Raw genomic sequence first — 144,179 nt, forward strand, 5'->3', positions numbered from 1 at the left:
CGAAATGGTGCGACAAGTGCAAGAAGAAGCATCATGGGAAGTGTGGCGGGGAAACCACATGCTTCAAATGTGGAAAGCCAGAGCATTATGCCAACGACTGCACTTTCACCAAGAATGTTTGTTATGGTTGTGGTGAGGAGTGGCACATCTCAAGGGATTGTTCGAAAAAGAAGGAAGCAGCAAGACCCAACATTCCGCCAAAGCCAAAGGCGAGAGCATTCCAGATGACACTGGAACCTGCTAAAGATGAAGCTGATGTCGCTTCAGGTACCTTTCTCATTAACAAATTGCCTGCCCAAATTTTATTTGATTCTGGAGCCAACTACTCCTTTATATCGCATGAATTTGGTAGAAAACTAGCTTTGCCTGTTGATAGACTAGATAATGCTTTATTAGTCGAAGTTGCTAGTGGCAAGTTTGTACCTGTTAGCCATCGTATGAAAAACATCTTAATTGACTTGAATGGGAATAAGTTCCATGAGGAATTATTGCCTATCGAACTTAACGGTTTCGACATCGTTTTGGGAATGGATTGTTCGAAAAAGAAAGAAGCAGCAAGACCCAACATTCTGCCAAAGCCAAAGGCGAGAGCATTCCAAATGACACTGGAAGCTGCTAAAGATGAAGCTGATGTCGCTTCAGGTACCTTTCTCATTAACAAATTGCCTGCCCAAATTTTATTTGATTCTGGAGCCAACTACTCCTTTATATTGCATGAATTTGGTAGAAAACTAGCTTTTCCTGTTGATAGACTAGATAATGCTTTATTAGTCGAAGTTGCTAGTGGCAAGTTTGTACCTGTTAGCCATCGTATGAAAAACATCTTAATTGACTTGAATGGGAATAAGTTCCATGAGGAATTATTGCCTATCGAACTTAACGGTTTCGACATCGTTTTGGGAATGGATTGGCTTAGCGCCAATGATGCCGAAATTTTATGCAAGAAGAAAATAGTGAAAGTGAATCCGCCTGGGAAGGAATCGTTTATGGTGTATGGAGATAAACGCAGAGTAAATTCTGGAATCATTTCTCTAATGAAAGCCATAAAATGTTTGACCAAGGGTTGTACATCATACTTAGCATTCGTGATCGATTCTAAGAAGGAAAATAAGGTGATGCAAAATATTCCTGTTGTGTGTGATTATCTGGAAGTATTTCCCGAAGATCTTTAGGTATTACCGCCCGATCGACAAGTAGAATTTCGTATTGACTTGTTGCCCGGAACAACGCCAATTGCAAAAGCACCTTATCGATTAGCACCGACGAGATGAAAGAGCTAATGATGCAACTTTAGGAGTTATTGGACAAAGGTTTCATAAGACCTAGTTCATCACCCTGGGGAGCTCCGGTGTTATTCGTAAAGAAGAAAGATGGAAGCATGCGGATGTGCATTGATTACCGAGAGCTGAATAAGGCAAAAATAAAGAATAGATATCCGTTGCCAAGGATTGATGACCTATTCGATCAACTACAAGGTTCAAGTTATTTTTCAAAGATCGACCTGAGGTCAGGATATCATCAGATGAAAGTAAGGGAGCAGGATATATAGAAGACCGCATTCAGAACGCGATATGGACACTATGTGTTCTTGGTTATGTCGTGTGGACTAACCAATGCTCCAACAACATTCATGGATTTAATGAACAGAGTTTGTAATCCGTTCCTAGATAAATTTGTGATAGTGTTCATAGATGACATTCTGATTTATTCGAAAAGCCAAGAAGATCATGGCAGACACTTGCAAGAAGTGTTGGAAGTCTTGAAGAAGGAGAAGCTGTATGCGAAGTTCTCCAAATGTGATTTTTGGATTCGTGAAGTCCAATTCTTGGGTCACGTGGTCAACCAAGAAGGGATAATGGTTGATCCAGCGAAGATCGAAGCTGTGATGAAGTGGGAACAACCGAAAAGTCCCACGGAGATCCGAAGCTTTTTAGGACTAGCCGGATATTACCGAAGATTTATCCAAGGCTTTTCTTCGATCGCTAGTCCATTAACAGCTTTGACCCACAAAGGAGCTATTTATGCTTGTAGTGATAAGCATAAAGAAGCATTCGAGAAGCTAAAGAAGAAACTATGTGAGGCACCGATACTTTCTCTACCCGATGGAGTCGAAGATTTCGCTGTTTATAGCGATGCGTCTGGGGTTGGATTGGGTTGCGTTTTGACCCAAAGGGATAAGGTGATCGCATATGCATCTCGACAGCTGAAAGAGCATGAAAAGAACTACCCGACTCATTATTTGGAGATAGCAGTGGTGGTTTTCGCTCTGAAAATATGGAGGCATTACCTCTATGGCACGAAGTGCAAACTTTACACTGATCATAAGAGTCTCCAATATCTCTTTAGTCAGAAAGAATTGAATATGAGACAACGACGCTGGTTGAAATTACTTAAGGACTACGACTGTGAGATACTTTACCACCCCGGTAAAGCCAATGTTGTTGCTGATGCTCTCAGTCGGAAAGTCAATCTTGAAAGGAGAAGGCCAAGAGCGTTGAGAATTGAAGTTGTCTCGACTATTTTGGAAAGTATAAAGAATGCTCAAAGCGAAGCTTCTGAGAAGAATGACCGGAAGGAGGAACGTTTGGGCAAAACGTTGGTGTTCGGTGTAAACAGTCAAGGACCGAAGGTGTTCCAAGATCGGATTTGGATACCAAAGACAGGAGGAGTCAGAGATCTTCTGATGGAAGAAGCTCACAAGACCATGTACTTGATTCATCCCGGTAGCACTAAAATGTATAGGGACCTAAAACCCTACTACTGGTAGCCGACGATGAAGCTTGATGTTGCGAAATATGTGGCCGAGTGTGTGACTTGTGTAAGAGTCAAGGCACAACATCAGAAACCTTACGGGAGTTTAGAACCTTTACCTGTGACTATGGGTAAGTGGGAAGACATTGCTATGGATTTTGTCACTAAACTACCCAGAACAAAAAGTGGTCACGACATGATTTGGGTGGTCATTGATCGATTCACTAAGAGTGCGCATTTCAAAGCAGCCAACGAGAAATGGTCTATGGAAAAGCTTGCAAATTCTTACGTGAAGGAAATTGTGAGGCTTCACGGTGTTCCGTTAACGATTGTGTCGGATCGTGATAGCCGTTTCACCTCGCAATTTTGGAAAAGTCTACAAGAGGAATTAGGTACCAAGTTGTGTTTAAGTACAGCTTACCATCCGCAGACTGATGGTCAGAGCGAATGGATGATACAAACACTTGAAGATATGCTGAGAGTGTGTACCTTGGAATTCCTAGGTAATTGGGATGAACATTTACCTTTGGTAGAATTTTCTTATAATATTAGTTTTCACTCGAGCATAAAGATGGCACCTTATCAAGCATTGTATGGACAGAAGTGTCGTACGCCGTCTTGTTGGCTTGAGGCTGGGGAAAAGCAGTTTATGGGGCCGTAGATAGTCCATCAAACTGCTAAAAAGTTGAAAATAATTAGGGAAAGAATGTTAGCAGCTCAGGACCGTCAAAGGAGCTACGCGGACAAAAAGCGAAGACCGATGACTTTTGAAGTTGGAGATTCGGTTTTGCTTAAAGTCTCGCCGTGGAAGGGACTTATAAGATTTGGTAAAAGGGGAAAGTTACGTCCAAGGTTTATTGGACCGTTTAAAGTTCTTCAGAGGATTAGGAACCAAGCTTACAAGCTCGAACTACCAGAAGAGCTGAATGGAATTCATAACACTTTCCATGTGTGTTATTTGAGGAAGTTCACGGGAGAAGTTCCCGACATAATTCCACTTTCGGAGTTGAGGATCGATGAGAACAAAAGGTTGATTGAGGAACCGGAGGCAATCGTTGACCGAAAGACTAAGAAATTGCAACATAATATGGTTGAGTTAGTGCTTGTCCGATGGAAACACATGAATGGGCCAAATCTCACCTGGGAGACGGAGAGTGACATGATGAGTCGCTATCCATATTTGTTTGCTGATGTGTGATTCCGGGGACGAAATCAGTCTAAGCTGGGGAGAATTGTAACGCCCGTGTTTCTGGGCTTGCCATTTTTAGCAATGTAATAGTCTAGGTTAACCTTTGTAACCCAATTTGAAATAATAAAAATGTATTATTTGTGAATTTGTGAATTATGTGAGTTATGTGTTTATTTGCTTAATTATGTGATATAATTAAATTAAAGAATAAAATGAGCGTCAAAAGTTAAGTGTAAAATAAACTCGATATCTTTGGATAATGTTGTAGTAGTTGAAATGAGGTTTCCGAATATATATAGAACGCCCAATTCTGACTTCGTATGAGGAAATTATGATTTTCTGAAGTTTCGACTGGGCAGTATGCAGCCCGAATACTCGATTTGAGATCGAGCGGTTTTTAGCCGAAACAATCTAAATGAGAATCGAAGAACTCGTTGTTAGCAGCGAAACGATGAAAAGATAGGCGAGAACGGACATCGGACGAAGAAGTTATGAATTTATAATGAAGTTTTTCTGTCCTGGCCTTCTAAAAATAAATAATAAAAATAAAATTCAAAATTAGCCGACGGAGTCTAAATGAAAGTTGTAGAGTATGGTCTGACCTTCGCGTGGATATAAAGAACGTCGAAAACGGAGCTCGTATGCGAAAGTTACGCAATTTAGAAGTTCGACGAGTCAATTACGCCCAACGTAATTTGAGTACGCCCAGTGTACTCAGTCTGATGCAACTTGTCTGACCAATACTTGAGTGGCACCAGTCGACGCACGCAGTGACGTCAAAGTACGCCCTGCGTAACTCGAGTACGCCCCGCGTACTGAGTACGCCCTGCGTAATTTGAGATTACGCCCCACGTAATCCCAGACCCTCAACCTATAAATAGAAATCGAAATCAGCCATTTTCTTTTGTTCAAACTCTTCCCTCTCTCTAAGTTTTGCCTCGATTTGCGTGCCAATCATATCCCGAAGCCCCGATATCATTCCCGAGCCCCGAAGCAAGATCCGAATCCCCGAGGATCCCGAAGAGCGTTATTCCCAAGCCGAAGCTCTACCCGCGAGGAGTTCGATTTTCGTGAAGATCTTCCAGATCTATCGAAGTATACTACTTCTATAAGCCGTAGTGCTGTCGGATCATCTTCTGATCAAGTGAGTGTGTAGTTATCTTCTTTCCAACGCAATATTATGAAGTATTTAATATAAAATACGTTCTACGTGTATATATTTTGTGGTTATATGTGTGGATGTATATTCACTCTCTTCTATCTCATAGATCTGATATATTCTCTATGAAATACGTGTTATGTGTCTATGCCTCATTTGTTATGTGGAATATGTATTGATTAAAGCATGCTATACAGGTTTTTAAACAATGTATAAAAATGTATATTTTTATCTACTAATATGTTTGGTAGAACATGGTCACTATTCTAGACTGTCCTGTGGAACACTAACAGGCTCATTACCTGTAGGTGTTGTGAACGACGTGTTCACCGGTGTACTCTATCCCCCACATGGCTGCCTTTAGGACACTTATTGTTGAAGAAGCCCCTCTGCAGTAATGTGCGTCCCGATGAAAATCCTGAAATAAGTTCCTTATAATAGACGTTATTTTTAGGAACGTAAGGTGAGGATAATGGGAATGGGTAATCAGGTTTATTGTTGATTGTTGTAATTAAATATAATTATTGTGGTTTTGAAAACCCTATATGCTCACCAGGCTCCCAAGCCTGACCCACTCAGTTTATTTGCATTACAGGAAGTGGCGCAAGAGCTTAAGATGGGCAAATCATCAAGTTGTTTTGTTTACAAGTCTGTATATGTATATATTTGTTGAACGACTTGTAATGTTATCGTCTATGCTTTATGATCTGTATCGGAACATCACATCCCGACTTTTGATTATGAAATGAAATCATATTTCTTTATGAAATGTTTTGATAAATATCTATTTTATCATGTTTTGTTTTTGGGAACAAATTCCGCATCTCTTTTAAAACTAAAAGGATTTACTCTGAAAATGTTTAAAAAACATAAATGAAATCGGTCTTTTCTGGCCGAGATTTTGGGGGTGTCACAAATTTAGAGATGAAAAGTATTACTAATTAAATATGGGCTCTTATATTTATATAGTGTGGGCTAATGCTTATTTGGAATGGGCTAGGCTTGCATGGAAAGTCCATGGATACTCCATGGAGCTTTAACCCATGGATCTCATGGAAATGAAGAGAGATGGGTATTAGGGTTTACATGGATGTAACCCTAATCCACCACACTATATAAAGGAGGCTTTGGTTCTTGAAATAACACTAGTTGAGGTGAGTAAAGCAAGAGGGCCGATTTCAAGATAGTTGTGAATATTCTCTCAAAGTTCCAAGTTTGTGGTGATTTGTGATTTCCATTTGAGGCATCCACGCTATTGGTGCTAGGCTCTAAAACTCCAAGCAATCAACTACAACTACAAGGTAAGTAATTCTACTAGCTTTATTTGATTCAAGTTCCCCATGCCATGCTAGATAGGATATAAACCTTAGAAAAATAATTATTTGCATGTCTCTTAGACAAACATAGATCCAAAGTTTATTAGGGTTGCATGTACACTTAGGAAGTGTTAGAATGCTCAAAACCCATCAGTGGTATCAGAGCCTAGGCTTGTTTGTTTGATACTTGATGCAAAATATTGGAAAAAAGTCAAAATCTTGTTGTCTGCCTGATGAACTCGACAAGACCATGGGGGGACTCGTTGAGTTCATGTGTATCTTCATCCTACTCGCCGAGTAGGTTCGTGCACTCGACGAGTAAGAGCCTCAGAATGCAGATTTTCGACTTTTGCTGCTGGAAATGGACAACAAACATTACCCTAAACTGTTTTGGTGTCATAAAACTTGTTTTAGATGGTGTAATGTTTTTACTAATCCATTTACAATGGCTATAATAAAAAATTACAAGATTTATGAGTAATTTATGATTCGTGAAATGTTCATATTCATGTTCTTGAACTTATGAAGACTAGATGATCATAGGAATTGTTTGTAACCTACTTGGTAGTTTAATTCTTGATCATAATGTGTTTTAATGGAGTCCATAACTTGTCCTCAAGTTAGGGAAAACCAAGAGTCACACTTGAATTAAAACCATTAAAATATCACAAGATTTAGAAAAATGAAAAGTCTTCATTTTAATAGTCAATTAACTTCATAAGTTATAAGAAATGAAAAGTTTTGAAAGTTTACAAAACTTGCCCTCAAATTCAACCCTTATACTTATAATATTAAAAAACTTTAGTTCCAACCCTTAGAATTTTAAAAGTTAAAATTCAACCCTTATACTTATAATATTATAAGTTAATAATATATATATATATATATATATATATATATATATATATATATGTGTATAAGATCAAATTCGTCTTACTGCTAGTATGCCTCATTCACGAAGCTAGTCTATAAGGTGGGTATAAGGTTCTTGCCTATAAAATGGCAACTTAATGGGTGTCCACTCTCACCCACCGCTTGCTTGACTGATGGAGGGTCGTTAGCCGAACGGGTAGGACAAGGACTTATAAATTCACATTAAAAGTATAATGATAATACTAAGGTAACTAACCTTTATTGAATTCCCATTCTTAGTTATATTAGGAAAATGTGAATAAGGTGCTAATCCATGAAATTACACTTTACACTTTGTTTAAGTCGTTAGTGGAGCGTGTGTGGTTAACCGACACACTGACTTGAACTTAACAAGGTAGGTAAAGGGTGATTTAATGTTTATCATAGTATCGATGGAGCGTGTGTGGTTAACTGGCACATCGATTGTGGGGTAATACATTAAGGGTACCAAGTAATTTGCATGGTTACTTCAGACCTTGTTTTGTGATCCCCGGCATCCCAGTCAGAAAACTTTAAGGGCACACTCAAGATTGAAACATGCCATTGAAGAAAGTTCAATGAATCTCAAAGAATCAAGGAGTTTCTAAACCAATTAAAACCTAATTAAAATTTCGTTTTTCATGGTGGAAATTGGTGAATCATCATTCACCTACCTTAAAATATCTTATAGCTTAGATTACGTCATCCCTCTTCTAAGTTATTAAATATTGTGTTGGGTCCTATCCTTAATACTACATTTGGGTGTTTTATTAAGGACTATCTATAAATCTAATCTAATCTATTCCCTCTTCCTTGCAGATGTCTTCCAATAACAATGCTTCTGGCTCTAGCCCTACTAGCTATTTCTCTCTCATGAATCTTTGTGGGAGAGTCATCTTCGATGGATCCAACTTTACTGATTGGATCAGGAACATCAGGATGGTCACTCGGTATTAGAACAAAGAATATTTTCTCGAAAAGGAGCTAAAGGTACCCGAGCCAACTGCTACTCCAGAAGAGCTTGCTGAATATGAGGTACATGAAAGGGATGCTACAAAAGTAGCATGCATCATGATGTCCACCATCACAGCTGAGCTCCAAAAGTCCTATGAGGACTATTATCCTTTTGAGATGCACCAGGATTTGATAGACCGTTACCATGAAAGTGCTCGTCAAGAGCGATATGAAATAATCTCCTCCATGATAACAACCCGAATGAAGGATGGTGAACCCATCACGGGCCACATGCAGAAAATGCAAAGGTATGTGGACCGTTTACTGAAGCTGAATGTGAACTTCCCCTAGGAGTTAGCAATAGAGATCATTTTGGACTTCTTACCATCGTGTTATGATCAATTCCGTATGACATATCACATGAACAAGGAAGAAATCACCCTCAGTAAAATTCAGGGACTCTTGAAGACCGCGGAAACTGGTCTAAAGGGTAAGTCGGTTGTTACTACTCCTACTCCTACTCCAACTGCGGCCAATGTCTTGGCAATCGGTCATGGCAAAGGGAAGAAGAGAAAGAACCTTTCTAAGGGTACCAAGGGTAAGACCCTTGAAGGCTCCTCTTCAAGCAAAACCAAGAAAGGTTTTGTCACTCCTTCTGCTAACCCTAATGAGGCTGAATGCTTCTATTGTCATGAAAAGTTGCACTGGAAGAGAAACTGCCCAAAGTACCAGCAAGATGTGAAGGATGGGAAAGTAAAACCCAACCATGCAGGTATATACACTATATTGTCTAATAACTCACCTCATTCTAAGTCTTGGGTACTTGACACAGGTTGTGGTATTCACATATGTTGTGATTTGCAGGGTCTAAGAAGAAGTGAGAATGTGGAGCAGGGAAAGATAAACTTGATCATGGGAAACAGGAAAGCTTCACCTGTCACCAAGATAGGAGTTTATTCCTTAGTGATAAATAGTGGGTTTACATTAGATTTGAATAAGTGTTATTATTCGCCAGAAATGGCAAGAAATGTTATTTTCTTTCATGCATTGTATAAACTAGGTTTTACCTTTTATTTTAATAATAATAATGGTAGTATTGATGCTTTCTTTAATAATGTTCATTATTTTAAAGCATTACCTTGTGATGGCGTGTATGAAACTGTATCTATTGTAGATAATCTAGAAAATAATGTATCGTGTATTGACTCTTCCACTAGCTTAGATAAAGCATCTTTATGGCATTGTTGTCTTGGACATGTAAGCAAGAAACACATAGGCCAACTCCAAAAGGATGGAGTCTTGGAGTCATTTGACCTAAAGTCAAATGATAGTTGTGAATCTTGTTTCCTTGGTAAAATGACAAAGTTACCTTGTACTGGCACTTGTGCTAGGGGTGAAGGTTTGTTGGACCTCATACACACAGATGTGTGTGGACCCTTTAGAACCGCCACAAGAGATGCTAATCGGTTTTATGTGACTTTTACTGATGATTTTAGTAGATATGGATATGTCTACTTAATCAAGCATAAGTCAGAAACCTTTGAGAAATTCAAAGAGTTTAAGCAAGAAGTGGAGAATCAGTTGGGCAAGAACATTAAGATGCTTCGATCCGATCGTGGTGGTGAGTATCTTAGTACTGAGTTCCTTGACTATCTTAAGGAATGTGGGATTATCTCACAATTGACACCTCCTAGGACACCACAGTTGAATGGTGTAGCTATGAGGCGCAATCGGACCTTGTTGGACATGGTTCATTCCATGATGATTCGAGCTTCACTACCAATCTCATTTTAGGGGTATGCCTTAGAGACTGTCGCCCATATCCTTAATCTAGTCCCTACAAAGAAGGTTGCTAAAACACCTCACGAGATGTGGAATGGAAAAGATCCCAATCTAGACCACATCAAGATTTGGGGTTGTGAGGCTTTCGTGAGACGCGAGACTCACGATAAGCTCGAACCCCGAAGCAAAAGGTGTATTGTCACACCCCAAAACCAAGAACGGCGGAAACGTTCTGAGGCGGAGGACGTCATGTACAGTATCACAACAATGAAAAGTATTAAACAGGCAACAACATCATCCATTTCATTAATAATATATTTATTATACAAGTGTGTTCTGTCAAATTTTGATAAACACTAAAGCATAAATCAAAATGAAAGATGAGTCTTGAACGAGCTCCATCTTCTCTAAACCTTGCATCGGCACCTGTCTATGTTTGACATGAGACTACAAGTTATTTTGAAAGAGAGTATCAGCTTTGAAGCTGGTGAGATCGTACGTATTTTAGTGTCTTAATGTATAAGTAAGAAATTGTTTGTATATGAATTATAAGTATGGAAAATGTATATGAACTGTAAGTGTAAAAATGTTCATAAAACAACTGTAAACGTTTGAAAAACCCTATAAATCCCTATGATTCCTACTATTATATAAGGGTGTCTTCTACAAAGACCTAATTGTTCTCAATGTAGTCTTCTACCAAGACTTAACTGTTCTAAATGTTCATTCTTTGTAAAAGTGTGTAATTTTCCCAAGTGTAACTATCATTAACAAAATATAGTTTGTACATTTAATGTTTAAGTGAAATAATCACTAAATATATGTAAAGGGGAAATTAATGTAGTACTGTAGTGTTGTATTATAGGAACTACTGCTGTACTAACTACCTTAAACCGGATTTATATTAAGGTATCATGTGATTAATTGTACCATACTATCGACTGGTAACAACGACAAAGGAATGGTTGTAAAAGGAAATGACGTTTGGCACCCGCAGACCTACAGGTCCGGCTGTAGCTAGCAACAAGGTGTAGGATAGTAAATCATGTATAGATCTATACGCAAACTCACGCTCTCCCTCCAAGAGAATCTGGCTATAGCTTGGGCCATGACACTTACGGCATGCTCCGATACAGTGGATCAAAATTTTGTCAATGTATTTATGTATATGTAATGTATTCTTACTCGTTCTAGTATCGTTGTATATGTTCTCTTTCTAGTATAGTTGTATATGATCTTCCTCTAGTATAGTTGTATATGTTCTTCCTCTAGTATAGTTGCATATGTTCTTCCTCTAGTATAGTGTATATGTTCTTCCTTTAGTATAGTTGTATATGTTCTTCCTCTAGTATAGTTGTATATTTTCTTCTCCTAGTATAGTTGTATATGTACTCATACTAATGTAATGTATATGTTCTCATAGTAATGTATGTTCTCTCTATGTAGCAAGTATTGACTCGAAAGTGAACTGACTCATTGTATGATATCGCATTCTAGTAATAGTTCTAGTATCTTCCTAAACTACCCATATGGTACTTTACTAGTAATCTAACTGGTACGTATGGACATGGATGTATACCCTTGCTACCCAAGGGCATGGAATGAACTGGAAGGGCCCTTACGACTATATAAGTACACATGTTATATAACTAACATTTAAACGACCTTCGGACGAGTACCCGATATCCCACCAGACCACATCCAAATCGAGAAAAAGGAAACAGGGTGGATAGCCTTCCTAAGTCTTTTAAACATTTCTTATATAACTACACATATAGAGGCATGCAATTTATAATATAAAAACATAAAATAAGTTTTGTAAAACCTTTGAACATAATTATTATCTAAGAAAAGATCGACTTAATATCAATCTATAAAACGGTTTGAAGGCATGGGTTTTATAAAACAGTTTAGTATAAAGAAACATTTGTTTTAAAACACAATCGTAAATAAGTTTGAAATATAACATACAGAGTAAGATGAACAGTTTAATAAGGAGTTTTAAAGATATAAAATGTTTAAGAAAAACATTTGATGGAAACTGTTTGGTAAAACGGCTAATAGGTAGCCAATCATTTGAATGCTGCTTATTAGTCACATGCGATTGATATAATAACTAGCATGATTCTACGTGTATCCCCCCATAAAACATTTAAAAACAATTAAAACTTTGATTAAGGGGTATGAACTCACCTGTAGCAAGTGGATCGGAAGGAAGTGTCAGATAAGTGGTTAGTGTCAAGTGAAGACTTAGACACGCACAATGATCCTAATAACATATAAGGATATATGTATATACACAATTATTCTTTAAACAACTAATAAACAAAGTTAAGACACTCTAGGCTATGCTAAACACTTTATACAAGTGTTATAAGTGCTAAGGAGTTCATTTAAGTGTTGTAGGGAAAGGCTAGTATGATTGGGGTTCAAGGAACACTCTTAAAATGAGTTTACTCCCTAAGGACCAACACCCCTTGAGTTTACGGTCATAAACTATTGAGTTTACGGTCGTAAACTCCTAATCATTTGACCATTTGGTGAATTGAAGTCTTGTAAGCTATTCCAAGCATTCCTACTTCAGGATTTAGCCTTAGGAAGTGTTGTGTGGCATCAAAACACTCCTAAACGGAGTTTACGGTCTAACGACCATTTCTCCATGAGTTTACTACCTTAAACTCACAAGTTTGGTATTTGGCGGTTTACAAGTCCAAAGCTCAAACATGGCACTAGTCTAGGATAGATTCTAGCCATAAAGAACAACCATGGGCCATTTATGGGACATTGTGACAACCCGATATTTCCATTCTGAACAAACCATATCAAGCCAATAGAGGTTAGAATAGTTTCAATGAAATTCCAGACTTTGGGTATAAGTTTGGCAGTTTTTCAGGGTTTACACTTAAGGAAATATCAGGAGAGTGGATGCACTAGGGTTTTGTGCAACACTGTTATTCCAGCACTCTGTTATATTAGAAATCATTTCAGGAATAAAAATATTTTCTGCCAAAAATATCTCAGGACTATATATAGAAATCTGAACCAAATAACTCATTAGTTACATTTCCAATTAGAGAAAAGCCAAATTCTCTCTCACGGATCTTCGGGTTTTTATCCCAAATCGTGAGTACTTCAATCTATTTGTATTATATAACTTAGATTGTACTTAAAAACATCAAAATAACGACAAAACAGCAAGATCTGTGAGTTTACTCCCCAAGAACACCTTGGAGAGTAAACTCCTTTTCAAAAGCCAAATGATGCCTAGTCCTTCCTTAAGCCATGATACTAGTTTGGACTTGTACACTAACGAGTTTAGGGACAGAAAACAAACTCAAAGCAACAAGATTTGAGAGTTTACTCCCCAAGAAAATCTTGGAGAGTAAACTCCTCTTGGAGAGTAAACTCCATTTTAAGGGCCAAAAGTGTCCCAATGTCCCTCAAAGCCTTGTAAATGAACCTTGAGACTACCCATGACATGTTTAGACATCCAAAACAAATAGAATCAAGGGTTGAAAGTGAGTTTACGGCCAAGGAAGTTCTCGCGCCGTGAACTCCATTTTAGGGTGTCAAAATGCCCTAAATGCCACCCTTAAGCCAAGAATCTAGCGTACCCTTTTTACCTTGATGTGTCTAAGACCCAAAACACCCAAAATACCAACACCCACAAGTGTTTACGGCCGCAAACACATGACCAAATGGTCTATGGGCCGAAAACTCAAGTTAGGGGTGTTTTGGTGCCACAAACACTTCCTAAGGCTTAGGCATGAATTTAGAATACTTCCTTATGATCTTTAAGACGCTCATAAACATATTCGGACATGAGTTTACGGTTGTAAACTCATTTGGGCCGTGAACACCCCAAAAGTGCCAAAGGAAGTGGTCTTTCTCATCCTAAGCTAAAGCTAATATCCCTAAATCATTCCCTAGCTTTCATACTTGCACTAACCCATGAGTAACCATGAGTTTACGGCCGTAAACTCCCTTGGCCTGTGAACTCATGGTAGTGAACTCATATGTGTGACTTATACCTTCCTATGTTGAATCACATGTGATTCCAACACTTGGTCAAGGTGTTTCCTAGTCCCGGAAGGTGTTATCTTTCATATAGTTCTTTATAAACACTATATTCATGTCATTATGTGTCCTTAAATATCATTTAGGACTTATTGTGTCTCGGGACTTTATTCGTGGAGCTTCTCATCCCTACACGCGTACCCGCTAGAACCCTTCACAATAGGTGAGTTCATACCCCTTAATCAGTGTTTTCAATGATTTTAAATGCTTTAATGGGGCGGGGGGGGGGGGAATACAAGTAGAAAACAATATGTTATTAAATCAATTTTATGTATTTTATAACGGTGTTTTCACTCAGTAGATTTCACATATTTCAAAAGGTGACACATGAAATGGTTTTCTATGTTAAAATACCTTGATAACAAAAGTATTAGTTTTGAAATGTTTATTAAAATGACATCAAGTCTCTCCTAATTATTGTTCAAAACTCCTAGATATCTTGAAAAACCATTATTTTTACCTTCTTAAACAAAACTACACATATACGCATATGTTCTTATGTATGTATTGATGTTATAGTTTCCATCCTTCGTTCAGTTTCCCACACCCTGGTGTATCGAGGGTGCATAAATCTACTTGAACAACCAATTACTTTCCAGTTAACTATCATAGGGATAGTTAGAAGATATCAAACATTATTCCTATCACAAGGAATCACACAAGAGTCAGTTCATTCATGAGTCTATAACAATACCTTACATGATACATGAGTACACTTACTTAGGATTACATGATACATGAGTACGTTTACATAGATACGTTTATCTGAACACGCCTACATGAATACCATACATGAGTACTATTACATAGATATATTATCCTATAATCACTTACATGGATACTTGTATCTCAACTTGTGAGGATGATTTATTAGTATTTTCTGTATAAATTATCTTTCCTATCCCGGTTCAATGGGATATCTCGGCGGGACTAACCATTCCGAACCCCGCTGATTAGCACCAGTGGTCGATGACCATCTACGGAGGTCTATGGTTACTACTTATATTAGGTAGATCGATATCTAGGCGGGACTAACCATTCCGAATCCCATCTGATTAATATTAGTGGTCGATGACCATCTATGGAGGTCTATGGTTACTATTTATATTAGGTAGATTGATATCTAGGCGGGACTAACCATTCCGAATCCCATCTGATTAATACCAGTGGTCGATGACCATCTACGGAGGTCAATGGTTACTATTTATTTTAGGTAGATCGATACCGGGACTAACCCTTCCATCCACCTGCTGCTGCTACAGAGGACAATTGGACAATCTTCGGATGTTCATTAGGTTATCTATTTCGCTTATTGCGATGTTATGTTAGTCCTAGTACCCAGTGACAACACTTACACAAGTATATTTTTTCGGTTTATGTTATTTTGTGATATGTTCACATAAACGATGAGTTAGACAAAGTACTTTTAGTCCTAGTTAATAGAAAGGAAAAACTATCATTTCACTTACAAAACATGCGGGTCTTGGTAGAAGACTACATTATCATAACAAAACATTCGGGTCTTGGTAGAAGACTACATTATCATAACAAAACATTCAGGTCTTGGTAGAAGACTACATTATCATAACAAAACATTCGGGTCTTGGTAGAAGACTACATTGTCATAACAAAACATTCGGGTCTTGGTAGAAGACTACATCTCAAACTAATAGAAAATAAGGGATTTTCTAGGGCTTTTCATACTTACATCAACATTTTCATTTAAAGGTTTACATGACTTTTAAAACAACTTTTAGTAAGCAAGACAATGACACTTAAATACTTATGAATTCACCAGCTTTAAAGCTGATACTCTCTTTCAAAATAACTTGTATTCTCAGGTCATCAGTAGACAGGTACGGTGGCCAGGTTTTGAGAAGACGGAGCAGACAAGTCTCGTCTTTTATTTTGATTGTATATTTTTGGTGTCTTATTACAATGAAAGAACACACATGTATTAAAACTTTACTTATAATGCAATGGATGATGTTGTTGCTTGTTTACTATTTTACACTATTGTGATACTGTACATGACGTCCTCCACCCCGGAATATTTCCGCCGTTCTTGGTTTTGGGGTGTGACAGACATTTACACAACATTTGAGGTGTTTACGGTTTTAGGAGATCCCCAAACCGTAAACACATAAAAATATATGATCTTGGTGCTTTTTGCGTGACACACCCATCAAGGATGGATCTAGACAAGTCCCTAAGGTATTGTGAAGCATCTAGACACCCTAAAGCACCCTAAGGCACTATATTTGGTGTTTACGGTTTTGGGAGCCTCCCAAAACCGTGAACACCTTGTTCTTGGTGTTCTTGGGAATTTTCCTTGGTATGAACATGTATATCTAGCTTAAAATGACTCTAGGATAGAAGTACTTACATTGTGGAAGCTTGAAATGAACTTTAAGTCCAAGAACACTAGTGTGTGTTCTTGGTGTTTTGGAAAACCTAGTCAAAACACATAAATGAATGGATTAGAGGATGTACAATCACTATATTAAGTGATATACTAACTTGAAAGGGTTAGAACACTTAGTAGTTTGAATATCTAGAATAAAAACTTGGATGATACTTGAGAGGATATTTTGGAGTTTACTCTTTTGACATTTGGGGAGTAGACACAAATGACTAACTTTTTGTGGAGTAAACTCATACATAGGTATGTGTTCATGGTTTTGGGTGATTTCTCAACCCAAAACATAAAAGTTTGGTCGGGTGTTTCTAAGACGCAAGGTGTTTGCGGTTTTTAAAATTCAAAACCCGAGACTGCACTTTCTTTCACCCGTTCGTTTAAAAATGATATTAAAATAATCAAACCAACTTTATATTTCTTAAAAATTAGAAATAATGACATTGACTTACGTTAAAAAGTGGTTGACTTTTAGGGTTTGACCGAATGGAAATTTCGGGTTGTCACATGTATTTTCATCGGCTATCCACAGACATCCTTTCGCTACTTCTTCTACAGACCCAATAATAATGTGGTCTTTGTAGCAAGAAGAGGATTCTTTCGAGAGAGAGAATTCATGAGTCAAGGAGACAGTGGGAGGCAAATTGACATTGAGGAACTTCAAGATTCAATTGATGAAGGAAGCTCAAACCCTAGCCCTTAACCTGAGGAGGAAACGCCAGTTGAGACAACTGAAGAATCTATACCTATGAGGCGTTCCACCATAGTTAGGAATGCACCTGAGCATTATTATGGTTTCCATATTACTGCAGAAGGTGAGACACTTATCAGTGATAACACACGGGTAAATCTAGATGAGCCTAACAGCTACACGGAAGCCATGGTAGGCCCTGAGGCTGCTAAATGGAAAGAGGCTATGGATAGCGAGATACAGTCCATGTATGACAATCAAGTTTGGAACTTGGTTGACAATGTACCTGATCGTAAGATAGTCGGGTGCAAATGGATCTTCAAGAAGAAGACTGACATGGATGGTAATGTACACACTTATAAGGCACGACTAGTTTCAAAGGGTTATTTTCAAACTCCGGGAGTTGATTATGATGAGACTTTTTCACTAGTGGCCAAGATTAAATCTATTTGGGTTCTATTAGCCATTGCTGCATTTCATGACTATGAAATATGGCAAATGGATTTTAAAACCGCTTTCCTTAATGGAAAGTTGGCTGAAGATGTTTACATGGTTCAGCCAAAGGGTTTTGTCAGTACAGAGTACCCCAATAGAGTGTGTAAACTCGAGAAATCCATTTATGGATTGAAACAGGCACCTTGCAGATGGAATCTTTGCTTTGATGCGAAAGTCAAAGAATTTGGCTTTTCAAGGAGTGAAGATGAATCTTGTGTCTATATCAAGGCTAGTGGGAGCATAGTCAGTTTTTTGGTACTGTATGTGGATGACATATTACTCATAGGAAATGACATCCCAACCCTGCAAGAGGTAAAGTCCTGGCTTGGGAAGTGTTTCGCTATGAAGGACTTTGGTGAAGCTGCCTATATCCTAGGGATAAGGATTTTGAGAAACAGGAGTAAAAGACTAATTGGACTTAGTCAAAGCACCTATGTGGACAAAGTGTTGAAAAGATTCAACATGCATAACTCCAAGTAAGGTGAGTTATCCATTCAGAGTAACGCCGGATTGAGTAAGACACAAAGCCCTAGTACAGAGGCTGAGATAGCAGAAATGAGTCGACTAACTTATGCTTCAGCTGTAGGATCGATCATGTATGCTATGACATGTACTCGACCTGATGTAGCCTTTTCCTTGAGCATGGTTAGCAGGTGTCAGGGGAACCTTGGCAAGGCACACTGGACTGCGGTAAAGAATATCCTCAAGTACCTGCGAAGGAATAAGGACTGGGTCCTTACCCTTAGTGGGAGTGATGACTTGAAAGTTGTAGGGTACAGTGATGCTAGCTTTCAGACTGACAGGGAGAATTTCCGCTCTCAATCGGGCTGGGTCTTTACCCTAAACGGAGGGGCAATTACTTGGAAAAGTTCAAAGCAGGAGACGGTGGCTGATTCCAATTGTGAATCTGATTATATAGCAGCAAGCGAGGCTGCAAAGGAGGCTATATGGCTAAAGAACTTCATCGGAGATCTTGGATTTGTACCAGCTATAGAGGAGCCAATGGAGATTTCCTATGACAGCAATAGTGCGGTTGCCTTAGCCAAGGAACCAAGAGATCATGAGAGATCCAAACACATTGACAGAAAATATCACTTCATTAGACGTCAAATAGAAGAAGGAATCCTCATGGAAAAGAGGGTATCATAAGATGAGAACCCAGCAGATCCCTTCACGAAGGGACTGACTCGGGCTAAGCATCTCCAGCACACTCGGAGCATAGTGCTGAAGGATGATATTAGTTTTAGTAGTTAGATAATCTCGAAATTTGTAAAATGTAATTGACATTTGATGATAAATAAAAGCTGTTATTTATGAGTAAAGCGTTGCTATCACTTGTTAATCATTTACTATATTTCTTTTGCATGTTTTCACTTCAAGAATAATTATGTGTTGTATATCATATTATTCGAATCTCCACAGTAGGTCATACGTCGGAAGTAGGTATGAATCAAGACTGTCATGATTGGTTGCAGAGGTCTAAGGTGTTTGACATGGCTACAACAATCATGAGTGCTCATAAGTTCTGAGCATTGGACTCAACCCACTCTCACTGGAATCACTTCATGGAATTTATCTCGAGTGATCGTGAGATGGCAATATCATATAAGTCTTCAAACCTGGAGATATGATTTGTTACTTATGAGTTGGTTATGCATTGATTGTACGAAAATGCATTGGTAACACGATGTTATAAAATGTGCTTTTATGTATAATTCAATGAGTGGTAAAACAAACATAAGAGTCGATGTTTATCTGTTCCTTCTTGGATTAGAAGCTGATATCTGGGCCCCTTGATGAGTTTTTTTTTTTACCTATGTACCGGGCCCGGTCAGAACTAAATTGATGTGTTCAGTTAAGTTCTATGTCAATCAAATCGGAAATCGGGAAACAACTACTGGACAATAAGTAAGACCATGTTCCATGTATTTGTCCGGCTGATATCTACAACAGAGGATTATATGATCACTTATCTAAAATGGAGCGTTCTAGTTCAACAGAGTTTAAAGAGGTACGATTGCTGATCGGTTCCTGAAGTCATACTTGCAACTATAGTAATTAGACTTATCCAAGTGGGAGACTGTTGGATATAGTGTCTAAGTCCATAACTATATTTGGTATGTACTTGACTCGACCCGACATGGTCCATTTGGGTTGCACTTCACCCGAACAATTTATGGATAATCTTTTGAGAATAGTATAAGTTTTGATTTATTAATATATTATAAGTTCTAATATATTAATATAAGATCATGTTATTTAATTAGTATTGATCTCTAATTAATCTAGGATTAATTTAGAGATCAAAAGTATTACTAATTAATTATGGGCTCTTATATTTATATAGTGTGGGCTAATGCTTATTTGGAATGGGCTAGGCTTGCATGGAAAGTCCATGGATACTCCATGGAGCTTTAACCCATAGATCTCATGGAAATGAAGAAACATGGGTATTAGGGTTTACATGGATGTAACCATAATCCACCACACTATATAAAGGAGGCTTTGGTTCTTGAAATCACACTAGTTGAGGTGAGTAAAGCAAGAGGTCCGATTTCAAGATAGTTGTGACTATTCTCTCAAAGTTCCAAGTTTGTGGTGATTTCTGCTTTCCATTTGAGGCATCCACACTATTGGTGCTAGGCTCTAAAGCTCCAAGCAATCAACTACAACTACAGTGTAAGTAATTCTACTAGCTTTATTTGATTCAAGTTCCCCATGCCATGCTAGATAGGATATGAACCTTGGAAAAATAATTATTTGAATGTATCTTAGACAAACATAGATCCAAGGGTTATTAGGGTTACATGTACACTTAGGAAGTGTTAGAATGCTCAAAACCCATCACTTCATTGGAGACCTTGGAGTTATAGCAGTTATTAAAGAGCCAATGGAAATTTTCTATGATAGTGAAAGTGCAGTTGCCTTAGCCAAGGAACCAAGGGATCATGGGAGATCCAGAGACATCAAAATAAAATACCATTTCATCAGACATCGAATAGAAAAGGACTCCTCGTTGCAAAGAGGGTATCATCGGATGAAAATCTAGCAGATCCCCTCACGAAGGGATTGACTCGGGTTAAGCATCTCCAGCATGCTTGGAGCATAGGGCTGAAGGATGATATTAGATTTAGTAGTTAGATAACCTTGAAATTTGTAAAGTGTAATTGACATTAGATGATGAATAAAAGGTGTTTTATTTATGAGTAAAGTGTTGTTATCTCTTGTCGATCGTTTACTATATTTCTTTTGCTTGTTTTGACTTCTAGAATAATTATGTTTGGTATATCATATTATTTGAACCTCCACAGTTGGTCATATGTCGGAAGTAGGTATGAATCAAGACTGTCATGATTGGTTGCAGAGGTCTAAGTCGTTGGACATGGCTACAACACTCATGAGTGCTCAGAAGTTCTGAGCATTGGACTCAACCCATGCTCACTAGAATCATTTCCTGGAATTTATCTCGAGTGATCGTGAGACAGTAATATCATATAAGTCTTCATACCTAGAGATACGATTTGTTACTTATGAGTTGGTTATGCATTGATTGTACGAAAACACATTGGTAACTCGATGCTATAAAACGTGTTCTTGTGCATAATTCAATGAGCAGTAGAACAAACATATGAGTCAAAGTTTATCTATTCCTTCTTGAATTAGAAGCTGATATCTGGGCCCCTCGATGATTTTGTTTTGACATATGTACCGGGACCGGTCAGAACTAAGTTGATGTGTTCAATTAAGTTCTTTGACAAACAATTCAGAAATCAGGAAACAAAATGCTGGACAATAAGTAAGACATTGTCTCATGTATTTGCCCGGCTGATATCTAGAACAGAGTATTATATGTTCACTTATCTTAACTGCCATATCATCATCTTCTCAGTTCTGAGAGACCTTGAAAGAGGTACGATTGCTGATCGGTTCCTGAAGTCATATTTGTAGTTATAGTTATTAGACTTATCCAAGTAGGAGACTGTTGGATAAGGTGTCTAAGTCCATAACTATTTCTGGTATGGACTTGACCCGACCCGACATGGTCCATTTGGGTTGCATGTCACCATGTAATTGGATAGACTAAATGAGAGAAATAACACTTATGGTTTATTAATATATTATAAGTTCTAATATATTAATAGTATTATTTAATTTGTTTCATCAAGAATTAATTAAGTGATCAAAAGATAGCTAATTAAATATATGGGTTGATTATGTAAATCATCCATAACTTGTATAGTGGGCTAAGAGGCTCCATGGATTATCTAGTTGGGTTAAACCCATAGGATGCTCCATGGGAGTTACAAACCCACAGGTCATAGAAATGAAGAGCTATGACACATTAGGGTTTACATGGTGTAACCCTAGATGTGTCACACTATATAAAGACCATCTCCTCCACCAAAATCGGTTACACAAAGAAACAAGAGGGCTAGAGCCGATTTTTCATGTGTAAGATTCTCTCAAAGTTTACTCATTTGCATTTGGTGCTGTGTGAAGCATTAATTCAAGCATCACACTTGGGGTGCTAGGCTCACAATGTTTCAGGGATCATAAGCAACGACAAGGTATGTTATTCTATCTTTCATTCAAGTTATAAATGTTCCCCATGTATGCTAGATAGGAATATAACCTTGGAATTCAACTTTGCATGATAATTAGACAAACATAGATCCAAGGTTATTAGGGTTGCATGTACACTTAGGAAGTGTTAGAATACTCAAAACTCTTCAATTACCACTATGAATATTTTAGGTTGTAGTTAGTGAGTATTCACACTAAAAGGGTTTCGACCATTAATGACAAAGTTAGTAGTATAAGCCCTACCAGTTCTTTTATAATCGCTTGGTGTAAACTAGTCGTATATCGTTAAGGTTGCAAGGGCAGTCGAATGAGTGACTCCGCCTTAAGCCCACAACCAAACAAGGAACATGAAATAAGGCGGAATTATACATTCTAAGTCCTTAGAATCTTAATGATATATGATTGTAATGTTTACACTAGCCATCATAGATTCACTAGTAAAAACCCTGTGTTTTTATATAAGTGATAAGACTTACTCGGATTTGTCATTTTCTCTAGATCGATGGTTGATAATCCCTAAGTTGACACTAGTCTTAGCCAGGATTTAAAACCTACATGTGGTGGTTAGAAGCACGTACCGCTATTCACGGGTGGTTCCGGGGGAGTTTCTCCTGCGGTGATCATAAGCACCCTTCCACGATCACCAACATTCATTGTCTTTGGACAGTCTCTCTTAAAGTGTCCTGCTTCACCGCACTCGTAACAAGTTGGGATGGCTCCAATGCCGGGGACCTGTTTGATAGGTCGTGTCGGTGCTCTATAGAAATGAATAGTGTGCCCCTTCCTGTTGCAATTCTTGCAATGCATCTCTCGGAAAACCCCAGTATGATGGAAGTTACACTTGTTGCATTTTGGAAGGGTTCCAGCGTATTGATTTATGGGTGGTGGAGTGGCAGGAGTTGCGGTAGCATGAACAACAACATTCTGTTGCTTCTTGGTGGAGTCCTGGGCTGGTTGGTCTTTCTTGTTGTTCCAGAACTTCCTTTTGTTGCTTCTACCTCCGTCTTGTACAGGAGTGGTTGTTATAGTGTCATGGCTGGACCTATGGTCGATGAGTTGTTGTGCCAACTCCTTGGCACTGTCAAAGGTAGTTGGTCTTGAGGCCAATATGCTATTTTTAATTTGGGGAGACAATCCCCAGAAGTATCATTCCACCTTCTTTTCCTCAGGAGTGACCATCGCGGGACAAAAGAGTGCTCGATCACAGAATCGGTCGGCGTAAATTGCAAGGTCAGAGCCTGTCATTTTGAGATTCCATAGTTCTTCCTCTAGTTTTTGCACTTCGCCCCTTGGGCAGTACTCTTTCAGCATCATCGTCTTTAAGTCTTCCCAGCTTAACGAGTTAACCACTGCAAGCGTCAGTGACATAACATGGCTGTTCCACCAAGTAAGGGTTCGGATGGAGAAAGTGCAAGCTGCAAATTTAACCTTGCTTGCTTCGGGGTATGCACAAATTTCGAAGACCGATTCGGTCTTCTCGAACCATTGCATCAGTGTGCTGACTCCCCCGCTTCCATTGAAAGAATCGGGTTTGCCATTGGTGAAGTCCTTAAAGGAACACTCTCTCGAGCGCCCTTGGTTTTCTCCTTGAGTGGAGTTATTAATACCACTCCCTGTCCTTCTAGTACCATCAATGCTGATCTGGGACATAGTAGCTACCACCGCGGCTGTGACCGCAGCTTGGAACATGACAGGATCATAATGGGGAGGTGGCGGTGGTGGATTTGTTTGTGTTCCGCCAGTGCGTCTAGCCGACCTACGAGGCGGCATCTTTCTGTTATACCCATAGGATGCTCCATGAGAGTTACAAACCCATGGGTCATGGAAATAAAGAGCCATGACACATTAGGGTTTACATGGTGTAAGCCTAGATGTGTCACACTATATAAAGACCATCTCCTCCATCAAAATCGGTTACACTAAGAAACAAGAGGGCTAGAGCCAATTTTGCAAGTGTAAGATTCTCTCAAAGTTTAGACCTTTTCATTTGGTGTTGTGTGAAGCATTTGAGGCATCATACTTGGGGTGCTAGGCTCACAAGGTTTCAAGGATCATAAGCAACAACAAGGTATGTTACTCTATCTTTAATTCAAGTTATAAATGTTCCCCATGTATGCTAGATAGGAATATAACCTTGGAATTCAACTTTGCATGATAATTAGACAAACATAGATCCAAGGTTATTAGGGTTGCATGTACACTTAGAAAGTGTTAGAAAGCTCAAAACCCTTTAGTGGTATAAGAGGCTAGGCTTGTTTGTTGATTTTTTGTGAAAACTGCTTGAAAAAATTGTTTTTCTGTTTTCTGCTCGTATGAACTTGCCGAGTCCATTGGGGGACTCGACGAGTCCATGAACAAATGCAAGCTACTCGTCGAGTATGTTCTTGCAGTTGACGAGTAGAGGCTGCAGTTTTCAGAATTTCGACATTTGTTGCTGGAAATGGACTAGAAACATTACCCTAAACTGTTTTGGTGTTTTAAAACTTGTTTTAGATGGTGTAATGTTTATACTAATCCATTTACAATGGAAATTATCAAAATTACAAGATTTTAAGTGTAATTTTGATTCTTGAAAGTGTTCATATTCATGTTCTTGAACTTATGAAGATTAGATGATCTTAGGAATTGTTTGTAACCTTCATGGTAGTTTAATTCATGATCATAATGTGTTTTAATGGAGTCCATAACTTGTCCTCAAGTTATGGAAAACCAAAAGTCACACTTTTATTAAATCCGTTAAAAGAACACAAGAGTTATAAAAATGAAGAGTCTTCATTTTTATTACTCAATTAATTCATAAGTTATAAGAAATGAAAAGTTTTGAAAGTTTACAAAACTTGCCCTCATGTTTTGGAACAAGTAAAGTCTTGATTAAAACTTTAGTTCAAACTCTTAGAATTTTAAAAGTGAAAATTCAACCCTTATACTTTATAATATTATAAGTTAATAATATATATATATATATATATATATATATATATATATATATGTATGTATAAGATCAAGTTGCCTTACTGCTAGTATGCCTCATTCACGAAGCCGGTCTATAAGGGGGGTATAAGGTTGTTTCCTATAAAATGGCACCTTAATGGGTGTCCACTCTCACCTACCGCTTCCTTGATCGGTGGAGGGTCGTTAGCCGAACAGGTAAGACAAGGACTTATAAATTCTCATTAAAAGCATGATGAATATTATAAAGTAACTAAATGTTTTATTAAATTCCCAATGTTAGTTACTTTAGGAAAAATGTGACTATGGTGCTAATCCATGAAATTACACTTTACACTTTGTTTCAGTCATTGGTGGAGCGTGTGTGGTTAACCGGCACACTAACTTGGACTTAACAAGGTAGGTAAAGGGTGACTTAAGGTTTGTCATAGTATCGGTGGAGCGTGTGTGGTTTACCGGCACATCGATTGATTGATAAACTTTAAGGGTACCAAGTGATTTTCATGCTTACTTCACACCTCGTTTTGTGATCCTTGGTATCCCAGTCACAAAACTTGGAGGGCACACTCAAGATTGAAACATGCCTTTGAAAAGTTCATTGAATCTCAAAAGAATCTAGGAATTTCTAAGAACCAATTAAAAACCTAATATCTATATTTCGCTTTTTTCATGGTGGAAATTGGTAAATCTTCATTCACCTACCTTTCAAATATGTTATAGCTTGGATTACGGCATACCTCTTTTAAGTTATAATATATTGTGATTGGATCCTAGCCTTAATATTACATTTGGGTGTTTTATTAAGGACTCTCTTAATATCTAAACTAATCTTGTTCTCTTCTTTCAAATGTCTTCAAACAATGCTGCTTCTGGATCTAATCCTAATGGCTCCTTTACCATTATGAACTTATGTGGGAAAGTCACTTTTGATAAATCCAACTTCAATGAATGGATCAGAAACATCAGGATGATTAACCGCTACGAGGACAAAGAATATGTCCTTGACTAGGAGCTTAAGGAGATTGATGAGACAACTGCAACTCCCCAGGAGATCCCTGACTTCCAGGCACATGAACGGGATGCTACAAAAGTGGCATGCATCATGCTGGCCACCATAACATCGGAACTCCAAAAGTCCTATGAGGACTTCTACCCTTTTGAAATGCACCAAGATCTGATGGAAAGATACCATCAAAGTGCACGACAAGAGAGGTATGAAATCATTTGCTCCATGATAACAACCATGATGAAGGACGGGGAATCTGTTACGAGCCACATGCAAAAATTGCAAAGGTATGTGGATCGATTGTTGAAGCTTAATGTGAACTTCCCTGAGGAGCTTGCAATAGATATCATTTTGCACTCCTTACCATCGTGCTATGATCAATTGTGCATGACATATCACATGAATAAGGAAGAGGTCACACTCAACAGACTTCAGGGACTCCTTAAGACCGCATAAACAGGTCTGAAGGGTAAGTCGGTTGTTAACACTCCTACTCCAAACTTCGCCCCGGTTTTGGCAATCGATAAAGGTAGAGGGAAGAAGAGGAAGAGCTCTTCGAAGGGTACCAAGGCTAGGACCCTTGATGGCGCTTTTTCAAGTGGAACCAAGAAAGGTTTCGTCACTCCTTCTTCTGACCCAAAAGAGGTTGAATGCTTCTATTGCCATGAAAAGTCACATTGGAAGCGGAACTGCCCAAAATACCAACAAGATGTGAAGGATGGGAAAGTTAAACCAAACCATGTAGGTATTTACACTATCTTATATAATAGCTCACCCCATTCTACTCTTCGGTCCTTGATACCGGTTATGGTATTCATATATATTCTGATTTGCAGGGACTAAGAAGAAATGAGAATGTGGAGCATGGAAGAATAAACTTTATCATGGGGAATAAGAATGCTTTAACTGTCACCAAGATTGGAGTTTATACTTCATCGCTCAGTAGTGGGTTTAGTTTAGATTTGAATAAATGTTGTTATTTGCCCGAAATGGCAAGAAATACTATTTCTTTTCATGCATTGTATAAACTGTTGGAATAGTGTCTAAGGCTGCAACTATATTAGGCAAGTATTTGACCCGGTTGTGCATGGTCCTTTTGGGTGCCTTCACCATAGCAACTTGATAGGATGATTTATTATGAGAGAATAAATATTATTAATATATTATGAGAATAATATAAAGAATAATATATTGATTTGATTAATATAAGTCATAGAATTAATTGGAATTAATTTGGTGACTTAAAGAGATTAGTTAAATAAGAGGGTATAAACTGTCAGTTGTTTGATAGTTAAGCTTTAGACTGTAAATCCATATAGATATACAAGGGATGGATTCTAGAAGCTAGGATAGCTTAAAAATCATCCAAGGAGTTATCTATGGAATGGAGTTGGATAGCCTTAAGAGAAGATTATCGAATTAGGGTTTAGGTTGTAACCCTTAAGGAGTCTACAAGTATAAATAGACCCCATGGCTAAGGGAAATCGACACTTCACCTAAAGTAAGATAACCCTGGCCGATTTCCTCCCCTCTCCTCTCTCCTAAATCATCTTGCTTGCTTTTGGTGTTTGTAAGCCATTAGAGGAGTGACAATTGTGACTCTAGAAGCTCCAAGACAACAAGATCAACAAGGAATTCAAAGGTATGGTTCTAGATCTGTTTCAATGTTGTTATTTAACCTAATTAGTCATTAGAAGTCTTGGATTCAAAGCATGTTTAATTAGAAAGCCTAGATCCAAGCATTAGGGTTTTGCATGCGCACATAGGAAAGTTCTTATGGCTAAAACCCATCAGTGGTATTAGAGCCTAACTTGGTTTTCATTAAATTGTTGCTTAATTGTATGAAACATAACTGCAAAATTCGATTTTTGTATTTCTGAGTCATGGACTCGGCGAGTTCCAAAGTGGACTCGGCGAGTTGGCCTGACTCGGCGAGTCCCTTTGGGCACTCGGCGAGTCCAGGCGTCAGGAATGGCCAGATTCAGGATTTTTTCATAATTATCTTATGGAAACTTACCTTAATCATATTAGATCAACCCTAATCCGATTTTTTGATATATATGACTATTATCTTGATCTAATTAAAGATATTTATCAACTAATAAAATATTTAATTTCCTTATATGATAATTAATTAATTATTTTAATTATTTTGGTAATTATCTTAAAAAGAAATCTTGAATAAAATCAAATATAGATAATTAGGATATTAGTTGTTAATTGGAATTATTTGTTATTTGATCCTCCATGTTTTAAATGTTTAAAACTTGCCCTCAGGTTTTGAAATTTATATTTTGTGATTAAAAGTTTTAATTTAGACAACTTAAATTTCAAACCCTAGATTTTAAAAGATTTAAAATACAACCCTATACTAATATGATATTACTAGAATAATATATATATATATATATATATATATATATATATATATATATATATATACATATATATATATATGTATAACTAAATGCTAGTCTTACCGTTAGTAGGCCTTATTCACGAAGCCAATCTAGAAGGTGGGTATAAGGTTGCGGCCTATAAAATGGCGCTTAATGGGTGTACACTCACACCCACCGCTTGCTTGATTGGTGGAGGGTCGTTAGCCGAACGGGTAGGATAGGGCAACCTCATCCTCTCATTAAAAGTATAATAAGTAATCAAAAGTAACTACACATATTTTTTTAAAATTTCCCAATCTTATTTACTTTAGGAAAATTGAATTGATGCAATACACTTTGCACCCTTGCTAAGAAGTTAGTGGAGCGTGTGTGGTTTACCGGCACACTAATTGGTTCTAAGCAAAGGTAGCAAAGGGTGATTCATTGTTTATCATAGTTCGATGGAGCGTGTGTGGTTTACCGGCACATCGAATAGGTAATCATTACAATGAAGGCACCATGTGAATTGGCATCTTAATTCACACCCGCTTTGTGATCCTCGGTATCCGAGTCACAAACAAGAGGGGCATATTGAGATTTAAACATGCCATTGAATAGTTTCAATGAATCTCATCTGAACCTAGGAATTCTCAATACACTTAGGACTAATAGTTTATGTTTTGTGATGGAGAATTAGTGAATCGTCATTCACTTACCTTCAATTTATTTGCATGTTAGATTACGACATCCCTTTTCTAGTATGTAAATGTTATTGATGGATCCTAGCCCTAATTTTTCTTATTGGGTGATAATTGGGGATTCTTATTCTAATCTATCTTTGTCCTTTCTATTTGTAGATGTCGAACGCTAACAACATTGCTGCTAGTTCTTTCACGGTAATGAGCCTTTGCCAAAAGGTCACCTTCAATGGAACGAACTTTAGCGAATGGATAAGATACATTCGCACCATTGCTCGCTATGAGGATAAGGAGTATGTCCTCGATGAGAAGCTCGAGAAGATTAACCCTGAAATCACTACTCTGGCTGAAATCACCGCTTTTGAAACTCATGAGCAAGATGCAACGAAGGTACATTGCATCATGATTGCCACCATGAACTCCGAATTCCAAAAGTCCTATGAGGACATGTACTCGTACGAGATGCACCAAGACTTATTGGAGATATACCACCAAAACGCGAGACAAGAGCGTTATGAGATTTTCACCAACATGATTTCCGCTAAGATGGGTCATGGAGAATCTCTTACAGTGCACCTGCAAAAGATGCAAAGGTATGTCGACCGCCTTCGCAAGTTAAATGTTGAGTTTGGGGAAGACTTGGCGATCGACATGGTGCTTCACTCTTTTCCTCCGATGTACAACCAATTTAGGATGACCTACCACATGAACAAAGAAGAGGTCACCCTAAGCAAACTCCAAGGTCTCTTGAGGGTCGCTGAGAGCAACTTCCAAGACATGTCTGTTGCACCTACTCCCAATCCGCCTGCTGCTTCTGTCTTGGCTATTGGTCAAGGAAAGGGAAAGAAGAGGAAGGCTTCATCGAAGTACCATCGCAAGGTCAAAGCCCGAGATGTTGCCTCTTCTAGTGGGACCAAAGTTGATCCCGCTAAGCCCTGCCCTAACCCGAAGGAGGCAGAGTGCCACCACTGCCACAAGATAGGACATTGGAAGAGAAGCTACCCAGAGTACCTGCAAGCCATCAAGGAAGGAAAGATGAAGCTATCTTTCGCAGTTATACACAATTCAATCTAGCGATTCTAATCATGCTATTTCTTGGGTTCTTTATACCGGTTGTGGTTACCACATTTGTTCTAATGTGCAGGGACTAAGAAGAAGTAGGGATGTGGAGCAAGGAAGAATCAATCTAATCACGGGGAACAGAAGATCGTCGCCTGTGACCAAGATTGGAGTGTATTCTTTAGTGCTTAGGAATAATCTATGTTTAGATTTGAACAATTGTTACTACTCGCCAGAAATAGCTAGAAACATCATTTCATTTCATGGTTTATATAGACAAGGTTTTAGATTTTCTTTTAATAATGAGAATGGTTCTATTTTGGCTTATCTAAATGGTGTCTTTTACTATGAAGCTATACCATGTAATGGAATTTATGAAACTGTTATGATTGTTGATAACTTAGGAAATGATATTTTGAATATAGATTCTTCCACTAGTATGGATAAAGCATCCTTGTGGCATTGTCGTCTTGGACATGTCAACAAGAAACGCATATCCCAACTCCAAAAGGATGGAGTGTTGGATTCATTCGACCTTAAGGAAGATGACACGTGCGAATCTTGTCTACTTGGAAAGATGACTAAGTCACCCTTCACGAGTACGTGTGAAAGGGGTGAGGGTCTATTGGACCTAATACATACCGATGAACGTGGACCGCTTAGATCAACCACGAAGGATGGGAACTGCTTCTACGTGACCTTTACCGATGATTATCGTAGATATGGGTATATCTGTTTAATCAAGAAAAAGTCAGAAACCTTTGAAAAGTTCAAAGAGTTTAAGAATGAAGTGGAGAATCAATTGGGCAGGAAAATCAAGATGCTTCGATCCAATCGAGGAAGAGAGTACCTAAGTCTTGAATTCCACGATTATCTCAAGGAGTGTGGAATAGTTTCGCAATTGACGCCTCCTAAGACACCGCAGTTGAATGGTGTGGCAGAAAGGCGTAATCGAACCTTATTGGATATGGTTCGCTCTATGATGAGTCGTGCTTCACTACCTATCTCTTTTTAGGGGTATGCCTTAGAGACTGCCGCCCATATCCTTAACCGATTCCCTACTAAGAAGGTTGCCAAAACACCTCACGAGATGTGGACAGGGAAAGCTCCCTCGTTGGCACATATCAAGGTTTGGGGTTGCGAGGCTTTCGTAAGACGAGATACTCACGACAAGCTCGAACCTCGAAGTGAGCGATGTATTTTCATCGGCTACCCGCAAACATCCTTTGGATATCTCTTCTATAGACCGAAGGACAATGTTGTCTTTATTGCGAGGAGAGGAGTTTTCCGAGAGCGAGAACTCATAAGCCAAGGAGACAGTGGGAGGCAGATCGAACTTGAAGAAATTCAAGAGTTGATAGATGAACGAACCTCTACCGCTGGCACTCAACTCGAGGAGGAAACTCCGGTTGAACCGATTGACGAGTCCTTACCTCTTAGACGTTCCGATAGAGTTAGAGTTCATCCTCAGTTTTATGGTTTTCATATTACTACCGAAGGGGACACGTATATTAGTGATGGTACACTAATAAATCTCGATGAACCTAATAGCTATAAGGAAGCCATGGCAGGCCCGGAGTCTGTGAAATGGAAAGAGGCAATGGATAGCGAGATCCAATCCATGTATGACAATCAAGTTTGAAATTTGGTTGATTATGTGCCCGGACGTAAGAACGTTGGGTGCAAATGGATCTTCAAGAAGAAGACCGATGCGGATGGAAAAGTACACACATATAAAGCGCGATTGGTTGCGAAGGGCTTTACTCAAACTCCCAGAGTTGACTATAATGAGACCTTCTCACCAGTTGCGAAGATAAAATCTATTAGAGTGATGCTAGCAATTGCCGCATTTCATGATTATGAGATTTGGCAAATGGATGTCAAGACCGCTTTCCTTAACGGAAAGTTGGCTGAGGATGTTTACATAGCTCAGCCAGAGGGGTTTGTGGATCCGAAGCATCCAAATAGAGTGTGTAAGCTTGAGAAGTCCATTTATGGACTTAAGCAAGCGTCTCGCAGATGGAATCTTTGCATCGATGAGAAAGTCAAAGAGTTTGGATTTGTACGAAGCGAAGACGAATCATGTGTATATGTCAAAGCCAGTGGGAGTATTGTAAGCTTCCTCGTTCTATATGTCGATGACATATTACTCATAGGAAACGACATCCCGACTCTGCAGGAGGTTAAGACCTGGCTCGGGAAGTGCTTCGCTATGAAGGACCTCGGAGAGGCTTCTTACATTTTAGGAATAAGGATAGTAAGAGAAAGAACTAAGAGACTAATTGGACTTAGTCAGAATACTTACTTGGATAAGGTACTAAAACATTTTAGTATGGAAAACTCAAAGAAGGGAGAATTACCGATACAAAGTAATGCCAAGTTGAGTAAGACTCAAAGTCCGAGTACTGAAGCTGAGATAGCAGAAATGAGCCGAGTACCATACGCTTCCGCAGTTGGCTCAATCATGTACGCTATGACTTGTACTCGCCCTGATGTAGCTTTCGGTTTGAGCATGGTTAGCAGATATCAAGGGAATCCTGGCAGAGCACATTGGATTGCGTTGAAGAATATCCTTAAGTACCTTCGGTGGACGAAGGAATGGTTCTTGGTCCTTGGAGGGAGTGATGACTTGAAGGTGCGAGGGTATAGTGACGCCAGTTTTCAGACCGACAGGGACAACTACCGTTCGCAGTCGGGCTGGGTCTTTACCCTAAATGGAGGAGCAGTGACATGGAAGAGTTCCAAGCAGGAAACCATAGCTGATTCAACGTGCGAATCAGAGTACATTGCAGCGAGCGAAGCGTCGAAGGAGGCAATATGGCTAAAGAACTTCATCGGTGATCTTGGAGTTGTACTTGCCATAAAGGAGCCCATGGAGATTTTCTGTGATAACGAAGGAGCGGTTGCCTTGACCAAGGAACCGAGGGATCATGGTAGATCAAGACATATCGACAGAAAATATCACTTCATTAGACATCGTGTAGAAGAAGGACAACTCGTAGTGAAGAGGATATCATCAGAAGATAACCCAGCATATCCGCTTACGAAGGGACTGAGTAGGGTTAAGCACTTGCAGCATGCTAGGAGTATTGGGCTGAAGGATGATATTAGCATAGGTTGGATAGTATTAGAAACGTGTAATAGATAAATGTAATTAACATTTGATGATTAAATAAAGGAGTTTTATTTATGAGTAATGTTACTATCTTATGTTAATTGTTTAGCTATTGTTTCACTTTGCATGTGTTGACTTCCAGAATAATTGAAATTATTAGGAATAATAGAATTATTCGAATTGTCCACAATCGTTCATATGTTGGAAGTAGATATGAATGAAGATTGTCATGAATTGGTGTGTAGATTTTCTAAATGGTGTTAGACATAGCAAAGGGTTGCTGCAATGTTCATGAGTGCTTATGAACTAGTTTTGAGCATTGGAACAAACCCGCGCTTGCTGGAATCACCTTATGGAATATGATATAAAAAGGGTGATCGCAAGACGATAATATCATATAGTCTTAAAACCTAGATATATGGTTTGTTATTTGTTAATTGATTGTACATTGATAATGCGAAAACGCATCAGTAACTCGGTGTTATAAAACGCATTGTTGTGTATAGTTGGTTAATGAATAAGTAAATGCATATAAGTCGCAGTTTATTTGTAACTTTTATCTAAGAAAGTAAAAGCGATATCTCGGCCGCTCGATGATTTGATTTGACTTATGTGCTGGGCCCGGTCAGAACTGAATTGATGTGTTCGATTAAGTTCTATGTCAAATAAATCAGAGATCGAGAAACCTAAATGCTTGACTAACCATTCCATAGGATTGTCAGCATGATATCTAACAGAGGACTGTACGATCCCTTATCTAAAGGACAAGATTGATTAGATCAGAGTTTGACAGCGTCTTTGAGAGCTACGATTGCAAACCGAATTGTACTTGTGCATATAGTTACTAGACTTATCCAAGTGGGAGACTGTTGGAATAGTGTCTAAGGCTTCAACTATATTAGGCAAGTATTTGACCCGGTTGTGCATGGTCCTTTTGGGTTGCCTTCACCATAGCAACTTGATAGGATGATTTATTATGAGAGAATAAATATTATTAATATATTATGAGAATAATATAAAGAATAATATATTGATTTGATTAATATAAGTCATAGAATTAATTGGAATTAATTTGGTGACTTAAAGAGATTAATTAAATAAGAGGGTATAAACTGTCAGTTGTTTGATAGTTAAGCTTTAGACTGTAAATCCATATAGATATACAAGGGACGGATTCTAGAAGCTAGGATAGCTTCAAAATCGTCCAAGGAGTTATCTATGGAATGGAGTTGGATAGCCTTAAGAGAAGATTATCCAATTAGGGTTTAGGTTGTAACCCTTAAGGAGTCTACAAGTATAAAAAGACCCCATGGCTAAGGGAAATCGACACTTCACCTAAAGTAAGAGAACCCTGGCCGATTTCCTCCCCTCTCCTCTCTCCTAAATCATATTGCTTGCTTTTGGTGTTTGTAAGCCATTAGAGGAGTGACAATTGTGACTCTAGAAGCTCCAAGACAACAAGATCAACAAGGAATTCAAAGGTATGGTTCTAGATCTGTTTCAATGTTGTTATTTAACCTAATTAGTCATTAGAAGTCTTGGATTCAAAGCATGTTTAATTAGAAAGCCTAGATCCAAGCATTAGGGTTTTTCATGCGCACATAGGAAAGTTCTTATGGCTAAAACCCATCATAAACAAGGTTTCACCTTTTCATTTGATAATGAAGTTGGTTCGATTAATGCTTTCTTTAATAATGTTCTATATTTTAAAGCATTACCTTGTGATGGTGTGTTTGAAACTGTATCTGTGGTTGATAACTTAGGAAATAATGTATTGTGTATTGATTCTGTTAATGATAATAACTTGGATAAAGCATCATTATGGCATTGTCGTCTTGGACATATAAGCAAGAAATGCATAGGCCAACTGCAAAAGGATGGAGTCTTGGAGTCATTTGACCTAAAGTCAGATGATAGTTGCGAGTCATGCTTTCATGGAAAAAGGACAATGTCACCCTCCACAGGTTCTTGTTAGAGGGTGAAGGTTTGTTGGATCTTGTACACATGGATGTGTGTGGACCCTTCAAACATGGTACAAGGGATGCTAATCGTTATTATTTGACTTTTACTGATGATTACAGTAGATATGGATATGTCTACTTAATCAAACATAAGTTAGATACTTTGGAAAGGATTAAAGAAGTTAAACAGGAAGTCGAGAATCAATTAGGCAGGAACATTAAAATGCTTCAATTCGATCAAGGTGGTGAGTATCTTAGTTCAAAGTTCCTTGACTATCTTAGGGAATGTGGAATTGTCTCACAGTTGACACCTCCCAGGACACCTCAGTTAAATGGTGTAGCTGAGAGGCATAATCGAACCTTGTTGGATATGGTTCGTTTGATGATGCGTCGAGCTTCGCTACCAATCTCATTTTAGGGGTATGCCTTAGAGATTTCCGTCCATATCCTTAATCTAGTCCCTACAAAGAAAGTTGCCAAAACTCCTCATGAGATGTGGACTGGTAAAGTACCCAAACTAGACCACATTAAGATGTGGACTTAGTCATTATAGACCTACTAATAGGGGTCTTTAGTTTTCACATAAGTTAGTTATAGTACCACAAAATACTCCTATAGTATTTTAAATGTTTGACTGATATTCTCAATGTTTCTTGGTAAGTTTTTAGACTTGTTGCAACACTCACAGCCATTCTTGGGCATATGCTAACCACTTTTGGGTCAAACATAGTTGATCATGCTATGTCATTCTTAGACCTGACTATACATCCCCAAGCCTACTTGTGCCATTCAACAATCACTACTTTTGTTTTGTTCTAGTATGTTGCTGACCTCAGTATATATGCATGTATACTTTTAGCAAAAAACTATTTATTTCTAAAAGTATAGTTGTTTGGAAATGTTTAAACAGAGACTTTAGTCCCAATGTATTTATAGTTTGTATATCTTATGTGGTTCGATATAGTATCACAACAATGAGTATAATAGTGTTAAAAGTAAATACAACCATCATAAATATAATTGAAAGAGTTACATCATAGTAAGTTTACATCTTTCAAAATAAATAACATTATGATGACAAAAAGAACTGTTTGTGTCACACCCCAAAACCGGAACGGCGGAAACGTTCTGGGGTGGATGACGTCATGTCAAGTATCACAACACATGAATATAGTAATCAAAGTACAACAAAATATTGCATTAATAGTAATAATTTTACAAGGTTACATTACATAGTATCGAAGTAATACAAGCAAAATATATAAAGTGCAACAAGGTACTTAAGCCATCTTCATCAGCAGCTCCGGGGATGTACCTGTCTAATTGCTGACCTGAGATTACAAGTTATTTGAAAAGCGAGTATCAGCATTATTACAAATGCTGGTGAGTTCATAAGTATTTAGTGTCATTTAGTCAAATAACTTTAATAAGTAGTAGTTTAAGTGTTTTCAGTGCATCAGTGTTCTTTCCAAAAAATCCTATATTTTCTTTAAATAAAGCAGCCTTCTACCAAGACTGTTCAGTGTAATGTGGTAAAAGGTAGTTTTCCCTTAATTGCTATTATTATCAAAATACTGAATTTGATTATTAACGAAAGCAAGAGACATCAGGGAATAACATACGCCTCAGCAGTGAGGACTGCTGACTAAGTCAAAGAATCATAGACTCCAGGAGAGTATCGAACTAACGACACGCCTGGTTCATTCTAACAAAAGGGGAGACATAGACCCCATAAGGTACCAAATGAAAGGTACAGCTGGTAAAGTCTAAAACAGTGAATATAGACCGGAGATGATACCAAGTGAAAGGTACAGTTGGTAAAGTCTAAAACAGTGAATATAGACCGAAGACGATACCAAATGAAAGGTACATCTCGCACGGTCAAAACAAAGACTACAGACCCCAGACAGTATCAAATGAAAGATACGTCTAGCAAGGTCAAAACAGAGACTACAGACCTCAGACAGTATCAAATGAAAGATACGTCTAGCAAGGTCAAAACAGAGACTACAGACCTCAGACAGTCTCAAATGAAAGATATGTCTAGCAAGGTCAAAACAGTGTGACTCTGAAAAGTGACATCAGCATACAGTGTAAATTACTGACGAAATACTATTACCTTAAAGCCATGAAATATAAGGCAACCCAGGATACTCGTAACCATACTGACTAGAGTTCCAGACGCCCTACAAGCATCTATATAATGTGACATTTGTCACCCCAGGGCTTGGTAGGCCGGGACTGTAGCTAGCAATCAGGGTGCGGGGTTGTCAATCCCGTATACGCCTATACACACAATGTCCGCTCTCCCTACAAGAGACTCTGGTTACCAACTAGACGACGGAGAAGGCCGCGTCCCGAAGATGCATCCCAAATAGAGGATAGTGTGTTTCTAGAGGTGATTGAGTTTCTAATGTAAGTCATATACTAGAGGTAGAGACTTCCAACAGTGGGTAGTGTGTTTCTAAAGTAAGTGTAGAATAGAGGTAGAGACTCTTAACTGACCCGACTAGAGAATTTCTTGTATATCCATACTCATATACATAGTAAATAACCAATGAACCAAACGACCTTCGGACGGCCGCCCGATCCCACCAGACCACATCTCAACGAAGAAAAGGAAATAGGGTGGACGAGCCTTCCTAAGTCTTTCAATCGTTACTTATATGTATATATATAAGCACGGACATACATCTAACTACAGCTGAGTGTGAATCAATTAGAAGCATTCCTTGTGAAGTAGTAGCGCCTAACAAGTGAAGTAAAAGCGGTCGCAAGTGAAGTAGAAGTGTCGAATAAGTATAAGCGTATCACGAAACAGTGACGACAACAATTGAAACGAGGGTGTATCAAGTATAAGTGAAGTAGAGTCGATATCAAGTATAAGTGAAGTAGAGTCGATATCAAGTATAAGTGAAGTAGAATTTTATTTCTAAGTAATAGTATGAATAAGTATAAGCGTCCATCAAGTATAAGCGTCAATCAGTATAAGTGGAAGCATTACCGAGTAGGAGTATGAAATAAGTATAAGCGAAGCGTCAGTAATTAACAAGTAAAAATATACGTCGAAATAGGGATTCTTTGACGAAAAGCCTTTACGAACAGAAAATTTCACACATTGTATTCTTTTGTAAAATATGTTTGAAAATCTTGGAAAATCTTTCACAAACCAGTTTAGAATGAAGGTGTCGTTTGGGCGTTCGGTAAAAACAGTGTACAGTGGCAAAATCCTGTGCATGCGGGTTATCAATCACATGTGATTGATATGATAACTGACATGTTTAACTTGTAATCCCCCCCTATAAAAACATTTAAAAGCATTTAAAACGGTTCATTCAGGGGTATGAACTCACCTGGTGTAAGTAGGTCCAACGAAGGTGTTGTTTGGGCGTTCGGTGCCACGTAAGGACTCGAACACACTCAATGACCTATTTAACATATGATAACATATGTTCACATACAATTAGTATATTTAATACTAATTAAACAATTATACACGCTCAAAGAAGCGGAAAAGACTTTTGGTTGAGTGTTTGGGGTCCCGGGTAGCGTTTAAGGGTGCTAAGGGTCTCCTATCAGTTGTGGAACTTTGCTAAACTCAAATATCAAGTGTGTGAATGGTTTTAAAGCATTAACATGGACCAACTTGGAGTTTACGGCCTAACTCAAGGGAGTTTACGACCGTAAACTCCCAATGGTATATTCTTGGGTGTTTTATGCTTCAAACTTGTTCATTGAATTATTCTAAGCACTTTTCCCAAAAGGCATGAGTGGGTTTGAGGCCTCTAAGTGCATGTTCTATGAGTTTAAGGCCAAGGGACCACTCCTAAAGGAGTTTACGGCCGTAAACTCTAATCCTTAGAGTTTTGGGAAGTTTAAAGCCCATATTGCCTTTCTAGTGATTTCTAATGAAGTGTGATGCTATTTTGGAGGATTAAAACCAACATTTGAGGAGGTTTTGGGGAGTTTACGGCCTAGATAAATGCTTGGGCCATAAACTCCAAGTCTTTCCTCATTTCCTTGTGTTTAAGCCCTTAAATCCCCTCCTAGTATTTTATGGTAAAGGTATAAGGCCATTTGGGGAACAAAACAATTATTTTGGGCATGTTTAAGGGTGTTTACGTCCTTGACCCTTGTCTGGGCCATAAACTCCATTTAATAAATCATTTTGTAGTGTTTCAAGGGTCTAAACTCAAGAGGATAAGTCCCTAAATTATGTATGAAGCCCTAGGATAAGTTTGGAGTGCTTTTGGGACCATGACTTGTGGAGTTTACGACCTAAGCATGTGCTTGGGCCGTAAACTCTTCTTTGAGTCCTAAGTCCATGCATTTTAGTGTTTAAACACCCCTAGGCTATATCCCCTAATTATTTCTAAGCTTATGGTCAAGTTTAAAGGCATGATTGGCACCATTTTAGGGGTTTACGGCCCTAGAATGTTCCTGGGCCGTAAACTCCTGATACCATGCCTTCTTGGATGATTTTTGGGCTATAAACATAAATCCATACATTTAGAATAAGCTAGGATAAGCGGACTTACAATTTGGAAGCATTTGGTTGCGGATTCGGGGCGAAAACGGGTCTAGAGAGAGAGTTTAGAGAGAGAGTGTGAAAAGTCTCCAATGGACTCCACTCACCTTTATTTAGGTTTCCGAGTCGGGGATCAGTGGAATTTTACCCGATACTACCGTTAAACGGGGCTTTTGGTCGCACCCGATTTAGTGGTCGTAACTATAAAACTTGACATTTTCCAATTTAATGGAAATGTGTGTCATGTGTTTTTATTCCCTTATATCACGACTTAACGGCATATACATTATAAACAAATGGGATGTTTATTAAATTGACGCCCTCTAACTAACGGAACTTTTATACAGTGGAATATTCCGTTAACGGTAACGGGGAAAATGTAACGGGAACACTTGGTTGTCACATCATCCCCCCGTTAGAGGGAATTTCGTCCCGAAATTCAGGTCTAGGCAAGGAAGTAGGTATGAATGGCCGAGGAGAGGTTAGGAAATACTCCCTATACGGTTGTCTTCGCATTCCCAAGTGAACTCTAGTCTGTGTTTGTCATTCCAACAGACCTTCACGTACGGGATGCAGATTCCGTCTAGTGTAGCTAGCGGGTTCCGACTGGTGTATCTATGAAGTCAGGGTCCTCAATGGTTTCTATCAAGATGGGTGAGGTACAAAAAGTGTTGTCGGAAAATCACGTATCAAGTCTAAGAAGTGGATCGATCGGGTGTGAATCTTGTGGTATATCTGAAAGTAGTAGCGGTCTGAAAAGGGTTGGACCATGTCTCCATGAGGATTCTCGGATGGTCCTAAGCTCTCGGAACGGGGTAGGGCTTTTCAGTACTAAGAAAATAGTGTACTTCTATGGCAAGATCATCACTGGCGTGAATCGCCATTCCGAAGTTCCTAACATTCTCACTTGTACTGGATGTCTAGTCCTTCAGGTTAGTTCTTAGGAAGCTCGGGTGGTCTTCGGTTTCGTGTTTCCCGTCAACTGGCTGATAGCGACTTTCTAGATCATCGAGTGGGTTGCGTGACCATGGTTATCGGTTTGCTATAGAGTGTCTATCCCAAGCTTGTGCAAAATGGACCCTGCACTAACAATGCTTGAGATACGGAAACCCTGAGGGTCGGGGAGGTAGGGTTTCACTAGACGAGTGTTGAACTATCTCGGGAGGTGGTTCTACTATCTCTGTGTGAGATAGTATTCGTGGAACACCTAATAGTCCAAGGAATCTCTAAGACTGGGTTTTATTCTAGCGTGGAAAGTGCATGCTCCTGCATAACCCCTCGACTAACACCATGGCCGGTGTCGAGTCTATAACCTTTTCGGGGTCTGGGTCATGAGGCTTAACGCAACTACTTTCGATCTTTGATCAAGGATTCTTGGCCGCGAAAGTTATCCTGTGGTTCTCGGTATCCTAGTGTTCAATTCGGAGAATGTATTCTATCGTCTATAGGGCGACGACGGTTCCCTCCATGCGAGAGGGTGGAGGATGATAGGCACTTCCTGTGTATAACAGGATGGGCAAGGTGCCTGAGTAGTGCGAGCATATACAACAACTACTCTTCTGAAGGTTCTGGGTTTTCTCTGTCTAGGTCAAATCTAGTGGGTATAGAGTCTTCTCACTCGGAACTTTTAATAGCTCAACCCGTAGTGATTCTCTTGACTCGGGCTCCTATGTTATGGAATAGTGTGGAAGCGTTTGCTAAGAGGTTCGTGGTAGAATTCATGCTTGGCTTAACCGCCAATACTTGATGTACGCCAGCGTATACCTGGCTATAGTGGTCAGCCTCATGAGTTCTATTCTCTGGATTTACGAACCTATTGTGCGAGGTGCGAAAGGTCTCCCGGGGAATCCAAGAGGTATGCTTCGGATGGTTGTCGTCTAGTGAAGTTTCTATGGTGTCATTCACTTCAGTGTTTATCTGACTACGAGGGGTCGGTCAACAGCGCGTGGTACCCTCACTTGGGTACTTCGGAAGGTCTGAGATAAGAGGGACTATTGATGGATCATATTAAGTTTGCTTATTTGTGTTAGGTTTAGGTTCGGAAGAACCTTTCTTTGCCGACATGGCTATGGAGAAAGTTCTTTTTACACAACATTTAAGGATAAATACACGGTTGCACGAAGTCAAACCATGATCAATAGAGTCGTCGAAGTTGGCACACTCCGACATGATGTAAAGTGAAGATCGATAGAGTCATGTGCCGAACAGGCACACTAGTTCTAAGCGTCTCGGGTTTTGTCCTATGTATCGCTACCGCGGATACTTGGACCGATAGAGTCGACGCGGAACTATAGAGACTTCTAAGTGTTTCCGAATAGAGTATCTTTTCATGAAAGAATTCTCACAAGGCATTTCTATAATCACCTCACATATACTAGTCATGTATATTTAAGGTGGGAAGGACTGTTGACTGAGCGACCCCGCCCTAAATCCACAACCAAACGAGGAACAGGAAATGAGGTAGCATTCGCTCACTGTAGGTCTGTCCATCTTAAATATACATGGCCGTAGCGTATATGTTCAGTCATTATAGTTTTACCTAATGGATTTTAAATTTTATAACAGTGCTGCGACTTTCGCCTTACTGGAAAGAATTTGCATTTGAATTAGTCTTTTGTTGTTCTTAGCTTAGTTATCCGAGATCGAGAGACGTACCAAAAATCTACCGAGTTCCTTGACGTTTCCTCCTAAGCGGTAGAGTTAGGCTCCTCCTGTGCCTTTGTTGTTTCTTTCAGTTGGGCAATCCCTTTTAAAGTGTCCTTTTCCACCACATCGGTGACAAACTATGTTGGTTGCTACTCTAGTGGTTGGTGTAATAAACTCCACCGGGGCTCTGCAGGTACGGGAGGTGTGCCGCTTCCTGTTGCATCTAAGACAGTGGAGTTCCCGATAGACACCATGATGATGGTAGCTGCACTTGTCGCAATGCGGAAGGTCTCCTAGGTATGGTCTGCTTGAAGTCGGGAGGGAAGGGTTAGCAGGAGTTGCTTCTGCTTGTTGCCCTTCGGAGGGTCCTTGGGCCGAGGTACTTTCTTCCTCCATCTTGAGTTTTCTCTTTAGTAGGTTCGTTTGAGGTTCTTGGGAGACTGGGCATGGAAGTATTGGTTGTTGCTATCCATTGTCAGGATCGGAATTCCCGACAGGGCCCTTGCTACCATTGGCGGTGTTAGCATTTAGGTGAGCCATGACAGCTGCTACGGCTGCTGAGACCGCAGCTTGGAACGTAGCTTCATCGAATAAGAGAGTAGGTTTCTTGCTTGGGGACTGATTGCGCTTCTTCGGTGGCATGGTTTTCCTACATGGAAAAGAATACAAGATGATAAGAGGCTATAGCTAACCCTGGACATTTCTATCCTAAATGTGTCAGGCCTAAATTTTCCCGTGCCTCGGGTACTGGTTGTTTGAACGTTGACCTACATCCCTATGATGTAGTCCTAGTAATCGAGGTAGGAGTATGAGTATCAGAAAAAGGCCATAAGATGCGAGTCGTTCCTACTAAGTTACCTTTTATACTGGCATAAGTTTCACTCTCCGGCCTGGAGAGATTTGAGAACGGTTCTGTTAGGATGAAGATTCGTTTGAAGATTGCGTCATGGGGCTCGGCTGTTAGTCCATTTATTTTGTGCTCCGGTTTTGGGCCTGTCCAACCGTAAGCTTGTAAGGTTACTATATAAGAATATGCTTGCATGCATATTAGGTTAATGATTTAGAGATTATTACGATAGTATCACAGATTTCTTTATCGTTCTTGTAAACCTCCAACCCTCTACAGTTGATGTTCTTAATCGAGCTCTTTTGAGGGTTATTTTATAATCATTCGACACGTTTGATTCATCTTTGAGTTGTTCTTTATTTTGTGTTCATTCTTGCTGTTTAATATTTATTTACCTATTTAAGATCTAATCGATCTTCCAGATTAAGTTTTAATCTCTTCAATTGGTATCAGAGCAGGAAGCTGTGTAATCGATACACTTCTTTTCTGTGAAAAGGTTTCAATTAGGGTTTTTCCGCAATTACTGATATTTATTGAGCCGTCATCTCATTATTGACGTATCTTGATATTTATTGTTTTGTCCTAATCTGATTTATTACAAGTCTGATCTTTAAACAGGTTATTCGATCATTATGGATGAGTCGCAATCGAATCCCATCAATATTTCCAACAGCATTGGTTCAACCACGAAGATTCCCATCTTATATACCCATGACTATGAAGTTTGGGCGCCTCACTTTGAAGACTATGTTATAGGATCTGAGGATAATGGATACCTCATATGGGAAGCAATTATCAATGGACCGTTTTCTCACTCTGCAACGTCGAGGATTATCAAAACTCAAAAGGAGTACAATGATCTGCTGAAGGATGTTAAAGATATTGCGCAAGATGAAAAGGATAAAGTCCAGTGCAATATCAAGGCGTTAAGATTGATCAGATTCGCCCTTCAGTCCGACACTTTCAGGTTGGTAAGCTCATGCACGACGGCAAAGGAAGTTTGGGATAGACTTCGTGAACTGTACTTTACAGATGAGGATCTTGAACATTCTATCCAAACCTTGCTCTTATCTGAGTTTGGAGAATTCAGGCAAGGAGCCGAAGAAACTGTGACCCAGACGTTCGATCGCTTCAATCATCTTCTTAGCAAGATGATCAAACATGACATCGAAAGGAAGCTTATTGAGCAGTAGGTTACGTTCTTAAATGGTCTAAGGACAGAGTGGAGAGCAGTGGTGTCAACAGTTAAAGCCCATGAGCAGTTTAAATCATATTCTTTGGCAAAACTGGTGGGTATTCTCAAGTCCCAGGAGAAGATTGTGCTGCAGGAAAAGAACGTTGTTTCAAGCCTAGGTTCACTGGCCCTCCTGTCAAAAAGTAAAGCTGTGATGGAGGATGAAGACCTCAACTTGGAGGAGTATGACCTCACGTCTGAGGATTATGCTATGATGGTGTCTAACCCCAAGAGGTTCATTAAGAAGAGATTCCCCAGCAACAAAAACCCAAACTGGCAGGGGAGTTATAGTTCAGAAAAGGTTAACAATGAACCGAAGGTTGAAGAGCCTAAGAAGGAACCGAAGGCAGAAGGTGATTCTGGAGTAAGCTGTTACTACTGTGGTGGGAAAAACCACTATGCTAAGGATTGTGTCCTCAAAAAGATGGCTGAAAAGGATGAGGAAAAGGATGAGGAAGCTTTGTTGCAGAAAAGGCTTGATGAGATGAGAAAGAAGAAATCTACCGCTAACCCTTCCATGAATGCTCTAATTGTGCAGGGTTCGGTTGCTGATGACGAGTTCGGTGGCGTGGAAGTTTGGTCAACCGACTCAGAAGACGATGAAGTGAGGAAGCCTTCCCATGGAAAGGCCTGTGTGGCAAAAGAGGAGAGCAGTGGAGGATGGTGCTTCATGGTGTCCGATGTATCTCAGATGAGGGGATACAACACAGATGGTGGAAGCAATGAACCGAAGGAACAGCAAGATATGTGCTTTACGGCCAAACCGCTCAACGTGCAGTTCAATGAGCTCGATGAACTGATCAAGAAGGTACAATCGGTTTTTGTTTCATTTAAAGTACCACAATCCTCATATGAAAGAGAACTAAAAAATGTTAATTCACGAATTTCTCATCTAGATAGTAGTTTAACTCAAACTCGAGTCACCAATTCTAACCTAACTGATCAATTAAGCGGGCGTCTTCGAAGAGTGAGGAGCGGCGCATGTGGATCGAGTTGAAGGAGTATGAATTAGTTAAAATAAAAGATGAAAACATTTGTTTACAAAGAGACAATTTAAAGTTGTTAAAACAGCGTAATGTTTTTTGTTTGATTGCAAAACGTCTTTATACTAATATTACTCAGCTTCACTTGGACTGTGAAATAGGCCAAAAGATTCATCGCATGATTTTGCCCTTCCTTGAGTTTAAGGAGGATGAAATTGATGTCGAAGCTTATAATTGTGAGAGTGTGATATCATCTGATGACGTCAATCCGACCTATATGTATGGACTGGACAAAATTGAATCCTTCATTAAATCCAAGGACCACAAGGACATGCTTAAAAACCTTTTGGATGAAAATGATAGACTTAAACTGAGAACCGAAACCATACAAAAATTTGACTCTTTAAACGCCAACTTGAGCTCAGAAAACAAAATTGATGTTGAAAATGCATCTGAGCTTAATGAGGATGACAACATGAGTGAAATTTCTGTAGAGGACACAGTTGACTGCTCAGAATTTGTAAAAATCAAACCTGAAAACCACAAGAATCTAATTTCTGAAAATTCAGTGGAGTTCGCTCGATTGTCCCAACAAAAGTCCCCGATCTTAGCAGAAAAAGCGGTTGTATATCAAAAGGTCCGGACCACTCCAAATCAAGTGTACAAGGTCACTGGAGTAACCGAACATCAGACTGCTGAACTCACAGCAATTGCAAACGAAGACAATGCTGATGGCTGCGATGAGTTCTTCTGGTCAGCTCCAATCGATAATGCAGATGAAACGGTGGGCTTGTCAGAAAGGACTTCATGGATTAGTAAAGGTAGATACATACCAGAACCCCTGAACAAGCCAGATAATTTCGATGTGCCAAGTACTAGTGGTATGAAAGAAATTCCTCAAGAGAATGGAAGTTCAGAAAAAGAAGACATTCCCTCTAGTTCCTCAGTTCAAAGTGAAACTCCCACAGTTCAAAGTGAACCAGCCAAGGAGAAACCGAAAATGAAAGCCAATATTCATCATCAACCGAAGCAGATGAGGAATAAGAAACGTGAAAGGAACCAGAGATACAGGAAGAATCTCTCTGAAAGGAAACAATTCTGGCAATCCCAGAATGCATATTTCTCACATCAAGACAAGAATCTGAAGTTTGAGAACAATCCTATCAAAAAGCATGAGAGCCACAACAACCGAAAGCCAAGGTTCGGTTCGGAAAAGAATACCAACCGAAAGCAAAGGTTCGGTTCTAAGGATGACTTCAACCGAAAGCAAAGGTTCGGTTCACAGAACGACTCCAACCGAAAGCATAGGTTCGTTTCTGAAATCAAAGGAAATCACAACTCTAAGGTCAGTCCCACCAATGATCAAAAGCAAAAGGGTCACCTAGAGTCTCCAGCTAAGAAGTCATCTCAATCTAAGCCCACTCCTTCTCATTCATCTAATTCTTCTAATTCTTCCAATTCATCTCCATCTTGCTCTAAAGCTCGTTCTGCTCGTTCTCAAAAATCTCATTCGTCAGCTGAACAAAAGGGCAAACAGAAAGTTTCTGCATCCAAACCAGAGTCTTAACCGAACGCACCTAATCCTCATAAAATCAAAGTCTTTACCATTAAAAAGAAAGATGAAACAACACTCATAAAACGAACATATCTTGTTGACATCTCTCTTACTATTCCTGTTCCTATGAAAGGCTCACGTGGACCCAAGAAACTTTGGGTTCCTAAATCTGCTTAATTTTTGCAGGTTATAAGTGACGAGCAGTTCGACGAAGAATGGTACATCGATAGTGGCTGCTCGCGTCACATGACAAGAAGGAAAGAAGAGCTCAGGGAATACAGGTCTCTTTCAAATGGTGGCAACGTCAAGTTTGGAAACAACTCTTTCGGCACCATAAAGGGATACGGAATGATAACTAATGGTGATTTTACTATAAGGAAGGTGGCTTATGTGGAAGGACTACAACACAACCTCATCAGTGTATCTCAGCTTGTTGGAGGTACAGGTCTCAAAGTCTCATTCGACGATGAAGGTTCTGAAATTATTGAGAAGAAGACGAAGAAAGTAATTCTCAAATCTGAACGTAAGGGTGAAATGTTTCCTCTAAACCTCAAACCCATCAAAGGAAACCCAGCTATATGCTTGTTATCAAAAGCGCAATCTGACGAAAGCTGGTTGTGGCACCAAAGACTCTCTTATCTCAACTTTAAAGATATCAACAAACTTGTCACTGGAGGTCATGTTCGAGGCCTTCCATTGCTCAAGTTCGACAGAGATCATCTGTGTGCTGCATGCGAAATGGGGAAGCAGAGTCATCAAAGTCATCCATCTATAATTAACACAAAAGTTGTTGAACCACTCGAATTACTTCATATTGATTTGTGTGGTCCATCATCTATCGAAAGCATCGGTGGTAGCAAGTATATTCTTGTTATTGTTGATGACTTTTCACGATTTACATGGGTGTTCTTTCTAAAGCTCAAATCTAAAGCGACTCATAAGCTAAAAGTGTTCATCAAGCAGATTGAAGTACAGCTCTAGAAGGTCGTTCGCAACATCAGAAGCGACAATGGTCTGGAATTCAAGAACAGGGAATTTGAAGAATTTCTAGCAGAAAAGGGAATAAGTCACAACTTCTCAGCTCCCTACACACCTCAACAGAACAGAATTGTCGAAAGACGAAACCGATCTTTGTGTGAAGCTGCCCGAACTATGCTAAGTTTCACTTCCTTACCTCTTTATTTTTGGGCTGATGCAATTTCTGCTGCTTGTTTTACACAGAACAGGTCCTATCTCAACAAGCGATTCACGCTCACTCCTTATGAGATTCTCAACAACAGGAAGCCCAATGTGAAATTCTTCCACGTGTTCGGCTCACGGTGTTTCATCTTTAACTCTAAAGAACACCGCAACAAGTTCGATGTCAAAGCCGACGAGGGAATCTTTCTGGGCTACTCTCTCACTTCCAAAGCATATAGAGTCCTAAACAAGCGTTCGAGAAAAATCGAAGAGACCTATTACGTGACTTTCGACGATAGCTATGTCAAAAAGCTGCAGGCCAAAGAAAACACAGCTGGGGAAATCTTTCCTCAAACTGGCCAAGTCACAGTCTCGATCGCTAATCTATTCAGAAGTTTGTAGAGCTATTTGACGAACCAGAGAAAGCTACTCTCTCAAAAGCAGGCGCGGCAGACAACAAGGTAGACCATATGAAGCAAATTGTCGAAGAAGCTGCCAGGAGAATGAACGAAGGAGGATCGAATTCTGATGAACCTCCATCCAACGATGCTTCAGTCGAGGGGGAGCCAGGCTCCCATGTTGAGGGGGAGCCAAGCTCTACAACTGCTACCAAAAGTCCAACTCCAACCGAAAGTGCTTCACCTACCGATGGTGCATCAACGCCTGAATACCAAGCACCACAAGAAACCTCTGGACCTCATGTTTCTCCAAACATTCCAGAAAGCTCATCTATCGAGGGGGAGCAAGCTGATATGACGCTCGACTATGAAAGCCAATCCGAGCCAGAAGAAATGATCAATGCAGAACTAGACCCAACCTTTGATCCAAACTATCCTCCTCTCACCAAATGGACCAGAGATCATCCTATCTCTCAAGTGGTTGGTGATGTCTCTGAAAAGGTTCTGACCCGATCACAACTGAAGGCAAAACAAACATCCTTATTTTCCAAAGTTGAGTTTTGTATGTTTAACTCTTTCGTATCAAAAGTTGAACCGAAGACAGTTAACACTGCTCTCGATCACTCCGATTGGGTTCAAGCGATGCAAGACGAACTGAACGAATTTGAAAGGAACAAAGTCTGGCGCCTCATTCCAACTCCTCCAGATGCCTCGGTTGTTGGTCTCAAATGGGTCTTTAGGAATAAAATGGACAAGGAAGGGAATGTTATAAGGAACAAAGCTCCTCTAGTAGTAAAGGGATATTGTCAGGAGGAAGGGATTGATTATGAAGAGACTTTCGCTCCTGTAGCTAGGTTGGAATCTGTAAGAATATTTCTTGCTTACGCTGTCCACAAAAACTTTGAAGTTTTCCAAATGGACGTCAAGTGTGCATTTCTTAATGGAGAACTCGAAGAAACAGTGTATGTGGAGCAACCTCCTGGGTTCGTGAACGAAAAATATCCAAATCATTGCTACATTCTGGATAAAGCTGTGTATGGACTCAAACAAGCTCTGAGGGCCTTGTATGAAACGCTAACTAAATTCTTAAAGATGTCTAAATTCAAACAAGGTTCGGTTGACCCGACCTTCTTTCGCAAAAAGGAAGGTAACCACCTTATGATAGTTCAAATTTATGTCGATGATATCATCTTTGGCTCAACGAATCCCAGCCTAACAGCTGAATTCAGAAAGCTGATGGAGACTAAATTTGAAATGAGCTCAATGGGTCCTATTAACTTTTTCCTTGGTTTAAATATTAGACAGGGACCCGAAGGCATCTTTATCAATCAAGAAGCTTACACGAAGACTCTCCTAGCAAAGTTTGGTATGATGGGAGACTCCAAAGTCAAAGTCCCAATGGCATTTGGCACCAAGCTAACTCCATCTCTAGACAAACCGGCTGTTGATATCACGCTCTATCGTCAAATGATAGGCTCATTAATGTATCTTACTGCTAGCAGGCCTGACATCATGTTTTCTGTGTGTTAATGTGCTAGATTTCAGGCAAACCCACGCGAACCTCACATGCTTGCAGTGAGGAACATTTTACGTTATCTCAAGCGAACTGCCTCCTTAGGTCTATGGTATCCTTCCAACTCAGGCTTCTTCGTTCAAGCCTATTCAGATGCTGACCTTGGAGGATGTGGACTCGACAGAAAAAGCACCACTGGCGGCTGTCAATTCCTTGACGGGAAGTTGGTTAGCTGGCAATCCAAGAAACAAACGTGCGTGTCGCTGTCTACTGCCGAAGCGGAATACATAGCCGCTGCATCCTGCACCTCTCAAGTGATTTGGATCCGGAGTTAACTTCGAGACTATGGACTCAATATGAAGAAGATCCCACTATATTGTGACTCTGAAAGTGCAATTAGGATCTGTCATAACCCAGTGCAACACTCTAAAATCAAACACATAGCACTGAGGTATCACTTCATCAAAGCTCACGTGGAAGATGGAAACGTTGAAGTACACTTTGTAAGAACCACTGGTCAACTGGCTGACGTTTTTACCAAAGCTCTTCCTGAAGCATCATTCAACAGAATATTGCAAGGGCTAGGTATGATGGAATCAGAGTCAGTACCTCAAACTACCTCTCAACCACAAACGTAAGAAGCGAAATTAACCGAACGTTCAGGATCGGTTAAATCATCTAACTCGCTCATCACCACAAAGGTAGTTTTCTTGGTTGTATATTTCTTGTACAAAGTTGTTTATCTTATTGTTAATAGTATTTTCTGATTGCATGTCTAAATTCCTTGGTTTTCTAAAATTTTCCAAAACCGAAACCTACCGAAGGTTCGGGTTCGGTTTTTCAAAATTTTCTTGAACCGAAGCCAACCGAACGCTCGGGTTCGGTTTTTCAAATTTTTCCCAACCAAAACCAACCGAACGTTCGGGTTCGGTTACCAAATTTTTCCAAAGTTTTTTTTTCTTACTCTTTCCAAGTCTTATTTTTTTCTTGCTTATTTTTTTTAGTTTTATTTTATTTTTTTAATTATTATCTATTTCCAAAACTCCAAAAATATTTTTCTCTTTTAATTTTATTGAAGTATTTGTTCGCTTATGGGGATATAATTGTTGGATTACTTAAGTGTCCCTAGAAGCATGCTGCTGTATGTGTCCCAAGCCTCAAAAGATTCTGAGTAATAGCCTTAATGACTTGGTATAAACAAACCTTGTCTTCCCAATTAGGCTATCACATTTATTCTAATCGTGAGCTACCTCACTCTCTTCTCACATGAGATAAGAGTTTTCTGCTTGGTCCTTATTTTCGCAGCAGAGGTACTTTAATTTCTTACACCATCTCCATTACATTCGTTTCATCAACGTAACCCTTGAGACTCTCAGAAATTACCACTGAGGTTTATGGTTACACAACAACTGTGTTTATGATCTCAGTTTCGTGTCACTACGAGCTGAGTGAAACCCAAAATTCAACACCAACTCTGAATTGACGGTGAACAATAAATTTGCTCAAGTTTTCACCAAAGAATTGACGGATGTATCTTACTGAAATCTCAAATTTTTTTTTTGTGTGATTCCTATGAAATTGTTAAACACCATAACATTTCTTCCCTTGGGATCCAGTTTTTAATTTTTTTTTTCTAAGATTTTATATTTTCCAAGCCAATTTAAAATTAATTCTTACCTACTTGTTCAACAGACTACACCGGTCTCACAAGTACTTTGTTCACTTTCTTTCTTATTTCAAGATTAGAATTGCTGAATCAAAGCGAAAGCCACCCTTACTTAGCCTAATTAAAAAATGCCTTTCAACATTTATTAATAAATGCTTGATCGTCATTCAACGGGAATCCACATTAACACTTTGAGGTCTCTCTTGATCTTGAAGGAAGAGATTCGTGCCCGGAATCATTTGTTTCGTTTCATTGTTGACATCACAGTCATTCCTAAAAAGAGTTGCTTTATTTCTTTTCTTTTTCCACTCTTCGCACAAAAATCTTTAATTTTCCAAAATTCCGTTACTAATAATTACAGGTTGTATTATTGCTTTGGTGGTTAATTATCAAGATGTGGTCAAAAATCATCCACGTGGGTATTTAATTCAAAAGATGCCATTTAAAAGATAAGATAAAGGGTTGCTGACTCAGGCGGGAGATCAAAGGATTAAAATTCAAACGGCAGTTAAAAAGGGGACGCGTGTGAATTTGAAACGCCCATTCTTTTACAGACATCATGGACGCGTGTGCGAATTGCAAGCAACACCTCTCTGGCCCTTAAAGGCGCGTGAGGATTTGAAACGGTATACTCTGAAACGGCGCTTGCTGGGCGGCGTGATCCTAGGAATCTGACACTCTCTCTCCTACGTGATCATCGCATGCCTTAACTGTCACGCATCTGTCATTCCGGAAACCCTTTCGTATTTCCATAGAAGATTTGCAACGATTTTTCTCTCTCCTTTCACCCACTATAAAAGGCAGTCTATACTCCTATTTACCTTTTTACTGCATCCGGAATTTCCAAGAGAGCAAAAACTCCCAAAAGCTTCACTGTTCATCTTCTTCTACTACCTTCAACCATGGCAGAATCATCCTTAGTCCATGCTACCTCACACATCCTTCCCATACGTCCTCACCAATGCTTGGTGATCGACCTAAACCCTCTGGCGTACGACTCTTATATGTTGCCGATCATCGAATGCCTGAAGTACTCACAAATCGCTCCAGCTCTCTCTAGGATTGAGTCTGTGCCCATGGAGATTCTCTCGCAGGTGTATGCGACTGCATATTACGACAAATCAGTCGAGCGGGTGTTCTTCGAGGTTGCTGATCACAAGACCTCTATTTCTCGACAAAGATTCTGCACACTGCTAGGGTTGGCTGCTGATCCTACAAGAATTAATCCGGAGACGATTCCGATTGGGCATCTGTACAACATGTTCTATAATATGGGGTACACGGAGGTGCTCACCTCCGTTGCAAAGTTCAAGAAATCCTGCTTGCCACCACAGTGGAACGGCATGTTTACTGTCCTCTTCAAGGGCTTATCTGAAAGGAGCTCAGGATCCGATGGTTCTAGTCGACTGTTCTTGTCGATTATGTATGCAGTTTACAACGGAGTCAACTTAGACTTTGGGTTGGTCCTTTGGCAACAGCTCATCCAGAGCCTTTCTTCTTCATCACGACATTCTGAGGTGTCGTTTGCCCGGTTCTGGATTCTCATTACAAAATGGGCGATGGACAAATTCGATATTCCCACTGCTGCAGGTGCATCGATGTCTTCGATCGGTACTTTTCATACCACGAAGATCATCGTCTCTGATGCATCCAAGTTTTCGTTCATTGGCTCTATTCCGGAGACAATGTATTGCGATGTTCCCTCGGACAGCAGGCTCATCCGGACGATTAAGGAGTTCAAAGCGACTGGACCAAGGCAACATACACCGGAAATACTAAAGTCCATCCATGATGCTGACAAACCGGTTAACAGGGGCAAAAAGGCGGAAAAAGGGAAGCAAGTGACCAAAGCTCCTAAAGGTCCTTCTCCCAGGAAGAGGAAACAAACAAAACCTGCCCAGTCACCGCAACCGAAGAGAAGGAAGACTCAACTGAAGCGAAAGCTTGTAATCGCTTCCTCTTCGAGTGACTCAGAAAACGAGAGTTCGGGTTCGGACGACTCTCAAAGAGGCGAAACCCCTCCCAGAGGCAACACCCCACCCCGATCACCTACCCCAGACATGGAAATTCATGTCTCACCCATTCCTTCACCTCCTCTCACCATCCCTACTTCCATTCCCACCATAAACCCCGTCACCACCATTCCTAAAACATCTTTCCCTATACCACCACCCATTTTCACAGATACAACTACAACCACTACAAAGGTTACAACCAACGTATCTGATACGGGGGTTCATACCAGTACAACCGAAACACCACCCATAACCGAACCACCTCAAACCGAAACCCAACATACAACCGAACCTACCCACACTCAACCACCACCCGAAACTACCCCCACAAATACTCAACCTGAACCTACAAAAACCACCACACCCCCAGCTTCACCACCCCCACCATCTCCAGATCATGCCTCTGATGGAGATAACCCATTCCTTGGCGGTGAAAACATGACCTTCGATTCGGTCTACTTTAGTCCGTTTCAGGTTCAAAGTGACGATGAGGACGATGCTCCAGTAACAAAGAAGCATCTAAAGGAGCTAAACGAGAAGGTTGACTTACTTCTTGCGACATCCACCAACTCTCAGTCCTCTCTCTCTGAAGCCGCACTTCAGAAGATTGTTGACGCCTTCTCTAGGGCTCAGCATGATTCTGTAGCTTTAGCCACAGCCACCATAGATGCCTACACAAAAGCCCGTGAGGCTGCGACCGCAAAAGTCGATAAACTATTCAATGATGCCTCTTCCCTGTTGAAGTCCTTACAGGAGAGCGCTGATTCTACCAAGACAACGTTGGAACCAATCGTTCAGCAATTGGCCACATTCGTCTCAACGGAGTTACAGTCATTCGCTAACCTTCGCCAATCCATCAGCGATGACAACTCGGCCCTTCGTGCCTCCATTGACGAGCGCCTCGCTAAGCTTCAAGAGGATCTCACAGCTGAAAATTCGTTAATGGACGTTCTGGCAAGCAAAACCACCGCCCTAAAGGTCAAGAGCTCTCAACTTTCAAACTCACAGCAACAGCTTGAAGCTCTTCGATCCGAACGGGAGGTTATAAAAACATGTGTTTCGGATGTACACGCTGCCCTCTCCAACATCCTGGAAGCACACGATCCGATTCTCAATCATTAGGTGAGGCACACCCTTGCTGAAAAACTTGCTCCTGCCCTGGACCTTCTCAGCAAAATTGAAGGCTTACCTAGTTTCGTGTCCGATCCGAAACAAGGGGGAGAAGTGAAGTCCGGATCGAAACCACCTCCTTCCTCCAAAGCTACTCACACAACCGAACCACCTCCGACTGGTCAAACTTCGGGTTCGGGTGTGAAGGATAAAGGAAAGAACATAGCTGAGGAAGAAGATGAAGATGAAGATAAAGAAACCATTGCGGACATGTTGAAGCGCAAAAACAATCACAATGATGATGATGACTATATTCGTGTAGCGCGAGAGGCTGAAGAAGCCGAACGCAAGAAGAAAGAAGCTCACGATCTCCTTGAGAGCAGGAAGACTCTCTTCCCTGCCTGGACTCGGGAGAGAATGATTAAGGAGGCCGTAGATACTCCTAGCGTCCTATGGCTCGAGCCGGTGATCACCTTCGACTGCTATAATTCTGTCGATTCGCAGTTCGACATGCCGTTGACTCGAAAGGCGTTTATCTTCCACGCCTTCTCCAATATTTTTGAAGTCTCTCATCCTAATCCTGAGGTTGATAGGGAGCTGATCGAATTCTATCTGAAGGCTGCTCGACCTCAGTATCAAACATGGAGCGCTCAGAAGATAGTGAATGTTCGGGTTTTGAAGCCTTATACCGAAGGAAGATTCATCAATGTTCGGTTCAAGGTGATTCGTGGGTCTTCAAGAACTGAACATCTGATATCCTTGGCAGATCTACCGAATCTAAATCCTCATGATTGGATTGTTTTGCATAACATCCTTTTGATGAATGAAGCCGAATATGGTCCAATTATAGACCATCTCAAAAGGATGTTAGTCTGTTACATCATGGAGGTAGCCCTAATGGATCAGGAGGTAGCCACTGTCTTCAAGAAGAAACCGAAGATAGCTCCTGTGGGATCAGCCAGTGATCTCAATCAAATGAAGATGGGCAAGATCGACCCGAAACGCAATTCGGTCATGTTCACTGGAGTAGAAGGACAGAAATGTCTCTTTGCTTTAGCTGACAAACATGTTTACACCACTGCTTGTCTAGAGCACGTGCTATCGATCATCCGAAGGTGTAAGGAGAATGTAGCAGATGATGTCAAGTACTTCAACGACATGATCCAATGGTACATCAGATTCAGGCAGACGATACTTGCTCTGATCTCTCGTCTGTTTCAGACCGTGAAGAAGAAGGTACCTGCTGCTGCTGCTGGGCCAAGTAACAAGTGAAGATCTCGCTCCAATTGACGCAAAAGGGGAGATTGTTGGGTTGAAGATTCGTTTGAATATTGCGTCATTGGGCTCGGCTATTAGTCCATTTATTTTGTGCTCCGGTTTTGGGCCTGTCCAACCGTGAGCTTGTAAGGTTACTATATAAGAATATGCTTGCATGCATATTAGGTTAATGATTTAGAGATTATTACGATAGTATCACAGATTTCTTTATCGTTCTTGTAAACCTCCAGCCCTCTACAGTTGATGTTCTTAATCGAGCTCTTCTGAGGGTTATTTTATAATCATTCGACACGTTTGATTCATCTTTGAGTTGTTCTTTATTTTGTGTTCATTCTTGCTGTTTAATATTTATTTACTTGTTTAAGATCTAATCGATCTTCCAGATTAAGTTTTAATCTCTTCAAGTTCGGAACGAAACTTGTGGAAAGAGAGACTCTCAAGGGCAGATGGCTAAAATTCTGTCATTAGAGATGCGGGGATCCGCCCTATTCGTGTAAGTGGCAACGGGAAACGACGATTTACCTAACACATAGCGTGAGTAGTGTAGACACTAACTCACTAATTTGTATTGTTTTAAGGGTGTATTAGCGTGAGGAACACGAGGAAAAGACAATTCCCGGGTTCCATGTACTGGCTCCCTCGGTCTGCCTCGTGTTTTTGACTGGAATCGGCGTTGGTTTCCTCCGGGTAGTTTCCTAGGGTTCTCTTCTTGTATGGACATATTGAATTTCTACTCCACCTTCCTTCTGATTCCAACTGTGGGTGTCATCACTTCATGATGGATGACTGGGAACCTCCGAAGTTTAGACGAATCTCTCACCAGTGTCCCTAAAAGGATATGGGCACTTGGTGCATTCAATAGTCTCGACCCAGTTCATTTATTTCCGAACAGGAAATCTTCTCAATCAATCTCTTCGGGGTCGAATCCAACTCTTCTGTCAAGCACTGAAGTGGGTAGGGTTGTCTACAGGGTTCGCGCGAGAATGGAAATGTCTAAAGAATCCTAAGAGATTATTAACACTCCGCTGGATGATCCATATCGAGTCCTGCTACGATTACACAGGGTATACAAATCATATATAGCTTATATCCGATAGGCCTTCGAATATGTGTTACTACTCTAGAACCACATCCCAACGAGGAAAAGGAAATAGAGCGAAACCACACATTCTTAGCCTATGGGATCCTTATTTTATATAACCTTGGAAGTATACCCTCTGTAGTTGTAGGTATATCAATAAGGATCTTTTTAGTTATTCACGCAAGGTTGTTTATGATTTCTAAAATACCCTTATGGTATTTTAAATTCCTGTTTGATCCTTATCTTCTGAGTATGATTTCGGGATTAGTGTGAATCTTTTAGCGTCCTAAAATACTCCAATAGTATTTTAACTTTATGTTTGGCTCTAGCATTCCTAGTTGGTAAGTTTCAGAACTGTTGTACACTACTATCACTCCCGAGCACACGTTCATCGCATCTCGGATAAATGTAGTTGATCAGGTTACATTTATCCCAGCTTACGATTACATAACTGCCCAGGTTGGACGGTAGGGTTCAACATCCGAAGACTTTTATTATTGTTCTTCTTGTGATATTTTTGTTCAAGTGTTTAGATTCTGGATGTTATTATACTTTGGTAAAATATGGTTATATTTTAAAGTATAATTCTTGGTCAGAGTGTTTTATCCCAGTGTATTTATAGGCTGTATATCTTTTATGAATTGATATACTTAGCTCACTATAAACAATGCTCTGATACCAATCTATCACACCCCAAAACCGGAACGACGGAAACGTTTTGGGGTGGATGACGTCATGTCAAGTATCACAACACATGAATATATTAATCAAAGTACAACAAAATATTGCATTAATAGTAATAATTTTACAAGGTTACATTACATAGTATCGAAGTAATACAAGCAAAATATATAAAGTGCAGCAAGGTACTTAAGCCATCTTCATCAGCAGCTCCGGGGATGTACTTGTCTAATTGCTGACCTGAGATTACAAGTTATTTGAAAAGCGAGTATCAGCATTTTTACAAATGCTGGTGAGTTCATAAGTATTTAGTGTCATTTAGTTAAATAACTTTAATAAGTAGTAGTTTAAGTGTTTTCAGTGCCTCAGTGTTCTTTCCAGAAAATCCTATATTTTCTTTAAATAAAGCAGCCTTCTACCAAGACTGTTCAGTGTAAAGTGGTAAAAGGTAGTTTTCCCTTAATTGCTATTATTATAAAAATACTGAATTTGATTATTAAAGAAAGCAAGAGACATCAGGGAAAAACATATGCCTCAGCAGTGAGGACTGTTGACTAAGGCAAAGAATCATAGACTCCAGGAGAGTATCGAACTAACGACACGCCTGGTTCATTCTAACAAAAGGGGAGACACAGACCCCAGAAGGTACCAAATGAAAGGTACAGCTGGTAAAGTCTAAAATAGTGAATATAGACCGAAGATGATACCAAGTGAAAGGTACAGCTGGTAAAGTCTAAAACAGTGAATATAGACCGAAGACGATACCAAATGAAAGGTACATCTCGCATGGTCAAAACAAAGACTATAGACCCCAGACAGTATCAAATGAAAGATATGTCTAGCAAGGTCAAAACAGAGACTACAGACCTCAGACAGTATCAAATGAAAGATACGTCTAGCAAGGTCAAAACAGAGACTACAGACCTCAGACAGTATCAAATGAAAGATACGTCTAGCAAGGTCAAAACAGAGACTACAGACCTCAGACAGTATCAAATGAAAGATACGTCTAGCAAGGTCAAAACAGTGTGACTCTGAAAAGTGACATCAGCATACAGTGTAAATTACTGACGAAATACCGTTACCTTAAAGCCATGTATTATAAGGCAACCCAGGATACTCGTAACCATACTGACTAGAGTTCCAGATGCCCTACAAGCATCTATATAATGTGACATTTGTCACCCCAGGGCTTGGTAGGTCGGGACTGTAGCTAGCAGTCAGGGTGCGGGGTTGTCAATCCCGTATAGGCCTATACACACAATGTCCGCTCTCCCTATAGGAGACTCTGGTTACCAACTAGACGACGGAGAAGGCCGCGTCCCGAAGATGCATCCCAAATAGAGGATAGTGTGTTTCTAGAGGTGATTGGGTTTCTAATGTAAGTGATATACTAGAGGTAGAGACTTCCAACAGTGGGTAGTGTGTTTCTAAAGTAAGTGTAGAATAGAGGTATAGACTCTTAACTGACTCGACTAGAGAATTTCCTGTATATCCTTACTCATATACATAGTATATAACCAATGAACCAAACAACCTTCGGACGGCCGCCCGATCCCACCAGACCACATCTCAACGAAGAAAAGGAAATAGGGTGGACGAGCCTTCCTAAGTCTTTCAATCGTTACTTATATGTATCTATATAAGCACGGACATACATCTAACTACAGCTGAGTGTGAATCAATTAGAAGCATTCCTTGTGAAGTAGTAGCGCCTAACAAGTGAAGTAAAAGCGGTCGCAAGTGAAGTAGAAGTGTCGAATAAGTATAAGCGTATCACGAAACAGTGACGACAACAATTGAAACGAGGGTGTATCAAGTATAAGTGAAGTAGAGTCGATATCAAGTATAAGTGAAGTAGAGTCGATATCAAGTATAAGTGAAGTAGAATTTTATTTCTAAGTAATAGTATGAATAAGTATAAGCGTCCATCAAGTATAAGCGTCTATCAGTATAAGTGGAAGCGTTACCGAGTAGGAGTATGAAATAAGTATAAGCGAAGCGGCAGTAATTAACAAGTAAAAATATACGTCGAAATAGGGATTCTTTGACGAAAAGCCTTTACGAATAGAAAATTTCACACATTGTATTCTTTTGTAAAATATGTTTGAAAATCTTGGAAAATCTTTCACAAACCAGTTTAGAATGAAGGTGTCGTTTGGGCGTTCGGTAAAAACAGTGTACAGTGGCAAAATCCTGTGCATGCGGGTTATCAATCACATGTGATTGATATGATAACTGGCATGTTTAACTTGTAATCCCCCCCTATAAAAACATTTAAAAGCATTTAAAAAGGTTCATTCAGGGGTATGAACTCACCTGGTGTAAGTAGGTCCAACGAAGGTGTCGTTTGGGCGTTCGGTGCCACGTAAGGACTTGAACACACTCAATAACCTATTTAACATATGATAACATATGTTCACATACAATTAGTATATTTAATACTAATTAAACAATTATACACGCTCAAAGGAGGGGAACACACTTTTGGTTGAGTGTTTGGGGTCCCGGGTAGCGTTTAAGGGTGCTAAGGGTCTCCTATCAGTTGTGGAACTTTACTAAACTCAAATATCAAGTGTGTGAATGGGTTTAAAGCATTAACATGGACCAACTTGGAGTTTACGGCCTAACTCAAGGGAGTTTACGGCCGTAAAATCGCAAAGGTATATTCTTGGGTGTTTTATGCTTCAAACTTGTTCATTGAATTATTCTAAGCACTTTTCCCAAAAGGCATGAGTGGGTTTGAGGCCTCTAAGTGCATGTTCTATGAGTTTACGGCCAAGGGACCACTCCTAAAGGAGTTTACGGCCGTAAACTCTAATCCTTAGAGTTTTGGGAAGTTTAAAGCCCCTATTGCCTTTCTAGTGATTTCTAATGAAGTGTGATGCTATTTTGGAGGATTAAAACCAACATTTGAGGAGTTTTTGGGGAGTTTATGGCCTAGATAAATGCTTGGGCCGTAAACTCCAAGTCTTTCCTCATTTCCTTGTGTTTAAGCCCTTAAATCCCCTCCTAGTATTTTATGGTAAAGGTATAAGGCCATTTGGGGAACAAAACAATTATTTTGGGCATGTTTAAGGGTGTTTACGTCCTTGACCCTTGTCTGGGCCGTAAAATCCCTTTAATAAATCATTTTGGAGTGTTTCAAGGGTCTAAACTCAAGAGGACAAGTCCCTAAATTATGTATGAAGCCCTAGGATAAGTTTGGAGTGCATTTGGGACCATGACTTGTGGAGTTTACGGCCTAAGCATGTGCTTGGACTGTAAACTCTTCTTTGAGTCCTAAATCCATGCATTTTAGTGTTTAAACACCCCTAGGCTATATCCCCTAATTATTTCTAAGCTTATGGTTAAGTTTAAAGGCATGATTGGCACCATTTTAGGGGTTTACGGCCCTAGAATGTTCCTGGGCCGTAAACTCCTTATACCATGCCTTCTTGGATGATTTATGGGCTATAAACATAAATCCATACGTTTAGAATAAGCTAGGATAAGCGGACTTACAATTTGGAAGCGTTTGGTTGCGGATTCGGGGCGAAAACGGGTCTAGAGAGAGAGTTTAGAGAAAGTGTAAAAAGTCTCCAATGGACTCCACTCACCTTTATTTAGGTTTCCGAGTCGGGGCTCAGTGGAATTTTACCCGATACTACCGTTAAACGGGGCTTTTGGTCGCACCCGATTTAGTGGTCGTAACTATAAAACTTGACATTTTCCAATTTAATGGAAATGTGTGTCATGTGTTTTTATTCCCTTATATCACGACTTAACGACATATACATTATAAACAAATGGGATGTTTATTAAATTGATGCCCTCTAACTAACGGAACTTTTATACAGTGGAATATTCCGTTAACGGTAACGGGGAAAATGTATCGGGAACACTTGGGTTGTCACAGTTTGACGATTTAACGTCCCATCCTCAAAATGTTGTTGATTTCCTGTTCCACTGATTTCCTAAGAATACAAGTAGTTTTGAAAAAGTGTCAACAATTAAGTTGGTGAGTTCATAAGAGTTTTGATTGAGGGAGAAACCGTTTTCCTTATAAAAGCGATAGAGTATAATTCTAGAAAATCCAATATTTTCTTTATTAAGTGTAAAGTGAATGCTCCTATGTTATGCGATAATGTGCCCTAGAAAGACCCGTAGATTCTGTGTATAATCACCCAGTGTATATAAGTTATATAAAATTTAAATTAAATAAACCGTCGAATATAATGGGTCTGCCCTAGGTCCACAACTAAACAAGGAACAGGAAGTAAGACGGGCCCACCAATTCTAAGTCGATTATTACTAGATTCTTATATAACTATGGCATATACACTTATCAATTATAGCCGAAGCCTAACCATTCTAGATGAATGTAGTTTAATAGAAATATGATTCCAAAGAAAATCCAATATTTTCCTTATAAAAGTCATGTAGTCTTAAATGTCAAGATCGAAATGTACAAGTATTTTCCTTACTTATAGTAAATAATGCAAGTTTAAATCAACATAAACTCATTTGATCTCTATGAAATTTCAATAAATCCTATGTTTGTTAATACTTAATGTGAGTTATTATAACCATGCTATGACTAGTCGGCCTGAAACGACGTTCTTCAGGTGTCGGAAATGTTATGACATTTTTCACCCCAGACCTACCAGTCTAGCTGTTGCATGCAGCTAACGTGTGGGTTTGTCAGACCCAATATAGATCTATATATAACTATCATGCTCTCCCTACAAGAGATTCTGGTTACAATACAGGACTTAAGTGTATTACTTGAAAAGTCACATGAAGCGAAATGTCTCACAAAAGTCATTAACGGACTTATGTGAACTGAACTGAAAACCTTTGGAAAATGAGTTTGAAATGTAAATGATACATAATCTATACCTATTATAGTTTATCCAAAACGTTGGTAATGTAAAAGAACCCCTTTTATGAAAATACATTAGTGTTATGACTCCATAAACTATGCTTATTATAGCTTATTATATGTGTTCGAATGAATGAAGAATCCTTATCATGAATGACTAAATTTCAGTTTATGATGATAAAGTAACAAGAAAATACATTCAATATTTAGAACTTATTATTATACACTTTGCTCAACATAATACAAAGTGTTATGAAATTTATAAGCTCTTAACTAGTTTTTAACCTTTTTGTACTGTTTTAGTAAAATCATAGAAAAATCATACGAAGTCAAAAACTGTATCCGTAAATTCTGAAAGTTCATAAAATGTGTCTAGTTTATTCATAATTTTTATTATGATTTTTGGAGGCCTTTAACTTGTGTTAAAATGTTCATATTCACAGACTGGTTTGAATTCGTTTCTGAAATGATAGGCAGTTTTGTAAAAACCACCATAAATTGTAGAAAAATCGCATGGAGATGTGAAAGTAGTCATTTTAAAGGTATGAACCTGAAATATTTGCATATTAAACAGTTTTGAAAGATATTAAGTTTAAGATAAGGAAAATAGTCCGTGAATAAGACTCAACTTTTATGATGAAAGCTGTTGTTTGAGTTTAGTTGTGTTCTCGGTGTTTTAACTTGTATTCCCCCCCCCCCTAAAACTTGAAGAAAACATGAAAAGCTAGGGGTATGAACTCACCTTGAGTGATTTCAGTAGATGGATGATGACGTAAAGAAGTGTTCAACTCAAGAACACTTAGATGATGCTTGAAGATTTCGAAGATCTAACAACAAATATGAAGATATTTGTGTAAGGAACTCATGATTTGAGTGAAGAAGTGTAATAATAATATGAAAGATGATGATACTTACCAAATGAAGAAGAAAAGTCTTGGAAAAAGCCTTGGAAATCTCGGAATTGAAAGAGAGAAGTTGAGAGAAAAGTGTTTGCTCTTTGGGTGGAAATGAGAGAAATCAGTGAGAATGAGGAGAGAGGGTGAGTTTTCCAGCTCTTAGGACGCGGGAATGGCTGGAGATTGATGGAAAAGTTCAAGGAAGTGACTAGGTATGGTGGGGAGGGGTGTGGGTTGGTCATAGAGTGGGTATGGGTGGTTGCTTGTGTCATAAATCAAAGAAAAGTCAACACTCCACCCCCTTATACTTCAACCACTAAATCTTGGATATGATTGGCACTAAAAATGTGGGGATTAATGAAATTTGAGGCTTTAATTGTTAAAGTAAAGTTTTGGGTTAAAATCCCACGTTAAAATGATGAAAAAAGGGCCTAAAACAAAGTCGTAGTCGAAAACCGGGAAGAAATGGCCTTTTTGTGAGACTTCTCGGGTAGGGGCTGAAGTTCGGTCCTCAGCAGCTTGGACCCGAACGCGAAATGGGCCGAAGGCGAATGTCAGGAGCGAAAGTGAGGTTCGGGTTCGGTTCAGAAGGGTTCAGGTTCGGGTCAACATGCTTTGTTTCGGGTCAGCAAGCTTCGGTCTTAGTAGGGTTCGGTCCCTATAGGGGACCTTCGGTCCTAAGAGGCTTCGCTCCTTAAAGAGGGGTTTCGGCTCCTTAAGGCTATTTTACCCGTTTTTACCCCGTTTCAAGCAGTTTTTAACCCGGTTAAGGGTCGGGATGGCCCGAAAGACTATAAGAAGTTAAAGGAACTTTTGAGAGAGATTTGGGAGAGATTTCACATACTTGGAGAGATTTCTCATACTTAAAGAGATTTTAAATAGAGAGAGATAGATTGAAAGAGATTGGGAAACACTTCTTTTGTGACCTTTTTGAGTGCTTGGCTTCATAACGCAAGGTCCGTAAGCCCCGTTAAGCCATGTTTAAGGATCTTACACACTCCCGATGAGTGTGCAACATTGTTTTATCGGTTTGGTTCATTACTTACCACAATTTTTGGTTAAGGAAATCTAGATATACGAACTTTTCAATTGATGATTTCTCATTAGAATAGCGAGTTGTATAGTAATTTCCTTATGTAAGCCCTAGCACACAAGGGTTAATTGAGTCGACCGGTTTGACTTGTTGACTTTAGTTGACTTTGACTTGACCGGAAATTGACGGTTGTCACATTCACTCGGCCTATAGAAGAGATATCCAAAGGACTTTTGCGAATAGCTGATGAAAATATATCACTCACTCCAAGGTTCGAGCTTGTCGTGAGTCTCGTGTCTCACAAAAGCCTCGCAACCGCAAACTTTTATGTGGTCTAACGAGGGAACCTTCCCTATCCACATCTCGTGATGTGTTTTGGAAACCTTTTTGGTAGGGACTAGATTAAGGATATGGGAGATAGTCTCTAAGTGTCACAACTGAAAATTTTGAGCCATGTAATCTATACATTCAAGTTAATGTGAATCAAAAACTTCAATCAAATACATCATACAAGTACTACAAGTAGTCATCAAACAATTGGAAAACCCTAGAAGTTCTTGTTAAGTCTATTTTGGACTAGAACTTCCTTATTGGATCCAAATGGACCAATAAGCTTCCAATTAGACTATCATGGGCTTAGAACCCTAATTGGGCTCTATTTGGACCCACACTAATTTATTTCAATATTATGGGCCATATTGGGCCTAGAATGAAATAAATTGAAAGCTTTGATCCATAATTGACCTAATTTGACCCTAACAAGTTATAAAAATCACCTTTATATTTATTTGGACCAAAAATCACTCAACTTAACCATGAGAATTGGGCTTAAGCATTTAAAGCCCAAATTTTTCTTTTCCCTTCCAAAATCTCGGCCCAAGGCCCAAATCCAAGAAAGAGTTGACTATTTGCTTGCCACCTCACTATTACCCATAGGATTTCCATGCATTATTTCCCATTCTTCCATGCAAATCACTTCAAGATCACATCTCTTCTTCTCTCCTCTCTCATTCTCGGCCGAGAGCAACACCACACACACACAAAACACTCACAAACTCTCTCTAAAATTCACTCAAGACTTCTTCCTCTTCTCCATCCAAAATCTCGAAAATTAGGAAGCATTCAAGGAAGTTCTTCCACAAAATCATCATCTAAGGTAAGGTTTTGCTTGGATCTATGACTTGTATTCCTTAGTTATCAAAAATCTCTTCCTAATCCATGCAAAAATCATGATCTTGCACTCTAGAAACCCCATAAACTCGAAAAGTTCATCAAAGAGTGCAAAGGCCAAAAATCACTTCATTTCTTCCAATCTTTCTTCAAAAACCGAATCAACACCCAAGGTGAGCTTCATACCCCCTATTTTCTGTTTTTATGAGTTTTGTGGGGGGGGGGGATACAAGTGAAAGTGTAGATCTATATGTGTTTTGTATGCCTTGTATGATTTCCATGCTTATATGTATGCTTTTGTGTGTTATAATGTTGGATCTAGCCATAATACCCCTCAAAACCGAGATATATCTTGTGAAAAATTATTTTTGCTTCAAATATATTTCTACATACAAAGTGTTTAAAGAAAATGGTTAAGTGGTTTAGTAACAATTTTCTTTGGATTAAAAACACAAATTTTGGGCCTAAAATGTGAAAAATACAAAATTAAGGGTCTAAATTGGCATATCACGAATTCTGCTGGATGAAGTGTGCCAAAACAGTTTCCATAAATCAATTTCTGGAAATATACTCATTTAGGGGATTAAAAACATAAATTCCAAACTTAATGGGCTAAAAATGACATTTTTGGCCCAATGAGGCCCATTATGCGAATTTTTCTGTTTTGGAGGGCCAAAACTGTGATTTTCTGTAAAACAGTGGACTATAAGTGTTCCAAATCCTTTTCAAAGGTTTAAAATGCTTTTTAAATTTAAAAAGTACCAAAGTTGCAAAAATTTTCCAATTTGGGCCAAAATTGTCAAAGTTGCGAAAAGAAGGGAGTAAAACCGAGAAAACTGCATTTTCAGGGACTTAAACTGATTTCTATGAAAAATATGCTGAAAAATATTAACTTCAATAATTTTTGGTGTTAAAATGTCAAAAAAATTAATTTAAGGACCAAACCGTGAAATATTAAATAAAAGGGGTGAAAATGTAAATTTTACAAATAATGAGGGGCTGAAAACAGAAATATTTCAAGGCTAATTCAATATACACAATTTGATTAAATAATGGCACCGCGACTATCGACGAAATACAACACATTACAATACCAAAAGTCGCTGTTAAACGAATTGGCTCGGTCTCGAGCCAATAGAAATCTACAACTACTAACTCTACGACACTACGGTTCATATAAATAACGTTTGGGAACTTAGCTTACATACGAGTGTGCACAGACGTCTACGCACCATCTTCGGGCCCCAAAAGTGTAAAATCTTGCTTGTTGGGCCTAGCTAGCCCAATGACCTGATCTTAAGGCCCGAAGACGCATATTTTCTACGAAGTGTTGAGTTTCACCGACTCGGCACAACGTAGAGGGACTTTCAATGGCTTGTATACCACTGGTCCCCAAGGGTCCTTGGTATTGCTAGAAAAGTCTGCATATTTTACGAGGCGGGTCGGGGACCCCTCGCACGCATATTATCCCCAACCGATTAATAGAGTCATCGAGGCCTTCGTGTCCTCTTACTCTTCGGATGTGGGACGGCACATAGTCAGGGCGGCTGGATAACGTGATTTGTACGAACGACGCCTTCGGGATCGTTAGTATGGCTATGAACTGGGCGTTTGTGTAATGCGGGTTCGTAGTAAATAATCATGCTCAAAAATAATCCAACGTCGCCTGGGAATGACACTCCTATCTTTGTAATGGTTTCAACGCAACTTAACGGTTTTTCAAAGGATTAGAAAACATCGGGTTTTCCTAGGTTTTTCAAACATATCGGATTCGAAACGCATATAATTTTTAATAAACAATTTTCACAAGTATAGAAACAAACAGGCATACCTATGGATCTCCACAAACATTTTCGAAAGTTTTTCATTTCAGAAAATATCGGATTTTCTGGTGGTTTTCAAACAATACAAACATTGGATTTCAAACATTACTTATGAACTCACCAACATTTCATATGTTGACGTTTTTCAAAATACTTGTATTCTCAGGGAACCAGTGAATCAAGGGAAATCATATTCAGCGACGGTTGTAGTTTATTTTTGTATGAATTGAACAAATTAATTTTTGGGAATCTAATGTTTAACCAATGTATTTCATGTAAACGCTACTGGTTGTACTGTATTGATGAATGGTGACGAATGTTGTTATGTTTCATATATATTCAATGTCATGGTATACAATTGAGTCACGACAACCCCCGGACGTTTCCGCCGTCTGGTTCGGGGGTGTGACACTAAGGCATACCCCCAGAATGAGATAGGTAACGAAGCTTGACTCATCATGGAACGAACCATTTCTAGAAAGTTTCTATTACGCCTCTCAGCCACACCATTAAGCTGTGTGTCCTAGGTGGCGTCAATTGTGAAACAATTCCACATTCTTTAAGATAGTCAACAAACTCGATACTAAGATATTCTTGTCCTCTATCGGATCGCAACATCTTTATCTTCCTACCAAATTGATTCTACACTTCTTGCTTAAACTCTTTGAACTTTTCAAAGGTTTCTTACTTATGCTTGATTAATTAGATATAGCCATACCTGCTATAATCATCAGTAAAAGTCACATAGAAGCAGTTAGCATCCCTTGTGGTGGTTCTGAGTGGTCCACACACATCACTGTGTATGAGATCCAACAGAACTTTACCCTTTTCACAAGTACCAGTGAAGGGTGACTTGGTCATCTTTCAAAGTAAACAAGATTTGCAAGTGTCATACGTCTTTAAGTCGAATGACTCCAAAACTCCATCCTTTTAGAGTTTGGCTATGTGCTTCTTGTTGACATGTCCAAGATGACAATGCCACAAGCATGCCTTATCCAAATCATTTGAAGAATCAATGTGTAACACATTATTTCCTAGGTTATCTACAACATTCACAGTTTCATATACATCATTGCAAGGTAATGCTTCAAAATAAAATAAACCATTATAATAAGTATTAATAGTACCAACTTCATTATTGAAAGAAAATGTAAAACCTTGTTTCTACAAATTATGAAAGGAAATAATATTTTGACCATATCGGCCGAGTAACAACAATTATTTAAATCTAAATGTAAACCATTACTAAGCAATAAATAATAAACTCCAATCTAGGTCGCAGGCAAGATCTTCCTATTTCCCATGATTAAGTTTATCTTCTCGTGCCCCACATACCTACTTCTTTTTAGTCCCTACAAATCAGAACAAAAGTGAAATCCACAAACTGTATACAGGAACCAAGAATTAGCATGTGATAAGTTTTTAGATTGAATAGTTTAAATAACTATAGAGGAGGGCTTGATCTTGTAATCCTTTGTCCTGCAAGTACTTGGGGCAGCTTCATTTCCTGTGCCCTTTTTCATGACAGTGGAAGCACTTTGCATCCTTCGGATTGGAAGAGGGATTAGCAGAACCAAATTTGGTCCCACTTGAATAGAATCCATCAAGAGACTTTCCCTTGTGGCTCTTGTAAGGAGCCTTCCTCTTCTTTCCATTCCCATGTCCGATTTCTAAACAGGGGCAGGAGTAGTAGTAGTAGTAGTAAGAGTAGATACAACCGATTTGGCTTTCAGGTTGCTTTCTGCAGTCCTTAAAAGGCCTTGAAGCTTGCTAAGAGTGACCTCGTCCTTGTTCGTATGATAGGTCGTATGAAATTGATCATAAAAAGAAGGTAATGAGTGTAGAATTATATCTATGGCCGACTCTTCATCAAAAATTGACATTCAATTTAAGCAAGCTATCCATGAATCTCTGCATCTTTTGCATGTGGGTCATGATGGGTTCACCATCCTTCATTTTTGTTGTGATCATGGAGGCAATGATCTCATACCTCTCCTGCCGAGGACTTTGATGGTATATTTCCATCAAATCCTGATACATTTCAAAAGGATAGTAGTCATCTTTGGACTTCTACAACTTAGTAGTCATGGTAGCAATCATTAGACACGACACCTTTGTCGCATCTCTCTCACGAGTAGTATGTTCAATGATTTGTTCGGGAGTAGCAGTGGTGACATCAATCTCCTAGAGCTCTTTATCCAGGACATATTCTTTGTCCTCATAGTGAATACCCATTCTGATGTTATGAACCTAGTCATTGAAGTTCGAGCCATCGAAAATGACCCTCCCACATAGGTTCGCGAGGGGGAAAGAGCCTGAAGGGATTGGGTTGGAAGCATTGTTTGGGAAAGACATCGAAAAAAGAAGAAGAACAAAGTTTAGGTTAGATGATAACCCTTAATATTACACCAAATATGAAATAATAAGGCTAGGACCCAATATAATATTCTACAATTGCGAAGAGGGATGCCGTAATCCAATTGTAAAATATTTGGAGGTAGGTAAATGACGATTTACCAATTTCCAACATGAAAAACGAAATAGATTATTAAGTTTTAATTGGTTTGAAATTCCTAGATCTTTGAGATTCATTGAACTTTTCAATGACATGTATAAATCTAGATTATGCCCTTCAAGTTTATGACTAGGATGCCGAGGATCACAAACAAGGTGTGAATAACCATGCAAATTAACTTGGTAGACCCAATATTACTAATCACCTAATCAATGTGCCAGTTAACCACACACGCTCCATTGATCTATGATTAACACCAAGTTATCCTTTGCCACACATTGTCAGTTTTGGATTAGTGTGCTGGTTAACCACACACGCTCCACTAACGACTTAAGAAGGTGCAAAGTGTAATTTCTTGGATTAGCACCATCTTCACATTTTACTAGAGTAACTAAGATTGGGAATTTAATAAAAGTTTAGTTACTTTATATTTATCAATATACTTTTAATGAGGGAGAATTAATGATATATCCTACCCATTCAGCTAACGACCCTCCACCAGTCAAGGAAGCGGTGGGTGAGAGTGGACACCCATTAAACCACCATTTTATAGGCAGTAACCTTATCCCCCTATAGACCGGCTTCGTGAATGACGCCTACTAACGGTAAGACTGACTAGTCTTATACATATATATATATATATATATATATATATATATATTAAACTTATAATATTATAAAGTATAATGGTTGAATTTTAACTTAAAACTCTAGGGTTTGGAATTAAAGTTTCATTAATGTGACATTACAAATTCCAAAACTTGAGGGCCAGTGTTGAAACTTGTCAAAACTCTTCATATTCATAACTTATGAGTTTAATTGGATTTTAATGTATGCGACCTTTCATTTTCCATAACTTGAGGACAAGTTATGGAGGTCATTAAAATTCATCTAGATGATTTTTCTAACAACTAAAATTATCACATAATCTATGATCTAAACAAACTCATAATCAAAATAATTTGAAGTCAACAATTTGAATACAATTTTGTTTATCATATAAAAACAACAATTATTTTAAAACTTTGACAATTATCTTGTGGTTGGATGAGTACAAGCACAACCATATCATAAAAAAGATTTCCAATGATCCAAAACAGTTTGTGGTAGTGTTCCCAATCCAAACGAGGCCAAGAAACTCGAAATTCTTCAATCAAAGCCTTCAACTTGTCAAGTGCATGAACTGGACTCGATAAGTTGCTTTGTTACTGAGTGGACTCATCGAGTCTGTTCACAGACTCGGCGAGTTCACCAGTCAGAGGCCAGAATTTTGACTTTTTCAGCTTTGAAAAACTAGTAACCATCAAATATAATAAAAACAATGCTAGGCTCTGATACCACTGTTGGGTTTTGAGTACTATAACACTCCTATGGTGCACTTGCAACCCTAAATGCTTTGGATCTATGATTTCTCTAATTATACATCCATTTTCAATTTTCCAAAGCATTCTCCCTAGCTAGCATACAATTGAAGCTATACAATATGAACTTGGTTTGGATGCTTACCTCTTGAGTAGGGTAAGACCTTTGAAAGGTTGAGCACCTCAAGTGTGATGCCTCTATTCGTTCACAAACACCAAAATGCAAGAGGAGGCTTAAGATAATAAGTTACTTATCTCAAAGAGATGGTGTAACCAATTTTGGCTCTAGGAGGGTTCTATTTATAGTGTTGCACATGCTAGGGTTACACTTTGTAAACCCTAATAACCCATGACCTTCCACATTCTTATGCTCTATGGATTTTAACCTCCATGGACTATCTATGGATTAGTTTAGCCCATCTACATAATCATGGATCATTGGACCACACTACAAGAATCATTGATTTACATAATCAATCCTCATACATTTAATTAGTCTCTTTTGACCACAATATTAATTCCAAATTAATTCTTGATCAATACTAATCAAATAATATGATTTCATATTAATATATTATCATTGTAATATATTAATAAACCTTAAATAACCTTATTTTCAAAATCCATCCTATCAAATTGTACTGGTAAAGGCACCCTAAAAAGGACCATGCTACAATCGGGTCAAGTACATCCGAGTTATAGTTATGGGCTTAGAAACCAAATCCAACATATGTGACTCAAGTGAAGGACTAAGCGATCGGGCACACTTGGTTGTGTGCTGGTTAGGTCCACCACAAAGAGTGATAAGACTATTCATCATGATTTATTAAGTATAATTCTGAATCGTTGAAAAAGTTTCAATGTGTAGCAGAACGAATAAGAAGAATCTAATTAGGCAGAAAGATAAAAGTTTATCCAATCTGAAAGGATGGGAGAGTACTTTAGTATCGTGTATTATGATCATCTTAACGATTCTGGAAAACCATATCACAATTGATCCTCTTGGGAAACCTTAGTGCACTTGTATGGATAAGAAGAGGAATCGTGAATTGTTGAAATGGTTAAATCAAAAGGTGAATCATACTTCATTCCAAGAACTAGTCTTAGAGTCATACTCCAAGATTGTAACTTGAGTGACATAATCTTAAGAAAGGTTTATAACACTTGTCAAATGTAGAGTAAAATGTTTTCTACTCTTGTACATTTGAAATTGGTAAGTTTTGATGTTTTGGATAAAACAAAGGCGAACTAAGACCAATGGTGTGAAGTGTTTGTCTTGATAAGAACCCGCACTAACTCTTGAATATTTTTTGTCAAGTGATGTCTCTTGACAAAGAGAAACTTATATGTCACGAGGTCAGTGGGAGTCTTAAAGACCTTTTCTTTTGATTATGGTTTTGAAAAATTCACATGGATAGGAACACATACACCATAAAATGATTGTGAGGAAACGCTTTCACTAAGTAGATTTTAAGGAGATAGAAATTATGATATTTTCATTGTCAAATTCGATTATGATTACGGCATCTCTCTTCATAGTTTGAATTGTGAGAAGTAGAAAAAGATCTAAACATTTGAGACTTATTGCTGTAAGTTCTAAAATTGTTTAGACACATATGTGTGCTATCTAGGGAAAAGGTGTATGAGTTTGATAACCCTAGATAAAGTCTTATTGAAGCATCTTGTATCAGAAATCTGAACTTTGGTAAGAAAGTCAACAAGTATTGATTTATAGAAGTCCAACTTATTTCTGGCTACATGTCAAAGCTAGTGGGAGCATAAGTGTTATGCTCAGAAGAACGTAATTATTATGCTAGTGGGAGCACAATTATGACGTTAAGTGTTGCGAGTTAGCAATGTTAATTATAGAAAACAAAAGTTTCAATTCTCAAAGTTGCAGGGTTTGAAAAATTGTTTTTCTATAATTAAGGGAGGGGAATTCATACTTCATGTCAAATTTAAAATCTTAGATTGAGATTTTAATCAAATTTAGTCAAGAACATATATGGATGTTATGTTGAAATGGTTCAACATAAGGAAATTCTATATGTGGAAATAATGTAGCAAGAGACTGATTAATTATCACGTCTTTATGTGAGACATTATGAATCATATCCCGTATGCTTCGGGTATAGGATGGATTGCATATGCTATAATATTGAAGTGATCCATTTTTCCAAATGCCTAGGGCGTTAAGAAGGAAAAGGACTAGAGCTAGATATGACTAAAATGATTAAGCAGTTTTCGAGGACAATCTATGGTTTACCAAAGATTCATTGCTCATGGACAGTTGGAAGTATAGTGTAAATTTTGGAAGGACCATATCGTCATATTGTGAAAAGAGGCAACTCTTGTTTAGAAGTGATAGTCAAAGTGGGAATATGGAAATGTTTCCATAGGTGGAAGTTATTCATTAAATCTGTGTAAGATTAGAACGCTTAATGCAAGAAGGATGTTCAAAGGAATGTAATTGGAATGTGAGACTTCAATTCATTGGAATTGCTCTCCATTGGAATACTTTGTAATATCTGTTGCCAAGTCTCTGTGACTTTTCAGCATAGTCATTACAATAGGATCATTGCATATAAGCTTAGAATCTAACAGATTCCAGTAAATCACAAGAATTTGGTATTCTTACATTTACGGTAAGAATTTGGAATTGTGAAATGAGTTTCATTGAAGATGTTTTCATTTGATCTATTTCACAGAGAAAGGACCATAGACAAACATAGTGTGTATGCTTGGAGCATGGCATAACGATTGTTTTAATTCAAGTATCAAGTTGATTAAACGAAACATTATACAACGAATAATGTGTAACCAATATGGTGATCCGATAAAAGGTGATTTATTATTTTCATAAGTTATGAGATGATATTGAATTCAATTATTCTTGTGTTTCACTTGGCATGTTTTGACTTCCCGAATAACTAGGTTATTCAAACTACCCACAGTCGTGGTCTCCAAATGACCATTTCCTCTCTGGTCCTCTTTTGGCGCATATACTTAGGATTTTAAAAGGTAACTGACTGGGGATTCTATCCTAATTAGCATTCAGACCAGGGATAGGAAAATGATGTGGGATCGCACGCTCTTAGTTTATGGAATCCTAACTATATACGATACCAACGTTCATATGGAACCATTCATGGTCCATTAGTGAGGATTGTCTAGCTTCTCTGTGATTTATGGATTGGATCGAAAGGGGAAATATATATATATATATATATATATATATATATATATATATATATATATATATATATTATGTTTTCATTTGCAAGACCTTTCTATGAAAATTCGTTACAAAAAGTTGATCTTTCGAAACGCACCAAAAATCTCAGTCGGGTTTCTTGTCATCTCGTCCTGTCTAGTTGTCAACTCCCTAATAAGTCATCCCCGTTGGACAATTTCTCTTGAAATGTCCTAATACACTGTACTTGCGACAAACTGGACTTACTTTTGGGTGGAGGGTCGGAGTGACGCATTGGGTCGGGGCCCTACAGTAACGGGAGGTGTGTCCCATCTTATTGCACCTTTTACAATGAAATGTCTGACAGGATCCCCAATGATGGTATTTGCACTTGTTTCAGGGTGGATTGTTTGCAAGGTATGATTGTCTGGTGTTGGAGGAGTAGGGTTAGTAGGGGTATGGACTGGTCCCGCTTGTTGCCTTTTAGTAAAACTCTGGGTCGAACTACCTCCTTTTTCATTCCCAAACTTTCGTTTCTTGTTCTTAGGTTTAGGTTTTTTAGTGCATGGGTGAGTTGGTATTCGTTGGTTTCCTTGGTTATTGTTACGGTTGAAGTTGCCTACACTGCTTCCAACTTCGCTTGTGTCGTTGGCATTGAAGTATGCCATAACGGCTGCCACAGCCACTATTACAATGGCTTGGAGAGTGGCAGGGTCTATTCGTAGGACTGGTGCATATTCGGGGCACTGGTTACCTTCATGAGAAGACATAACTCTATTGCACACAAAACGTGAGCTTGTGAGTACTTGTAGTTAGTTCCAAGTGAGTTTATTCGTATAATCTTAATGTACTGGTGTTAATCGGTTCAACCTACATCCCCATGATGCAATTATGGTGAGTGGAAACATGTATTATTTGACGTAAAGTCCATCAAAATAGCACATAGCTAGCGCTATAGTTAATGGATTCGGTTGTATGGATTCTTGGAGGATGTTCTCCTCTTGGTGTACTACTACTGGTTGTGATTAAGGGTATTATGAACATAAGGTGACTAGTGTGGTGTTCCTCTTTTGGCGCACAAAGTTCTTGGCCATTCCACTTATATTATGAGTGCCCTTTTTGTGTTCCTTACACTGCTAAGGCTATCCTAGCCTTGATTGCTATGAGTTGTGATCTCCAAATGACCATTTCCTCTTTGGTCCTACTTGTTGGTTTCGTATGGCACTTGGAATGGTGTTCTTGTTCCTTGTGGGGGATCAGAGTTACACTGTTGCACACTAGGCTTTGCTTATGGTCTCCATTACTCCATGATGAAGAGTGGGAAACCGGGAGTCACTTTGGGGTACTTGTGGTCTAGATTGAGGTGATGCCTGATTCGTGAGGGTGTTGGCTATTGGAGTTCGGTGCACCTCAGTTTTGGATTGGATTGTCTTTTGTGGAGATATGCCCTGAACCGTGGAGCAGTCAATTGCTCAACTTGTTTTTGCATGAGTATCGTTTTTTTTCTAGGTATGTTCATTCCAGGGCCACTTTTATCTGGTGGTTACATATCTGGGAAAAGAAAGGTGAAATGGTCTAGAGTCTACTCTCAGTTGAGCAAAGCTCATTAAGGGTTTCCCTGGCATTTTTTTTTATCCTTGATGGGTTCTTAGTCGTAATTATCCCTTTCACAATTCATCTCTAGGTATCCCTTAGGGTCCCCTTCTCTATTTTCCTCTTAAACTTCTTTTGGTCTCTCCTTGCCCCATCCGCAATTCACCGTGATAGGGTAGTAGAAGTCTTGGTGACGAATTTCAATTACGTCGTTTGTGCAAGAGTCTTGACTCAAGATATACAGGGATAGTTTAGATGTCAGAGGGGGGGGGGTTATAGTGTCCTAAAATACTCCTATAGTATTTTAAACTTGATGTTCGAATTCTAGTATTCTCTTGTGCGCATACTCGTTAGGTTTTAGGTTTGTTGCAACACCACCATCACTCCCAAGCAGGCTATATTGATCCCATATATGATTACATAATTGCCCAGTTTGACTATATTGATCCCATATATGATTACATAACTGCCCAGTTTGATTGTAATGTTCAACCTTTAGTTACTTTTGGTTTCTTCTCGTTATGATACTGGGTTAGTAATTATGTATACTTTTATAAAATACTTATCTTCTTAAAGTATACTTTTAGGCAGAGTTTGTTTCAGTCCCATTGTATTTATAGTTGTATATCTCGTATGTCTAGATATACCAGTTCACTATAAACAATGCTCTGATACCAATCTGTCACACCCCCGGACCAAACGGAGGAAACGTCAGGAGGCGGGTGACTTCATTGTGCAGTATCATAACAATTAAATATAAATGAAACAAAGCAATCCAAACATCATACATTGAGATAACTAACTTACATAGTTTACATACTGTATTTGTTCTTCGAGTTATACAAAAGATACATAAGCAGAAAACTTTAAACTCCAGCTAAATGATCTTGCATTAGCGTCCCTTGTTAGCTGCTTACTAGATCCCTGAGAATAAAAGTCGTTTTGAAAATCGTCAATTAAAAAGTTGGTGAGTTCATAAGCATTTTTGTAAATAAATCGTTTACACTCGTTCCGAATCGTTCTCATTGTATTTTCAGAAAATCCGATATTTTCTATGAAATCGTTTGAAGTCTTGCCTTGAAAATCATGGATATATGTGTGCATGACATTGCTTTTGTTCATCCTTATAAGGAGTATTTTGGAAAAGTAGTGTGATTTGTAAAAGCGAGTTGTGTCCGAGAATGGTTCTTTTGAATAGTAAGAATCAATAGTTTCAAGAAAAATCCCTTATTTTCAAAAAGGAGATATGGTTGAAAATCTTGTTCCTCTTATCGAGTAAAATTGAGTGAGTGTTCTAGTTTATCGTTATCGAAAATCGTAGAAAATCGTTTTCTCCAGAAAATCCTATATTTTCGGCTATAAAATAATCGTAAGTTCGAGTTTCCAACTATGTGTATGTGTGGGTTAGTTTATTGTTATCAAAACCGTTACAGTGTTTTCCATAGAGGACTACACTTTTTAATTTGTAAAAATAGCAGTATTACGACTCTATACTTGTTAGGAGAAAGAATCAACACGGCTATTGTGGACTATACGCGACGAGGAAGGACAATCAACACAACAAATGCGGACCATCACCTATCACGTGTAGGACAGTCAACACAACATGCCAAAATTTATTTATGAGGTTTTCCGTACATAAATTTCTATTTAATATGATATATTCTAGTGACTCGTTATAACCATACTAATCTGACGGAGTGCCTGTTTCGGCGTTTCTTAGGCGCTCTTGGTTTGGAAAAGACATTTGTCACCCTAGACTAGTATTGAACAGGCGCCTTCGGTTAGGCACCCTGTCTAGCTGTATTGAACAGCAAAGGTGCGAGGTGTCAACCCCGTATAGATCTATACACAAATTTATGCTTTCCCTCTAGGAGACTCTGGCTATAACTCCTTATAGGACTTAGATGTACCCTAATATTTTTATATTTACATACTTTTTGAGATTTGTCTAACTAGAATATTAACAACCTTTTGAGCAATCGTTAGAGATCCATTATTTGTTAGATAAGTAATGAAATTCGAACTCACTGAATAGAAATATCGTTCTCGTTCCATATCGTTGATTGTGCTCGTTAACTGGGTGCTCGTGTTCATTCCTTTTCGTTTATTGAAAAATGAGTCGTTTTAGTGAAAAGAAAAGGTGTCAAGTTATAATTTATATAAATTTATAACTGTCGGTTATGACATTCATTTTTTGTTTTATGACATATAGAACATTACTTATGTTCTTGGAGGTTTTATGATAGCAACTTATGACAAGAAAAGATATCTGTCATAAAGGCTCTACTTGTAAATTTTCTTGACGAAAACTTTTATATCAAATAATTATAAAATACCCCCTGATAGTTCGCAAATAGTTCAGAAAGTTTCCACTTTCGAAAATTACTAGAAATGGTGTCCACTTAACAAGATCCATATTATAACTTTTAGCTCTAAATATGAAAGCATAGATAAAGGGATTAAATTGGACATACCCAATAGTTGAGAGGCTCTTTTAAAAACAAAGTATCCTCTATTCTTTATGAAATTTAGAAATCCTTCGTTCATTAGTATATTACTAAATAATAATTTAATAATATTTCACACGCACATACAAAAATACATATATATTCAATCATTTAAGAATCTAGGCAAGATTTGACTTGTACTCTCCCCCAAAAACATTAAAACATTGAAAAAGGTTGGGTATGAAGCTCACCTTAGTTACTTGCTGGGTGATATTGAAGAGATAAGGAGGAGTTCCAAGTTCCAACACTTGGGAGTTCTTTTGAGCTTAGATATATCCTAAGAATAATTTTTGTGTAAATATAATGAAATCTTAGAATAATGTGAAGAATTATTATTCACAGAAGGTAAATACTTAACAAAAATCTGGGAATTTTTCTTGAAGAGATGAAACTTGAAGCTTGAAGGAGTTGAGAGCATTCTTAGAAGTTTGCTGGAGGTGAAAATGAGAAGTGCAAAAGTTGAAGAAGATGCGTTCACGTATTCTAAGTGGAGGGATAAGAGTGATATGACACTTTCTTGGAGGATTGGTGTACAAGACTTATGTCCATGAGTTAATGTGTGTTTATCCGGGATTTGCTTGGTAAATGACGAATTTCATCAAATCACAAAGTCAATCCCTTTGTCCTTTTCTTGATTTAGGATAAGGTTTTCCTAAATCCCAAACATTTATTTTTATGAAAAATACGCTAAAAATAATTAATTTTAGCATAAAATAAGGGTTTAGGGGTCTCCGTTAAGAAAAACACGAGTTTGGTGGGATTCCCAACCTCAAAATACCTTAAAATGACAAAAAGATTCGTAATGTTCCAAAATCCGGAGTCATAAGGTGAAATCCGAAGCTGTAGTTCAATTTGCGGAGTGGAGCTTCCTACTTGCAAGGGTCCGAAGTGAGTAGAAGGAGGGTTCCAGAGCCAACAGGCGAGATCCGAAGTCTACCCTCACTTCTGGAGTCAGGCGTGAAACGGGTAAGTCTGGACCGAGGATGCGAGGCGGCTAGATGTCCGAAGCAGATCTGATATGTCCGGACGAGAAACTTATTCTGGAGTGAAGGAGGTTCCAAAGCCAGGAAGGTTTCGAAGGGTGTGGCTTCTCTTGGCTCCTTAGGAGGCATTCCGGACTAAGAAGTGTCACACCCCAAAACGACGAACGGCGGAAACGTTCTGGGGCGGAGGACGTCATGTATGCATCACAACAAATGTTAAGTAGTAAACAAGCAACAACATCATCCATTGCATTAATAGTATAATTTTAGTTACAAGTGTTTTCTTTCATAGTACAAGACATGATGATAACTTATAAAAATAAAAGACGAGTCTTGACTGCTCCGTCTTCTCTGAACCTTGTATCGACACCTGTCTATTTGTAACCTGAGAATACAAGTTATTTTGAAAGAGTAGATCAGCATTTAAGCTGGTGAGTTCATAAGTATTTAATGTCATTGCTTTGATTAGTTGATATGAAAGACTGGTAAATGAATGATGAAACATTTAGTATAAGTATGAAAAGCTCTAGAAAATCCCATATTTCCTACTAGTATAAAAGTAGTCTTCTACCAAGACTCGAATGTTTTGAAAGTAGTCTTTTACCTAGACCTGACTGTTTTGAAAGTACGCATCTCTTGAAAATGTGATGGTTTTTCCTTGTTTAACTCTTATTAGTAGTCTCTTAAGTATACCTGAAATGGTATCAACCTAGAACATCCGTAGACTGTTCATTTACCTCTGTTGCTAACAGCCGGGTTTAGGAATAGTTAGTCCCTTATGTATACCCACGATGGTATCAACCTAAAACATCCGTAGATTGTTCTTTTACCTCTGTAGCTAGCAGTGGTTGTCGGAATGGTTAGTCCCTCAAAGTATGATGTGGTACTTGGAGATAAAGTCCCAATCTATCTCGTCGATGATGTGATTGAATCACAAGGCAAAGATAGAAAGGCGAACAATATAACCGTATCTAGACATATAACATGTAATAGTAATTTGCCATATAATGTCTATGTAAAAGTATTCATGTATAAGTATTCATGTAAGAGTATTCCTTCATATAACATGTAGTAGTAATTTTCCATTTAATGTCTATGTAAAAGTATTCATGTATAGGTATTCATGTAAGAGTATTCCTTCATATAACATGTAGTCTAGACTCATGAATGAACTGACTCCGGTGTAATTTCTTGTAGTAGTGATAATGTTTTGTTTACTCTAAACTATTCCTATAACAGTTTACTAAAATGTAATTGATGAGTGTCCAAGTAGGTTTATACACCTTTGCTACCCAGGAGTATCGAAACTAAATTAACTGGTGGAACATTTATGACCATATATGTATACATGATATATAACTAATATTTAAACGACCTTCGGAGGAGTACCCGATATCCCACCAGACCACATCCAAATCGAGGAAAAGGAAACAGAGTGGATAGCCTTTCTAAGTCTTTTAAACATTTCTTATATAACTATACATATAGAGGCATGCAATTTATAATATAAATACATAAAGAAGTTTTGTAAAACCGTTCAAAAGTCTAATAAAGAATTTGTGACTTGATGTCAGTTTATAAAATGATTGAAAGTATTTTGTTTGATAAGACAGTTTAAGTACACGTAAAACCATTGTTTGAAAACACCCTTGTAACCGATTTTGAAAGGAAGTTTACAGTATGTAAGACAGTTTGATAAAGACCTTTAATCATGTAAAAACGTTTAAGAAAGTCATTTGAAGTAATATGTTTAGTAAAACTGTTAAACTTGTAGTAAATCCATTTGTATACTAGTTATAAATCCCATATGATTGATTTATTAACAACAAGTATCTCAAAATATTAATGTTTTTCGTGCCAAAATAATCGTATGTTTGTAGTACCAAAGATGGACACATATACATACAATATAAGCAGAGTGTTTGATTTATATATATATATATATATATATATATATATATATATATATATATATAACAACACTTTTCATTTCAAAAGCTATGATGTTATCGTGATACATTTTGTATACAAAAGTTTGCTACAAAGTTTATAATATCACATATGATTTCGTTGATAAAAAGCGTATAATGAACTTTATTATATAACACACGACAATAATCGAGTATTTAACTTGTATTCCCCACTTAAAAGCATATTAAAGTATTTATAAAACATTTAAAAGTGTAGTTTATAGGGGTATGAACTCACTTGTTTGATTGAAGAAAGCGTGACGAAAACCAAGCAGAACTTCTACTCGAGAAAGCGGATCTCTCGAGATTCTCGGGAAATCTCGGGAGTCTCGGGAGTGTAAAACTTTCGTCCCACCTTGGATATGAAAACCGGGCCTTTGGGATGATTCCGAGGGTTGAAACGCAAAGCTTCGGCGCGAGAAAGGAAGGAAATTAGCAATTTTGGCCGGCACCATCGCATCCTTTTTATAGGGGTCTGAGAGGTTGCGTTACGCGCGGCGTACTAGAGTACGCGCTGCGTACTCATGCGTCATGCATGAGCGCATCCTCGGTCGAAGCATTGGAGCGACGTGGACGAACCGGAGCCTAGCATCCGAGTACGCTGGGCGTACGAGGGATCGGACCGGTGACTCCTTCTTCGGATAATACCGGGATTTAATTTAATTTATATTTAAATTAATTAACAAACTTCAAAAATTCATATCTTTCTCATACGAACTCCGTTTTTGACGTTCTTTATATCCACGCGAAGGTGAGACTACGATCTACAACTTTCGTTTAGACTCCGTCGGCTAGTTTTGAATTTATTTTTAATATTATATTTTTAATAGGTCGGGACAGGAAAAGTCCGTTAAAGTTCCATAACTTCTTCATCCGACGTCCGTTTTCGTTAGACTTTTTACCGTTGCGTTAGTATTGTTGAGCCCTTCGATTCTCATTTAGATTGTGTCGGCCAAAAGTCTCTCGATCTCTATTTCGAGTTTTTAGTTGTCTACTGCTATATTTGTAACTTAGAAAAATCACAACTTTCTCATCCGAAGTCAGATTTGGACGTTCTTTTTATGTACGTTTACGGTTTGATGATATCTAAAACTTTCATTTAGATACCTAAGGCCAAAAACTATTGTATTGAAACTTCACGTTTTACGTTTATCAGTATTGCCAGTTTTTGCCGAGAATCTTCGGTTGGTCATAACTTCTTCGTTATAACTCGGATTTTAGGGATCTTTATATGTATGAAAACCTTGACACGTTTCCTACTACTTTATTTAACCCAAATAAGATTTTAGGAAAGTTAAATTTTGACCTAAATTTGACTTGCGTTCCATCATAATGCCTCGAAATTTCGGGTTGTCACAAGAAGGTTCACAACCAAGAGGGTTCCGAACCAAGACGGTTTCGGATATTAAATCATAACTTAGACCCCTTAAACCCTTACTTTTTGCCAAATTGAATACTTAAAACATATTTACATAAAATAATAATTACTATTTATAAAAGTATTATATTAAATCATAAAGTTATAGGGGATTTGACTTGATGATTTTATGTGATCCCCCATTTCCCATGAAAATCCCAGTAGATCACAAAATAACCAAGGATAACAAAGCTTTGTCCACTAGTACTCCAAGCAAGTGTCAAGTCACTCCTTATCATCCCTAATAGAAAACGTGAACTACTCTTTCTCATATCCCACTTCTCATATCCACACTCTGTGAACTCCTAAGCGTGCTCTCAACTTATTCAAGCTTCGAGTCATATTCCTTCAAAGCAATTCCTAGAAAATTTTTGTAAGTATCTCATCTTCTTGACTAGTGGTTCTCCACATTATTTTGTAGATTTCGTTATATTTACACATCAAAATTTGGGTACATAGTCTTAGGATATTCTAAAGTGCAAAGAGTTATCAAACCCTTCAAGTGTTAGAACTTGGAAACTCCATAACACCTCTTCAAATCATCTAAAAAGCTAAACCAAGGTGAGCTTCATACCCATATCTTTTGAGTTTTCATTTTTTTTGGGGGCGAATACAAGTCAAGGGTCTTGTGAAATCTTAGTATAACTTCTTGTTTATGCATGTATGTTATGATTTATGTGCTGAAAGTTATGAACACTATATATTGGTTCAAGAACTCGATATTTTTAGCAAGTCTCAAGGTTTCAAACTATATATCACAAATTAGATGTAGAAACAAAAACTAATATGTTAATGAAATATAAATCATAAATTGTTATATCAAGAACCATAAGGTTTTGCTTCAAAAAAAAGTTTAAAACAAGTTGTTGGACAAAATATTTGGAAGTGGTTTGATTATGAAAATAATGATATTTTTGAGGACTACTTTTGGTCATATAATTATATAAGGACTATTTTGTATCATGAGATACATTTGGGAAATCATTAAACATCTTAATTTATAAAGGACCAAAAATGAATTTTTTGGATAAACAAGGGCTTTTGAACATTTTCTCAAATATAAGTCTAAAATGAGCATTTTAGAAGGAATTGGCAATTTTCAATACTTCACCAAGTTTTGGGCCACTTATGACACCTTTTGACAAATAGGGGTCTATTTCGATACTTTATAAAAAAAGAGCCATTTTTTCCAATATCGATAATATTGGATCAACTTTGACAATTATGATTCAATATGGATTATTTTTCAATAAACAAAACAAAATGATACACCTAGTCAACGATGCACAACTAATGTTACAAAATAAAACGATATTTCTAATCAACGAGTACAACTATTGTTATTTATGTAATACATAACGGATTTCAATTATTAGCAAAAATATATGTTGGTATTCTCGTCAGACGCATCTCCAATGTACCTATATATATATATATATATATATATATATATATATATATATATATATATTAGTGTACGTTTAAAGTCCTCTAATGAGTTGTAACCAGAGTCTCCTGGAGGGAGAGTGGGAATTTGTGTATAGATCTATACGGGGTTGATACTCTGCACCTTCGATGTTCGCTACAGCTAGACTGGCCATTCTAGGGTGACAAATGTCTTTAATCGATTTGGGCGCTTGAGAAACGCCAAGACATGCCTCCGTCATATTAGTATGGTTATAACGGCTCACTATAATATGATAATGTTATTTAGAAATTTATGTAGGTAAAACTTTACAAATAAATTAGCACATTGTGTTGATTGCCCTTATGCATGGTAGTGATTGTCCACATTCGTTGTGTTGATCGCCCACTTGCATTGTGCGGATTGTCCACAATCGCCTGTTGATTTCTCACACCTCTCTAGTCTTAGGGTTTAAGACCACCTAGCGATTACAAAAACACAAAGAAAATATAGGATTTTCTGGGGAAAATCGATTTTATACAATTCCGAAAGATGATGAACTAAAATACACACATGCAACTATACTCGATTGCAAACAGGTTTACAACTATTTCATATAAGAACATATAGGATTTTCTGGAGAAAAACGATTTTATACAATTTCAAAAGATGATAAACTAAAACATACACATGCAACTATACTAGATTGGAAACAAGACTTACAACTGTTTTGACAAGAAAACATTGGAATTTTCTGGGTGTCTAAACTATCACAAATTCTTATACAAAAATGCTTATGAACTCACCAACATAATTTATGTTGACGCTTTTCAAATGAATTGTATTCTCAAGGATCTAGTAAGCAATTAATCACCACGATCGTAGACTGGGGTCGATGCATTATGTTATTGCTACTCTTGTTATTTCATGTTTAAATTTTGAACAAAACAAGTATTATAAAAAAATGTAAGTTTGTTATCTCAATGTATGATGTTTGGAATTGCTATGTTTCATGTATATTCAATTGTTATGATACTGCACAGAATTCACCTGCCTCTGGACGTTTCCGACTTCTGGTCCGGGGGTGTGACAGATTGGTATTAGAGTTTTGTTTATAATGAACTACTATGTCTAACCATACGAGATATACAACTATAAATACAATGGGACTAAAACACTCTAACTAAAAATATACAGACTTACTAGCACATTATCATAATAAGAAGAAAACAAAAGTAAGCAAAGGTTGAACACTACAGTCAAACCTAGGCAGTTATGTAATCATATTTGGGATAAATATAGCCTGATCAACTATATTTATTTGAGATATGACCAACATGTGCCTAGGAGTGATGGTGGTGTTGCAATAAACCTAAAACACACCAACTATACATGCAATAGAACAACAAAATCGAACATCAAGTTTAAAATACTCTAGGAGTATTTTTAGGATACCATAAAATCTTCCCCGTATTTCTCATATCCCTATTCTAGCACAAACAAAAATAGCTGAAATTCCTCACAAAGACCTACACTACACTATCACGGTAACTTGCGGATGGGTCAAGGAGGGACCAAAAGTTGTTCATAAGGAGAACCCAGAGGTCGATCCTAAGGAATACCAAGAAATGAATTATGAAGGGGAGGATTCGGACTAAGAGCCAAGCAAGGATGCAATCGTTGAGGAAACCCTTAGCGATCTTTACCCTATTGGCAAGACACCCTTCCACCTCTCTCTTCCCAAATACGTAAACACCCATTATAAGTACTCTTAGTGTAAACATACCTAGTAACAAAACAACACCCACACAAAGAAAAGCTTGGTGATTGACACCTACCAGGTTCAGGGCACATTCCCACAAAGGACAACCCAACTACCCGCCTAATGGCCAACAATCCACAATCGACATTCACCGTGCTCCGATCCCCAACACCCTCACAATCCCAGCACGGCCCCATATGGGCTACAACTGACCCGTCTAGACCCTCACTTTACGACTCTCCATCATGGACTAAAGGATATTGAAGGAGAAGTTTGATATACGACAATGTAAATCTGGCTTCCCCACGAATAACAAGACCACCATTCAAAAGCCTTATGGAACCAACAAGTAGAACTAGAGAACTGTACGAACCGTCTACACTCCATAAAGGAGGAAGTGACCACCTTGAGAAGACACCCCATTACAATTGAGACTAGGACAGCCTTATCAGAACAAGGAGTGGAAGGGGCCGCTCATGAAATGAGTAAAATGATCGAGCACTTTGTGCGCGATTTTGGCATTAGAGAATCCCCACACTATGCGCCTAGGTCTTATAATGTTTTAAACCACAACCAGTAATAGTAACCCAAGAGAGGTATGCCCTCCAAGAACCCATATAATCATAATCCAATCATGGTGTAGGTGGCTATACCATATCCTGATAAAACATAACATTCATACGACGCTTAATTCTAATCTCAATCGTAAATACATCACAGGGATCTAGGTCGAAACAACGAGAAACGTATAGCGAAACTTGTGATTTATATGCGTACATGCGTAAGTTCATATCTATAATCATAGATAATATATGACTAGAAATAACCATAGTTACTCACAAACATGTTTCCCATCATGCAACAGAATCATGTCCACTCATGAGGACAACCAACACCCCCGCGAAGCACCGGTCCTATTAATAGACTCCGCCACTTTCTAAACCACTATAACGGATACCGTGGTAGCTGTCATGGCATACCTCAATGCTAACAACACAAACAAAAATACAAGCAATGTCGATAATTTTAACCATAATAACATCCAAGGAAACCAACGAAGGACAACTTAGCAAGACACCCCAAACATCAAACCTCAGGTCATGAAGCGAAAGCTCAGGAACGAAGAAGGTGGCCGTTCGAATCAGAGGCTTACCAAACGGAAACAAGTGGGAGCAGTTGTTACCCCTACTAACCGTACTCCTCCCACATCGAGAAAATCATATCTTGGGAACTTTCCACACTGCAACAAGTGCAAATACCATCATCGGGGATCTTGGCGGGAATTTCATTGCAAAAGGTGCAACAAGAGGGGGCACATCTCCCGCTATTATAGGGCCCTAGCCACATGCGTCACTTCGACCCTCAACCCATAAGTAAGTCTAGTATGCCACAAATGCGGTGAAAAGGACACTTCAAGAGGAATTGTCCAACAGAGATGAATGATGGAGGAGTTGACAACTAGACAGGGAGAAGCAACAAAGAAACCCTACCCAGATCTTTGGTATGTTCCTAACATTAAACTTTTTGCATCGAATTTTCACAAAAAGGTTTTGTCAATTAAAAACATAATCAAAAACTATTTCCTCATTCGAGCAAATCATGTAAATCACGGGGAAACTAGAGATCTTGTGAATGGACCATGATGGTTCCATATAAAGATTAGTATCATATATAGTTAGGATTCTACACACTACGAGTGTGTGATCCCGCCTTATTTCCATCCCAGGTCTGATTCTATTTAGGGCAGAACCACGCAGTCGATTACCTTTTTGAATCCTAAGTATGTACAAGTAAGTCACACCTATCTATAATAGAAAAACCTAGCAAAATTCGGATTACGGATTCCAATATATATCCGCGCTCCTGTATTACTAAAACACCCAGCAAGCAGGAATAAAATTGACGTAATAGTAACAACAAAAATGAAACTAGTTGTGACAAGAACATGAACGTAGAACACCCTATCATTCCTAACAACCATTACTTCCCAATCGAAGTAACATCTGTTATAATAAGGAGTCCAACGTCATCAATTGGCACGGACTGGCTTGATTCTCATGTTACCAACTTCGAGCACTACAAAGAAACTTTCATCTTACACAACCGAATAACAAAACTCTTCCAACCTATAAAGACAAATCCCTAGCATCCAGACCCTTGAGCTTCTATGTAAGAGATACCACGCCCTTCCCTAGCCCCAATAATGATTAAAAGCAAGAAACAAAAGACATCCAGGGAATCCGAAAGGCTTCCAACCTTCCCCCAGATATCCTAGAATCCATTTGGAAACATCAACCATGTGCTAAGCAGAGTTAGAATCACTTGATTCTTGGAATCATCCCAATGACCAAAACCCTAATACCACTTAGCACGCCCACAAAAACAGATAGTTTCTGATCACAAGAACGATATAAAAAATGAGGGAAACATCAGACCAAGCCTTTAACCGTGGGAAGCAGAGACTTGTTTAACCAACAACAAAGAACTGGCAGAGGCCGACCCACCTTTAGTCAGAACACCATAAGAGGAAAACACCCAAGGTAGCCTAAGACTCATAAGGTCAGCTACACCACACGCAACCTCAACCTTGGCGATAATAATACGAACCCTTAAGGCCCAGAAACTCTACTTCTATGACACCAGGAGCACGATCCTTAGTAGACCATTCGAACACCCTCGCCAAGATAGGTCCGGTAACCTGCGGCCTTTGATTACCGTAAGAACTCAGTTTCGTACATTTCATGTTCCATGTATTCAACACTCATAAGTGTTTGACCACCAAAGCACTAACAAACTCAACAAGACAAGATTAAGTAAACGAGAACCTACACCCCAAAGAGGAACATGTGTAATAGACATTGGCAAAGCTTGGGAAACCTACCTGCCTCTAATCGATTACTCATATAACAACAACTACCTCTCGAGCATAGGAGTTTCACCCTTTGAGGTCTTGTGTGGCCGGAGGTGCAAAACATCCTCTATTGGGCTGAAATGGGAGACACCCAGCTGGAAAAAGGACAAACGCCCAATAGCACACTCTAGGGACCCGAGATCAATCGAGAAACAATAGGAAAAATAGTTGAAATTCAGAGCACGACTCCAAGCATCGCAAGACCGACAAAGGAGTTATGTAGATAGCAGGCTAAAGCCTTTAGATTTCCATGTAGGAAATCAGGGTACTGTTAATAGTTGTCCCTTGGAAAGGGATGATACGACTCAGTAAGAGAGGTAAACTAAATTCCCGAAACATCAGACCATTCGATATCCTTGCCCGAATCGGTCGGTAGCCTATAAACTCCAACTACCCTCAGAAATTAGTAATGTGCACCCTGTATTCCATGTGTCGGACCTAAGGAAGTATCTATCCGATGAAACTCTTCCAACCCCACTAGAAGAAATTGAAGTGAGCGGGAAACTTCTATTCGTTAAGCAGCCTATCAAGATTATGGATATAGAACTTAAGCACACGAAGCAAAGTCGCATCCCGATGGTGAAGGTTCGATGGAACCCTAAGTGTGGACTGGAAATTCACATGGGAATACAAAGACTAGATGAAATAGAGGTACCCTCACTTATTCTTGCGTACATGATCCAGATGTAGTTTCCTTAGTCGAAACCAACTCAAAACGAAAGGATAAAACTCGAAAGAACAAGCCCATTTCGGAATACACTATTCATTCTTAGAGCCTCTCTTCTTAGTTCGGAACCTCCTGATTCAAAACCTCTTAATTGACTTCGGACCTTCTAAAGGAACCGGACATCTTCGCACCTACGAGCCTTTTGACTCCAGAACTTTTGAATTGCTTCGGGCAATCTTGCTTCAGAAGTCCTCACCACTCCGAAAGATCTTGCACCTTGTAAGGAATCGACTCCGGAAGCCTTGTAGCCTCGGAACCCTCGCAGCCTCGGAAGGAAGTGGTTCCGGATAAGAGATGACTCCAGAATTTGAGAATTGACTCCGGAATTTTTGAACTGACTCCAGAACATAAGATGAACTTTGGAACTCACCAAGTGGCTCCAAAACTCACTATTTGGCTTCGGATTTTAGACCATTTCGGAACTTTTCTTCATTTTAAGGCATTTTGACGTCGAGAATCCCACCAAACTGATATTTCTCATAACTTAGACCCCTTAAACCCTTATTTTATGCCATATTGAATATTTAAAACATATTTGTATAAAATATTAATTAATATATATAAAAGTCTTATATTAATTCATAAAGTGATAAGTGGGCTTGACTTTATGATTTGATGTGATCCCCATTTCCCATGCAAATCCCAGTAAAGCACAAAATAACCAAGGATAACATAGCTTTTCCACCAGTACTCCAAGCAAGTGTCAAGTCACTCCATATCCTCCCTATTAGAAAATGTGAACTACTCTTCCTCATATCCCACTTCTCATATCTACAATCTGTGAACTCCTAAGTGTGCTCTCAACTTATTCAAGCTTCAAGTCATATTCCTTCGAAGCAATTATGACAACCCGAAATTTCCATTCTAAACAAACCATATCAAGCCAATAGAAGTAGAACAGTTACAGTGAAAATTCAGACTTCGAGTATAAGTTTGGCAGTTTTTCAGGATTTACACTTAAGGAGATATTAAGAGAGTGGATGCACTAGGATTTTGTGCAACACTGTTATTCCAATACTCTAGGATATTAGAGTTCATTCCAGGAATAAAAATATTTTCTGCCAAAAATCCCAGGACTATATATAGAAAACTGAACCAAATAGTTCATTAGTTACATTTCCAATTAGAGAAAAGCCAAATTCTCTCTCATAGATCTTCGGGTTTTTATCCCAAATTGTGAGTAACTCTTTCTAGTAGTGTTAGAAAGTTTTAAATGTGTTCATAACATGGATTACATAGCTAAATCATTTGATTTAGGAGTTTACTCCCCAAGGTGTTCTTGGGCGGTAAACTCCCGAAACCAAGCCTAGATTGTCCCCCGTGATATACTACTGCCTTGGACTTGTATAGGAGTGTATTAGGGACATGAAATCAAGCAAGAATCACCCAAGTTTGAGAGTTCACGGCCCAAGAGTACCTGAGGCCGTAAACTCCAAAAAGCATGCCCAAAATGGTGCTTTTAAGGGACCTAAGGCTTAGACTTGATTTTAGACGTGTACCCTAAAGTGTTTAAAGCCTAGAAAACATAGGGAATCACAAGTATTAAGGAGTTTACGGCCAAGACAAGTTCCTGGGCCGTAAACCCCTATAAAGGGGTCAAATGACACCCTAACTCCTTCCTTATGCCTAGAACCCAACATAAATCATAACCTTGAAATGTTAGAGACTTGAAAACACCATAAACACCCTCCCAAGGGAGTTTACGACTGTAAACTCCAAGGGAATATGGTCCCAGGGCCGTAAACTCCTTAAAGGAGTTAATAGGATGCCCAAACACTTGATTTAGCCTTGAAACAATTCACCACTAGAGTTGTAGTAATTCTAAGCTTCATTTAGTGACCCTAAGGAGAGTTTACGGCCAGGGGTTTACTCCCCTAGGCTGTAAACACCAAAACATATGGTCATTAGACCTTAAACTCCCATTAGAGGCCTTGCACTCCTTTGTTTCAACCCATTAGCCTCCTAGCAGTTGACCAAAAGTGTTTTCCTCGCGTTAAAATGTTTATATTAGTATAATTAGTGTTTTAATCACTAATTATTTATATACATATGTGTTCATATGTAATTAGGATCATTGTGTGTGTCTAAAGTCTTCAATTGACACCAAGCACTTGTCCGATCCTTCCTTACGATAACAGTCCGTTCAATTCCAGTCACTTACTGCAGGTGAGTTCATACCCCTTAAATAATGTTTTAAACTATTTTTAAATGTTTTATGGGGGGATACAAGTAGAATCATGCTAGTTATTATATCAATCACATGTGATTAATAAGTAGAATTATGCTAGTTATGATATCAGTCACATGTGATTAATATGCATCATTCAAATGATTTACTACACATTAGCCGTTTTACCAAACAGTTTCCTTCAAATGATTTTTATAAACATTTTATATGTTTTAAACTCTTTATTACACTGTACATTTTACTCTATATATCACATTTCAAACTTATTTACAACTGTGTTTCAAACAAATGTTTCCTTATACTTAAACTGTTTTATCAAACCTATGCCTTCAAACTGCTTTATAGATTGACATCAAGTCGATCTTTTATGAAGATAATAATTATGTTCAAATGTTTTACAAAACTACCATATGTATATTACTATATTTGCTAGATAGAGAAAGAACACACATTACAGCTAGCACACGTAGAACATTTCTGTACATTACACTTACATTAATACGTTAATAAAATTGTGATCCACTGTATCGGAGCATGCCTTAAATGTCATGGCCCGAGTTGTAGCGAAAATTCTCTTGTAGGGAGAGCGTGAGTTTGCGTATAGATCTATACTGGATTGACTATCCTACACCTTGCCGCTAGCTACAGCCGGACCTGCAGGTCTGCGGGTGCCAAACATCATTCCTTTTTTTTACGACCATACTTATGTCGTTGTTACCAGTCAATAGCATGGTGCAATTAATCACATGATGCCTTAATATAAATCCGGTTTAAGGTAGTTAGTACATTAGTAGTTCCTATAATACAACACTACAGTACTACATTTGTTTTCCCTTTACATATATTTAGTGATCTTTTCACTTAAACATTTAATGTAAAAACTATATTTTGTTAATGATAGTTACACTTGGGAAAATTACACACTTTTACAAGAAACGAACACTTAGAACAGTTAGGTCTTGGTAGAAGACACGCTTTATATAATAGTAGGAATCATAGGGATTTCTAAGGTTTTTCAAACGTTTACAGTTGTTTTACAAACATTTTTACATTTACAGTTCATATACATTTTCAATACTTACAATTCATATACATTTTCAATACTTACAATTCATATACATTTTCCATACTTACAGTTCATAAACTTACAAAATTCTTACATACAAATTAAGACAATAAAATACTTATGATCTCACCAGCTTCAAAGCTGATACTCGCTTTCAAAATTACTTGTATCCTCAGATCATCATAGACAGGTACCGATGCAAGGAATAGGGAAGATGGAGCTCTTTGAAGACTCATCTTTCATTTTGATTTATGCTTTAGTGTTTATCAAAATTTGACAGAACACACTTGTATAATAATTATATGATTAATGCAATGGATGATGTTGTTGCTTTTTACTACTTTACATTGTTGTGATACTGTACATGACGTCCTCCGACCCAGAACGTTTCCGCCGTTCTTGGTTTTGGGGTGTGACAGATTGGTATCAGAGCATTGTTTATAGTTAATTAAGTATATCAACCCATAAAAGATATACTAACTATAAATACATAAGGATTAAAAATACTCTGACCAAGAGTTTATACTTTAAATAATAAAATATTTAAGTAAGTATACGTGCTGCATTCATACTAAAATCAGTGTCACTAGGACAGTACAAAAGAAATACGATTGTTGGGCAACACAGGTGGGCTTAGAGACATTTGGTCAAAACTGGGAAGATATAGCCTGATCACCTATATTATCCGAGGGTTGACTAGCATGTGCCTAAGTTTAATTGTGTGGTTGCAACAATGCTAAAATCTTACCAACCCTACCATAATGAGAACAATAGAACATAACATTAAAATTTTAAATACTATAGGAGTATTTGGTGTTACTATAAGTACTTTATACTTGAGAACTATGGGACAACCCGAAAATTCCTAGCTTGCATTCCTCATTTCTTAACAATAATAGACTCGTTGTGCTATCTTGTAGTACCATTTAGGGTCTATTGGAGCGTTCTACACGTGTTATAATCAAGGTTGGAGGGTGGAAATGGGTTAACTCAAAGTGTAGGATTCAAAAAGAGGCCAAACACTCCAACACATGGAGTGTGCGGCCACACACTTGAGTGTGCGGCCACACACATGTGTTTGCGGCCTCACACCCTTCCCAACCGCACACTCCACCTATATATACCACACTTAGTCATTTTTTAACACTTCTTTCCCTTCTTCAAGCATAGAACTCGAAAATCCTCTTAAGTATCATCCATTCTCCTTGAAGATCTTCATAAAAGGTACCAAGAACACCAAGAACACCCTCTGGCCGCACACATGGCAGCACACACCATCTGGCAGCACACATAGCCGCACACAGGGCGGCACACATGTGCTGGCAGCACACTAGGCCGCACACCTGGCCGCACACAGGGCCGCACACATGTGCTGGCAGCACACTAGGCCGCACACCTGGCCGCACACACACATAGAGTGTGTATTTTGGCCATACACTCCATTGTAAAGCCTTATACCCCCTTCATACAATCATATATGGTTGTAACACTTCAATATAAGTGTTTACTAGTCCCTAAGGTGGTCCCAATTCTTTAATTAGTTGTTCATAACACTAATTATATTCATATATGTGTCAATATATGCTAAATAGGATTCGCGTGTGTACTCAAGTCACCACTTGATACTTAGCAACTGATCCAACATTTTCATCAAAACCACTCACTACAGGTGAGTTCATACCCCTTAAATAATGTTTTAAACTAATTTTAAATGAATTATGGGGGGGATACAAGTAGAATTATGCTAGTTATTATATCAATCATAGGTGATTAGTAAGCAGCATTCAAATGATTGGCTACTCATTAGCCGTTTTACTAAACAGTTTCCTTCAAATGTCTTTCATAAACACTTTATGTGTTTAAAACTCCTTATTTCTCTGTACATTTTACTATGTACATTACTTTTCAAACTTATTTACAATTGTTTTTCAAACAAACGTTTCTTTATACTAAACTGCTTTATCAAACCCATGCCTTCAAAACCATTTTATAGATCGACACCAAGTCGGTCATTTCTTAGAAAATATTTATGTTCAAAGGTTTTACAAATCTTATTTTATGCTTTTAAATTATAAATTGCATGCCTCTATATGTATAGTTATATAAGAAATGTTTAAAAGACTTAGGAAGGCTATCCACCCTATTTCCTTTTCGCGCTTGAGATGTGGTCTGGTGGGATATTAGGTATTCATCCGAAGGTCCTTTAAACATTAGTTATATATCACATGTACATATATAGTCATAAAGGTCCTTCCATTTCATCCCATGCCCTTGGGTAGCAAGGGTATACATCCATGTCCATACGTACCAGTTAGATTACTAGTAAACTACCATATGGGTAGTTTAGGAAGATACTAGAGATATTACTAGAACACAATATCATACTATGAGTCAGTTCATTCATGGGTCAATACTTACTACTATGTGAACATATACAACTATACTAGAGAAGAACGTATACAACTATACTAGAGAAGAACTTATACAACCATACTTGAGAAGAACATATACAACTATACTAGAGAGAGAACATATACAACTATACTAGAAAGAAAACATATACAACAATACTAGAACGAGTACATTACTATACTTGCTAGGTAAAGAGCACGTACAATACTAGCTAGAACATTATAGTACATTTCCATACTACTGCATAGATATGGTCACATGATCATATTTACATGAGTAAGAATCATAGGGATTTCTATGGCTTTTCAAACGTTTACAGTTGTTTTACAAACATTTTCATACCCACAGTTCATTTACATTTTCAATACTTACAATTCGTATACATACAAATACTTACATTTCAAATACATACAAGTATTTTCATACAAATTAAGACACTAAAATACTTATGATCTCACCAGCTTCAAAGCTGATACTCGTTTTCAAAATTAATTGTATCCTCAGGTCATCATAGACAGGTTCAGATGCAAGGATTTGGGAAGATGGATCTTGTTGAAGACCCATCTTTCATTTTGATTTATGCTTTAGTGTTTATCAAAATTTGACAAAATACATTTGTATAATAATTATATTATTAATGCAATGGATGATGTTGTTGCTTGTTTACTACTTTACATTGTTGTGATACTGTACATGACGTCCTCCGCCCCAGAACATTTCCGCCGTTCTTGGTTTTGGGGTGTGACAGATTGGTATCAGAGCATTGTTTATAGTGAATTAAGTATATCAACTCATAAAAGATATACTAACTATAAATACATAAGGGATTAAAAATACTCTGACCAAAAGTTTATACTTTAAATAGTAAAATATTTAAGTAAGTATACTTGCTGCATTCATACTAAAATCAGTGTCACTAGGACAGTACAAAAGAATTACGATTGTTGGGCAACACAAGTGGGCTTAGAGACATATGGTCAAAACTGGGAAGTTATAGCCTGATCACCTATATTATCCGAGGGTTGACTAGCATGTGCCTAAGTTTAAGTGTGTGGTTGCAACAATGCTAAAATGTTGCCAACCCTACCACAATGAGAACAACATAACATAACATTAATATTTAAAATACTATAGGAGTATTTGGTGTTACTATAAGTACGTTATACTTGAGAACTAAAACAGGATCTTCATTACTAAGTTGATAGTTGCTAAGTGGATACACTAAGGCTATATGTAATTAGGATGTTATAGACTTAGCATCTGTGGAAATTTTACTTCACCCCTATTATGTGTGAATACGGAGTTAAGGTCACTTATTCGAAGGTCTATCCTATTTAGATTACACATAGTTGGTATGCACTTCACAAATAGCGATGTAACTAATGAAGGTTCTCTAAATAATTATATAGATAGTTCGTCTAATAATTATTCTCTTACCCTAAATTCTCGCATAGAAAACATAGCTAGACTCCATCCCCTCGGCAACAAGTACCTTCTGAATAAGGTCATTGCAGGATGGTTTGAAGAAGAACCTGAGAATGATCATCTTATCCCTTTGAATGATCACCATGATGAAGACCTTTCGTATGATGCTAACTCCGAACCAGTGGTTGAGAACCTACCCCGAGCAACTCCCTTTCCAATTCCTAACCCTCGTCCGGCTTTTCATGGCCCGACCCTGAGTGAGTGGAATGCTTGGAAACATGGAGCCAAGGACAAGATCAGTCTATGCCATTTGATGGCGACCGAAGCTTTTACGACTTGAGCAATGGGGACTAAGCAGATAGAGTCTTGCCAATCTTGGTCCGCAGAGTGGCCCGAAATGAGATTCAAGGTAGGACAACCCTACATCGGATTACCGAAGTTGTCGCCTATGCTAGAATGCATACCCTCTGCACCATTCGTCTAGAAGATGCTCGCGAGAGATCTGAGAGAAACCATGAAACCCTGCTGCAAGCACTGGCTGAATCGCGAGCTGAAGTCATGGGAGCTCCGACTACGCCAGAGGGTGTACGAAAGACACCTACTTGACATGGAACGTCAATTGGCTGAACTAAGAGTTCACCAGAGGGATGACCGTCACCAGTAGTAGACGCTTTACTTTATTTCTTTATTAAAAAGGAATCGTGTTTTTTGTCTATGCCCGATGTGGCATTTTCTATGAAATTATCTTGTACCGTGAGTACTTTAGTTAGGTCTTTATGCTGTCAAGAACTATCTTCTCTGGATATGATGTAAGACCTTTACAAGGTCATTTTACCGAATCTTTACGTCGTAAATATCAAAGATATTGACAGTCGGCTAACTTCTGTGTCATTCATTATACAAGTACTCTTATCATACTTTCATTGGAGTCTATCTGAAACATGCTTTAGTCCAGTCATTGGACTAGAGTAATTTAGCTCCGTTGACATTTCCAAGTCTCTTTCAGTGGTTGGTGTTGGATTAATGTCTAAGTCCATAACTATAATTGGTGAGACTTGACCCGACCCGGCATGGTCCATTTGGGTTGCATGGCATCATGCACTTGGATAGACTAAATGAGAGAATTAAGACACTTATGGTTATTAATATATTATAAGTTCTAGTATATTAATAATAAGAATAATGAGATTATTTAATTAGTATTGATCAAGAATTAATCTAGGATTAATTAAGTGATCAAAAGAAGACTAATTAAATATATGGGTTGATTGTGTAAATCATCCATACTTGTATAGTGGGCTAATGATCCATGGATAATCAAGTTGGGCTAAAACCCATAGGATGGTCCATGGATGCTCCATGGTGTATTTGAACCCATGGATCCAAGGAAATGGAAAGCCATGACAATTAAGGGTTTACCCTAATTGTAACACTATATAAAGATCACATTCTTGGGAAAAATCGGCACTAGAGAGAGTAAGAAAGGGCTAGCCGATTTTCATGAAGTGTAGAATTCTCTCAAGTTAATCCATGTGTATTTGGTGTTGTGTGAACCATTTGAGGTGTCACACTTGGGGCACTAGGCACTCAAGCTTCATGAATACATCAAGCTACATCAAGAGGTATGTATTCTATCTTGTTATATTCATTGTTTTATATGCTAGATTAGGATAATACCTTGGAAGTTCTTATTTGCATGTATAATAGAGAAAACATAGATCCAAGGTATATAGGGTTGCATGTACACTTAGGAGTGTTAGAATGCTCAAAACCCAACAGTGGTTTCAGAGCCTAGGCTTGTTTTCTTGTTATACCTGCAATAGAAGCTGAAAAAACGAATCTGGTGCTGTCTGATCATCAGACTCGGCGAGTCCATCAGGAGACTCGACGAGTCCATGCCTAAAAAGTGATGAATTCGATCCAACTCGCCGAGTTTGTTCATGCACTCGACGAGTTGGACCCCCAGACAGCATATTTTCGAGTTTTTTGGCTAGAAATGGACTAGGAACATTACCCTAAGTTGTTTTTGAACTTATAAACTTGTTTTTGATGTGGTAATGTTCATGCTAATCCATTTTCAAAGATAATTGTCAATAGATTCATGTTTTGTATTAGTTTAAGGTTTAGACTAATTACATGAAAAAGTTTGATTTGAATTATCTTGTTCTTATGAGTTGCTTAGATTAATAGAAAAGTTAATTGAAATAGTTGTTTTCAATCCATTTTAATCTAAGAGTTGAGTATAAAATGTGTTTGTATAACTTGTCCTCAAGTTACATGAAGAGTCACATTAAAGACTCATAAAACTCATAATAGTTGGCAATGGTTACAAAATGAAGAGTCTTGTGTCATTGAATAACTTTTTATGACTCCATAACTTGTCCTCAAGTTATGGAAGTTCAAGAGTCACTTCATTAAAGAAAAATATGTAACCATAATTAAATCCATAAGTTATAAAATAAAGAAAAAGTTAGTTCTTTTATTAGTTTAAAGTCTTCCATAACTTGTCCTCAAGTTATGGAACTTGAAGAGTTTTTGGATTAAAACTACTTTAAACACATAAGTTATGGAATTAATTAGTTTTGAATAGTTTCAAAACTTGCCCTCAAGTTTTGGAATTTGAAAAGTTTTCAAGTATGAATACTTTAATTCCAAGTTAGCCCTTAGAATTTTAAAAGTTAAAATTCAAACCTTATACTTTATAATATTATAAGTTAATAATATATATATATATGTATAAGAGTAAAGTCAGTCTTACCGCTAGTACGCCTCATTCACGAAGCCGGTCTATAAGGTGGGTATAAGGTTGTTGCCTATAAAATGGCAACTTAATGGGTGTCCACTCTCACCCACCGCTTGCTTGACTGGTGGAGGGTCGTTAGCCGAACGGGTTTGACAGGACTAGAATTCTCCCTTCATTAAAAGTATTAATGATAATACTAAGTAACTAAACTCTTAATAATACCCAATCTTAGTTACTTAGGAAAAATGTGAATAAGGTGCTAATCCATGAAATTACACTTTACACTTTGTCTAAGTCGTTAGTGGAGCGTGTGTGGTTAACCGGCACACTAACTTGGACTTAACAAGGTAGGTAAAGGGTGACTTAATATTTATCATAGTATCGATGGAGCGTGTGTGGTTAACCGGCACATCGATTGAGGGGTAATTTATTAAGGGTACCAAGTGATTTGCATGGTTACTTTACACCTGGTTTTGTGATCCTCGGCATCCCAGTCACAAAACCTGAAGGGCACACTCGAGATTGAAACATGCCATTGAACAGTTCAATGAATCTCAAAGATCTAGGAGTTTCAAAACCAATTAAAACCTAATAATACATTTCGTTTATCTTGGTGGAAATTGGTGAATCGTCATTCACCTACCTTCAAATATTTTATAGCTTGGATTACGGCATACCTCTTCTAAGTTATAAAATAGTTTGTTGGGTCCTAGCCTTAATATTTCATATTGGGTGTCATATTAAGTACTTTAAATCAACTATCTTGAATATCTCCCAAAAGATGTCTGGTTTAGACACCTATGATCTTCTGAATCTCTTGAAACAAGGTTTCCCAATGAAGATGATGTCCCAGGGATATCATACTTCTTTCTCCTCCTCCAATTATTCTCCCTAACCCATAAGTTCTTGAAAAGTTTAAGGTCACTCAAAGCCCTATTGGCAAGGCAAGGTCTAGGTGTGATCACATCTTGGAGATGTAGTCACATATTGACAAGCCGGGAGAGTTGGGTGTCAAAGTCTTGAGAAAGTTGGTGGTTCAATCACTTTCTAAGTCACATAGTGAGTTCTTTTGGAACACCTATGAAACAGACTATGACAAGACCCTTAATGATCTTATCTATTTGTTTAGATCAACTTCCTTAAAACTTTATGGACATTGACAATAGTGACACAGGAAATCCAGAAAAGCATTCTCTTCCCAATGGAAAGGGATCGGCCATAGTCAACTCGGTTGACCAAATGGTAAAGAGAAAAGCTAAGTCTGTGATAGTCCTGTGTACCATTATCAAAGGGTCCATATGTTTGTATTGCCAAAGAAAGGGGCATTGGTTGCGAAGCTGCCAAAATTTACCTAAGGATGTTAAAGTCAATAAGTTTGACTCTACTTCAGGTAAATTCCACTATCTAACTCTGTTAAGTTTCTATTCTGAGATTCTTGATACATGATGTGACTGGGTCACATGGTGATGTTTTAAGAATGAAAGAAAAGTGAAGAAACTTAAAGAAAGAATATGCTGAATCTGATGGCGTAGATGGATTTCTATCGCATAGTTTGAAGATCGGATTCTTGAGCTACTTCTCAGGAGTTATGAGATATTGCTTAGGAATAGATAACAACAAGTTTTCATATGGATTGTAAGGATAAGTTTTTTCCGCAAAGTTTTAAAATAAAAGAAAATTTTTGATTTTATTTATTTTAAAATATCCATACAATGGCATTTGAGGAAAAATTGTTGCTTATATGATTCCATTAAGAGCAAGAGTGGAAATATGAAATTGATTCTTTCATTTGTGGTAATGTCTAGATTTACCAAATAAGGAAAGATTCTCATCACCCAAGTTTCAATTGGACCGGAACTTGGAATCATGCAAGTTGTATAGCATGATGAATGAGAACTTTCAAGTTTTGGAAAATTAAGACTAATTACTTGTTCACATGGATGTGTGAGTCAAGTAAAGGACTAAGGGATCGAGTACACATTCCTGTGCACTGGTCAAGTCCACCACAAAAAGATTGATAAAACTATTCGTCATAGTTTACTAAAGCACAGTAAATATGATTATACTTACAAGCTTAAGTGTAATTCTGAGACATTGGAAAAAGGTTCCAATGTATGGCAGAGCGAATAAGAAGAATCAATTTAGCCAGAAGGATAAAAGTTTCTCAAATCTGAAAAGATGGGAGAGTACTTTAGTATCAGCTTTTGTGATCATCTTAATGATTAAGAAACCATAGCACAATTAGTTCTCTAAGGAAATCTTAGTGCATTCTTATGACTAAGAAGAGGGATCTTGAATTGTTGAAATGGTTCATACTTCGTTCCAATACAAGTCTTAGAGTCATACTCCAAGATTGTAACTTGAAGTGACATGTCTCAAAAGAAGGTTTAAAACACTTTTCAAATGTAAGAGTAAAAGTTTTCTACTCTTGTACATTTGAAATTGGTAAGTTGTGATGTTTTGGATAAAACAAAGACCAACTAAGGCCAATTGTGTGAAGTGTTTGTCTTGATTAGAATCCACACTATCTCTTGGATATTTGACAAGGGAGTCTTATAGGTCAAGATGATAGTGGGAGTCTTAAAGGTCTTGAAAGTCTCAAGAACTAATCAAGAATAAACCTGAAGTTCTTCACTAGCACACGACTTGAGGTTTATAACCTATCGTGTTGACATATTCTGTGCCCATTCCAGTTGAAGTTGGCTTTGCATATGAGTTCTTAGAGTTCTCAATGTGTTGCATAACAACTTGGAAGCAATGGCAGGCCCTTGAGCTGCCAAGTGGCAAGAAGTTAAGATTGAGTTCAATCCATATGGTTTTGGAGTTGTCATTATCTTTGTCTTATGATTATGGTTTTGACAAATTCATATGGGTAGGAACTCATACACCAGTAAATCTAAGTGTCATAAGGTTTCTCTCCGATTCATGATAATGATGGTGAGGAAACACTTTCACTAAGTAGATTTTAGCTAGATAGCAATTGTGATATTTGCTTTCTCAAAGTTGTTAGTGGAGCGCGTGTGGTTAACCGACACACTAATATGGACTTGTGAGAAGCGGCAAAAAGGTCTAAACATTATGATTACGGCATCCCTCTTCATAATTGTTTAGATACACAAGTGTGCTATCTAAGGGAAGGTGTATGATTTTGATAAAGTCTTATCAAAACAATCTAGTATCAGAAATCTGAACTTTGGTAAGAAAGTCAATAAAGTATTGATTTCTAGAAGTCGAGCTTTCTGAGTGCATGTCAAAGCTAGTGGGAGCATAAGTGTTATGCTAATAATCATCATGTTAGTGGGAGCATGATAATTATGATAAGTATTGCAAGTTAGCAATGTTAATTATAGAAAACAAAAGTTTCAATTGGGAAAGAGTTGTTTTGCTATAATTAAGGGAGATGAAATTATACTTCATCTCAAATCTATAAGCTTAGATCGTGAGGTTTTAATCATTTAGTCAAGGAAATATATATGAATTTCATGTTGGAATGGCTCAACATAAGGAAATTCTGTATATGGGTCCATTATTTGCGTTCTAAAATTCGATTATGATTACGGCATCCCTTTTCATAATCTGAATTATGAGAACTTGGCAAATTGAAATGGAAATATTATAGCAAAAGACTGGTTTAGTCTTTATGTGAGACATCATGAATCGTGTCCCATACGCTTCGGATATAGGATTGATTACATGTGCTATAATCATCCTTTCTAAAATTTTCCAAATGCCTGGGGGATTAAGAAGGGAAAAGGTTTAGAACTGGATATGACTAAAAGGATTAAACAATTGTCGAGGACAATCTAAGGTTTACCAAAGATTGGTTGCTCAAGGACAGTTGGAAGTATAGTGATAATTCTGGAAGGACCATATTGACATAATCTGTAAGGAGGCAACTCTTGGTCAGAAGTGATAAGTCAGAATGGAATCTGGAAATGTTTCAAAGTTAGAAATTTCAATATGTGTAAGATTAAGGAAACTTAATGCAAGAAGGATATTTCCAAGGAGTTGATCTCCTTTGGAATGCTCTGTAATGTTTGTTGTCAAGTCTTTATGACTTTGTGCATAATCATTACAAGAGTATCAATGCATATAAGTTTAGAATCTAACAGATTTCAGTAAATGGCGTGAATTTGGAATTCTTGCATTTACAGTAAGGATTTGGGAGTGTGAAAAGAGAATCATTGAAGTTATGTTCAATTGATCTAGTTCACAAAGTAAAGATCATAGACAAACATAGTATGCATACTTGGTGTGTGGCATGACTAGTGTTTAAGAAAACATAGTGTACATGCTTGGAGCATGGGACAACTATTGTTTTAAATTCAAGAATAAAGTTGATAGCTGAAACAATATACAATGAATAATGTGTAATCATATGGTGATAAATAAAAGGTGTTTTATTTATGTTTAAAGTGTTGATACCATATTGGATTCAATTGTTATTGTGTTTCATTTTGCATGTTTTGACTTCCCGAATAAACTGGGTTATTCTTCCGGAATGACTAAGTTATTCAAACCATCCACAGTCGGTCATATGTTGGAAGTAGATATGAATTAAGACTGTCATGGGTTGGCTTGTAGAGGTCTAAGGTGTTGGACAAAGGGCTACAACACTCATGAGTGCTCATAAGTTCTGAGTATTGGATTCAACCCGCGCTCATTGGAATCACTTCATGGATTTTATCACGAGTGATCATGAGACGATAATATCTTATATTCTTCAAACCTAGAGATATGAGTTGTTATTATGAGTTGATAGTACATTGATTGCACGAAACCGCATTTGGTAACTCTGTGCTATAAAACGTGCCTTTGTGTATGATTCAACAAGTAGTAGGACAAGCCATATGAGTCGAAGTTTATCCATTCCTTTTACCTTCGGGATAAAAGCGATATCTGTGGGCCCCTCGATGATTTGATGATGACAAATGGAAGTGCTCGGCCGGGCCAGGACTGATTTGATTTGTTCAATTAGTCAGTCGTCATAAATCGGAAATCGGGAAACAACAAATGGACAGAGAGAATGATTATAATCCATGTCTCAGTCCATATGATATCTAGAATGGAGGAATATATGATCCCTTATCTAATGGACAAGTCACTGACAAAGGTCAGAGTTCATCGACAAGGTCAGAGTTCGACAGAAGCTTTTGAGAGCTACGATTGCCAGTTGGTTCCTGAAGTCATACGCAATAATAGTTTTAGACTTATCCAAGTGGGAGACTGTTGGATTAATGTCTAAGTCCATAACTATAATTGGTGAGACTTGACCCGACCCGGCATTGTCCATTTGGGTTGCATGGCATCATGCACTTGGATAGACTAAATGAGAGAATTAAGACACTTATGGTTATTAATATATTATAAGTTCTAGTATATTAATAATAAGAATAATGAGATTATTTAATTAGTATTGATCAAGAATTAATCTAGGATTAATTAAGTGATCAAAAGAAGACTAATTAAATATATGGGTTGATTGTGTAAATCATCCATACTTGTATAGTGGGCTAATGATCCATGGATAATCAAGTTGGGCTAAAACCCATAGGATGGTCCATGGATGCTCCATGGTGTATTTGAACCCATGGATCCAAGGAAATGGAAAGCCATGACAATTAAGGGTTTACCCTAATTGTAACACTATATAAAGATCACATTCTTGGGAAAAATCGGCACTAGAGAGAGTAAGAAAGGGCTAGCCGATTTTCATGAAGTGTAGAATTCTCTCAAGTTAATCCATGTGTATTTGGTGTTGTGTGAACCATTTGAGGTGTCACACTTGGTGCACTATGCACTCAAGCTTCATGAAGACATCAAGCTACATCAAGAGGTATGTATTCTATCTTGTTATATTCATTGTTTTATATGCTAGATTAGGATAATACCTTGGAAGTTCTTATTTGCATGTATAATAGATAAAACATAGATCCAAGGTATTTAGGGTTGCATGTACACTTAGGAGTGTTAGAATGCTCAAAACCCAACAGTTGGATCTTGTTATTCACCAACCCACGATACCTCGGCTTGAACGACAAACGTCTTGAGACCATTCTACGAACTTACTTTTACTCATTACTAGGACTGCATCATAGGGATGTAGGTCAAACCTTCGCGAACATACTTCCATTCCGTACTAGGACTGCATCATAGGGATGTAGGTCAAACTTTCGAGAACATAGTCGTACTCTTTACATGAACAATCTAAGTACATCAGGGTCAACTAGAATCGCTCACAAAATCGTTATCTTTTGTGTTACAGAATCATGTCGTCATCCGGAAGCAATCAGTCGAACGACGAAACCTCCGCCTTTCCTATGGACGCCGCTACCTTTCAAATAGCAGTTACAGCTGCCGTGGTGGCTGCCGTAACCCCGTCCTTGCGCACCGTAGCGCTATCAGCCCAGTCAATGCTATTGATGGGAATGAAGTTTCCAATCGTGGTATCCATCCAGGAAATCGTCAAACAGTAACAGTCACAGGCTCACAACTCCGAAAAGCAGAGAACAAGAAACGAAAGCATCAAGCCCGGAAAAAACGCAAGAGATCCCAAAGGCTGGCTATACAACAACAGCAAGTGGAAACCCCTGCCGTTCCCGTACCGAGCAGGCCATACGAGGGAAAACTCCAGAAGTGTGATAAGTGTAGTTTCCATCATCATGGGGCTTGCCATGAGATGCAATGTTGCAATTGCCAAACATAGGGCACCATGCTCGTGGCTGTGGAGCACCGGCACGACCCATCACTCAAGTCCCTTTCATCGGGACTAACCCTGCACACAAGATTAGTTATAACGCCGAACGATTTAAGAAGCAATTTTCAAAGTGGAGTAACGAGGAAGGCACTCGTGTCCACATAACACTGGCTAAACACCGAAACCCCGTCACCAAAGCTAGTACTAGCCAGTCATGCCAACAATGCGGGGAGATAGGGCACTTCAAGAAGGATTGCCCCATAGCAAAGAACTCTGGCGCAGATGGGAGGATTCTCAGGATCACAGCTGCAGGAGAGCCTGCTCCAGAACCACGTTAAATGTAATTTAGGCATTTCGTTGTAACAGACTTATAAACTATCTAGAACTAGTGCAACTAGAGTCTTACCTTTTGCGAGATCCTGTCTGTATAGGGATTCTCGTGCTGCGTATACTTGTCTTTTGTAGTATATCTTGTTCGCAGCAATGGTCTTGTTGTAAATCTAAAGTACTATAACTCTGTTCATGGTTGCACGGTTGTGTTTTGTCTGTAAACGTCTTATGTTCAAATCTAATGTCTTTAAGTTTCTGTATGATTCCAACATTATCATACAACTAGATTCAAGTTGATCGACACGATACCAACTTTGTACGTACATCTCTTTCTTCTAGATCACTTTTCCAGTGAAACCGTCACATCAGAACGCCGAAGTACTCATGCTAGGAGTACCTCTTAGTTATTTTCTTCCCGAAGAAATCCCCGAAGTACCACTCGTGCAGTACGTCAAGTTCAATCCATGGATTCATACGATTGATCTATCACTGAGGAATGTATACATAAGAGTGATATATAATCAAGCTTCTACAGGTTTAGAATTGATGATTCCACTTTAACTTCTTTTTCCCCGATAGGATGTGAGCTTAAAGAAGAATCAGTTATTCGACTACCTTTTCAATCTTAATTATACACGACTCGTATACACGAGATTGTGATTGTGAAAACATGTATGAATTCTAATGTGAACTTCAGGATGGAGAACTGCCTAAGCCTACAAGTAATTGCATCGTCATGTGAACAAACTTAGAACCCAGTACGACTCTTGTAGACAGATCGCCCTATAGTCTAAACACCTACGGAAATACCAGAACAGTACAGACAACTTATCGAACTACACAAAATATGATTTAGAAGACTAGGCTTCTCACCCTGGAGAACCCCCAGTCTTATTCTCCCAGAGATCGACGGATTGCATCGTATGTGCCTCGGATATCAAGGGCTCCGTCAATATTTTTCATTAGAAATCGTTATCTCTGCCTTCCATAGATGAAATGGTTGAGAAAACGCAAGGAAAGAATTACTTTCAGAAATGGATCGGAGATCTGAATATCACCAGTTCGAGTGTCAGGGAAGGATGTCCGGAAGACTATTTTCCGAACTCGATGCGGACACTTCAAGTCCGTAGTGATACCCTTCGGATAGGACCAACGCACCCATAGCTTTCATGAGCTAAATGAGTAGGGTACGTCTTTCTTACTTGGATTAGTTCGTCATTTCTCCATGTAATGACTTACTTATCGACCCTCGTGGTAAGAATGAACCTCTGGAAACATTACCTTCGGAGATACTGTTCGCAAAGCTCTATGAACTCGAGTTTTGGAGTTGAAGAGTCAAAATTTCCTAAAGACACACTTTTAGTGATGTGGAAATTCTTGAGTACTCTGGCAATTATCCGAAATCGTTGAGAGTTTTTCGACACTGGAGACACCGACAAAAATTTGCCAAATTCTAGGTCTTACAGGCCTACTGTCATAATTCATCCAGAACTCCTCGTAAATCACAGAAACCCTTTCGACTTTGACCCTGCAAGGGGTGGCCCTTAACTGGGAAGTTAAGAAAGAAAAGGAACCTCTGGAATTCCAAGTAAGTGACCAAGTTCTTTAGGAGAACTCACTCTGGGAATGGCTTAATACGCTTCGTATCACGTGGAAAGCTAAATCCAATATATTTAGGACTTCCGAGATTCTTATCAGAATCGGTCCTATGCCTCGCACAAACTAGACCTACTCCGTGAACTCAGTGGCGTACATTCTACTCTTCGCGTCTCGATCATGAAACCGTACCTTTCCGTTAGGACTCTGGTAAGCAGACGAAGCATCGCCACCACCCATTAGTGCAGGTTCGTTAGGATACCAACCGAGAACCCGATTTCTCATAGGAGCGCTAGAACCAATCGATTAGAAAGTTTCCTGCTCATGACTCGATCATTCGTACCTACTTCCTTGTCTAAATTCTAATTTCGGGACGAAATTCCCTTTAACGAGGGGATGATGTGACAACCCGGAAATTCCTAGCTTGCATTCCTCATTTCTTATCAATAATAGACTCGTTTTGCTATCTTGTAGTACCATTTAGGGTCTATTGGAGCGTTCTAAACGTGTTATAATCAAGGTTGTAGGGTGGAAACGGGTTAACTCAAAGTGTAGGATTCAAAAAGAGGCCAAACACTCCAACACATGGAGTGTGCGGCCACACACTTGAGTGTGCGGCCACACACATGTGTTTTCGGCCTCACACCCTTCCCAACCGCACACTCCACCTATATATACCACACTTTGTCATTTTTTAACACTTCTTTCACTACTTCAAGCATAGAACTCGAAAATCCTCTCAAGTATCATCCATTCCCCTTGAAGATCTTCATAAAAGGTACCAAGAACACCAAGAACACCATCTGGCCGCACACACGGCAGCACACACCATCTGGCAGCACACATGGCCTCACACAGGGCCGCACATATGTGCTGGCAGCAAACTAGGCCGCACACCCGGCCGCACACTGTGACAACCGTCAATTTTCGGTCAAGTCAAAGTCAACTAAAGTCAACAAGTCAAACCGGTCAACTCAATTTGCCGTGAGTACTAGAGTTTACGTTACGTAACTTCTAAACAACTCTCTATTCTAATGAGAGATCATAAATCGAAAAGTGCGTTCACCTAGATCTCGTTAACCTAAAACGGTGGTACGTGGAGAGCCAAACCGATAAAACAATGTTACATACTCATCGGGAGTATGCAAGATCCCAAATCAAGGCTTAACGGGGTTTAAGGACCTTGCAATGCGTAGCCGGACACTCAAAAAGGTCACCAATGAAACCTCTCCCACATATCTCTAAGTATGTGAAATCTCTCCCACATATCTCTAAGTATGTGAAACCTCTCCCACATATCTCTAAGTATGTGAAACCTCTCCCACATATCTCTAAGTATGTGAAATCTCTCCCACATATCTCTAAGTATGTGAAACCTCTCCCACATATCTCTAAGTATGTGAAACCTCTCCCACATATCTCTAAGTATGTGAAATCTCTCCCACATATCTCTCTGTATGTGAAATCTCTCCAAGTATGTCAAATCTCTCCCAAATCTCTCTAAGTATGTGAAATCTCTCCCACATATCTCTAAGTATGTGAAATCTCTCCCACATATCTCTAAGTATGTGAAATCTCTCCCACATATCTCTTTGTATGAGAAATCTCTCCAAGTATGTCAAACCTCTCCCAAATCTCTCTAAGTATGTCAAATCTCTCCCAAATCTCTCTAAGTATGTGCAATCTCTCCCAAATATCTCTCTGTATGAGAAATCTCTCCAAGTATTTCAAACCTCTCCCAAATCTCTCTAAGTATGTCAAATCTCTCCCAAATCTCTCTAAGTATGTGAAATCTCTCCCAAATATCTCTCTGTATGTGAAATCTCTCCAAGTATGTCAAATCTCTCCCAAATCTCTTTCTGAATGAGAAATCTCTCCAAGAATGTCAAATCTCTCCCAAAACTCTCTAAGAATGTGAAATCTCTTCCGAATATCTCTTTGTATGTGAAATCTCCCCAAGTATGTCAAATCTCTCCCAAATCTCTCTGAGTATGTGGAATCTCTCTCAAATCTCTCTCGAAATCTCTCCCAACTTTCTATAATCACTCGGGGCATCCCGACCCTCGAATTTGGCGAAAATAGCCCAAAAACGGAAGTCTACGCGAAAAACGGACTTAAGGAAACGAACCCTCCGAACCGAAAGTACTATTCATGAACCGAACCGAAAGCACTATTCATGAGGGTCTGAACCGAAAGTACTGTTCATGAGCTGAACCGAAATCACTGTTCATCCGAACCGAACCCAGCACGGAAGGAAGGTCCGAACCGAACCAGCATAGAAGGGAAAATCCGAACCGAAAGTACTGTTCATTACTGTTCACAACAGTACCTTCGGTTCTAGCCTGACCTCGGACCGAACCTTGCCTTCGCGTTGGACTGCCTCCTTTCGGACCGAGCCTCGGACCAGACCCTCGCCTCACCCCTTTCTTCTGACTCGCGCCTTCGCTTCCGAGACCAGCCACCCGCGTCCGAACCAAGCTCCGCCTGACCGGACTTCGGCCTAGGGACCGAGCTTCGGCCTAGGTCCGAAGAAACTCGCTGGAAATTACATTTTTCGCCCATTTTTGCATATTTTCGCGTTTTAAATCCATTTTTAATTATTTTAACATAGGATTTTCACCCAAAACTTTATTTTTAATTATAAGACCCCTAAATTAATGATTTAATCACATTTTAAGGATAAAATCATATTTAAAAAGGAGTTGGTAAAGTACAAAAAGAAGAGTGTTGACGTTACCTTAGTTATGACGCAAGCAACCCCCACACCCACTCCATGACAACCCACACTCCTCTCCACCATACCTTGTACCTTTTACTCCCTTTCACAAGTAACCCCCACAATCTAAGGGCTGATCATACACCCTCTCTCCTCATTCTCTTCAATCACTCTCAAAATTCACCAAGAATGAACTCCAACTCTTTCTCTCCAACTTCTCTCTCTAACTCACGATTTCAAGGCTAATCATCAAGTGTTCTTCCACTCTTGGTAAGTGTAATCCACCCTCCTTGTGATTCTCACACTTCATTCTACTCAAATCATTGATAGCTCATACAAACTCCATAACTATCATGCTAGATTCTCGAAATCTTCAAGACATTCCAAGTGTCCTTGAGTTAAGCACCTCCATTCTTCGTCAATCATCTACTGAAAACACTTAAGGTGAGTTCATACCCCTACATTTTCATGTTTTCTCAAGTTTTTAGGGGGGGAATACAAGTCAAAACATCAAGAACATATCTAAATTCTTCTAACAGCTTTCATCAGAAAAGTTAGACTCCATTCACGGACTGTTTTGGACACCTTAAACATTTTATTTTTCAAAACTGTTTTAGGTGCATGTAGTTCCACTTCTTAGCTTTAAAATGACTACTTTCACATCTCCATACGATTTTTCTACAATTTATGGTGATTTTTACAAAACTGCCTATCATTTCAAACACCAATCCGGACCAGTCTGTGATTATGGACTTTTTCACCTAAGTTGCAGGTCATTAAAAATCATGATAAAAATTATGAGTAAACTAGACTCATTTTGGGAACTCCCAGAATTTACGGATTTAGTTTTCGACTTCGTATGATTTATCTATGAATTTCCAAAAACAGTGTGGAAAGGCTGAAAACTTATTAACAGCTTATAATTATTATAACACTTTGTATTATGTTGAGCAAAGTGTATAATGCCAAGTTCTAAATATTGAATGTGTTACCTTGTTAGTCTATCATCATAACTGAAGTATAGGCATATATGATAAGATTATTCATCTATTTGGAACAAGTATATTAAACCATAATGAGCATAGTTTATGAATTTATCACAATAAAGCATTTATAAAAGAATTCTCACATATTACAAACATTTTGGATAAACTATAATAGGTATAGTTTATGTATCATTACTTCTCAAACTTATTTATCGAAAGTTTTCCGTTTAGTTCACGTAAATCTGTTAATGAATAAATTTGTGAGTCATTCCCTTCGGGTTACTTCCAAAGTAACAAAGCCAAAAAGTCCTGTAAATTGTAACCAGAGTCTCTTGTAAGGAGAACGTGATAGTTGTGTATAGATCTATATTGGGTTTGACAAACCCACACCAGAGCTGCTCGCTACAGCTAGACCGGCAGGTCTGTGGTGACAAGTGTCATTTAACGGCGACGCCTGAAGAACGTCGCATTACGAGGCCACCCAAGTCAAGTATGGTTATAATAGCTCACATGTGGTATTAACAATCATAAGATTTACGGGTTCTAACTTTAAATTAGCGAGTTATGTCTATTTAGCTCACTGAAATTACTTTAAGTATAGAAAAATACTTGTACGCCTTCATATCAAAAAGGGTTTTATGTCGATTTAAAATCACTTTTATATCTTTAAGTATGACATATAGTTGTTCATTTTCGGTCCTGGTATTTAGGACTACATAACTTTTGTAAGGAAAATATTGGATTTTTCTTGGTATTATACATCTCTTTACAAAGATCGATTTTCAAACTCTTACTGTCAAAAGCTTATGAACTCACCAACCTTTGTGTTGACACTTTTCAAAACTACTTGTATTCTTAGGAATTCAGTGAAACAGGAAATCAACCACGTTTTGAGGATGGGACGATAAATCGTCGAACAGTTCATTTTGTATCATAATGTAAATGATTTGAATCATGTAAACATATACTTTGGTGTAACTTTTTCAATTATATTTATTATGGTTGTATTTACTTTGAGCACTATTATACTCGTTGTTGTGATACTCTACATGAAGTCCTCCACCCCCGGACGTTTCCGCCATCCTTGGTCTGGGGGTGTGACACACACATACATAGAGTGTGTATTTTGGCCATACACTCCATTGTAAAGCCTTACACCCCCTTCATACAATCATATATGGTTGTAACACTTCAGTATAAGTGTTTACTATCCCATAAGGTGGTCCCAGTTCATTAATTAGTTGTTCATAACACTAATTATATTCATATATATGTGTCAATATATGCTAAATAGGATTCACGTGTGTACTCAAGTCACCACTTGATACTTAGCAACTGATCCAACATTTTCATCAGAACCACTCACTACAGGTGAGTTCATACCCCTTAAATAATGTTTTAAACTACTTTTAAATGTTTTATGGGCGGGGGATACAAGTAGAATTATGCTAGTTATTATATCAATCACAGATGATTAATAAGCAGCATTCAAATGATTGGCTACTCATTAGCCGTTTTACTAAACAGTTTCCTTCAAATTCTTTCATAAACACTTTATGTGTTTAAAACTCCTTATTTCTCTGTACATTTTACTCTGTATAGTACTTTTCAAACTTATTTACAATTGTGTTTCAAACAAACGTTTCTTTATACTAAACTGCTTTATCAAACCCATGCCTTCAAAACCATTTTATAGATCGACACCAAGTCGGTCATTTCTTTGAAAATATTTATGTTCAAAGTTTTTACAAATCTTATTTTATGCTTTTAAATTATAAATTGCATACCTCTACATGTATAGTTATATAAGAAATGTTTAAAAGACTTAGGAAGGCTATCCACCCTATTTCCTTTTCGCGCTTGAGATGTGGTCTGGTGGGATATCAGGTATTCGTCCGAAGGTCGTTTAAACATTAGTTATATATCACATTTACATATATAGTCATAAAGGTCCTTCCAGTTCATCCCATGCCCTTGGGTAGCAAGGGTATACATCCATGTCCATACGTACCAGTTAGATTACTAGTAAACTACCATATGGGTAGTTTACGAAGATACTAGAGCTATTACTAGAACACAATATCATACTATGATTCAGTCTATTCATGAGTCAATACTTACTACTATGTGAACATATACAACTATACTAGAGAAGAACGTATACAACTATACTAGAGAAGAACTTATACAACCATACTAGAGAAGAACATATACAACTATACTAGAGAGAGAACATATACAACTATACTAGAAAGAGAACATATACAACAATACTAGAACGAGTACATTACTATACTTGCTAGGTAAAGAGCACGTACAATACTAGCTAGAACATTATAGTACATTTCCATACTACTGCATAGATATGGTCACATGATCATATTTACATGAGTAGGAATCATAGGGATTTCCAGGGCTTTTCAAACGTTTATAGTTGTTTTACAAACATTTTCATACCCACAGTTCATTTACATTTTCAATACTTACAATTCGTATACATACAAATACTTACATTTCAAATACATATAAGTATTTTCATACAAATTAAGACACTAAAATACTTATGATCTCACCAGCTTCAAAGCTGATACTCGTTTTCAAAATTAATTGTATCCTCAGGTCATCATAGACAGGTTCAGATGCAAGGATTTGGGAAGATGGAGCTTGTTGAAGACCCATCTTTCATTTTGATTTATGCTTTAGTGTTTATCAAAATTTAACAGAATACATTTGTATAATAATTATATTATTAATGCAATGGATGATGTTGTTGCTTGTTTACTACTTTACATTGTTGTGATACTGTACATGACGTCCTCCGCCCCAGAACGTTTCCGTCGTTCTTGGTTTTGGGGTGTGACAAACTAAAATGGGATCTTCATTACTAAGTTGATAGTTGCTAAGTGGATACACTAAGGCTATATGTAATTAGGATGTTATAGACTTAGAATCTGTGGAAATTTTACTTCACCCCTATTCTGTTTGAATACGGAGTTAAGGTCACTTATTCGAAGGTCTATCCAGTTTAGATTACATATAACTGGTATGCACTTCACAAATAGCGATGTAACTGATGAAGATTTTCTATATAATTATCTAGATAGTTCGTCTAATAATTATTTTCTTACCCCCAAATTCTCGCATAGATAACATGGCTGGACTCCATCCCCATGGCAACCAGTATCTTCCGAACGAAGTCATAGCTGGTTGGTTTGGAGAAGAACCAGAGAATGATCATCCTATCCCCTTGAATGATCACCATGATGAAGACCTTTCGTATGATGCTAACTCCGAATCAGAGGTTGAGAACCTACCCCGAGCAGCTCCCTTTCCAATTCCTAACCCTCGTCCGACTTTTCATGGCCCGACCCCTGAGTGGGTGGAATGCTTGGAAACAAGAAGCCAAGGACAAGATCAGCCCATACCATTTAATGGCGATCGAAGCTTTTATGACCTGAACAATGGGGGCTCAGCATACCGAATCTTGCCAATCTTGGTCCGCAGAGTGGCCCGAAATGAAATTCAAGGCAAGACAGCCCTATATATCAGATTACCGAAGTTTTCGCCGATGCGAGAATGCATACCCTCCGCACCATTCGTCTAGAAGATACTCGCGAGAGATCAGAGAGAAACCATGAAACCCTTCTGCAAGCACTGGCTGAACTGAGAGTTCACCTGAGGGTGACTGTCGTCAGTAGTAGATTCTTTACTTTATTTTCCTTATAAAAAGGGATCGTGTTCTTCTGTCTATGCCCGATGTGGCATTTTCTATGAAATTATCTTGTACTCTAAGTACTTTTGGTTAGGTCCTTATGCTATGAAGAATTATCTTCTCTGGATATGATGTAAGACCATTACAAGGTCATTTTCCCAAATCTTTACGTCGTAAATATCAAGATATTGACAGTCGGCTAACTTCTGTGTCATTCTTCATTCAAGTACTCTTATCATACATTCATAGGAGTCTATCTAAATCATGCTTCAGTCAAGTCATGGGACTATAGTAATTTAGCTCCGGAGACATTTCCAAGTCTCTTTTGGTGGTTGGATCCTTTTATTCACCAACCACGATACCTCGGCTTGCACAACAAACGTCTTGAGACCATTCTACGAACTTACTTCTACTCATTACTAGGACTGCATCATAGGGATGTAGGTCAAACCTTCGCCAACATACTTCCATTCTGTACTAGGACTGCATTATAAGGATGTACGTCAAACTTTCGAGAACATAGTCATACTCTTTACATAAACAGTTGAACTAAGTCTAGGTTCAACCATGCTCACTCACAAATTCATTTTCTTTCCATGAAACAGAATCATTTCGCCCAATAATAACGATCAACCCCTCAACCAAACACCAACTCTTCAGATTGATGCATCTACCTTTCAAGCTGCAGTCTCGGCTGCCGTGTCAGCTATTCTGACCCACTTTAACGCTAACAACGCGAATGTTAGCGGGATTGTTAACAACAATTCCAATCCGAGTAACAATCAGACACCGCAACGAGCAGCAAACTACCATGACACCCCGAGTTCCGAGACGAAGAGTAACAAACGGAAGTTTTGGGCTAGAAAGAAGGACAAATCGCTTAGAGGGACGAACAAGAAACAACCACGACATCTCTACCTCCTACTACCATCCCTTCGGATATACCAGTTGTCCGTAACCCAGCCCGACATATGCTGGAAATCTCCCAAATTGCATCAAATGTAATTATCACCACCATGGACCTTGTCGGGAGATGCAGTGCTCAAACTGCAACAAAAAGGGGCACACCAAACATTACTGCAAGAGCCTAACAAGACCGATCAACAATTCGCCCAACGCCGATGGGAACCAGACTTGCTATAATTGTGGCAAGGTAGGGCACTACAAAAGGAACTGTCCGGAGGCAACAAAGGCTAGTACAAACAGAATTATACTACCGACCACCGCCGCTAGAGCCAGCCAGGGTTGCTATCATTGTGGTGAGTTTGGGCACTATAAAAGAGATTGCCCGAAAAAGGAAAGAACCCACGTCCCCATAACTCCCACTAAACACTTCACTTCCACCACCAATGTGGGTATTGTCCATATATGTCACCAATACGGTGAAATTGGACACCTCAAGAAGGATTGCCCGATAGCGAAGAACTCGGGTGCAGATAGGAAGATTCTTAGGATCATAGCCGCAGGGGAACCTACTCTGGAACCCTCATTAATGTAATTTAGGAGTGTTGTTGTAACAAACTTATAAACTATCCAGAACTAGTGCAACTAGAGTCGTACCTTTTGCGAGATCCTGCCTGTATAGGGATTCTCGTGCTGCGTATACTTGTCTTTTGTAGGATATCTTATTCGCAGCAATAGTCTTGCGGTAAATCTAAAGTACTGTAACTCTGTTCATGGTTGCACGGTTGTGTTTTGTCTATAAACGTCTTATGTCCAAATCTAATGTCTTTAAGTTTCAGTATGATTCCGACATTATCGTACAACTAGATTCAACTTGATCGACACCATACCAGCTTCATACGTACATCTCTTTATCAGTAAATGTCTTTTTAACGAAACCGTGATATCAGAACACCGAAGTACTCATGCTAGGAGTACCTCTTAGTTATTTTCTTTCTGAAGAGATCCCCGAAGTACCACTCGTGCAGTACGTCAAGTTTAATCCAAGGATTCATGCGATTGATCTATCACTGAGGAAGGTATACATAAGAGTGATATATAATCAAGCTTCTACAGGTTTAGAATTGATGATTCCACTTTAACTTCTTTTTCCTCGATGGGATGTGAGCTTAAAGAAGAATCAGTTATTCGACTACCTTTTCAATCTTAATTATATACGACTCGTATACCCGAAATTGTGATTGTGAAACCATGTATGAATTCTAAAATGAACATCAGGATGGAGAACTGCCTAAGCCTACGAGTAATCGCATCGTCATGTGAACAAACTTAGAACCCAGTACGACTCTTGTAAACAGATCGCCCTATAGTCTAAACACCTACGGAGGTACCAGAACAGTACAAACAACTTAACGAATTGCACAGCGATAGAATAAGAAGACTAGGCTTCTCACCCTGGAGAACCCCCAGTCTTATTCTCCCAGAGATCGACGGATTGCATCGTAAGTGCCTCAGATTTCGAGGACTCCGTCAAGGTTTTTCATTAGAAATCCTTATCTCTGCCTCGCATAGATGAAATGGTTGAGCAAACGCAAGGAAAGAATTACTTCCAAAAATGGATCTGAGATCCGAATATCACCAGTTCGATTGTTAGGGAAGGATGTCCGGAAGAGTATCTTCCGAACTCGATGCGTGGTTGTCGAGGCCAACACAAATAATAACCCTAAATATTACACACTAAAATAGTGTATAGTGGTAAAGGGATCGAATCTACGGAGATTGGTTCAATTTATAACTTTATGAAATATCTCTTTGTAAAAATACTTGTAAAATGACAATAAAAAATAAAATGGGGGGGTTTTGGTGTTTTGAAATACTTGAAACAAACTAGAATTAACTATGATTTAAACAGACAAATGCAACAAAAATAAGAGTTTGATGTAAAATCAATAAGGGAGAGATGGTTGACTTAAAGTTTCCTCACTTTGACTTTTGATGAACATATCATTAGAATCCAATGGTGCAATACTTTGATTTAAATCCTTAATTTGGCTATAGTAATCCAAGGAGCTTGAGATTACCTAGACTTTTCTTAATTGTTGAAATGGCTAGAGAATCTCATAACAATTTCCTTAGTCAAAGTCACTAATTCCAAATAGCATGTAATTAGTGAAATTCAACTAGCATTAAGAACCAAAAAGTCACCAAATCCAAGAGGGGTCAAATGCTTTCACCACCATGTTGGAGGAAATGTTTTTATGATTGTGTGAAGCAAAAACAACACAAAAATCATTTGTTGCTTGCTAATTTGAGGATCCTTTACTTAATCAAGAAATTAGCCAACTAATCACCACAAACACATTTAAACTCATGAACTAAAACATACAAGTAGTGATAAGATGTTAAAACACAAAACATTCCCATAAAGATTTAAGAACATGTTCATGGGGTCTTCAACATTCAACAAAAGTTCAAAGGATTAACCAAAAGTCAACCAAGATTAGTTTAGCCAAGCATGGCTAAACCCAAAGAAACAAAGTTAGAGAAAATTGTACCAAACATTAAGCAAGAAGCAAGAGGTAAAAATATGATGTTCTTCAAGTGTTCTTGGCCTTCAAAAGTCTTCAAAACTCCAGAGAGAATCTCCAAAAATCGGATGTCCAAGAGTCTCCAAAAGATGGGCACCAACCTTCCTCAAATAGCCTTCCAAATGGATTTCCGAAATTACCCCTGCAGAGCCTTGCGCGACCCGCGTGCTGCTGCGCGGGTAGGTTGCGCGGGTGGTCCCTGGATGTAACATCTTTGAGGTTTTGGGCCTCCATAGCTTAGCCCACTTAGCCCAGATCGAATCCAATCACCTCCTAGCCCATTTTCTTCAAGTTTTTCTTCATTTTAAGCCCAATTTGACCTCTCCAAATCCTCCAAAGCTCGTGCACTCTCCCGATTAAAAATCTACGTATGCTTGAATAAACTCCTGCATCTTACAAATTTAAAGTTTATTTCTCTCCAAGCCTTCAAATAACCATCAAGCTCGCTCCATGCATAATCTCCACAATCACCAAGCCTAACATCATTTTTGTCTACCAAATCTCATCGCTTCCCATACGTCCCGAACACTCCCGCTCCGCTAGACCCGAAAACCTGCAATTATGCTCACAAGATTCGAAAGTACCCGAAATAGTCATAAAATAACAAAATGGAAAATATGCATGGAAATTATCTAAATTATGAATGAAATATGCTAAAATAAACTATAAAAAGAAGTAAACAAAACTAACTATCAAATCACCCCAAGCTTAAACCTTACTTGTCCTCAAGTAAGACAAGACTAAAATGAACTTGGGATATGAACTATCCTAGAGAAAATAAAAAGAATGGATAGAGCCGCAGAACCTGATCACCGTTAGTCAACATGGTCAAAATTGATCCTGCTATTACCTCACGAATTTTTCATCCGATGACAATGGTACCATAAACCACAGCTAGGATAACTCCTTTAGGTGAGTAAGGAGGGATGAGCAGTCGCAGCCTCAATGGAACATGCATACAATGAAGAATATCTGTAGTAGGGAGAAAGCAGCTGGATGGGCTCGGGTGGAGTTCTTCTTTAAATGTACACTCTGATCTCACGTTTGCCGGTTTCTCTCATGTGTAACTAGGTTTAATCGCTCGGGCACCGTTGTAGGAATCGGATCACTTGGTGTTGGCCCAAACCTCCCGTAGTATCTGACTCGACAGTCTCCCTAACATCACCAATTTGCGAAAAACAACTTGATCTATATACAATAAAACATACCTAAATAAATGAATATCAAACGCCGGGTGACCAAAATGTTGGAAGATTTAGTTCAATAATTGAACCGGTCACCCTTCTCAGATTTCTGCAGCTGGGAATTTGCCTGCCCCCTTTTTTTTTTTTTTTTTTTTTTTTGTTTTACTTGAAGGTAATGTAATAACAACCCTTTGACTCAAAATTTGGTTCTTAAAGTGTGTAAGTGGAACCAAAAGAGTAGTAATATCATCTGAATGGTCTAAGCGAGAAAATGACCATGTGTGGAGCATAAAGATATAATGTAAGCTCCTTTTCAAATTTGTGAATTTTTTTTTTCAAAAATAATGAAAATGTCCACATGCGGACTAAAATACTTCTCTAAAATCCTAAGAAAATCGCAAAAAGATATGGTGATGTAAAGAGACCGGATATGGATTCTACTCGGGGACAAGCACTAGTGCTTCATCCTAACGGTTCAAACATGATCAAGTGTGATCCTCTCGGCGGTAGTGACCGCAAGGCTAAGACATCCATTGCTATAGTATATCCTACAGTCATTAGTATTGTATGCATAATTCTTCATGAAAACTACTTGTCCATGATCACTTACCCCTTTAAGCTACCAGCATCTGATCCCAAGTATGAGATCCCAAACTGCAGCTAATGGTCCCGGTTCGATGGGTGAGATAACAACAAGATCCTGAACCAATAATGATACAATAACTGTGAACCTATTCCATGGCATCCAGGGGTGAGAATAAACAGACAACAAAAATGCATGAGTGTTAATGCCTAAGCTAAATGTTATGCAAAAATATAAAAGGTGAAAAAGAAAAAATAAAATTTTTTGGATTTTAAAAAAAATGAATGAAAATTAGCTTAAATCTAAAATGTTATGCAACCTATTAAAAATGCATGAAAAAAAAATATAAAAGGAAAATGAAATGCCCCATCCCAAGCTTAAGAACATGCATTGTCCTCAATGCTTAAGGTAAGGGAAAAAATGACCTAAATCGGAGGATTGGATGACGGGAGATGTTTGTGGCGGTGGTTTCGTGAAATTACGACCAGTAGAACTCCGACAATATTGAATTTTCCGGTGAGGTGGGTGCTGGAAGGTTATATGAGAGGAATGGAGTGGGAGGTCAAGATGATTAAATGAGGAAGAAGGGAAGCTGAACATTTTAATCTATGGGTCAAAAAGGGTCAATTTCGGTCAATGTTGGTCAAGAAAAGTCAAAAGGTCAACTCATTAAAACCTTTGGTCAACACTTGATCAAATAATAGCCAAAAATAGCCCAAATTGCCCAGCACAGTGCGCGGGTCGCGCAGTGTAGCACGCGGGTCGCGCAGACCTTGCAGTTAAGTCTTGGGCCAATGTCGCTTCATCACACCTGGCCGCGTAACCCACCCGCGCAACAGCACGCGGGTCGCGCAACCCGCTGATCCTGATCTTCATTTTCGCTTCATTTTTCTTCGTTTTTTCACCCGTTCTTGCTTTGGAAGGCCCCAAACACCTAGAAACTCTTGATTTCTTAAAAAACAACTCCTTTGAATCCCAAAAACATCTTCAAAACTCATTTATTCAAATTAAAAACACGAAAGCACAATACTTTTCCAAAACTGCCATTCTTTAACGTCTTTGGCGAGACGCCTCCAAACTTCACTTTAACACTTTGGGGCGTCCAAATGGACGACATCTTGGACATCTGAATCAAAAACTTCATTGAATGACTTCAATCGATGTCCATTAACCTTGTAAATTTTCCCCGTGTCGACATTTTTTAATTTCCACACCTCCATTGGGACTCTTTTCTTGTATTTGACTTTCTTTTTACGGGAGAACCATACCGGACTCAGACCTTTGATAATAGCAATCATCCAACCATATTCTTTCTTGTACTTGTTCATTAAGGTGACCAACTCTTCCTTCTTTTCTAAACTCTTGGACATGGTTTTTGAGTAGGTGACCGGTTGGGCGTCTTCTTTCTTGTGATACGTATCCTTTGAAGAGTCCGACAAATTTATCGCTTCTGGCTCTTGTGGTTGGTCTACCAATGGAGTTAGTTTCTCAATGGTAGTGGGTGCTTCAACCTCTCTTTCATTAACCCATATCACTTCCTCTATAGTTTCATTGTCAGCTTTTTCAATTTCTTCTTCTTCTTTAACAACCTCTTCCACTTCTACTTCTTTTTCCTCTTCTTCATATAACACTCTTGGGCCATCAAAAAATTTCTCATCATTCAAAGGAATGGAACATGCGCTATGCGATGGGCTCTTTTCGGATGGTATTTTTTCTTGAGCTTCCATTATACTAATTGATTGAGCAATTTGTGTTATTTGTTGCTCTAAGCTTTTGAGGCTAGCTTGAGTTGTTTCCTGGAAAATTTGGGTAGAAGTGGCAATGCTTTTCACAATGTCCTCTAAGGACATGCTTGGCGTTTCAGTTTGTTGAGGAGGGTAAGGATAGGGTTCTGGGAACAGTGGAGTTGGTTGGTATTGGTTATTTCCCCATGTTTGGTATGGGTTTTGGTAATGGTTATTTTCCCAAACTTGGTTGTTGTCCCACCATTGATCATGTTGAGGCTGATCATAACTCCATTGGTTTGACCAGTAGTAGCTTCCTTTCTCTTGCACTTCTTCCCATTCTCCTTGTAAATATGGACACATGTCGGAATGATGTCCATTTTGGGCGCAAAAATCACAAAGAAGAGGTGTGGGCTGCACACTTTGGTTACTTTCAATCATCATAACTAACTGAGCTAGCTCAGAAAGTTGGTCTTCGGTGCAAGGAGTGTTCATTTCCGAACCATACTTCTTTTTTTTTTTTTTTAATTTCGGGATTTTAAATTTGAGTACCTGCACAATGAGATCTAGGCATAGAGAAACAAATTGATTAAAAATAAACCAATCCCCGGCAACGGCGCCAAAAATTTGGTGGTTGTCGAGGCCAACACAAATAATAACCCTAAATATTACACACTAAAATAGTGTATAGTGGTAAAGGGATCGAATCTACGGAGATTGGTTCAATTTATAACTTTATGAAATATCTCTTTGTAAAAATACTTGTAAAATGACAATAAAAATAAAATGGGGGGTTTTGGTGTTTTGAAATACTTGAAACAAACTAGAATTAACTATGATTTAAACAGACAAATGCAACAAAAATAAGAGTTTGATGTAAAATCAATAAGGGAGAGATGGTTGACTTAAAGTTTCCTCACTTTGACTTTTGATGAACATATCATTAGAATCCAATGGTGCAATACTTTGATTTAAATCCTTAATTTGGCTATAGTAATCCAAGGAGCTTGAGATTACCTAGACTTTTCTTAATTGTTGAAATGGCTAGAGAATCTCATAACAATTTCCTTAGTCAAAGTCACTAATTCCAAATAGCATGTAATTAGTGAAAGTCAACTAGCATTAAGAACCAAAAAGTCACCAAATCCAAGAGGGGTCAAATGCTTTCACCACCATGTTGGAGGAAATGTTTTTATGATTGTGTGAAGCAAAAACAACACAAAAATCATTTGTTGCTTGCTAATTTGAGGATCCTTTACTTAATCAAGAAATTAGCCAACTAATCACCACAAACACATTTAAACTCATGAACTAAAACATACAAGTAGTGATAAGATGTTAAAACACAAAACATTCCCATAAAGATTTAAGAACATGTTCATGGGGTCTTCAACATTCAACAAAAGTTCAAAGGATTAACCAAAAGTCAACCAAGATTAGTTTAGCCAAGCATGGCTAAACCCAAAGAAACAAAGTTAGAGAAAATTGTACCAAACATTAAGCAAGAAGCAAGAGGTAAAAATATGATGTTCTTCAAGTGTTCTTGGCCTTCAAAAGTCTTCAAAACTCCAGAGAGAATCTCCAAAAATCGGATGTCCAAGAGTCTCCAAAAGATGGGCACCAACCTTCCTCAAATAGCCTTCCAAATGGATTTCCGAAATTACCCCTGCAGAGCCTTGCGCGACCCGCGTGCTGCTGCGCGGGTAGGTTGCGCGGGTGGTCCCTGGATGTAACATCTTTGAGGTTTTGGGCCTCCATAGCTTAGCCCACTTAGCCCAGATCGAATCCAATCACCTCCTAGCCCATTTTCTTCAAGTTTTTCTTCATTTTAAGCCCAATTTGACCTCTCCAAATCCTCCAAAGCTCGTGCACTCTCCCGATTAAAAATCTACGTATGCTTGAATAAACTCCTGCATCTTGCAAATTTAAAGTTTATTTCTCTCCAAGCCTTCAAATAACCATCAAGCTCGCTCCATGCATAATCTCCACAATCACCAAGCCTAACATCATTTTTGTCTACCAAATCTCATCGCTTCCCATACGTCCCGAACACTCCCGCTCCGCTAGACCCGAAAACCTGCAATTATGCTCACAAGATTCGAAAGTACCCGAAATAGTCATAAAATAACAAAATGGAAAATATGCATGGAAATTATCTAAATTATGAATGAAATATGCTAAAATAAACTATAAAAAGAAGTAAACAAAACTAACTATCAGCTCGTATACCCGAAATTGTGATTGTGAAACCATGTATGAATTCTAAAATGAACATCAGGACGGAGAACTGCCTAAGCCTACGAGTAATCGCATCGTCATGTGAACAAACTTAGAACCCAGTACGACTCTTGTAAACAGATCGCCCTATAGTCTAAACACCTACGGAGGTACCAGAACAGTACAAACAACTTAACGAATTGCACAGCGATAGAATAAGAAGACTAGGCTTCTCACCCTGGAGAACCCCCAGTCTTATTCTCCCAGAGATCGACGGATTGCATCGTAAGTGCCTCAGATTTCGAGGACTCCGTCAAGGTTTTTCATTAGAAATCCTTATCTCTGCCTCGCATAGATGAAATGGTTGAGCAAACGCAAGGAAAGAATTACTTCAAGAAATGGATCTGAGATCCGAATATCACCAGTTCGATTGTTAGGGAAGGATGTCCGGAAGAGTATCTTCCGAACTCGATGCGGACACTTCGAGTCCGTAGTGATACCATTCGGATAGGACCAATACGCCCATAACTTTCATGAGCAAAACGAACAGAGTACGCCTTTCTTACTTGGATCAGTTCGTCATTTCTCCATGTGATGACTTACTTATCTACCCTTGTAGTAAGAAGGAACCAATGGAAACATTACCTACAGAGGAACTTTTCGCGAAGTTCTTTAGGCACGAGTTTCGAAATTGAAGAGTCGGATTTCTATGACACACTGTTAGTAATGTGGGAAATTTTGAGTACACTTTCAATTTGTCAAAACTGTTGAGAATTTGTCGACACTAGAGACGCCGACAATCATTTGCCAAATTCTACGTCTTACGGACCTACCGTCTTAGTGTTGGATTAATGTCTAAGTCCATAACTATATTTGGTAAGACTTGACCCGACCCGGCATGGTCCATTTGGGTTGCATACCATCATGCACTTGAATGAGAGAAATAAGACACTTATGGTTATTAATATATTATAAGTTCTAGTATATTAATAATAAGAATAATAAGATTATTTAATTAGTATTGATCAAGAATTAATCTAGGATTAATTAAGTGATCAAAAGAAGACTAATTAAATATATGGGTTGATTGTGTAAATCATCCATACTTGTATAGTGGGCTAATGCTCCATGGATAATCAAGTTGGGCTAAAACCCATAGGATGGTCCATGGATGCTCCATGGTGTATTTGTACCCATGGATCCAAGGAAATGGAAAGCCATGACAATTAAGAGTTTACCCTAATTGTGTAACTATATAAGCATCTTATTATTGAGGAAAAATCGGCCACTAGAGATAGTGAAGAAAGGGCTAGCCGATTTTGATGAGTGTAGAATTCTCTCAAGTCATTCCAAGTGTTTTGATGATTGTGATTCCATTTGAGGTGTCACACTTGGGGCACTAAGCACTCAAGCTTCATGAAGACTTTCTACATCAAAGAGGTATGTATTCTATCTTGCTATAGTTATTGTTTTGTATGCTAGATTAGGATAATACCTTGGAAGTTCTTATTTGCATGTATAATAGAGAAAACATAGATCCAAGGTATTTAGGGTTGCATGTACACTTAGGAGTGTTAGAATGCTCAAAACCCAACAGTGGTATCAGAGCCTAGGCTTGTTTTCTTGTTATACTTGCAAAAGAAGCTGGAAAATCGAGTTTTGATGCTGTCTGCCCAGCAGACTCGCCGAGTCCATAAATGGACTCGCCGAGTCCAAGGCAAAATGCATCCAACTCGCCGAGTTGGTTGATGCCACTCGCCGAGTAGGAGCCCCAGACAGCATATATTCGAGGTTTTTGGCTAGAAATGGACTAGGAACATTACCCTAAGTTGTCTTTGATCTTATAAACTTGTTTTTGATGTGGTAATGTTCATGCTAATCCATTTTCAAAGATAATTGTCAATAGATTCATGTTTTGTATTAGTTTAAGGTTTAGACTAATTACATGAAAAAGTTTGATTTGAATTATCTTGTTCTTATGAGTTGCTTAGATTAATAGAAATGTTGAGTGAAATAGTTGTTTTCAATCCATTTTAATCTAAGAGTTGAGTATAAAATGTGTTTGTGTAACTTGTCCTCAAGTTACATGAAGAGTCACATTAAAGACTCATAAAACTCATAATAGTTGGCAATGGTTACAAAATGAAGAGTCTTGTGTCATTGAATGTTTTTTATGACTCCATAACTTGTCCTCAAGTTATGGAAGTTCAAGAGTCACTTCATTAAAAGAAAAATATGTAACCATAATTAAATCCATAAGTTATAAAATAAAGGAAAAGTTAGTTCTTTTATTAGTTTAAAGTCTTCCATAACTTGTCCTCAAGTTATGGAACTTGAAGAGTTTTTGGATTAAAACTACTTTAAACACATAAGTTATGGAATTAATTAGTTTTGAATAGTTTCAAAACTTGCCCTCAAGTTTTGGAATTTGAAAAGTTTCACTTATGAATACTTTAATTCCAAGTTAGCCCTTAGAATTTTAAAAAGTTAAAATTCAACCCTTATACTTTATAATATTATAAGTTAATAATATATATATATGTATAAGAGTAAAGTCAGTCTTACCGCTAGTACGCCTCATTCACGAAGCCGGTCTATAAGGTGGGTATAAGGTTGTTGCCTATAAAATGGCAACTTAATGGGTGTCCACTCTCACCCACCGCTTGCTTGACTGGTGGAGGGTCGTTAGCCGAACGGGTTTGACAGGACTATAATTCTCCCTTCATTAAAAGTATTAATGAAAATACTAAGTAACTAAACTTTTAATAATACCCAATCTTAGTTACTTAGGAAAATGTGAATAAGGTGCTAATCCATGAAATTACACTTTGCACTTTGTCTAAGTCGTTAGTGGAGCGTGTGTGGTTAACCGGCACACTAACTTGGACTTAACAAGGTAGGTAAAGGGTGACTTAATATTTATCATAGTATCGATGGAGCGTGTGTGGTTAACCGGCACATCGATTGAGGGGTAATTTATTAAGGGTACCAAGTGATTTGCATGGTTACTTCACACCTCGTTTTGTGATCCTCGGCATCCCAGTCACAAAACTTGGAGGGCACACTCGAGATTGAAACATGCCTTTGAACAGTTCAATGAATCTCAAAGATCTAGGAGTTTCAAAACCAATTAAAACCTAATTATACATTTCGTTTATCTTGGTGGAAATTGGTGAATCGTCATTCACCTACCTTCAAATATTTTATAGCTTGGATTACGGCATACCTCTTCTAAGTTATAAAATAGTTTGTTGGGTCCTAGCCTTAATATTTCATATTGGGTGTCATATTAAGGACTTTAAATCAACTATCTTGAATATCTCCCAAAAGATGTCTGGTTTAGACACCTATGATCTTCCCAGATCTCTTGAAACAAGGTTTCCTAATAAAGATGATGTTCCATGGATATCATACTTCTTTCACCTCCTCCAATTATTCTCCCTAACCCACAAGTTCTTGAAAAAGTTTAAGGTCACTCAAGCCCTATTGGCAAGGCAAGGTCTAGGTGTGAACACATCTTGGAGATGTAGTCACATATTGACAAGCCGGGAGAGTTGGGTGTCAAAGTCTTGAGAAAGTTGGTGGTTCAACTACTTTCTAAGTCATATAGTGAGTTCTTTTGGAACACCTATGAAAAAGACTATGACAAGACCCTTAATGATCTTATCTATTTGTTAAGATCAACTTCCTAAAACTTTGTGGACATTGACAATGATGACATTGGATATCCAGTAAAGCATTCTCTTCCCAATGGAAAGGGATCGGCCAGAGTCAACTCGGTTGACCAAATGGTAAAGAGAAAAAGCTAAGTCTGTGATAGTCCTGTGTACCATTATCAAAGGGTCCATATGTTTGTATTGCCAAAGAAAGGGCATTGGTTGCGAAGCTGCCAAATTTACCTAAGGATGTTAAAGTCAATAAGTTTGACTCTACTTCAGGTAAATTCCACTATCTAACTCTGTTAAGTTTCTATTCTAAGATTCTTGATACATGATGTGACTGGGTCACATGGAGATGTTTTAAGAATCAAAGGAAAAAAAAAGTGAAGAAACTTAAAGAAAGAATATGCTGAATCTGATCGCGTAGATGGATTTCTATCGCATAGTTTGAAAAATCGGATTCTTGAGCTACTTCCTAGGAGTTATGATATATTGCTTAGGAATAGATAACAACAAGTTTTCATGTGCTTATGGATTGTAAGGATAAGTTTTTTTTCCGCAAAGTTTTAAAATAAAAGAAAAATTTTTGATTTTATTTATTTTAAAATATCCTTACAATTGCATTTGAGGGAAAATTGTTGCTTATATGATTCCATTAACAGCAAGAGTGGAAATATGAAATTGATTCTTTCATTTGTGGTAATGTCTAAATTTACCAAAGAAGGAAAGATTCTCATCACCCAAGTTTCAATTGGACCGGAACTTGGAATCATGCAAGTTGTATAGCATGATGAATGAGAACTTTCAAGTTTTGAAAAAATTAAGACTAATTACTTGTTCACATGGATGTGTGAGTCAAGTAATGGACTAAGGGATCGAGTACATAGTCTTGTGCACTGATTAAGTCCACCACAAAAGTTTGATAAGACTATTCGTCATGATTTACTTAAGTTCAGTAAATATGATTATACTTACAAGCTTAAGTGTAACTCTGAGACATTGGAAAAGGTTCCAATGTATGGCAGAGCGAATAAGAAGAATCAAAATGGCAGAAGGATAAAAGTTTCTCAAATCTGAAAAGATGGGAGAGTACTTTAGTATCAGCTTTTGTGATCATCTTAATGATTAAGAAACCATAGCACAATTAGTTCTCTAAGGAAATCTTAGTGCATTCTTATGACTAAGAAGAGGGATCTTGAATTGTTGAAATGGTTAAATCAAGAAGATGAGTCATACTTCGTTCCAATACAAGTCTTAGAGTCATACTCCAAGATTGTAACTTGAGTGACATGTCTCAAAAAAAGGTTTAAAACACTTGTCAAATGTAAGAGTAAAAGTTTTCTACTCTTGTACATTTGAAATTGGTAAGTTGTGATGTTTTGGATAAAACAAAGACCAACTAAGGCCAATTGTGTGAAGTGTTTGTCTTGATTAGAATCCGCACTATCTCTTGGATGTTTGACAAGGGAGTCTTATATGTCAAGAGGACAGTGGGAGTCTTTAAGGTCTTGAAAGTCTCAAGAAATAATCAAGAATAAAACCTGAAGTTCTTCACTAGCACACGACTTGAGGTTAATAACCTATCGTGTCGACATATTCTGTGCCCATTCCAGTTGAAGTTGGCTTTGCATATGAGTTCTTAGAGTTCTCAATGTGTTGCATAACAACTTGGAAGCAATGGCAGGCCCTTGAGCTGCCAAGTGGCAAGAAGTTAAGATTGAGTTCAATCCATATGGTTTTGGATTTGTCATTATCTTTGTCTAGTGACTATGATTTTGACAATTCACATGGATAAGAACACATACACCATTAAATCTAAGTGTCATAAGGTTTCTCTCCGATTCATGAAAATGATGGTGAGGAAACACTTTCACTAAGTAGATTTTATCTAGATAGCAATTGTGATATTTGCATTCTCAAAGTCGTTAGTGGAGCGCGTGTGGTTAACCGGCACACTAATATGGACTTGTGAGAAGTGGCAAAAAGGTCTAACCATTATGATTACGGCATACCTCTTCATAATTGTTTAGACTCACAAGTGTGCTATCTAAGGGAAGGTGTATGATTTTGATACAACTTTATCAAAACAATCTAGCATCAGAAATCTGAACTTTGGTCAATGAAGTATTGATTTCTAGAAGTCCAGCTGATTTCTGAGTACATGTCAAAGCTAGTGGGAGCATAAGTGTTATGCTAATAATCATCATGATAGTGGGAGCATGATAATTATGTTAAGTATTGCAAGCTAGCAATGTTAATTATAGAAAACAAAAGTTTCAATTGGGAAAAAGTTGTTTTGCTATAATTAAGGGAGAGGAAATTATGCTTCATCTCAAATCTATAAGCTTAGATCGTGAGGTTTTAATCATTTAGTCAAGGATATATATATATGAATTTCATGTTGGAATGGGTCAACATAAGGAAATTCTGTATATGGGTCCATTATTTGCGTTCTAAAATTTGATTATGATTACGACATCCCTTTTCATAATCTGAATTATGAGAACTTGGCAAATTGAAATGGAAATATTATAGCAAAAGACTGGTTTAGTCTTTATGTAAGACATCATGAATCGTGTCCTATATGCTTCGGATATAGGATCGATTACATGTGCTATATTCATCCGTTCTAAAATTTTCCAAATGCCTGGGGCATTAAGAAGGGAAAAGGTTTAGAACTGGATATGACTAAAAGGATTAAACAATTGTCGAGGACAATCTAAGGTTTACCAAAGATTGGTTGCTCAAGGACAATTGGAAGTATAGTGATAATTCTGGAAGGACCATATTGACATAATCTGTAAGGAGGCAACTCTTGTTCAGAAGTGATAGTCAAAATGGAATTTGGAAATGTTTCAAAGTTAGAATTTTCAATCTGTGTAAGATTAAGGAAAATTAATGCAAGAAGGATATTTCCAAGGAGTTGATCTCCTTTGGAATACTCTGTAATGATTGTTGTCAAGTCTTTCTGACTTTGTGCATAATCATTACAAGAGGATCAATGCATATAAGTTTAGAATCTAACAGATTTCAGTAAATGGCATGAATTTGGAATTCTTGCATTTGCAGTAAGGATTTGGGAGTGTGAAAAGAGAATCATTGAAGTTATGTTCAATTGATCTAGTTCACAAAGTAAAGATCATAGACAAACATAGTATGCATACTTGGTGTGTGGCATGACTAGTGTTTAAGAAAACATAGTGTACATGCTTGGAGCATGGGACAACTATTGTTTTAAATTCAAGAATAAAGTTGATAGCTGAAACAGTATACAATGAATAATGTGTAATCATATGGTGATAAATAAAAGGTGTTTTATTTATGTTCAAAGAGTTGATACCATATTGGATTCAATTATTATTGTGTTTCACTTTGCATGTTTTGACTTCCCGAATAAATTGGGTTATTCTTCTGGAATGACTAAGTTATTCAAACCATCCACAGTCGGTCATATGTTGGAAGTAGATATGAATTAAGACTGTCATGGGTTGGCTTGTAGAGGTCTAAGGTGTTGGACAAGGCTACAACACTCATGAGTGCTCATAAGTTCTGAGTATTGGATTCAACCCGCGCTCATTGGAATCACTTCATGGATTTTGTCACGAGTGATCATGAGACGATAATATCTTATATTCTTCAAACCTAGAGATATGAGTTGTTACTATGAGTTGATAGTACATTGATTGCACGAAACCGCATTTGGTAACTCGGTGCTATAAAACGTGCCTTTGTGTATGATTCAACAAGTAGTAGAACAAGCCATATGAGTCGAAGTTTATCCGTTCCTTTTACCTTCGGGATAAAAGCGATATCTGTGGGCCCCTCGATGATTTGATGATGACAAATGGAAGTGCTCGGCCGGGCCAGGACTGATTTGATTTGTTCAATTAGTCAGTCGTCATAAATCGGAAATCGGGAAACAACAAATGGACAGAGAGAATGATTATAATCCATGTCTCAGTCCATATGATATCTAGAATGGAGGAATATATGATCCCTTATCTAATGGACAAGTCACTGACAAAGGTCAGAGTTCATCGACAAGGTCAGAGTTCGACAGAAGCTTTTGAGAGCTACGATTGCCAGTTGGTTCCTGAAGTCATACGCAATAATAGTTTTAGACTTATCCAAGTGGGAGACTGTTGGATTAATGTCTAAGTCCATAACTATATTTGGTAAGACTTGACCCGACCCGGCATGGTCCATTTGGGTTGCATACCATCATGCACTTGAATGAGAGAAATAAGACACTTATGGTTATTAATATATTATAAGTTCTAGTATATTAATAATAAGAATAATAAGATTATTTAATTAGTATTGATCAAGAATTAATCTAGGATTAATTAAGTGATCAAAAGAAGACTAATTAAATATATGGGTTGATTGTGTAAATCATCCATACTTGTATAGTGGGCTAATGCTCCATGGATAATCAAGTTGGGCTAAAACCCATAGGATGGTCCATGGATGCTCCATGGTGTATTTGTACCCATGGATCCAAGGAAATGGAAAGCCATGACATGTAAGAGTTTACCCTAATTGTGTAACTATATAAGCATCTTATTATTGAGGAAAAATCGGCCACTAGAGATAGTGAAGAAAGGGTTAGCCGATTTTGATGAGTGTAGAATTCTCTCAAGTCATTCCAAGTGTTTTGATGATTGTGATTCCATTTGAGGTGTCACACTTGGGGCACTAAGCACTCAAGCTTCATGAAGACTTTCTACATCAAAGAGGTATGTATTCTATCTTGCTATAGTTATTGTTTTGTATGCTAGATTAGGATAATACCTTGGAAGTTCTTATTTGCATGTATAATAGAGAAAACATAGATCCAAGGTATTTAGGGTTGCATGTACACTTAGGAGTGTTAGAATGCTCAAAACCCAACACTTAGTTTATTTAGAACTCCTCGCAAATTACAGAAACTCGTACGAATTTGACCCAGCAAGGGGTGGCCTTTAACTGGGAAGTTAAGCAAGAAAAGGAACCTTTGGAATTCCAAGTGAGTGACCAAGCCCTTTAGGATAACTCACTCTGGGAATGGCTTAATACGCTTCGTATCGCGTGGAAAGCTAAATCCAATATAGTTAGGACCTTCGAGATTCTTATCAGAATCGGTCCTGTGCCTCGCACAAACTAGACCTACTCCGCGAACTCAGTAACGTACATTCTACTTTTCGCGTCTCGATCGTGAAACCTTACCTTTCCGTTAGGATTCTTGTAAGTCCACCCGTCGAGATCCTCGCCTTCATAGCAGAACCGTAGTGACCCTCGACCGAGAGGTCAAGCGGACGAAGCAACACCGTCGCCAGTTAGTGAAGGTTCGTTGGAATGCCAACCGAGAACGCGATTTCACTTAGGTGCGCTAGAACCAATCGATTATCAAGTTTCCTCCTCACGACTGGGTCATTCGTGCATACTTCCTTGCCTAAATTCTAATTTCGGGAAGAAATTCCCTTCAACAGGGGGATGATGTGAGAACCCGAAATTTCCATTCTGAACAAACCATATCAAGCCAATAGAAGTAGAACAGTTACAGTGAAAATTTAGACTTCGAGTATAAGTTTGGCAGTTTTTCAGGATTTACACTTAAGGAGGTATTAAGAGAGTGGATGCACTAGGGTTTTGTGCAACACTGTTATTCCAATACTCTAGGATATTAGAGTTCATTCCAGGAATAAAAATATTTTCTGCCAAAAATCCCAGGACTATATATAGAAAACTGAACCAAATAGTTCATTAGTTACATTTCCAATTAGAGAAAAGCCAAATTCTCTCTCACGGATCTTCGGGTTTTTATCCCAAATTGTGAGTAACTCTTTCTAGCAGTGTTAGAAAGCTTTAAATGTGTTCATAACATAGATTACATAGCCAAATCATTCGATTTAGGAATTTACTCCCCAAGGTGTTCTTGGGCGGTAAACTCCCGAAACCAAGCCTAGATTGTCCCCCGTGATATACTACTGCCTTGGACTTGTATAGGAGTGTATTAGGGACATGAAATCAAGCAAGAATCACCCAATTCTAGGAGTTCACGGCCTAAGAGTACCTTAGGCCGTAAACTCCAAAAAGCATGCCCAAAATGGTGCTTTTAAGGCACCTAAGGCTTAGACTTGATTTTAGACATGTACCCTAAAGTGTTTAAAGCCTAGAAAACATAAGGAATCACAAGTATTAAGGAGTTTATGTCCAAGACAAGTTCTTAGGCCGTAAACCCCTATAAAGGGGTCAAATGACACCCAAACTCCTTCCTTAGGCCTAGAACCCAACATAAATCATAACCTTGAAATGTTAGAGACTTGAAAACACCATAAATACCCTCCCAAGGGAGTTTACGACCGTAAACTCCAAGGGAATATGGTCCCAGGGCCGTAAACTCCTTAAAGGAGTTAATAGGAAGCCCAAACACTTGATTTAGCCTTGAAACAATTCACCACTAGAGTTGTAGTAATTCTAAGCTTCATTTAGTGACCCTAAGGAGAGTTTACGGCTAGGAGTTTAATCCCCTGGGCCGTAAACTCCAAAACATGTGGTCATTAGACCTTAAACTCCCATTAGAGGCCTTGCACTCCTTTGTTGCAACCCATTAGCCTCCTAGCACTTGACCAAAAGTGTTTTCCTCGCGTTAAAATGTTTATACTTGTATAATTAGTGTTTTAATCACTAATTATTTATATACATATGTCTTCATATGTAATTAGGATCATTGTGTGTGTCTAAAGTCTTCACTTGACACCAAGCACTTATCCGATCCTTCCTTACGATAACAGTCCGTTCAATTCCAGTCACTTACTGCAGCTGAGTTCATACCCCTTAAATAATGTTTTAAACTATTTTTAAATGTTTTATGGGGGGATACAAGTAGAATCATGCTAGTTATTATATCAATCACATGTGATTAATAAGTAGAATTATGCTAGTTATTATATCAATCACATGTGATTAATATGCAGCATTCAAATGATTTACTACACATTAGCCGTTTTACCAAACAATTTCCTTCAAATGATTTTTATAAACATTTCTTATGTTTTAAACTCTTTATTACACTATACATTTTACTCTATATATCACATTTCAAACTTATTTACAACTGTGTTTCAAACAAATGTTTCCTTATACTTAAACTGTTTTATCAAACCTATGCCTTCAAACTGTTTTATAGATTGACATCAAGTCGATCTTTTCTGAAGATAATAATTATGTTCAAATGTTTTACAAAACCTATTTATGCTTTTATATTATAAATTGCATGCCTCTATATGTATAATTATATAAGAAATGTTTAAAAGACTTAGGAAGGCTATCCACCCTATTTCCTTTTCGCGCTTGAGATGTGGTCTGGTGGGATATCGGGTATTCGTCCGAAAGTCGTTTAAATATTAGTTATATATCATTTGTACATATATAGTCATAAAAGGGTCCTTCCAGTTCATCCTATGCCCTTGGGTAGCAAGGGTATACATCCATGTTCATACGTACCAGTTAGATTACTAGTAAACTACCATATGGGTAGTTTAGGAAAATACTAGAACTATTACTAGAACGCAATATCATACTATGAGTCAGTTCATTCATGAGTCAATACTTACTACTAAGAGAACATAAACAACTATACTAGAGAAGAACATATACAACTATATTGTAGAAGAACATATACAATGATACTAGAATGAGTACATTACTATATTTGCTAGATAGAGAAAGAACACACATTACAGCTAGCACACGTAGAACATTTCCGTACATTACACTTACATTAATACGTTAATAAAATTGTGATCCACTGTATCGGAGCATGCCTTAAATGTCATGGCCCGAGTTGTAGCGAAAATTCTCTTGTAGGGAGAGCGTGAGTTTGCGTATAGATCTATACTGGATTGACTATCCTACACCTTGCCGCTAGCTACAGCCGGACCTGCAGGTCTGCGGGTGCCAAACATCATTCCTTTTTTTTACGACCATACTTATGTCGTTGTTACCAGTCAATAGCATGGTGCAATTAATCACATGATGCCTTAATATAAATCCGGTTTAAGGTAGTTAGTACATCAGTAGTTCCTATAATACAACACTACAGTACTACATTTATTTTCCCTTTACATATATTTAGTGATCTTTTCACTTAAACATTTAATGTAAAAACTATATTTTGATAATGATAGTTACACTTGGGAAAATTACACTCTTTTACAAGAAACGAACACTTAGAACAGTTAGGTCTTGGTAGAAGACATGCTTTATATAATAGTAGGAATCATAGGGATTTCTAGGGTTTTTCAAACGTTTATAGTTGTTTTACAAACATTTTTACATTTACAGTTCATATACATTTTCAATACTTACAATTCATATACATTTTCAATACTTACAATTCATATACATTTTCCATACTTACAGTTCATAAACTTACAAAATTCTTACATACAAATTAAGACACTAAAATACTTATGATCTCACCAGCTTCAAAGCTGATACTCGCTTTCAAAATTACTTGTATCCTCAGGTCATCATAGACAGGTACCGATGCAAGGAATAGGGAAGAAGGAGCTCGTTGAAGACTCATCTTTCATTTTGATTTATGCTTTAGTGTTTATCAAAACTTGACAGAACACACTTGTATAATAATTATATTATTAATGCAATGTATGATGTTGTTGCTTATTTACTACTTTACATTGTTGTGATACTGTAAATGATGTCCTCCGCCCCAGAACGTTTCCGCCGTTCTTTGTTTTGGGGTGTGACAACAATTCCTAGAAAATTTTTGTAAGTGTCTCATCTTCTTGACTAGGGACGATCCGAACGTGTAATTTTTACCAAACCATAGGGACCCAAAACGCAACAAAATCAAACCATAGGGACGATTCGAGTGCAAAAACCAAAGTTAAGGACCAAACGTGCAATTTTGACCAAACCATAGGGATGATTTCTGTAATTTACTCTAATGTTATTTAGAAATTTATGTAGGGAAAACCTTACAAATGATTTGGATCATTGTGTTGACTGCCCCTATGCATGGTAGTGATTGTCCATATTTGTTGTGTTGATCGTCCTATTGCATTGTGCGGATTGTCCATAATCGCCTGTTGATTTCTCACACCTCTCCAGTCTTAAGGTTTAAGACCATCAAGCGATTACACACACACACACATAGAAAATATAGGATTTTATGGGGAAAACGATTTTATACAATTCTGGAAGATGATAAACTAAAATACACACATGCAACTATACGCAATTGGTAATAGGATTTACAACTATTTCATATAAGAAAATATAGGATTTTCTGGAGAAAAACGATTTTATACAATTCCAAAAGATGATGAACTAAAACACACACATGCAACTATACTTGATTAGAAACAAGACCTACAACTGTTTTACCAAGACAACACCGGAATTTTCTAGGTTTCTAAACTATCACAAATTCTTATACAAAAATGCTTATGAACTCACCAACACATTTTATGTTGACGCTTTTCAAACGACGTGTATTCATAGGGATCTAGTAAGCAAGTAATCAACACGATCAAGGACTGGCGTCGCTGCATTTTTTTATTGCTACGCTTGTTATTTCATGTTTAACTTTTGAGTATAACAAGTATTGTAAACAACGTAAGTTTGTTATCTCAATGTATGACGTTTCTGCCGTCTAGTCCGGGGGTGTGACATCTAGCATACACCAAGTGTACGTGGTGTACGTCGAGCGTACATGACCAACTTGTAGCTTTGTGTTCGGTCCTGTTCGGATCATTTGGACTTTGGGGCTGTAGTTTTTGGGCTTATCTGGTTGGGCTGAGGATTTTCTTAAAGTTTGTATTAATTCTTTTGGGCATGAATTGTTGGGCCTAGGTTTTTGTATTAGGCCTTTGTGGGCCCAATGGTTTTGGGTTTGGGCCTTTGGGCCATCTGAGATTTGTTATCAACTAAGGAATTATTGGGCTTTAGGATATAGCCTATATGAGGTTCGGCCCAATTTGGAAAATTGGGCCATTAGTGGGGTACTGGGGTTTTATGGATCTTGCTGTTTTAGGCCTTTTTGTTTTGGGCTTGGGCCTCAGTTTTGGTTCATGTTGGGTCTGGGATAAAATGGCCATTTTACCCCAAGTATGGATTATGGATCTTAGTTTGGAACCCAATTGCTAATTGGGTGTTATTTGGTATTGATAGCTGGAGGAGTCATTAGGGCAGCAACTATGGATTTCTTTCAATGAGCTTCTACAATCGAGGTGAGTCTCCTCATTGTTCTATGGTTCAACGGCACTAGTGCCGACCCATTTGGTTTATGTATTGTAGGAACAACTGGGGGTAACCCTTGGCAGTTTGTATGAAAGATCAGGAGGTGGCTCCTAGCAAACTATATGCAAGACTAGAGTCTAAACTGTGGCAAATAATTAGTTAAGTAGTGTAGATTGTATGCTAATTGTATTTGTGATGCTTTCATGGAAGACCCACAGGTGGCTCCTGGCACTTGTCTGTAAGACCCAGGGTTTTCTCCCCCGACTTGGCAAGGAAGACCACGAGGCGGCTCATGGCATTATAGCAAGACAATCATTGATACATTACACTTTTATTGATTGATTGGATATGTATGGAATGTATGGCTTGTATGATATGTATGGTAAGTGGTATTTGTGCAACTCACTAAGCTTTATGCTTGTAGTTTACGGCTTGTGGTTTCAGCTACTTCCAGTTCAAAAGGGAAGGGTCCGGCTTAATTGCATCACACACACCGATATTTTTTCGCAACTCACGATTTTGGGAGTTAATCTGATAATTATTTTTAATTTGGAATACCTTAATGTAAATGGATGTTATATGTCAATGGGAAACACAAGACCTTTGTTGTTGTTTGGATCCTCTTGGGAGGGTTGGAAGTTGATGAAGAATGTGAACCTTTAAGACTGCAACAATGACTCAACTTGATGTAGATGCTAGTCCATAAACTCTTAAGCTTTAAGTCCATATCAAAATATGACTTAAAGAGAGCAAAATGTAAGCAAGTAATCTTCTAACACTTATTTGCAAGTCAGTATATGAAGGAGTATGAAGGAGCTACGGTTTCGGTGAGTAAAAATGAAGGGATGAAAGCCTTCATCAAGCTAAATTAATACCCAAGGGTTCTTAACACTTTAAGCACTCCAGATCCTAAAGTCTACATGTCTCTCATGCCTTTTAAGCCATGTTTAATTTCTCTTATTATATTCAAAAGTGTATGTTTTGTTTCCTAGAAACTAGCTAATGCTTTTTTGATAAATAAAATAGAAAAGAAGTTTATAAAATTCTTATAAATATTTATAAGATATAAACGTTAACTTTAAGCTAAAAGACAAAAGATTCTTTCTAGTCTAAAATAATGTACATGACTTTATAAGTCATACCATCCTCCCTAATAGATAAGAATAATTTTGCCACATGTCACTCTCTCGTTAACTTGGGCACATGTCATTTTTTGATATTTTTTAATAAATGTTTTTTCCATTTGTCATTTTCTCATTTTTTTTTATTTTTTCATAATTAACACATGACATTTACACCTCAGTTAATATTTTCTTAATTGAACATAGCCAATAAATTACAATACTATAACTCATATAGTATATAATATGTTTCCTTTTAAATTTTAAATTTAAAATCTAAATAAAAATTTATTTAAACCTTTATATTTAGTTTTTGTTTTATCCAACCCAGATGTCATACGGGTCTCACAACTAGTATGATATATATATATATATATATATATATATATATATATATACATATATATTACTTGCTAATAAAAATTAATATTTCCAAGAAATATATAATTTCCAATTAATTATAAGACTTTTTTGAACATTTATTAAAATTAATTTCTAATAAATAATCAATTATATCAAGTTGTTGTTAGTGTGACCCACTAGTATGATATGTTAATTAGCAATATCACTTTATTATGATTCTTGAGCATACTATATCTTTCATATACCAACTCCCTCTTTCCATTAAAGCCAATGTTTTGACGTTTGAATGGATGATCATAGGGAAGAGAATGCCTATGACCAACATAGCTTTGTTTCACTGATAAAGGAAGTCTAATAGAATTAGTATTTTTTCGGACACACTATGCAATCTTTGTATCCGCTGTAGGTGCATCCACATAGTACACCCAAAGTAGGATAGTCACTTATGGTCCATAAAACAACTATATGTAAAGTGAACATCTTTTCTACGTGTACATCATATGTTTCAACCCTCATTTCAAATAATACTTGAAGATCATCAATCAAAGGTTCTAAATAAACATCAATATCATTACATGGCGAACCACATACTAGTAATGAAAGCATCATGGACATCCTTTTCATACACAACTACGGTGAAAGGTTATAAATGACGGTTATAACAAGCCAAATAGTATGATGTTTGTCTGCTCTATTTACGTCAACCCCATCAACTGAAATTCCAGGTCTGTCGGGTGACGTAGTACATCATCATCTTTCCTACCACGACCAATCTTGTGCCATATTAAATCCTGTTCAATTCTATTTAGTTTAAAGAGTCGTTGAAAGGGTGGAATGATGGGGAAGTACCACAAAAATTTAGCTAGAATATTAGAGTAATCTTTTTTTTTTAGTTCTTTTCTAGCTTCCATGTTGATTCCTCACAAATAGGACATTTCTTCAAATTTGAATAGTTATTCTTTTATAAAATGCAATCGTTGATACAAGCATGTATCTTTTTATATCGTGGACCCATTTTCTTTAGTCATTTCTTCGCCTCATAAGTACTTTTAACCATTTCATTATCTTCATTTAACATACTCTTTATCAAAGGTAGTAATTCAATAAATGACTCATCTGATGCCTCGTACTTACTCTTTAAGTTCAGAAACTCAGCCAATACAGAAAACTTTGTTTACTTATGACGTCCCTTGTAAAGGGGCTTCTCAAAATCCTCCAACATTAATTTGAACATCTTTGGGTTGATTAAGAAATTCTCTTTAGTTCCTTCAACCATTTTTATTATATTGGGAGCATCTATTAGGATTCTTGATTAAAAATTAAAAAATTCGTTATTATTATTGTCATCAGCAAACCTACTATGTCCACACTCATCATTTTCACCATGCATAGTCCATATGGTGTAGTTTGGATCAGTTACCTTAAGGTATAGATGATAATCTACCTCGTCGAATTTATGAAAGATATGGTTTAATCAGGAGACACATGGACATGGAATTAAAATTTTATTTATGTTTGAAAGGCCAATAATCCAAGATACGAGCTTTTAAACGTGGAGTATATATATCGATGGAATTGAAATTTTGGGAAAATTTTAATCCCTTTTATTTTGGGATTTGGAAGGAGTTCAAAATATTATTAACTATAATTAATATTTTTGTCAAGAAATTTGTGACTTTTTGAAACTCACTTTTACCCCCATTAACAAAAACTCATTTGAAAAGGACTTGCCAATAAGTTAATAAGTCCATTTAAAGAAGAACTCAAAAGTTCTGTTTTTTAACATTTAAGACCCAAAATTTTAATAAATTTCCAATCTACATAACAACGACTGATGGATAAAATATATCTCAAAAGATAGCCATGATATTCATTAAGAAAACAAAATATTGATGAATAAAATTACATTTCATACAATAAAGGTACAGAAAATACATCCTCATTACATCATGAAACTAAAACTAGTACATCGACATACGATATATCTACATACCCAAATTCGAAACCTCCACTTTGACTAGCCCCATTAATGTATATAATAATGTAATATTTTAAGACGGGGTAAGTGAGTCACAATTCACTCAATTTAAAGAGCCCATAGTCATATATAAATAAAGGCTTGTTGAGGGGCTATAGATGTAAAAATCATAACATTAAAAAAATTTATTTGTAAAGATCCATACTCAACCACTACACCGAAATCAACACGATGCCGTTGCTTCATTAAACTTTACAAATTCGTACATGAGACCAATTCTGACATTGCATCCACTCGTAGTGCTAGTTTCACATATGTATCCCTTTAGTGTGTTTATTCGAATACTTGTTGTGTCGATCTTCATAGAAAACTTAAGTTATAGGTCATATATATATATATATATATATATATATATATATATATATATATATATATATATATAAAGGCATATTAGTCACATCTTGAATTTTAAGAGGTACAAGATACAAAACTTTTTGTACAAATCAATTATGCATAACAAAAGTATTAATACTTGCCAAAATTTTGAAGACTTGAATTAAATAAGGTTATTAAAAAATTAATTTTGAGAAAAATAACAATTTTAAAATATTAAATCCATAAATATAAGTTGATTTACATTTCTTGAACTAGGTACCAATAATGATTAATTTACATCAGATGTATAAACATACAATATAAATATAAGTTCTAAACATAAATATTTTAATTAAAAGTGGTAATTTTTTGTTACATATTAACTAATAACATAACTAATAATTATTTCCCCTTAAGAAACTATTTGTCCAAAAAGCTATTTATCATCGCTGCTTCGTGCGGACACACATCTACTACATATATATATATATATATATATATATATATATATATATATATATATAGAGAGAGAGAGAGAGAGAGAGAGCTAGGTTCAAATGTTTCTAGCAACTATTGTGTGCATTGATGCACCAATGAGAATTGAGGAAATAATAAATCATTTAGGGGTATTATGGTAATCTTTACATATTTAATTATGGTAATTCATTAACTTCCTAAAACCTAATCTTCTCCCCCTTTATCTTCAAACGATCGGCCTCAAAAACCTAGTATCCTCTATTAGCCCACCATCACCAACTCAAATCAAAGTTGGAGATCTTCATCTTGCGACCATGTTTCAGCACCCATGATCGTTTAAGGTAATGATCGTCGAAAACTGTTTTGAAAATCAAGAAGAAAGCAGATGGGTAATTTATCTTCTTGATGTTTCTTTATGAGCGCCACCATCATCTGCATCGTCAACTCCCTCTGTGGTGAAGGTAAGCATCGCACATTTGAATTAAATATTGTTAGAACAAAGTAAATCAATTTGGTTTATGGATTCGTGAGTAACATAAAATAATAAAAATAATTTTTTTTTCTATTGAT

The sequence above is a fragment of the Lactuca serriola genome, chromosome 8 (genome assembly GCF_051521515.1).
Source record: "Lactuca serriola cultivar US96UC23 chromosome 8, Lser_US96UC23_V15, whole genome shotgun sequence".
Taxonomy (NCBI): Eukaryota; Viridiplantae; Streptophyta; class Magnoliopsida; order Asterales; family Asteraceae; genus Lactuca; species Lactuca serriola.